Source organism: Kogia breviceps, chromosome 5, assembly GCF_026419965.1.
Source record: "Kogia breviceps isolate mKogBre1 chromosome 5, mKogBre1 haplotype 1, whole genome shotgun sequence".
NCBI lineage: Eukaryota > Metazoa > Chordata > Mammalia > Artiodactyla > Physeteridae > Kogia > Kogia breviceps.
Window position 1 is genome coordinate 78,697,414 of NC_081314.1, and position 143,013 is coordinate 78,840,426.

The following is a 143,013-nucleotide window of genomic DNA, read 5'->3' on the forward strand; positions in this document are numbered from 1 at the left end:
CTGGATAGTATTTCAATGTCTCAGTACCTGAGATGTGTGAAAGGTGGCTTTACGATAGAAGATCTCAAAGATCTGAAGCTAAGCTGTGCCACTTGGAATCAATTACTTTGTGTTCTTTTCACTCCCACATATTTGTCTATAAAACGGATATGGTACCTAATTGACAGAATTGTTGGCAGGCTAAAATTGACCCAGTATAAGCACTCAGCCCATTACCCAAACAGGGTAGGGGCTCAGTGAATATTAATAGACTGACACCTGGGAATCTTAGCCGTAGGACACGGCTTCCCTACCATTCAGGAGACTGTGTGCGATAAAGCAGGGAAGGCAGGCCAGCCCTTACAGATGTAACCACCAAACAGTCGCCTCCTTGACCACATTTCCATGTATGAGAAATAAAACTTTTGGCAGGATAATTTTCCAAACCAAGGGAACATTTGTCTACTTGCACATATTAAGCTAAAGAAACCAAAAAGTTTCAGATGATATGACATTTTCCAAACCCTGGATTTGCTGATTTAGGATTTAGATTTAATTATGTTTGCAAGTATTTTCTTTACACATTTTGTTCATGTTACCCTTTTACATCAGCAGCCAGCCAGCACTTCACAATATTCTTTCAAAAGCCTCTTTTTTTAGCCCCCCCTTTTTTAAAGACCTCAACTTATACTAACTTTGGCCATACTGCACAGAGTTGATCAGACGTATTATTGTTTAAGATGCCAGATTTATACCATAGAGGAAGGGAAACTAAGACATAATTGAAAGAGTTGTAAGCTACAGATGTCAAAAAGAGGAAGATGAAACGGATTCATTGATTTTTTTTTTTTTTTTTTTTTTGCGGTATGCGGGCCTCTCATCACTGTTGCGGCCTCTCCCGTTGCGGAGCACAGGCTCCGGACGTGCAGGCTCAGCGGCCATGGCTCACGGGCCCAACCGCTCCGCGGCATGTGGGATCTTCCCAGACCGGGGCACGAATCCGTGTCCCCTGCATCGGCAGGCGGACTCTCAGCCACTGCGCCACCAGGGAAGCCCTCATTGATATTTTAGAAACAAATATAATTATGTTAATTCAGTAACTCTCCTTATCAAAGATAAGTACACATACTGAGAATTTAATAAATCAGTTTGTCTTGTAGAGATAATATGAACGCATTGCAATTCTGTTAAACCTGTACGTAGATTTCTGGAGCATCAGTCACTCTCCAAAGTCTTACTTTTAGAATTATTTGAGATTTCCCCCTCAACATGAATCTGAATCCAAATTTTGAAATAAAATTAAATCTGAAATGAAAAATAAATGGATCCCCCCAAATATTCAAAATTTTCAAATCCCACTTGGATGTTCCCTGAACCTCTTTAATAAAAATTCTGCCTTGCAGTCCGTCTGTATCATGGTTAGATTTATAATGAGGCAGTACAGTGGTGTCATTTGGGGCACCAGAAGCTAGATTGGGTTCAGAAGCTAGACTGCCTAGATCTGAATTCTCGTTGTCACCACTAATTAGCCATGTGACCTGGGGCAATTCCCTCTGTATAATGCCAGTTTCCACACCTGGAAAATGGAGATAATATTTATTCTTATTTTTAAGGATTGTTATGAGGAGTACATGAACTAATACTATAAAGGGATTAGAATTGTTACCAGCACACAGTAGATGATCAGTAAATCTTAGCTATTGTCTGTCATTCAGCTCTATATTCAAGGATGTTCCCAGCCAAATAGACTAGATTCTTCCCCATCATTCACTAACTAGAGTTGGCAGTAAACTGGGGAAGATAGTCTACGCATAGTGTATCAGACTGCAACAATATGAGGATATCACATTATCCATGGAGAAGAGAGAAATACGGAATAGTAGCACAATCAGCTAGTACATGGCAAAACTCGATTTTGAACCCGGGTCTCTCTGCTCCAAAGGCCAATCTGTTCTCTTTGAACCCTGTTGCCAAGAGCTCAGCATGAGCTGACAATGTGCAGTGGTGGTTAATGCAGTGAATGTAGTGGTAGGCAAATGGGATGTGTACAGGCAGAAGCCTCTGGAACAGAGGAATGGTGGTAGCCCTGCTCCATTCCTCTGTTTGACCATCTGGATCGGTCAGACCATGCTTCCAAAAGTGACTAGTGGGTGGGAAGACATGGAATTGCATCCTGTGGTGGCCTGTAGGAGGGATTAAGATATTTTGCCTGAAGGAGAGAAGACAGCTGTGGACATGAGAGCAGTCTTCAAACAATAACCAGTTTATCAAAAATAGAGGGAAAGAGAATTCAGTATAATATAGGTGAAAACTTCTTTCTTTTTTGCCCACACCATGTGGCTTGCAGGGTCTTCCCTGACCAGGGATTGAACCCGGGCCGTTGGCAGTGAAATCTCAGAGTCCTACCGCTGGGCCACTGAGGGAATTCCCTAGGTGAAAACTTTCTAATTGTCTGAACCATCCAAGGCTCTCTGGTTTGGGAAGTGATAAATTTGCTCTCATTGGAAAGATTGAGGAGAAGGTAGACAACCTCTTGATGGGGAAAAGTAGAGGAATTTTGTCAAATGAATTCAACCTATGTTTAGTGGACATCTGTTACAGGCCATGTATGGTACATGAGTTAAAGTTCCTGCCAAACTTGAAATTCTATTATGAAACTAGAAGGGCTAAATAGGACCTTATATCCTGCTCAAAACTCTGACTTTGACCACTACACTCATTGGCATAAATATTCTTGTAATTAATTTTAAAATTAAGTATATATTCTGCTTTCCCTGACCTGAGTAACTTTTGCCACTTGCTATAAAGTAGGGGCAAATTCCACCATATTAACCTGGATTGCTCCTGTTCCATGTTCTCCCACGTAAGCTTCCTTTTAGCACAGGGGAAACAAAGAATAATTTAGTCAGCAGTATTAGGACAGGAAACCGAAGGTTTCCAAGTACATTTTAAAGGGAAAAAAATGCAAAATAAAATGGAAAATAGTACCAACCTCAAATATATGAGCTGACAATTCACCTTCATTCTCTGGAACACATCCTGTTCCAGTGTGCAGAGGCTCCGTATTTTTATTTTATGATTCTGGCCCGAAAGTGATTGCCCTGGGCTTAGGGTTCCAAAGTAAAGAAAGTGGATACAGCTTGTCAAATAGGACCTGCCTGTGGTCAGAGCTGAATGTAGGTTGGAGTGGCGTCTATAGTGGTTGCTGGGAGGACCTACTATGTGACCAGCAGAGTACGGCCATGACTGACCAAAGCATGTTTGAAAGCATTTGAAAAGGCTTTATCTATGTTTTGTTTTCTAACACTGCCTCCCAATTCATAAAACCTCAATCAATATTTGCTCAAGTGCAGGGTGGTAGAAAGTCGAAACAGTGGGCAAAGTAACAGGGAGAAAACTTGCAAGTTGATATTTAACTTTGAGTGAGTCATTTGTCCTGTTCACTAGAAAGACTTATGCTCTAAGGAGATGGATTAAGGTTTTCAAACACAGGTTGTAGCACACTGAGAAATCAATTTAATAAGTTGAAAGCAGCATTTAAAAAAATTAAATAGAAAATTCCAGACTGCTTTGCACACAGCAAGGGTATTATTTAATGAAACTTTTGCTTATTTCATGTGAATACACACACACACACACATACACATACACATGCACATACACACGTGTATACTGGATTGTGCAGTAAAGTGAACATTTTATCATGGAGCACAGTCAAAAATGTTTGACAAATGCTGACCTAAGAGAACCCATTTAGCATTTGGGCCACAGAGAGGACCCCAGAAAAAGCAAATGATTTTGGATCCTCTATTACTGAGTTGACACATTAATGTATTTTTATAAATTGTGATAAAATATACATAACATAAACAGACCAACGTTTTAAAATGTAAGGGAAAAAGCACTAAATGCCTTTGTCTAAAAACTAAAAACCTCCCACCCCCAACTTGTATCATCTTAGAGGTTTGGGTTTACAATGCTGTCCCCCTTCTCCCATCCCCCTTGTTTTTCCTCCTAGGACTAGGACCAGGACTAGGTTCCTGGTCTGTATCTCCCGGAACAGGTGTATGTTTTGATTTTGATCTTATGGGGCAAGTAGCAAAAGTTCCCTCTTGTACCTGTGACTGAGTTAGAGAGGACAGTGTGTTTACATTCAATTGTACTTTTACATTACAAAATAGATTGTTAAAAAGCAGGTAATTAACTAGAATCTAAATAGGCATATAATTTGGAATAAGATTTAGAGAACTACAGTGTGCCTTGGTGAGCACACCAGTCTTACCTTCCTTTTCAGATCTGGGCAGTTGTCTGTCACAGACCCTGACTCACTTTTATTTTTGCTTATATTTCATATTTGCATCCTTGTTTTTTGTCCTTTAAGTATAAATTGTTTCCCCAGCTACATTATTTGCCTTTTCAGGGGTACAGATTCCTTTCCTATCTCTACGTGTCTTTGCCAGACACACAATACTATTCAATAAACGTAATTGTATAAATACAATAAATGATAATTGATTACTTTTTCTTCTCATCCATTATCAATAACTGAGTCATTTTTACTGGAATCAGGGCAGTCAACTGCCATTGAAGACAACTTTCCTTTTCTGGAGCAATAACCTCATTGCTAGTTGCTTAGAATTTCTCAGTTTCCAGGCTTTTCCCCCTCAGGCCACATTTACTCACTTGGCTTGGGCTCTGAATTAGCAGCACCTTGTATTTGTATAACTGGGTAGTTAAAGGAGCTTTCCTACTTTTTAATTCACTGGTGAAGGAGATAAAGGGATGTTATCTTCATGTGACCAATGGGGAAGCTGAGGCATAGAGCCATTAAGTCCATGGTTCTGCAGCACAGTTGGTGACAGCTCTGGACTAGTTGCTGACTTTGAGGCTCGGGCTCTTTTCACTACATCAGTGGCTTCTCTGCTTTGTTTTTCCCTCCTATTCCTCCCTCACTAAACTGGAAGATTCCTGCTTTCATCTCAAGGTGAAGAAAAAAGAAAGAGATGGGGGGAGAATTGTGCAGCTGATGATTTCTATAACTCTCTTTTCCACCAGTGATTTCCCTGAGGTATTTACGTAGGATTTTTAATACACACCATAGGCAAGCCGGTCTCCTCTGGCTAAATACCTTATTTCTTCCTCATTAATCCAAGTCTGGCCTGAAGACATCTTCCGTGTTACTTTCCTGCCAGACCCTGCTCCATCCCACCCAGACTGACTCAACGAAGTCTACTCTGTGCCAGTTTACTGGGTGGTTTTAGGAGACTGCACCTGCCTTATCTCACTTAAACCCACAGAAAATCTGTGAGGCAAGTATTTTTATTCCCATTTAAGAGCTGATAAAACTCAGGTTCAAGAAAGTTGAGAACTCCAGCTCCTCAACTCCAGGTTTTGTGCTCTTTTCCCAGATCTCCAGAGCTTTTATTTATTTACTTTCTTGTTTATTATTTAAGCACATGGTACATTCCTCTCCAACCTCCAGTTTCCTTTATGCAAAATTCTAGCATACATGATTTAAAAAAATTTTTGTGTATCTCTTGGAATAACCGCAAGAATTTTAGGTCCACTGTAAGGTAAGTCTTGTGTAACAGTCTGTGGTAAGTTGGAAATTGAATAATGTCCATTTCAGTTATGCTGGATAGTTTAAATAAAGTTACCAAAAATTTATTTCATTGCAAGCAACCAAGTTACTGGGTCTCCAGAAGTGGGAGCCAATGCTATGTAATAATAGCAACAACAACAATGAAAATCAGATTTAAAAAATAAAATCTTTGAACATATGTCTGGGTTACCAGACAAAGCAAAATTGCCTCTCAGTATGTATAGATACTACAAACAATAAATGCTGGAGAGGGTGTGGAGAAAAGGGAACCTTGCACTGTTGGTGGGAATGTAAACTGATACAGCCACTATGGTGAACAGTATGGAGGTTCCTTAAAAAACTAAAAATAGAATTACCATATGATCCAGCAATCCCACTACTGGGCATATACCCAGAGAAAACCACAATTCAAAAAGACACATGCACCCCAATGTTCATTGCAGCAGTATTTACAATAGCCAGATCATGGAAGCAACCTAAATGCCCATCAAGAGACGAATGGATAAAGAAGATGTGGCACATATATACAATGGAATATTACTCAGCTATAAAAAAGGAAAGAAATTGGGTCATTCGTAGAGACGTGGATGGACCTAGAGACTATCATACAGAGTGAAGTAAGTCAGAAAGAGAAAAACAAATATCATATATTAACGCATATATGTGGAATCTAGAAAAATGGTACAGATGAACTGGTTTGCAAGGCAGAAATAGAGACATAGACATAGAGAACAAACATATGGACATCAAAGGGGGAAAAGAGGGTGGGATGAATTGGGAGATTGGGATTGCCATATATACACTAATATGTATAAAACAGATAACTAATGAGAACTTGCTGTATAGCACAGGGAACTCCACTTCACTGTACAGTAGAAACTAACACAACATTGTAAAACAACTATACCCCAATTTTTTAAAAAAAGATTCTATAACAAAGCAAGACAAATTTATTTTCATCTACTTGAAATTGCAGAGGAGGGAGATCCTGCAAAGTTTCCAGGGAGAAAGGGATAGTGAAGGGACTGTAATTGTACAGTATCCGTTATTACTAATAAAAGCATGAAAATAAACATATAATTGACACGCTTTTTAGTGTCTTCTTTATTGTTTCATTTTACTGAATGTAAACTTTCAAATTTGGATTTTCATAGGTTCCATCCTGACCTCCAGTCTCCTAAGTCTATTTTCTCCACGTGGTTATAAGATTTTCACCTGGATATTAGCATTCTTTTCTTTTCTTTTCTTTTAAGGTCCCACCAGTCTGGGAAAGAGAAGGGACTCAGGACCTACTGTCAGAATTTCAAGTTGGCCCCATCACAGCGAATCCATCCCATTCCCTGCTTTAACTTTTTCCTGTGTAGAGCCACTAAGGTGCAGCGATATTCCTACTTTTAAGATTTTAAAATATTCTCCTTGGGGAGAGATTTTCGGGCGGCGGGCACACCCCTCTGTACTTCCTCATTTCGGCGCGTAATAAGTGGAAGAGCAGAAGCCCGGGGCCGGGAAACGGATTTGGATTTCAAAGGGCTATTGTGCCTCCCTCTGGGCTCTGACCTAGAAAGCGCTTTATCTGTAACCCTTTTATGGCCCCAGACGTATTCTCGCTTCCTGGCTATTTGTAAACTTGTCTAATCTCGCTCACAGGACTGTAGGTTACCGACCAAAAGGAGGGAGAGGGTGAGAATGTTTGTAAGAGTTTAGAAAGTGATAACAATCCCATTTTGTTTATGTATTATGCATTGCACAATCCTATAATAACAATGATAATGTACATTAAAGTTATTCTACAATTCTATCACCCTAATAAATGGCTTGTTTCTATTTTATCTTCCATTTCCTCATGCATTAAAACATTCTGCAAAGCTCTGTGCCAGCCTTAGGGATTCACGGGAAGCTTTTACACATCCTAAATGCAAATGTGCATTTTGCTTTAAAAAAAAAAATTATAGTTGATTAACAATATTGTGTTAGTTTCAGGTGCACAGCAAAGTGATTGGTTATACATATATATATACTTCTTTTTTTGACTCTTTTCCATTATAGTTTATTACAAGATATTGACTATAGTTCCCTGTGTTATACAGTTGCATTTTGCTTTTAATTTTTTCCTTTTTACTTATCCTAAGTATTTCTGATGCTGCAAAAATATTCACAACATGGCTTCAGTGACTACCTAATATTCCATCAACGACATACACTTTAAAGTGTTATTTCAGTGTAAGTATCCAGCATTTAGGAGTAAACGCTAACACCCTTTGACCTTGCACTGCAGGGCCAGAAGACCGGTCAAGGTTAGACGGAGGGCTCCGGGAGGAAGGGCTACGGCCCGCGCGCCAACCGGCCAGCCGAGGACGCGAGGAGGAAGCTGGTGTGCCATCCCCTCGACCCCTCCCAGCACCTGCAGTCTGGCGCCTTTTCCCTCCGACCTCGCCTCCTCCGGTCCCGCGCTCCAGCGAAGGGCCCCCATCCGGCTGCGTGCCCACCCGTAGCCCCGGGCTGTCTGTTTCCAGAGCGCCTCCTAAGGTGTACGTGAGGCAGGAAGTGACGCAAAGGGTCTCCGAGGATCTGGAGAGGGCGGGAGACTATAAACGGCTGACTGCAGGCAACCAACCCATCAGAAGGCGTCAGCATCGTCCGGTGACGAGCAGTGGAGCGGCGGACCCGGGAGGCGCCTGTGTGAGTGACACGCTGCTGCTAGAATCCCGCGGACCCTCCTGCCCTCCCTTCAGCCTGCGGGGCTGCTCCGAGCAGTCTCGGGTGCGGCCCTCCGGCGTGCAGTCCAGCAGCCTGGGGGGGCCGCCGGGGGCGCGGGAAGGCTGCAGCGCCTCCGGGTGGGGCGGGAGGGGATGCGCGCCGCGTGGCGGTGGGGAAGGGGTTGCGGCGGAGAGCGGAGTAGGCTGCAAGTGCAAGCAGGGTGGAGCCGCGCTGCGGAGAGGGGCTGCCCTACCTTTCTCTTCCTCTTGGTGCCCTCCTCCTCTCGGCCCCAGACCAGCGACTGGATTCTCTCAGGGCCCTGAGGGCGAGATGAGGGGTGCCCCACTGTCGCTCTGCGCCCCGCCATGCTTCTTCCGGCTCCTCAGGCCACCCGGATCCCTTGTCCTCAGTAGCTTGCCCTTAAAAGATGCAGGCCCTCGTGGGACAGCCCTAGCCTGAGGGCTCGGGAGCGAGGGTCAGTGAGCCACGCTGCCGCAGCGCAGAGCCGCTCTGCGGGGAGCACGTGGCCGCTTTAGGAAGAGTTCCCAAGGAATGGCTGTCGCGGTGCGTGGGTGACCTTGAGCTCGTAGCCCTTGGATTTCTCGGGGCCCGCCCGGGCCCTGGTCTAATTTTTGTCCTCGACTGCATTACGACTGTGTCCTGGGCATTTAGGCGGGGGTTTCTATAAGCTGTATATTTGAACTCTAGTACAACCTGATCTTTCAGCGCTGCCCGTTGGCCTTGTGTGTGGGTTCTCAGTTTTCCCAAGGCAGAAGCCAACTGAAAGCCTCAGGTGTTCATATTAAGAATATTCGGATTGCTAGGCCCTCCTCACCAACAGATGGGAGACCGTAGGAATAAGACTTATACTTTGTGAAAGCTATGGTCTAGAGGCTAAATAAAAGCTATTTGGATTGGAATCAGCTTTTGCCTTCAGGAAATTAGGGAAATGGTGCAAAAAGGCTGTGCCGTATGGTATAAATGGGCATAGAGGCCCATTGTGTCACTGTTTCTCGGGTGAGCAGCTTTTTAAGCTCGTAGTGGGGAGGGTGGGTAAGTTGTGACTTGACTCGGGTTAACGTCTTCCCTCTGCCTACTGCTTGTGGCGACTTTGGGTATACCAAGGAAACTGACTGCTGCTGCTTTTTTCGGAGAAGATTGAAGTAGGAAATAGTTGCCGTGTTACAAAAGTATTTGGATACCTTTATTCTAGGCTTCGGTAGGACTTTGGAATACTAGATGCTGATTATGTGGTCTCTGAGCTAGGGAGTTTGACCTTATTGACAAAGACGTTTAAGGTGATTTCCAGAAGTGGTTTTCCACTTTTTTTTTTTGGTGGTATCTTATTTCCCCGACCAGTGATCGAACCCACTTCCCCTGCAGTGGAAGCTCAGTCTTTACCACTGGACTGCCAGGGAGATCCCTGATTTTCTGCTTTGAAAATTAAGGTTAGGCTATCTAAAGCATACTTGTTTGCCCTGCTGTTTCCACCCCCCCCCCCGCGCCCTCAATTTTGTATTATAGTAAACTCAATATGCTTCACAAGAAAATCCAGAATTAAAAAAATTTTGTCATTGACATGAAATATTTTCCAAAAGTCTATATATAGCATAGCATCCTTTAACTTTTCTTTTGATGGAATGTTCTGACAAGAACATTGTAGTGGTGGCTGTGAACCTAGCCTGTGCTGAAGATTGTTGGAGAGCAAACAACTCAGCTAACTCTGCCCTAAGGGGTGGCATTTATTTGCCTCTGATAATTTAGTTATAGTTATCTGTAATGGAGAAGGCTCCCAGCTAAACGTGAATCAGACAACAACTGAAAGCTCCTAAAATGATTCTCTGAGGCCTTCTGGAACTCTTGTGTGTGTGCCTTCTGTCTGCTCTCACAGATAAGCACTACACAAATAGACTGCAGGGACTTAAGGTGGTCCTGACCTTCAAGTTGAGCAATCTTTTTTTCAGAAAGCTAAATAGGAATGAAGATTTTGCTTGTTTTCTTTGATTTCCTCCACTGCCTTTTCATTTTAGGCCTGTAAAGTTAACTCTTGAAGCTAGTAAAGACCTTGACCAACCGTCTCTACAGTTTTTCTACTTTTTAAAGTTTCCCTACTACCCAAGCTTCACCCAGTGATTTCAGGATAAACCAAAATAGTAGCAAGGATGGGAAGATCCCACATCCAAGGTTTTCACCATATTCTCTTTCATATAATTTCCAAATTATATGAAAAGTGAACCTCATATACATTAAGCATGCCCCAGTACTGTTAACAAATAAAATATCTTTAGTCTTTGTTCATTATGATATAATTGCATATTAGGTATTATAGGATAGGGATATCAGTCAGAGAATGCTTCATAGAGATGGCCCTTGAGCAGATCCTGGAAGAAATGAGTAGGACTTTAAGAACAGAGGAAGAATGTTAGTGGGTATAGGCAGGGGCTGGATTCTGTCTCATTTTGGAGAGGATAGAGGGTGGCGAAGTAATTAGGTAGTGTAGGTCTCTAGAACAGAGCCTCAAAAGCAGACAGAGGAACTTCATTTTATGTGATCTCCAAGGAATTGAAACTGTGGCTTGTTTTCTAAATTGAAATGGGCTTGTCAATAATAACAAACAAGTGTCTTGTTTTTATTTCAGGTAAAGTGGAGTAGCAGCTTTGGGTATGTTTTATATATAGGTGAAAGTGTATTTTGGTACCTGATCCCCACAGCCCTTTAGCTGTACATATTTTGTACAGAACTGTTGTTTTAAGACATCCCAAAGTAGCTTAAGACCACAAGATAATTACTGTATTTAAAAAAAAAATTAAATAGAAATTAATGCCACATTTCAAGAAAGTAGGAATAAGATGATTTGAATATGAAAGAAGTTTCGGGCTGTAGTCTAGTGAGTACCTTTGCCTGCCTCCTGTCTTCCATCCCATGGCTCAATTAAAAAACATTTCAGATCTTCCTTCCATTTCATGTTCAAAACATGTGGGGCTCTGGTTTTGCTTAACTTAATTTTCATTATTGTGAGAAACTGAATAGTTTTCCCAGTTATCACTGAGAACACCAAAGATATACAAGATGCTAATGTGAATAAAAATCAAGGTGATGTTTGGTTTGTCTCTTGTAATAGATTGTTAGCACTGGTGGTGACATCTTGAAAGAAGCCAAATAAGGGTTGTTTACCTTTTATACATAGTCTTGTAAGAGAACTACTTGTTTATAGACTGGTATATAACTGGTATGAAACGTTTCTCTCCCATGCTTTTAGAGCATGTAAATTAGAGTTATTTCAGTTAGAAGAAAATTCATTAAGGGTTCTTTGAAATAGCTTTACTATGTGTGAGATTACTTTGAAAGAATAACTCAATTTTGTCATACGTAAAACTTCAGGAATAACTTTTGTGGATATCATAGAATTAATTGTGTTCTTCACAAATGTGGGGTTAAATGATGGAGTTAAAATGGAAATTACCTAGGTCACACTTCTTTTCCTCTGACTTGATTTCTTTTATGTTATAGTCTTAATTTTGTGTCTGGGGATTGAAATAGAAATAGTGTATCTATTTTCTCAGTAAAAAATATACTTTTATTTTAATTATACAAAATCATGGCATGTGCTATTAATATCTGTTTTTTCAGACTTGCAATCACTCAATCTCATTGTTTATTTAAATCTTTTATGTAGATCATTTATTTAAATATGTTGTCACTCTAGTCTTTAATTTAAAACTAGAAGCCTTGAGGAATGGCTGGGTCAGATGAGTATTAAACTGGTAAGCTATTTTTTCCTAGAAAAGGGTGATTAAAGTTGGTTCAGGGTGGGACCTTCTAGTTCTGGCTCTAGTGATTGGGTCTGTATGGTTCTGGTGCAGTGATAGTGATAAGCTTTTTGTACCACATGGGGCAAGAGATTGTGCTTTTAAGAATATGATCTATTGCTTATTGGCTCCGGTCTTTAAAGCTTGGGGATTAAAAATTATTTTTTTGTTAACAGGTTTTGATAGACTTTTCTAATGCCAGTTTTTATAATTTCTTTGTTTTACAATCTGCATATATATCACAGCTTGCTTTGTGCAATGTGGGTGTTAAATGTGCTATGAGTATACTTGTGGAGGAAAAGCTTTAAAATAGTATGAAATAAATGTCCATTTTATACATCTCAACATACTATCACTTTCAAGCATCTAGATGGACTCAAACCAAATTAATTAGAAAATCTAGATTTCAGTTAATACCTACACTTTAACTTAAGACTCTTTCGGTTACAAAGGTGTAGTTTGCTTTGAAAAAAGTTGAAATTAATTTCTTAAATTTCTGGAGATGAGAACGCGCTTTCTATAAAACCAGTTTTATAGAAACCCATTGGACTTCATTTTTAGATTGTCAGTTTTCAGCCTTGAGCAAGTCACTTAACGTCTCAAATAACTGGCCTTTTCATCTGTAAAATAGCATACTCTGTGTTTTTCTTTTACCTATTCTTTTTGCATCGAAGATCTATCAAATCATTTGTTAGGAACTGTTCATTTAATCAGAAGGATCAGGTTTTCTCTCCTTTTCTACTGGAGGTGATTTGTTACTGATTTGTGGAGCATAACCAGTCTTGACTTAATTTTACTTTTGTTAGTTTTTTTTTTTTTTTTTCCAGGTGCTAGTCTATTTTCTTTTGTATTTGTCCCTTTTCTTTGACTACTAAATTCAATTACTTAAATCTACTTACCATGGATAACATTCTAACTAGTTTTCCTCACATTTTTTTCTTTTTAAAATAAATTTATTTATTTATTTTTGGCTGCATTGGGTCTTTGTTGCTGCGCACGGGCTTTCTCCAGTTGCAGCAAACAGGGGCTACTCTTCGTTGCGGTGCGCGGGCTTCTCATTGTGGTGGCTTCTCTTGTTGCGGAGCACGGGCTCTAGGCGCACGGGCATCGGTAGTTGTGGACTCAGTAGTTGTGGCTCATGGGCTTAGTTGCTCCACGGCATGTGGGATCATCCCGGACCAGGGCTCGAACCCACGTCCCCTGCGCTGGAAGGCGGATTCTTAACCACTGCGCCACAAGGGAAGTCCCAGTTTTCCTCACATTTTTAATTAAAAAAATTTCAAACCTACAGGAAAAGCTGAAATAATATTACAATGTATATCCATGTACCCTTTACCTAGATTCACTGATCGTTAACCACATTTCCTTTCTTTCTTACATACTTTTTTAAACTGAACTCTTTGGAATTAAGTGACAGACATCACAATACTTCTTCATCCTTAAATTCTTTGGCATTAATCTCCTAAGAACAAGGGCGTTCTCCTCCAAAAAATGCAATACCATTATCACACTCCTAAATCTAATACTGATACAATCCTGTTATCTAGGATATAGTCTATATTCACATTTCTTGTTTCTTCTAATAATGTCCTTCAAGCTGCCCCCAGCCCCAATTCAGGATCTAATCAAGGATCACACTAAATTTAGTTGTCATGTAAACTAAATATCTTGGTTAAAGACCCTTTCTAGAAAGGTGATAATATATTTAAAAGGATATTTGATATATAATAATCTAGTGTGGTAATGAAAAGTCCTCACCAGTCTGATACAGTGGTATTTATCTCATTATATTAATTCTCTGCTTTACTACTAGGCTCTTCTGTGTGGCAGCTCACAATGATGGATCAAGCAAGATCAGCATTCTCTAACTTGGTAAGATTTTCAGTAAGAAAGATTTCTCTGTCACCAGTTTGCAAGAATATGAAGTATACAAGGATGGCTTTCACCCAGTAAGCAGGAAATAATACCCAAAGCTGTCATCAGGTATTCATTTATATTTGAAGTGGTGGTCTTGAGGCATAACTGATCTCACAAAGGAAGGGTATATTCAGTCTTGAGTTAATTATGGAAAATCTTGTAAGAAGTTTCAGGGCAGAGAGACAATCAAGTAGATAAGATGAACTAAAGAGAGCACTGGTCAAATTGTATACCAGTAGATAAGTATAACAGAAACCCTGAATGAAAAGTCTGAATGAAATGAAGGCCAGTGCGTGATCCAGCCCTCATCTGCCATTGACAGAACTGGGCACAGGGGAGAATGCTGATTTGAAGGGGGAAATTCTTTTTCCTTGAGAATGTATAGCAAGTCATAGTAATGGCCCAATAATATGTATAACACGTCACCAAACTTTCTTTAACTGTCCCTATTCCCTTTCTTCTCCTTTATAAAATGCTTTCTCTCTGTCCTTTTTTCTTTTTTAAATCTCAGTTTGGTGGAGAACCATTGTCATATACCCGGTTTAGTCTGGCTCGGCAAGTAGATGGTGATAACAGTCATGTGGAGATGAAACTAGCTGTAGATGAAGAAGAAAATGTTGACAATAACATGAGGGGTAACCACACCAATGTCAGAAAACCGAAAAGGTTAAATGGATATATCTGCTATGGGACTATTGCTGTAATCATCTTTTTCTTGATTGGTAAGAATGGCCATTCAAAACTTAAATGTTCCTTGTTACCAACCCTAGGAATTCTGTTCATCCAGCTCAGCAGACATTTATTTCGTACCTTTTTATGTGCCATTGTGCAAGGCACTAGGAATACAATGATGGCTAAGACTGTACCTGCCTTTGAGGTTAACCTGGTGGGAGAAGAGAGACACGTGAATCATTTCAGTGTAATGTGCAAATGTTATACTAGAAATATGCACAGGATATTTGTAGCATAGACCCTGGACCTGAGGATTCAAGGAAGGCTTCGGGGAAGAAAAGGTACCTTTGCTTTGAAAAGGTAACTGTTTAAAATAAGATTATTATATAATAGATTGACTGGTTTAAAAGAGACAAAATGGAGATGCATTACTTACTTTCAAATGCCTTACAATTTGATTAAAACCAGTATTTTCAAGGGTTAGCTGAAAATATTAACAGTTCTTATAGGAATAGATTATAAATGAAATTCTATGAGTTCAGCTCTGAAACTTTTTATCCTTAGGATTTATGATTGGCTACTTGGGCTATTGTAAACGTGTAGAACCAAAAGCCGACTGTGAGAGACCGGCAGGAACAGAGCCTTCGTGCACAGAGGAGACAGAACCTTTCGAAACAGAAGAGCAGCTCCCCGAAACACGTCGCATATTTTGGGCAGACCTCAAATCAATGTTGTCCGAGAGACTGGATGCCATAGACTTCACCAATGCCATCAAGTAAGCTTGAGCTGCTTTACAAGTTCAACCTCAGTGCCTAAACAAATATTGATTATTAGGTGCAGTGGAACAAAATAAAGGTGATAGTCTGGAGGAAAAGCTTTATCGAATAGGCGAGACTTCCCATGTTCAGTTAGAGGGTAAAGAGTCAGTAAAGAACTCAAACTATGTTGTTAGGAAAAAATGTTAGAATTTCTGTGGGGACTCTCCTTTTTTTTAAGAAAATTCACAGGCTCTTGATCTTTTTGTCGTCTGGTTCTTTGTAGCCTGTTGCTTGCTGTCAGACTTTCTTCTGCTCCAATTTTCCGTCTCAACCGTTTATAAGTCATGCTGAGCCCTGCTACTATCCATAAGGGCATCGGTAGCCTTTTTCATCCTCTAGTTCAGGACTAACTTGACTGCCCAGCTTGATATGTCTCTAGTATTTCTTGATTTCTTCTGGTTCTCACTCAATCTATACCCTAAGAAGTGTCCTTAAGGTTCCTGTCCTTAGATTTTTAAGGTCTTCTTTTGACACATATCTAACTCTGTGTAAAGAACAAATCATCTTTTACCTTTTGTTAGCCCCCTATAGTTTCAATGGTACAGTAATTCTTTTGGTCTTAAATTAGAAATCTTGGCGTTTTTTACTTCATCTGGTGAATACTTCTGTGTATACTGTATATTAGGCATTATGGATAAAGTGAGGATAAGGTCTATCAAAAAAAAGATCATATAACTAATATGATGTGTATATTTACAAAGAGTCATGGGAAAGAAAGCAGAACGAAGAGGAGTTTTGCTTCCAGGGTATTCAGAAAGCTTCAAAAAAGTGAAAATTGAAGCTGTACATCTTGAGTTCACCAGTAGTAATACTATCTTTCATTTTGCTTATAGCAGATCTTCTGGAAGCTACTCATTTCCCCCAAAATTACCCTAAGCAGATACATCAGATAAAGAGGTTTTAACAAGTTTGAAGTCACAAATTCCCTAAAATATGGGCACACATTTTTTTTCTTCTAAGCTTGTCTCTATCTGGTTAATCCAGGATTTGGTGTCACAGTTAATTTATTTTTTTGAGTTATGCTTTTAAAGCGATTTGCTTGATACTTGAGTTCAATGTTTATTTTAGGTTAAACTTAAGTTCATGTAACAGTGACTTTTCTTCCTCCAGGATGCTGAATGAAAATTCTTATGTCCCTCGTGAGGCTGGATCTCAAAAAGATGAAAGCCTTGCTTTTTACATTGAAAATCAGTTCCGTGAGCTTAAACTCAGCAAAGCCTGGCATGATGAACATTTTGTTAAGATTCAGGTCAAAGGCAGGTATGTTGAAAGATGGTAACCTTATTTTATAAGAAGTAGCTATTCTCAGGTGTGCTAATTATAGCAAAGACCTTCAAAATAAATAGTGTGAGTCAAATGCTAAATGTATTAAATCCATTTAATTTGTTTCTCAGGAATGCCTTAGCTTCATTTTAACTTAATCTTTTTTTAGCAATGCTCACAACTCGGTGACCATAGTGAGTAAGAGCGGCAGCAGCAGTAGCAGTGTGACGTACCAGGTGGAGAATCCCGAGGGTTATGTGGCGTATAGTAAGGCTACGACAGTTACTGTGAGTAAGGCAAAACCGTGCGTGAGACATTTTTCCCTGTTGAATAGCTCAAAAACTCATTGTCTTTACTGTTCTTAGTATAAATTTACTCATAAAATGTAACTGACCTTGGGATATTTTTGTTCTCAACCCTCCTATGCCACAGTTAAAATAAAATCCCCAGTCCTCCTCTTGGTCAGCAAGGCCCTGAGTAATTCTCCTGCTCCTCTCTTTGCTCACTCTGCTGTGGCCACTCTAACCTCCCTGCTGTTCCTCAAACTCTCAAACTCAAGCATGCTCCCCCCTCACGGCCTTTATAGAAATTGCCTTTCCCTTTGCCTGGCCCACTCTTCCCTTAAATATTAGCATGGCTTCTTCCTTCACTCTGTGCAATTCTCTTCCCAGCATTACCTCCCTAGGGAAGTCTTCCTTGATTATCTGATCAAAAATGTCCTTCCTCTAATCACTTCTCCTTATCCTGCTTTATTTTTCTTCCTAGGACTTACAGCACCTGACTTTATTTACTTGTTTCCACACTAGAATGTAAACTACACGAAGGGCTGGGGGTTGGTTTCATGTTCTGCTATGTCCCAGAGTCTTGGACAGTGCCTGACACATGGTAGTATTTACTGAATGAATTCATGTATCAGGTACCCCCTTATGTGGGGACAGATGTAAATAACCGTCTCAGCTGGAGTCTGATCTTAGTTTGGTTCTTTTATGCTTGATCTTTTAAAATTTAGGCAAATATGGCCAAACTACTATAGAAATTAAAAAACAGCTAGATAGATCTGTCTAGGTTTTTTAGGTTAAAAACCACATATTTATATGCTGGGGTCTATCTAAAAACTGCCTTCCGAGCCAAATGAAGTTTTAGGGTTGTTCTCCGCCTTCCTGGTTTACCTGTGCTGTATCACTTTCCCAGGCCACCCACAAGCCAGTGGTTTGGAGGTGGGTAGATTGTTCTGTTAAAGAATGTGGAGAGTTTTGGCTCACCTGCGAGCTTTCTATATTTAGATATTTGGTTGTTAATGTCAGTTTATAGCTGTATGTCTGAACTCCAATAGAGTTTAGGAGCATTATGATAACAGATTATAAAAACATCTAAAAGTTGATCTATGCAAGTCATTTTATTATAAAACAATTTTTGGACAGATTTATTATCAGAACTTTTAGTTAATTCTTATGTCCTCAGTTGTCTGGAGTTCAAGTGTGGGAATATTATGTAATTGGTACTGCCTTGGCTAGCCTACCATATTTATATTGATAGATGTCTCTTTGCTTAAGAATATCTTATTATCCTTTCTCTTTCCCCCAAATATCTGAAGCAATGTAAATTAATTGATGTAAATAATCAATGTTAATTAAAGGCATCATAAGATAATAAATAGCATGAATATAGGAGATCAGAAATCTTGACTTCACTACTGTGAAGTTTTGACTTTAGAACTCTCATATATTCTTTCCTGGCCTTGGCCTTCTTTTTTTTCTCTTGGTTTTCTCTCTTGGGTTTGACCTGTAAAATATTTGGTGGCAGACTCTGTCGCTCTTCTAATACCGTAATGCTCATTGAGTCTAATGTCTTTATTCTAGGGTAAACTGGTCCATGCTAATTTTGGCACTAAAAAAGACTTTGAGGATTTAAATATGCCTGTGAATGGATCTTTAGTGATTGTTAGAGCAGGGAAAATTACTTTTGCTGAAAAGGTGAGTATGAGTTATTAAATACATTGGTATCATAACATTCTTCAGCTAAATGGTATTGTTAATTTTCTTATATTCTGAAAACCAGCTGTCTTAAACTCTCATACCTGATAATATAATTTATTAAAGTACTCTACAAATCAAATAAGTTCCAGCTATCTAAAGTTATAGGATACTTCCAAAACTGGCATATCCACTTGGAGTATTTTGCAGTCGTTATCTTTCAATAAAAATGCAGTAATCAGAAATGCTTAAGTGAAAGAAGTTAAAATTGTGTCTATGTAACTGAGTTATATATAGAATATATTATATATATAAAATTCAGTTATAACTATGTTTTTTAAAAAGGAAAATTAAAAGTCACCTACCCAGAGCTTAGAATGGAAAGACAGTGGTTGTTTTGGATGGGTTGTTATTATTTCTCTTATTTTTTGAACTCTCCTTAAGAGTTAGTTAAACTTTGTTGTGCAGCCACATTGAATTGTTTCTTTTTTACTTTTTTTTTTTTTTTTTTTGCCGTACGCGGGCCTCTCACTGTTGTGGCCTCTCCCGTTGCGGAGCACAGGCTCCGGACGCGCAGGCTCAGCGGCCGTGGCTCATGGGCCCAGCCGCTCCGCGGCATGTGGGATCCTCCTGGACCGGGGCACGAACCCTTGTCCCCTGCATCGGCAGGCGGACTCTAAACCACTGCGCCACCAGGGAAGCCCTCTTTTTTACTTTTTAAATTGAGATTTAATCCACATACCATAAAATTTGCTCTTTAAAGTGTACAGTTCAGTTTTTAGTATATTCACAGGTTGTGCAACAATCACCATGATCTAATTCCAGAATGTTTTCATCGTCCCCTAAAGAAACCCCATACCCAGCAGCAGTCACTCCCCATTCCCCCCTCCTCCTAGTCCCTGGCAATCACTAATCTACTGTTTCTATGGATTTGCCTCTTCTGGACATTTTATATTAATGGACTCATACAATATTTTGTGTCTTTTGACTGGCTTCTTTTCACTTAGCATAATATTTTCAAGGTTCATCCATGTTGTAGCATTAGTCAGTACTTCATTTCTTTTTTTGGCTGAATAGAATTCTATTGTATGGATATACCACATTTTGCTTGGCTACTTGTCAACTGATGGACATTCAGGCTGTGTCCACTTTCTGGCTTTATTAATAATGTTACAATAAACATTCATTTACGTGTTTTTAATGTGAATAGATATTTCTTATTCTCTTGTGTATCTACCTAGGAGTGGGATTCCTGGGTCATATGGTAACTCTGTTTAGCTTTTTGAGTATATAATATTTTTGAAATGACAACATTTTAGAAATGGAGAGGTTAGGTTAGTGGTTGCCGGGAGTTGAGGGTGGAAAGGAAGTGGGTGTGGATATCAAATGGCATTGGGAAGGACCTTTGTGGTATTAAAATGAATTATCCAATATTTTGATTGTTTAGAATTTAATACACACAAACACAGAAATGAGTACAAGTAAAACTGGGGAAATCTGAATAATATTGGTGGATAGTATTGTATCAATGTTAATATTCAGGCTGTTACATTATAGTTTTGCAAAGTTTGACTAATGGGAGAAACTGGGCAAAGTTTACAATGGATCTCTATTACTTCTTAAAACTGCAAATGAATCTACAATTATCTCGTTAAAAATTTCAGTTAAATTTTTTTAAAAAGAGTTAAATTTTAAGGCAAGTGTTTTTTTCTAAACATATAAGCTATTTGAAACATTGGGAGTACTGGTGTAGTCTGCTGTAACCCTTTGTCTTTCAGTATAAGTTCAGTATGTATTCTTCTAATTTTGGTTGATTAGATCTTCATTTTCTGAGCGTTATCTGTTTTTCTTCAGGTTGCAAATGCTGAAAGTTTAAATGCAATTGGTGTCTTGATATACATGGACCAGACTAAATTTCCCATTGTTAATGCAGATCTTCCAGTTTTTGGACATGTGAGTTTTTATTTCTTGAGTAAATGAGTTACTGGGTTCTCCAAATTGTTGCTGGATTCCATCTACATTAATAGAAAGAGAACTGTGCCATCCTTAAATACTCTTTTTCCCTTGGAGAGTTTTAGCAGTAAGTGAGAAGATGAATTACATGACTTTGAGACCTAATTATTACTTATTGCTAAAAGTACTTTATCAATAGTATCTTGAATTGAGAATTTGACATATGCCATATAAAAATAAGAGTCACATATTATATATAGAACCACTCACACTTTCAAACTTTAAGATGCTAAACTAAACTCAGGTTATAGCCCCATACTGAATTTGAATCTTATAGGGATTTCTTGAATAAATGCCTGAGCTAATTATTCTTTTGTTTTACTAGGCTCATCTGGGAACAGGTGACCCTTACACACCAGGATTCCCTTCTTTCAATCACACTCAGTTTCCACCATCTCAGTCATCAGGATTGCCTAACATACCTGTCCAAACAATTTCCAGAGCTGGTGCAGAAAAGCTATTTCAGTAAGTTCTTATTTGAAAACTGTAATGCAGGGTCAGGTTTTATGATTAGGGAGAAATAATAATAATTTGTTGATTAAAACAATTGGCTATAATTTTCCACATTTTGGACATTTGGGGGATGGTTAGCTGTTAACTTGGTGTAGATAAAAATGAAATTTTCCCTCCATAAAGTTATCTTAATAACAGACATTGGATTTATAAACTCAAGGAGTCCTTGTTCAAACCACCCGGTGAATTTCTTGTGTAATATTCCCAGCATAGCTTCTGCTTAAGTACTTCCTGTGGTAAATAAAGCATTTTGTTACCTATGGCAAACTGTTCAATTATTGGAGGTCCGTAAGAATTTGTATTGAGCTGAAACCTTATTCCCTGGAACACTCATTAGTTCTGCATTTTCTTTTTAAGCAACAGAATAATTCAAGTTTCCTTGTCTATAGATTGAATATCCTCAGTTCTCATGACAGTTTCCAGATGCTTTATAGTCATAATTAGTCCTTCTGGATATCTCCCTAGTATATTAGTATCCCTCTTTAGAAATAGAACTCAGTCTGATTAGAGTACATGTCATTAATTTTTATCTCGATCTGGATATATTTCCCACCTGGTATTGGCATGGGATGTAAGTCTAGTTTCAAAACTCATGTGAGCATTTATTTGCTATGTGACATAGAACAAGTCACTCTTAACCCCATTGATCATGTTTCTTTAATTGGATAGCTATAAAGTATATTCTACTTAGCAGGGCTATTGGTATCAAATGAAGAGCCATCTACATGTAAGGACTTTCAAATATCCTATATGGCTTTTAATAATGCTGTTTAAGAGGTTTTTGTAATGGATGATTCTTTTTTGACTAAAATCAAACTTAGAATCAGCTAATTCTTCCTACCATCTACAAGTCTTTCCTAACCTGTGAAGCCAGCCCCCCTTATCTTCTTGTATAGTGGGGAGTAATGATGTTTTGACAAATTTATGTAAGTAAGCCCTTTTAGAGTAGTCAGTGTTTGGATAACACGTGAGGAATCAGATAGGTGAAGACATCTAACCTAACTGCCAGCAGCATGAGAGTATGCTTTCTTAACTGAAATAAGAATGTATACTACCCTTGTTAGTGGAGAGTTAGGAAACATGAGAATATATTAATGGATTTTTATGTATAAGAACTTCCTTCCGAGTCCATCTTGGAATCTATTTCAGATGTAAGTTGTAGCTATGTCTCTGGCAGAAAGGCACACATCAGATGGGGTAGGCAATACATTTTTTAGAAGACATTGGTTAAATTAGGAAGTAACTCATGATTTTCAAATGGCCGCCTACAGATCAGAGTAAAACACAAATGTTTGGCCACTAGTGAGTAGTGGTTTTTTTTTTTTTTTTTTGTGGTACGCGGGCCTCTCACTGTTGTGGCCTCTCCCGTTGCGGAGCACAGGCTCCGGACGCGCAGCCTCAGTGGCCATGGCTCACGGCCCAGCCGCTCCGCGGCATGTGGGATCCTCCCGGATCAGGGCACGAACCCGTGTCCCCTGCGTCAGCAGGTGGATTCTCAACCACTGCGCCACCAGCGAAGCCCTAGTGAATAGTTTTGTATGTTCTATTTATATGTCCTCTTAACCTAGAACTTTACTGGACAGTAGGAAGGACTGATTTTGTAAACCGGGGGGAGGTTAACAATAACTCAGAACTCTGATCTCTGTTTTCTACTTCTAGAAATATGGAAGGAGACTGTCCTCCTCTTTGGGGAACAGACTCTTCCTGTAAGCTGATATCCTCACAGAACAAGAATGTGAAGCTCACTGTGAACAATGTGCTGAAAGAGATAAGAATTTTTAACATCTTTGGAGTTATTAAGGGCTTTGAAGAACCAGGTAAAGATCCTTGGGGGTTTTTTGTTTGTTTTGTTTTCCTTACTCTTAAGCATGTGGCCAGAGGGAGGGAGTGCAGGAAGGCTGACTTGGCTTGGTTTCTTGAAATGCTAAATCTTATCTGTCCTAAAGTGAACTGTTCAGGTGTCAGTTTTAGTGGGAGGTAATAAGGCCCTAGGAAATTAACTTGTCAAAAACTGACCATTATGACTAGAAAATCTCTTGTAAGTTATTAAATAGACCAGAGGTAAGCAAATTTCTGCTTAAGGGGGCAAATAATAAACATGTTGCAGGCCATATAGTCTCCATTGCAACTCTTCAGCTCTGCCATTGTAGCATAAAAATAGCCATGGACAATATGGGCATGCAGGCTGTAGTCTGCCAATGTATCTGAGTGCCATCAAATAATAATATTTGGTAAGTAAAGCCTTTGGACTTCGGTGCTTATTAGACAACTAGCACAAATAAGTAGTCAGTGAGTAACCTTATTGGTAATGTAGAAAAAAGAGTAGCAGTATGAATAAAGGAAAAGAGATCAGTATTGTCATGTGAACTTTTTAATCCCTGGAGTCCTAAGTCAGATCTGAAGGAAGGCTCTCTTACCCTTGATACATATACTACATTTTTACCCTTCTACTAACGTGCTTCTAGACTTCAATATTAAAAAGTTTAAAAGCTGATTGTATAATTTGTCTTTTTTTTTTTTTTTTTTTAAATTAAGATCGCTATGTTATAGTAGGGGCCCAGAGGGATGCCTGGGGTCCTGGAGCTGCCAAGTCCAGTGTAGGAACAAGTCTCCTATTGAAACTTGCCCAGATACTTTCCGATATGGTCTTAAAAGGTAGAGTACAAATTTTGAGAACTTGAACATCTATGTACTGTATTTCTAAATGTTATAATATGCTTTGCTCACTTTTGCCTATATTCTTATGGTTCACTTGTGTTAGACCCTGTATTCTTAAGTACAAAGCAGGTTGTCTTTTGTTGTATCTCCCTTTGACTTTGAAACAGCTTTCTGTGCAGTGTCTTCATTGTACTGGGAATCATGAGTTTCTTTGAGATGCTGGAAAGCATTATATTGGGCCCAAAATTCTTAGTTCGACATATCCAGAATGATACGGCAAATCTAACATGGTCCCTAAGGAATCTATTTGAAAGCAAGCAGTGTCATATCTTTGCACTAATGTTCTATAGTTTTGTTATAAAATGATAACTTAAATATTTATAAATATAACATAGAATATGTATTTATATATTTGATTTATAAGTATATATTATATAGTATATAATGTTTATGTAAGAAAGGCTTCCTTTCAAGCCTTTCTCCCATAGTACTTGCCACTCCTTTATACCCACCCACATGCAAACCCCCATCACATTCATGAATCTTTGGGTCATAGGGTAAGCTGCAGTGCTTAACTTTAATATAAAAGTACATTAATGCAGAAAAGTATATACCCAGGGGAGGGGGAGGGATGGAGAGTAGTGGCACATAAAACCCCCATAGGAGCTGTCATTAATGTAATTTCTCTGAAAACTCACTCTTTCCTAAACTTAAATTTGTGAGTTTTAATTTTATTTCAAACAGTTGTTTTTAAAGTAATCTAGTGTTTTAAGTGACTTACCTCTAGGCAGATTGTTTTCAAAGAAGATACTTTGGCTGTGATTTCAAATATCTCTTGGTCTGGAAGTTATAAGGGACTCAAAGAATGGAGTGTAAAAGAGTGAGGTCTAGGAATCTGGTCCCTACTATGTACTTAAGATCTTATTTGCAAATGATCTCCTATCCTGTTCTTTGCTATCTTACTTTAAAATTTTATTTCTATTTCTTTTTTTGGTTCTTTCATCTGGGTCCTCAAAAGGAAAAGAAATATTTCTGAATCTGCAGTCTTGAATTAGAAGTTTCTGATTTCATCTTAAGTCAGTTACCTACCTATAACCTTGACCAAGACAAAACTAACTTTTTGTTGTCTTTTAGGTCAGTTTAAACCCAGCAGGAGCATTGTCTTTGCCAGCTGGAGTGGTGGAGACTTCGGAGCTATTGGTGCCACTGAATGGCTAGAGGTATTATCTATATATCATCCATACCCAGAATGGGCACTCAAACTTGTATTGGCTTAAGCTGTCCTCCAGAAACCATTCTCTTTTAAATGTGATTATATCATTTTTACCTTTGTATATTTAGTTTCAATAGAATCCAGACTTAAACAGAAATCCCTAATAATAGCTACTGTCTGTGATAATTAAGTTAATACATATTAGTACATTCATATTTTGCCTTCTCTTCTAGGGATACCTTGCCTCCTTGCATTTAAAGGCTTTCACTTACATTAACCTGGATAAAGCTATTCTTGGTAAGTATCCTTTCATTAGCCGTTTATAAATTTATAAACTACTTATAGAATAGAAGAAAGCTTTCTAAAGCAGCACTTGTTATTTTTTACGATTTACATTGGATATAACCAGATCAAAAGATTGGCTTAGCTTCTTTTTAGATAGTGGATTAAGTTATAGAATGGGTACAGACCGCCTTGTCTAGAGCAATGGTCGTAATGTGGTCCCAGATCAGCAGCATCAGAATCACCTGGGAACTGTTAGAAATGCAAAATTTCAGGCCCTACCCCAGACCTTTTGAATCAGAATCTGGAGCATAGTGTCCAGCAAACTGTGTTCTAACAAGTGCTTTAGGTGATTCAGTTGCACTAAAGTTTGAGAACCACTAGTTCTCTACTTTGGACCAGAAGGAACTAAACCATACCAAGAGAATGGTATTACTTCTAGAGACTAATTCACAACTTGCTAGATTGTGGCATCCTGGATAGAAATACAAGATAATCAAACTTCTGAAAGAGTTCGGTGTTATTTAAAGTACAGATGTAGCTAGTAGATGAACTGGCTGAATAACTTGGATGAACTGGAGAGTAATGAAATGTCTACTTTGGGAATAAAAAGGCAGGCATTACAGTTAAACTAAATTTTATTAGATTAGTCATTATTGTCATTTTACCTTTGCAGGAGAATGTATTGAATATAGCAAAGCTTACTGTAGCTAATAGATGCCTGCCCTAACATGGGTGAACCAAAAAGGTACCAGAAAAACAAGTCATTAACATTAGATATGCAAACTCAAGGAGTAAGAGCTTCAGTTGAGTGAAATTAGGGTTATCAGTCATGAAAGAGCTTGACTCAACCATTTTTTAATCTTCTTCATTAAGAGGATAGTTGTTTTATGTGCCACTGATCTAGGTTATTATCTTCCTGTTTGCCAAGTAGTTTTATAGCAGTAGCAGTGTGCAAATTGCTTGACTAAAGAAGGAGCAATGTTAAAATAATCTCTTTGCAGGTACCAGCAAGTTCAAAGTTTCTTCCAGCCCACTGTTGTATTCGCTTATTGAGAAGACGATGCAAGATGTGAGTGTATACCTACTTATGAAGGTGTAATGTAAATTAGACAAAAAATTAAGATGGGGCTTCCCTGGTGGCGCAGTGGTTGAGGGTCCGCCTGCTGATGCAGGGGATACGGGTTCGTGCCCCGGTCTGGGAGGATCCCACATGCCGCGGAGCAGCTAGGCCCGTGAGCCATGGCCACTGAGCCTGCGCATCCGGACCCTGTGCTCCGCAACGGGAGAGGCCACAGCAGTGAGAGGCCCGCGTACTGCAAAAAAAAAAAAAAAAAAACAATTAAGATGAAAAACATTGATTTAAACTGTAGGTGCCCACAGAGTCAGAAGAGTCAGAGAGTTAAGGAAGTTATCTATAGAGTCAGAATGTTAAGGAAGGTTTAAATGAACTTGAACCATACCTGAGACTTAAATAAAAGGCCAGATGAGATAGTCATTGAATAAAAACAGACATGTGAATGAGTGAGGAACAAAGTTTCCCTGATGGGATTAGAGACAATATATTGGAGTGACTGAAGTTGAAGAGAAATAAGGGTCAGGGAACTTGACCTTGATCCCATGGGAAGCTAGGGATTGCTATAGGGTCTCCAACAGAGCAGTAATGTGCTTGCAGGTTAGGCTGGCAGTAGTATAAAATGTGCTGGAAGGAAGAAACCAGAAAGAAGATAGGCAGATCATAAAGACTAGAGAGGACTTTTAAAACTGTGGTGAAGTCACCTTTAAAATGTTAAGAAGGAAAACTTTTTTTTTTCTCACCATAACTAGAGGAACTAACAGCACGAGCCTAGTAGAAGGAACTTCAGAAATTTGGGATTGTTTTAACTGTCTTAAATATTTTTCAAGAAGATATAATTAAAAGTTTAATATTTTTAATAAATGTTTATAGAGAAAAATGTTAGTGACTAGCCTGAATGAGTAAGTCCAGAAAGGTTCATTGTAATGATAAAATAATTCCTTATTTTACAGGTGAAACATCCAGTTACTGGGCTTTCTCTATATCGGGACAGCAACTGGATCAACAAAGTGTAAGTTGAGAAAAGTGAATGAATAGCTAATAGAAAAGCAGAGTCACTCAATAAGTAGCACCTACTGTGTTAGGTAGAGGTTTAAACATAACCTTGCAGTGAGTTAAAATTTACTTGGGGGTAGGGTAGGGTTGCATGTAGCACAGTCTTTTACTTTAGATAACTTTCTAAAAACACATTCCTGCTTTTCTTGCAGAGAGAAACTTTCTTTTGATAATGCTGCTTTCCCTTTCCTTGCATATTCTGGAATCCCAGCAGTCTCTTTCTGTTTTTGTGAGGTAAGTCTGAAGAACGCTACGGCATTATATCTTAGATCTTGTTTCATCAGTTTTGAGGCCAAGTGTCCTAGAGTGCTTAGTATGTTTTGAGAAGTTAGATACATGCAGTTATTGTAATCTCCCTTATTATCAGTCTTAAGATAGAATTTTAATCTCAGCTTAGTTAACATTTGAGTTTATTTGTTAAACTTCTTCAGTTATGTATGATGAGTTTTAATAACAAGGCCGTCTATTGAACAGTACAGTATAGAATATTTCCTTCAAACAGAGTTCTACAGGATAATACTGTTCTTGATGCCTGTTGAAATATGGCTGTAGATGTTCATCCTGAGATGTTAGTCTCTTAAGCAAGGATTATAGATAAAAGCAGAAAAACCAAACAGAGGTAAGATTTTTAAGAGACAGAACTTTGAACTGACCAAGCTGGAAAACAAGATTGACTTGGTACAAGAGCCAGTTAGAAGGCACTGAAAACCAGGCAGAGTAAAAAGCATGATGAAGGCTTCTGTGCTGAAGGCTAGAGTTGGAAAACCAGCTTCGTAGCAGGCTCTTCTGAGGTGTGAAGAGATCCCAGAGTTAGTATAGGGGGTCAGGGTGGAAGCTGTTGACTTTGGCATCAAATTGATGATCCAGTAGAGGCCAGGTCCTTAATAGACTTCTTACCACGGGGTGTTTTAGCCTGGAACTAGGACGGAAAAGTGTGAAGTGAGGGAGTGATGAGAGATCTGGATTTGGAGATTAACATAGCTGGAATTCCCCTGACTTACTGCTAGAGCAACAGTATGAATGGTATTGAAATATCTGGTCATTATGTCTATTTAGAACTTTAAGAAGAACTGAGTGTCAGGTCCTAGGTTTGAGGAAACTTATGGATGATTTCTGTTGACCTTCAGAAGTCATTTTTTTTAAAAAAACTTCTTCATGATTCCTAGCAGTGCTGGTTCAGAGGTATAGGTAATACAGATATTTACAGTCTGAAAGTAAAGAATTGAGGTCAAATGAAAGGATTGGCAATGAGATTATCACCGAGGACAGTGGTAGGCAACAGAGTTGAAGAAATAGCTACTCAAGTTATCCAGTGAAAATGGAGAGAAGTTCTTGTGAGCATCAAACGGTCTTGTTAGAAAGGTAAGATGTATGAATGGATGAATGCTGCATGAAGAAGAAGAAGGTAAATTTTTGTCTAAAAATAACACTTTATATTGAAAGTACATTTCATGTGTGCTCTCCTCTTTCCTCATTAATATGGGCCAAACTTCCCAGAGAGAAGGGAACAAGGATATAACCTCAAGGAATTTGGCTAGCAATCTGTTTAGGGTCTGTGATGTGATAGAACAGAAGAAACTAATCATTCCAGGAGTAGGCTAGGTTCAGAGGAACTAGCAAAAGCCATATCTTCTTAAAGTAGTGGAATAGAGATAAAGTTGGAGTAGGAATATATGAGAAGCAAAGGAAGAATTACAGTTACTATTACTTTGATGGGGAAACTATAAAGTGAGGTTCCTCGTCTTACAACCCACCTGAGTACATTAACCTACCTCTGTTTTCCAGGACACAGATTACCCTTATTTGGGTACTCCCATGGATACCTATGAGGTACTGAATCAGAATGTTCCTCAGTTGAATAAAATGGCACGTGCAGCAGCACAAGTAGCCGGTCTGCTTGTGATTAAACTTACCCATGATGTTGAACTGAACCTGAACTATGAGATGTATAATGACAAAATACTTGGGTTTGTGAGAGAAATGAACCAGTTCAGACCAGACATAAAGGTGAGCACTAACTAAAATCAGGTTCTTACTGCTGAAGTATCAAGCAGTTTGAAGAATAATGTTTAGCTGTTCCTGGGCAGCATGATTGGTAGCCAAAGTATGTTTTAAAGTGAACTGAAGTATACTTTTGCTTAGAATCCATAACCCATTTGAAAGGGAAGTTGGGAGGCTGAAGGTTATAGACATAGGATAGACCACAGCAAGTCTTTCAGAATCTAAAATGGTGTTAAGCTTTCTCTCACATGTATTCCAAGCAACCCATAAAGAAGTTGGGCCTAGAGAATATAAAGATCTCAACTATGACTCTGAACCTGTGAGTTTGGGCCACATGTGCCTTGCAGAGATGACATGGATGGAGAGAGAACATAGCCAGTGGTTAAAGTGTTATTTAGTGTTGATCCTTTGTGTCTAATATTCAAACGTTTGATAAAACCAAATTAATATTAATAAGTGGCTTTTATGGTACTAGAAGTCAATTTAACAGATCCCTTAAGTGAAGTAAATCATTGATAACCGAATCCTAATTATTAGGATTGGCTTACTTGAAACTAATTGTAACTGATCAGAAACGGGAACTTACCAGATGAAAATAACTAGATTTTGAAGTTCACTGAACCAAAATGTTTGAAGTTTGCCACCAAAGGGAAATTGAGCTGGAAAGAATATACTACACGGGATTATACACTTTTACTAAGTACATTATGTTACATTTCTTGATGAGGATGGTTTTCTTATGAGACTAAGAATGGATAATTGTACTATCTGCTGAGCTTAAATATGAGTGTGTTATGAGTTTATAGAGCTTGGAACCTCCTGTACAAGATGGTTAAGTCTAGCTTTTGCTGGCTTGAGCTTGTCTGTGAGTCTCACCCCCTTTTATCAGAATCATTTCAGTTAGTACACCTAAATTTAGAAAGGTATATAGAATAACATCCTTAGAAATATAACGTCTAATAAATAGTGAGTTTATTGTCTTTCTGCTTCAGGAGATGGGTCTGAGTCTACAGTGGCTGTATTCTGCTCGTGGAGACTTTTTCCGTGCTACGTCTAGACTAACAACAGATTATAAGAATGCTGAGAGAACAAACAGATTTGTCATGAGGGAGATCAATGAGCGTATCATGAAAGTACGTAAACCCTTAGAAAAGGAGGAATTCAAGTATGTGCATTTTTTTCTCTCTCTCTTTTTTTTTTTTTTTGCGGTACGCAGGCCTCTCACTGTGGTGGCCTCTCCCGTTGCGGAGCACAGGCTCAGTGGCCATGGCTCACGGTCCCAGCCGCTCTGCGGCATGTGGGATCTTCCCGGACCGGGACACGAACCCGTGTCCCCTGCATCGGCAGGTGGACTCTCAACCACTGCGCCACCAGGGAAGCCCTCAACATTCTTAAATTCAGGGAAATTTTAACATTTGAAGTGAGAGAATGACAGTTGTTTTACTCTATCAGGTCCTTTCCTCACAACAAAAGTCACAGCACTGTGTAAGCTCCCTTGTATGTTTTGTTTTCATAGGTGGAATATCACTTCCTGTCACCCTACGTATCTCCAAGAGAGTCTCCTTTCCGACATATCTTCTGGGGCTCTGGCTCTCACACTCTGTCAGCTTTACTAGAGCACTTGAAGCTGCGGCAGAAAAATAACGGTGCTTTTAATCAAACACTGTTGAAAAACCAGTTGGCTCTAGCAACTTGGACTATTCAGGGAGCTGCAAATGCCCTCTCTGGTGACATCTGGGACATTGACAACGAATTTTAAATGTGATACCTATAACTTATATAAGAACATCAAGGTAGTGTGGTTCCTAGACTTGTGTTGGTTGTGCTAAATTTTCAGTAGGGCTACAAAACCTAATATTGTTAAAATTCTACCCGGTCTTGGTACTACTAGATGTCTTTAGGCAGCAGCTTTTAATACAGGGTAGGTACCTGCACTTCAAGCTAAAGTGACTAACCACTTAAAAACGATAGAATATTTTCTCTGATTATCTCTAGAGTTTTAAGTGCTTTGTAATGGTAACTGCCTCTTTCCTGTTACAGTTATGAAAAAGTCAGAACCAGTTATGTGACCTATTGCTCTAAATCCTAATTGGAGGAGGAAGGTGGAAAGTGGTAGCTTAGAGGGTTCCTCCACCTTCACTGGATGCTAGATAGGAGATCCCAGGCTGTAAGGCTTTACTCTCCACATGAGATCTCTGTCTTCTTTAAGGATTTAGCTCGTTTCCACATCTGAAAGTGAAACAGTTCACTTTCAGAAGAGATGGGACTTGTTTTCTTGCCAGTGAGGTCTGAAATAGAGGTCCTTCAGCTGCATAAAAGGAGGCTCAACTGTTTATCACAGGAGTAAGGCCTTAATGTGTTAACCTCAAGATGATGTTTGAAAACAGGAGGCCAGAAGCCAAAGACCTAGTATATTTTCTCTTCCTCTGTCCCTTGTCCCATAAACCTTTGTTAGTTTTTTGTTTTAGTTTTTTCCAAGGTATTTTGAAAGAGAACCAAGTTTTAGGTGTTTAATTTCAAACTCAGTTCGTCAGACTTTAAAGAACACACTGCCAAATTTTGGCCAAAGTGTTAATCTTTTGGAAAAGCTTCCTGTCATTTTGGCACTGAGATATTTATTGTTTATTTATCAGTGACAGAGTTCACTATAAATGGTGTTTTTTTTATAGAAGATAATTATCGGAAGCAGTGCCTTCCATAATTATGACAGTTATACTGTCGTTTTTTTTTTAAAATAATAGCAGCATCTGCTAATAGAACCCAACAGATACTGGAAGTTTTGCATTTGTGGTCGACACTTACACGTGTTAGAAAACAACCGCAAGCCAAATAAAATTATAAAGCTAAGTCTTGGAGAAGAATTAAATTTAATTAGTGGTTGCTAATCAAGTTAAATTTCTATTTAGCTAACCAGATAAAAACAGCAGTTCCCCTAAATGCAGTGAATTGTGACCAAGTTATAAATTAATGTCACTTAAAAGCTGTGATCGTACTCATACATGCAAAATTTTACAGCTCAATTTATCCAAGGTGTAACTTTAATTCGAATTTTGCAAAATTTCCAGTACCTTTGTCACAAACCTAACTCACATTATCGGGAGCAGTGTCTTCCATAATGTTTAAAGAACAAGGTAGTTTTTGCCTACCACAGTGTCTATATCGGAGACAGTGATCTCCATATGTTACACTAAGGGTGTACGTAATTATCGGGAACAGTGTTTCCCATAATTTTCTTCATGCAATGACGTCTTCAAAGCTTGAAGATCGTTAGTATCTAACATGTATTCCCAACTCCCTATAATTCTCTTTTAGTTTTAGTTGCAGAAACATGGAGGTCATTAAGCATTTGGTGGATAACTTCAACCACTGTAAAATAAAATTACTTCCTTCAAGGGTCTTTGTTTTTAAACCTAACATTGTGTTTTGTTATATTTGTGGTTTCCCCAGGTCTTCTGTTTAGCGGGATAGTAGCATACATTTATAATGTTTGCTGTTGTCAAATGAATTTAACTTTATCCCCTTATTTGCATGTTATCTCCTATAAACTTAGTTCATACAAGTTTGAATCCAGAGTTGACCTTTTAGCTTAAAGCAGGGGAAACTTATATAGGAGTTTTGGGGGGAGGGAGGAGCGGAGGGTGTGGGGAGATGAAGCTTGCAGAAAGGTATTTGATCATGTCTTCCCAACCATTAGGATCTGGTTAAGTTAAAGGTAGATGTGAACAAATTAAGTTTGAGGCTACATCAGTTAGGACTTTGTTTTCTACTCAGCCATCATTATGAACCTGATAATCAGCTGTTTGTTCTAAGGCAGTTCAATACTGTCGCCTAAGAAAAAGTCCATAGGATCTCTTCAGATTCTTAAACTTAGTGTCATTTATGTAAGTTAAAATAGATGTAGATTAATACAGTCTCACTGATTTGACCATTCACAGTCTATTTTAGTCCTTACAGTGTTTTATCTTGAACTGATATTTAGTGGTAAGTGAAAAGGTCATAGCTGGGATTCCTGGTTTGAGTATCATGCTTTATCGTATTTTAATGAAAGTTCAGTGACTTCAAGGCATATTATAAACAATGGGCATACATTTTACAATAGTAAATCTCTTCAAAACTTTTCTGTAGTTAGGACTAAGTTATTTACAATCAAACAAGTCGTCAGTAAGTGGTCAGGGGCTGAATATTCCTGAATGAAATGTGTATCTGACTAGTGACAGCCAACTGGTCTTCAGACTGTTTTCTGGTTTTAGGTGTCATGTGCATTTTGAAGGTAAAGCATAAAATGAGTGAGCTTTGTCATGATTCACTATTCTAGAACTTGCATGACCTTTATTGTGTTTCCTTTTGAATGTTCTTGAAATTTTAGTTGGCTAAACATGGTTTATTAGACTTGTCAACTTACTGCTTACCTGTGTCTTCGTAAACAAGTGATATGCCCTTATAATTGTATATAATCTGGTATGTGCAACAATGTGGAGATTCCTTATCTGATTTAATAAAATGCTTGAACACTGTTGTCATTTTTAATACACTTTTTAGATCAGTTTTAGGTTCCCAGGAAAACTGAGCAGAAAGTACAGAGGTCCCATATACTCCCTGCCTGCACACTGCTCCCACCCCAGTTTCTCCCACTATCGACATCCTGAGAGCCCCACCCCCAAGAAGTACCTTTGTCACAATCAGTGAATCTAACTTGACACATCATCGTCCATGGTTGACATTACGATTCACTCTTGCTGGTGTACCTCCTATGGGTTTGGACAAGTGTATAATGACATTTTTACCATTATGGTACAATACAGAATAATTTTACCACCCTGAAAATCCTCTGTGCTCTGCCTCTTCATCTTCCCTTCCCAGGAACCCTTGACAACCCTTGATATTTTTACTGTCTCCATAGTTTTGCCTTTTCCAGAATGTCATATAGTTAGAATCATAGAATTCATTCAATCTAGCTTTTTCAGATTGGCTTTTTTCACTTAGTAATATGCATTTAAGATTCCTCTGTCTTTTCATGGCTTGATGAAGCTCATTTCTTTTTAGTGCTGAATAATATTCCATTGTCTGGATGTAACAGTTTATTTCTCCATTCACCTACCAAAGAACATCTTTGTTGCTTCCAAATTTTGGCAATTACGAATAAAGCTACTATAATCATGTACAGGTTTTTTTGTGTACATAAGTTTTAGTTCATTTGGGTAAAAACCAAGGAGTACAATTGCTGGATTATATGGTAAGAGTATCTTTAGTTTTGTAAGAAACTTCCAAACTGTCTTCCAAGGTAACTATACCATTTCACATTCCCACTAGCAGTGAATGAGAGTTCCTGTTGCTCCACATCCTTGTCAGCATTTGGTGGAGTCAGTGCTTTGGATTTTGGCCATTGTAGTAGGTGTGTAGTTGTATCTCATATTCTTATTTACCAAGTGTATATCTTTGGTGAAGTGTCTGTTCAGATCTTTTGCTCCTATTTTAAGCAGGTTGTTTGTTATTGTTGAGTTTTAAGAATTTTTTTTGTATATTTTAGATAACAGTCCTTTATTAGATATGTGTTTTACAAGTATTTTTTCCCAATTTGTGGTTTGTCTTTTCATTCTCTTGAAAGTGTCTTTTGCAGAGCAGAATTTTTTAATTTTAAAGAAGTCCAGCTTATCAATTATTTCTTTCATGTATTATCACCAAACCCATCTAGATTTTTCCCTGTGTCATCTTCTAGGAGTTTGAGTTTTCCATTTAACATTTAGGTCTGAGCTATTTTCAGGTAATTTTTGTAAAGGGTATATGGTTCATGTTTTTTGCATGTGGATGTCCAATTGGTCATTGGTTTTCAGTAAGAATAGTCTAGCAGCTCACATCATTTGCAAATATTTTCTCCCATTCTGTAGGTTGTCTTTTTTTGGATTAATTTCCAAAATATACAAACAGCTCATACAGCTCAATATCAAAAAAACAACCCAATAAAGAAATGGGCAGAAGATCTAAATAGATGTTTCTCCAAAGAAGATATTCAGATGGCCAAAAGTCACATGAAAAGATGCTCAACATCGCTAATTATTAGAGAAATGCCAATTAAAATGACAATGAGGTACCACCTCACACCAGTCAGAATGGCAATCATCAAAAAAATCTACAGGGCTTCCCTGGTGGCACAGTGGTTGAGAGTCCCCCTGCCAATGCAGGGGATGCCGGTTCGTGCCCCGGTCCGGGAAGATCCCACATGCCGCGGAGCGGCTGGGCCCGTGAGCCATGGTCGCTGAGCCTGCGCGTCCGGAGCCTGTGCTCCGCAACGGGAGAGGCCACAACAGTGAGAGGCCCGCGTATCGCAAAAAAAAAAAAAAAATCTACAAACAATAAATGCTGGAGAGGGTGTGGAGAAAAGGGAATCCTCCTACACTGTTGGTGGGAATGTAAATTGGTGCAGCTACTATGGAAAACAGTATGGAGGTTCATAAGAAAACTAAAAATAGAGCTACCACATGACCCAGCAATCCCACTCCTGGGCATATATCCAGAGAAAACCATAATTCAAAAAGATACATGTACCCCAATGTTCATAGCCAGCACTATCTACAGTAGTTGAGACAGAAGCAACCTATATGCCCATGGACAGATGAATGGATAAAGAAGATGTGGTATATATATATATATATATATATATATATATATATATATATATATATATATATACAATGGAATACTACTCAGTCATACAAAAGAATGAAATAATGCTATTTGCAGCAACATGGATGGACCTAGAGATTATCATGGTAAGTGAAATAAGCCAGACAGAGAAAGACAAATATCATATATCACTTATATGTGGAATCTAAAAAAAAACCCCAAAACAAAAGATACAAATGAGCCTATGTACAAAACAAACAGACCCACAGACATGGAAAACAAACTTATGGTTAGCAAAGGGGAAAGGGGGGAGGGAAAAGGATAAATTAAGAGTTTGGGATTAACATAAACACAATACTATATATAAAACATAACCAACAAGGACCTACTGTATAGCACAGGGAACTATACTCAATATTTTATAATAACTTATAAGGAAAGAATCTGAAAAAGAATATATATATATAACTGAATCACTCTGCTGTACACCTGAAACTAACAACATTGTAAATCAACTATACTTCAATTAAAAAAAAAGAAAACTCTGGCAGGACCTATTTTGTCTCCCCTCCCCCTCCAAAATAGGTAAGTTACTTATCTAATTTTAATTTTTAGCCACATTAAAAACCTAAAAAGAAACATGAAATTTTAGTATATTTGAAATCAATATATTCAAAATACTATTATTTTAACATGTACACATTAAAAATTATTGCCAAGATATTTTATATTCCTTTTTCCATACTAAGTCTTCAAAATCCATTGTGCTTATCACATCACAGTTTGGGCTACCCCTATTTCGAGTGCTCAGTAGCTAATGGTTAGTGGACACTGCTGCTCTATAGTAAAAGGCATAATTGGTAAGGGTTTTATTTTACAGGCTTTCTATTAAGCAATTACCAAGAAAAACATTATACAACTGAATCTCGTAGCTAAAAGTGCCACCCAGAATTCTTCAGTATGCTTGCAGGAATTGCAGCCACTAGAATTGGGAAGCCTTTTAATTGCCTCACCTATGTCCAAGCTTTCCCCTGTCAGAATTAGTAGCCACGTGCACAGCCTGGAAAAAAATCAAGACAATAGATGACTGTACTCTATGGAAAATGTGCCTTGTGAAAGGTGATGGGCCAGGAGGCAGCCCTAAACAAACATTTGAAAAGACATCTGCAACATATACCTTCGCTTGGAATTTAACACATCAGATACCGTTATCTTCCTTGTAGCTATCAATGGGCTTACCTTCTTACGTGCTTGAGTTAAAGCCGTTGTAGTTTGCTACATCTGTCCTTTACACTAATGTCTAATCGATCCCAAACTGATTATTTTGACTAGTTGTTAATGCCTTTTTTGAAAAATGTTTACATACTAATGGTCAAAGTGCAGAAGGATCTGTGTTGAAAAGTAAGTTTTTCCTCTTGGTCCCCACAATTTCTCCCTCTAAATATCCACAATCACCAATTTCTTGCACATGCTTTGAAAGTAGTCTATGCGTAAGTGAGAAAAGCCATGAAACCTTCATGAAAGGAGTTTTGGTTCCAGTATCACAATGTAAGCCCCTATAACCCATCCCTCCACTGCTTACCATGATAAACTGAGTAAAATAGAAAAAAAAGAAAGGAAAAGAAACCCACCTGAGGACTTAAAAAGTAAACACAGGCAAGCAGACTGTGGATGGGAGTAAAGCTTGGAGAAGTGACCTTAAAAAAAGCGTAAGAGTTGGTAAGGACAAAAAGAGAGGACAAACAGAAAACTAAAAATATGCCAAGGTCCAACTATATCAATAATTACATTAATGACATGTTAACATTCTAATCAAAAAGTTCATTTAAATGCTGCCTACAAGAAACACTTTAAAAACACAGATAAGTTGAAAGTTAAAGGATGGAAAACAAAGAACATGCAAATTAGCATAATAAGACTAGAGTGGCTATATAAACAGCGGATAAAAATAGACTTAAAGATTATCATAGATAAAAATAGGAACATTTCATGATAAATAGCACAATTCATTGGGAAGATAGTACAATCATAAATATGTATGTAGGATGCCTGATAGCCTTAAATACATGAATTAAAAGTTTAAAGCATTGTGGGAAGAAACATAATTCTGCCATAGTAGATTTTAACACGCACTTCTTAGCAGTCATTAGAACAATTAGACAAATCAGGACAAAAGATCTGAACCACTTTATCAGCTACCTCAATCTAATTGATGTTTATAGGACACTACATCCAACAAGTACAAAATACTATTTTTTTTTGAGGTATGCATGGTAAATTCAAGATAGACCATATGTTGGGCTCTACAAGGCTCAGATTAAAAAGTATTGAAATTATACATGGTGTGTTCTCTGATCACAAAGGAATTAAATTAAAATTTTTAAATCAGTAACAACATATCCAGAAACCCCCAAAACCTCAGGAAATTAAACAGCACATTTGTAAATAATTTATTCATCAAAAAGATGAAATCACAAGGGAAATTAGAAAATATTTTAAATTTAATGATAATTACAACATAAAATTTGTGGATGCAGGTAAAGCAGTGCTTGGAGATGCACTGCTTATTACAGAAGCCACTGGATACATGTGACTAAATTTAAATTAATACAAAAGTTTAATTCCTCAGACACACTGGCCACATATCAAGTGCTCAACAGTTACATATGGCTAGTGGCTACTGTACTGGACAGCAGAAAAGAGAATACTTCCATCACTGCAGAAAGTGCTATTGAATAGTCATGGCTTAGAGGGAAACTTATAGTTTTAAATAATTATATTAGAAAAACTTCTAAAATCAATGACCTAAGTTTCCATCTTAATAAGTTAGAGAAAGAAAAGCAAAGTAAGCTCACATGAAATAGAAGAAAGGAAATACCATAAAGAACAAAAATCAATGACATGAAAATCATACAACAGATAAAATTAACAAAGCCAAAATCTGATTCTTTGGAATGAAAAATGAAATAGAAAAACCCCTAGCTAGAGCAATCAAGAAAAAAAATGATGGAAAACAATTACCAATATCAAGAATGAAAAAAGTTATCACTACAGATCCTATGACATTAAAGGGTAATAAAGGTATATCACAAACAATTTTATGCCAACAAATTAGACCACTTACATGAAGTAGACAAATGTACTGATAAATTTAATTATCAAAATAAATACAAGAAAAAAATCAGGAAATCTGAATGGCCCTGTATCAAATAAACAGAATTTATCATAACTTTCCATAAAGAAAACTCTAGACTCAGTTTCACTGGTGAAATCTATCAAACATTCAAGGAAGGACTATCACTAACCTTACACAAACTTTTTCAGAAAATAGAGGCAGAGGAAACTATTGATGTCAGTATAACATACCAAAAGCTGACAAAGACATTACAAAAACAAAATTTACAGACCAATATTATCATGAACATAGATGCAAAAACTCTTAACAAAAGACTAGCAAATTGAATCCAACAATACATAAAAGGATAATATATTATGACCATGTAAGGTTTATTCTAGGAATGCAAGGTTAATAATAGTTATTACACCCAGATATTTCATGCCTATGTATACACCCAAGAGAAATAACACAAGTCCACACAAAAATTTATAAGCGATTGTTCACAGAAGCACTATTCATAATAGTTAAAAATTGAAAACAACCCAAATGTCCATTACCTGATGAATGAATAAACAAAATGTGGTATAAGCCTACAATGTGATATTATTTGGCAATAAAAAGAAATGGAATGATGTCAGGGAAGGAAGCCATTTCTCCACCTAAACAACTACTGAGCTGGCAAGAACTGTCTAAAGCAACTACTTTGGAATTCTGGAGTCTAGTTAAATACCTGCAATGTTCAGGGTACAGCTTGATGAAGAGACTGGTAAATCAGTAAATTCTTGGGAATGTTGGTCTTTCACATAGTGGCCACCATTCCTCCACTACCATCCTCTGAAGCAGGGAGCAGAAAGGAGAGATGGCCCATATTCCTGATGCAGCATCCTGGACAATAAGAAACGTGTCCTCCAAATACTAGGATTGTGTGTTTTGATTGATAATTGCTGCTTTTGATCACTGAGGGGCCATAACAAATATTGGCCATTGTTTCAACCCCCATGAACTAAAGTGGTTTACAGGGGATTAGAGACAGTATTTCCCTTTGGGAGCCAGACATTTGAGGAAATATTTGTCAGCTTACTGGATGACTGTACAGATATCAGACAGAAACTTCAGTGACCACACAAAACAAGGAATATACACTTTGCAAAAATAGTTTGGAGAAGTCACAAACAATGGCTCCAGCCCTCAACTAGCAAGATTTACCAATTCCTGAGGAGAGGGAGAATTAGATTTCAGAGTTAAAACAACAAAATGCTCAGTATATCTGGTTCTCAATAAAAGAGTTACAGGAAACAGAAACAGGAAAGTATAGCCCAATCACGGGGGAAAAAAGATTTTGACAGAAACCATCCCTGAGGAAGCCCAGACTCTGGAATTATTAAAGATATTTAAGACAGTTGACTTAACATGCTCAATGAGCTAAAGGAAGCCATGGGCAAAGAAGTAAAGGAAATCAGGAAAACTATGTAGAACAAATGAGAATATCAGTAAAAAGATAGAAATTATAAAAAGGACCAAATAAATGCTGGAGCTTAAAAGTGAAATAACAGAAATGAGAAACTCACTAGAGTTATTCAACAGCAAATTTGAGCAGACAGAAGAAAGCATTAGTGAACTTAAAGATAAAGCAATTGAAATTATCCAGTCTGAAGAGCAGAAAGAAAAAAGAATGAAGAGGAGAGCAGCCAAGATGGGAGAGTAGAAAGATCTGAGCTCACCTCCTCTCACAAGCACACCAAAATCACAACTATCTGCAGAACAACCGTCAGTGAAAAAGACTGGAACCTACAAGAAAAGACCTTCTACAATTAAAGACATAAAGAAGGAACCACAATGAGACGGGTAGAAAGAGCAGACTTTCAATATAGTCAAATTTCATATGCCCTAGGTGGGTGGCCCACAAATTAGAAAATAAATATAATGCAGAGGTTCTCCCACAAGAGTGAGAGTTCTGACCTCCCAATCAGGCTCCCCAGCCCAGGGGTCCAGCACAGAGAAGATAAGCCCCCAGAGCACTTGGCTTTAAGGCCAGCAGGGTTAATTACAGGAGCCCCATCAGATTGGGGAAAATAGAGACTTCACTCTTAAAGGGCACACATAAAATCTCATGTGCACCAAGACACATGGCAAAAAGAGGAATCTGATAGGAGCCTGGGCCAGACTTACCTGCTGGTCTTAGAGAGCCTCCTGGAGAGGCAGCGGGGGTTGGGGGGAGATGGTTGCAACTCACCCTGGGGACATGGACACTGGCTGCAGACATTTTGGGGGGCATTCAGCTGCATGAGCACTGCTACTGGTTGCTGCTGGCCCCACCCAACAGCCTGTGCTGGGACACCTCAGGCCAAACAACTAACTGGGCAAGGAGACAGCCCCACCCATCAGCAAACAGAATGCCTAAAGACTTCCTGAGCCCACAGCCACCTCTAGATATGCCTCTAGACATGGCCCTGCCCACCAGAGGGCCAAGACCCAGCTCCATCCACCAGTGGGCAGGTGCCAGAAGCAAGAAAACTATGATCCTGTACCCTGCAGACCAACCAACAGCAGGTCAGACCCTACCCTGGGACCAGCTGAGCCCTGGCCCTGCCCACTAGCAGGTCAACATAACCTGTGGGATACCCTGGCCCCCATACCCAAAAGTGTCAAGAACCCATCTGCCCCAAATGATCTGAAACAAGCTCTGGGATCCCTGGGCCCTGCAGCCAAACTCCAGGAACCAGCTCTGCCTGCCAGTAGTATAGCATTAACCCCAGGATCTGGCTTCACCTGCCAGTGGGTGGGCAACAGACCCAGAGTCTTCAGGACCCTGACACTGCCCACCAGTGAGCTAGCACTAGCCCTGGGGCCCCCTAGGCTTATACAAATAGCCACCTTGTGACCAAGCCCTGCTAAACAGCAGCAAGCAGCATCCACACATGGAAGGGTCAGGCAACCAACAAGACTAGAGGCCAAAAGGCCTACCACACTGCCCACAGAGTCAGCCCACCACAACAGAAGAACCCATGCAGCCCTCTTAGGGGGGATTCCCTAAAGCATATAGCTTAGGTGATGAGAGGGGAGTGCACTGCTGGGATGCATATGACATCTTCTACAGAAGGTCAGTTTTCCAAGGTCTAGAAATTTAACTAACATACCACATACATAAAAATACAAATAGCAGCTTAGACAAAATGAGGTGGCAGAGGAATATGTTCCAGATGAAGGAACAAAATAAAACCCAAGAAGAACTAAGTGAAGTAGAGATAGGCAATCTCTCTGAGAAACAGTTCAGAACAATGATTGTAAAGATGATCAAAGCATTCAGGGGAAGAATGGATGCACAGAAAGAGAAGTTATAAGTTTTTAACAAAGAGTTAGAAAATATAAAGAAAAACCAAACAAAGATGAAGAATACAAAAATTGAAATGAAAAATACACAAGAAGGAATCAATAGCAGACTAAATGATACAGAGGAACAGATCAGCGAGCTGGAAGATGGAGTAGTGGAAATCACTGCTGCTGAACAGAAAAAAGAAAAAAGAATGAAAAAAACTGAGGACAGTTTGAGACTTCTGGGACAATATCAAATGCACTAGTATTCGTATTATAGGAATCCCAGGAGAAGAGAGCCTGAGGGCTGAGAAAATATAATATTTGAAGTGATAATAGATGAAAACTTCCTTAACATGGTAAAGGAAGCAGTCACCCAAGTCCAGGAAGTGCAGAGAGTCCCATAAAGGATTAACCAAAAGACATGTTGTAATAAAAATGACAAAAATTAAAGATAGAGAATATTAAAAGCAGCAAGGAAAAAGCAACAAATAACATACAAGGGAACTCCCATAAGGCTATTAGCTGATTTTTCTGCAGAAATTCTGCAGACCAGAAGGAAGTGGCACAATATGTTTAAAGTGATGAAAGGGAAGAACCTACAACCAAGAATCCAGGTAGGCTCTCATTCAGATTTGACGGAGAATTCAAAAGCTTTACAGACAAGCAAAAGCTAAAGAATTCCAAACCAGCTTTACAATAAATGCTAAAGGAACTTCCCTAGGTGAAAAAGAAAAGGCCACAACTAGAAACAAGAAAATTATGAAATGAAAGAGCTCATCAGTAAGAGAAAACATACAGTAAAGACAGGAATTAATCCACACACAAAGCTAGTAGGGAGGTTAAAAACAAAAGTAGCAAAATCATCTGTATCCACACTAAGTAGTTAAGGGATAAACAAAACAATTAGATGTAAAACATGATATCAAAAACAGTAATTGTGAGGGGAGAGAGTACAAATGGAAGGTATCTAAAATGTATTTGAAATTAAGGGATTGGCAACTTAAAACAAGTATGTGTATATGTGTGTGTGTGTGTGTGTGTGTGTGTGTGTGTGTGTGTGTGTGTATATATATATATATAAAACAGATATACACAAAAAAAGAAAAAGGAATCTAAACACAAAACTAAAGATAGTCATCAAATCACAAGAGAAGAGAACAAAAGAAGGGGAAAAAAGACCTACAAAAACAAATCCAAAACAATTAACAAAATGTCAATAGGAACACACATATCAATAATTACCTTAAATGTAAATGGACTAAATGCTCCAGCCAAAAGACACAGACTGGCTGAATGGATACAAAAACAAGACCCATGTATATGTTGCCTACAAGAGACTCACTTCAGAACTAGAGACACATACAGACTGAAAGTGAGGGGATAAAAAAAGGTATTCCATGCAAATGGAAATCAAAAGAAAGCTGGAGTAGCAATACTTATACCAGATAAAGTAGACTTTAAAATAAAGACTGTTACAAGAGACAAAGAAGGACACTACATAATGATCAAGAGATCAATCCAAGAAGATATAACAATTGTAAATATATATGCCCCCAACATAGGAGCATCTCAATATATAAGGCAAATGTTAACTCAATAATAGTAGGGGACTTTAACAGCCCACTTACATCAATGAATAGATCATCCAGACAGAAAAATCAGTAAAGAAACACAGGCTTAATAAGACATTAGACCAAAGGGGACTTCAATGATATTTATAGAACATACCATCTGAAAGCAGCAGAATACACATTCTTTTCAAGTGCACATGGAACATTCTCCAGGATAGATCACATGCTGGGCCATAAAGCAAGCCTCAGTAAATTTAAGAAAACTGAAATCATATCAAGCACCTTTTCTGACCATGCTATGAGATTAGAAATCAATTACAAGAAAAAAAACTGTAAAGGCTAAACAATATGTTACTAAACAATCAATAGATCACTGAAGAAATCAAAGAGAAAAGCAAAATATACCTAGAGATAAACAAAAATGAAAACACGACAATCCAAAGCCCTTGGGACATGGCAAAAGCAGTTCTAAGAGGTAAGCTTATAGTGATACAAGCTTACCTCAGGAAACAAGAAAAATCTCAAATAAACAACCTAAACTTACACCTAAAGCAACTAAAAAAGAAGAACAAACAAAACACAAAGTTAGTATAAGGAAAGAAATCATAAACATCAGAGCAGAAATAAGTGAAATAGAGATGAAGAAAACAATAGAAAAGATCAACGAAACTAAAAGTTGGATCTTTGAAAAAATAAACAAAATTGGGAATTCCCTGCTGGTCCAGTGGTCAGGACTTGGTGCTTTCATTGCCGAGGTCTGGGTTCAGTCCCTGGTCAAGAAGCTAAGATCCCACAAGCCATGCAGTGCTGCCAAAAAAAAAAAAAAAAAAAAAGGAAAGATAAAATTGATAAACCTTTAGCCAGACTCATCAAGAAAACTAGGGAGAGGGCCCAAATCAATAAAATTAGAAATGAGAAAGAAGTTACAACTGATGCCACAGAAATACAAAGCACCATAAGAGCCTACTACAGGCAACTACATGCCAATAAAATGGACAACCTAAAAGAAATGGATAATTTCTTAGAAAGGTGCAATCTTCCAAGACTGAACCAGGAAGAAATACAAAAAATGAACAGACCAATCACAAGTCCTGGAATTGAATTTGTGATTTTAAAACTTCCCAACATACAGAAGTCCAGGACCAGACAGCTTCACAGTTGAAATCTATCAAACATTTAGAAAACAGTTAACACCTATCCTTCTGAAATTATTCCAAAAAAATGCAGAAGAAGGAACACTCCCAAACTCATTCTGAGGCCACCATCACCCTGATACCAAAACCCAACAAGGATACCACAAAAAAAGAAAATTACAGGCCAATAACATGGATGAACATAGATGCAAAAATCCTTACAAAATACTAGCAAACTGAATCAAACAATACATTAAAAGGATCATACACCATGATCAAGTGGGATTTATCCCAGGTTTGTAAGGATTCTTCAATACCCACAAATCAATCAGTGCAATACACCACACAGCAAATTGAAGAATAAAAACCAAATGATCATTTTAATAGATGCAGAAAAACTTTCGATAAAATTCAACTTCCATTTATGATAAAAACTCTCCAGAAAGTGGGCATAGAGGAAACATACCTCAACATAATAAAAGCTATATATGACAAACCCACAGCTAACATCATACTCAATGGTGAACAATTCTTCTAAGATCAGGAACAAGATAAGGATGTTCACTCTTGCCTCTTTTACTCAACATAGTCTTGGAAGTTCTAGCCACAGCAATTTGAGAAAAAAAAGAAATAAAAAGGATCCAAATTGGAAAAGAAGTAAAATGGTCACTGTCTGCAGATGACATGATGCTCTACATAGAAAATCCTAAAGATGCTACCAGAAAACAACCAGAGCTCAATGAATTCAGTAAAATTGCAGGATACAAAATTAATATACAGAAACCTGTTGCATTTCTATACACTTATAACAAGAGATCAGAAAGGGAAATTATAGGAAACAATCCCATTTACCACCACATCAGAAAGAATAAAATACCTAGGAATAAACCTACCTAGGGAGACAAAAGACCTGTTCTCTGAAAAACTATAAGATGCTGATGAAAGAAATCAAAGATGACACAAATAGATGGAAAGATACACCATGTTTTTGGATTGGAAGAATCAATATTGTCAGATGACTATACTACCAAAATAATTTACAGACTCAATGCAATCCCTATCAAATTACCAATAGCATTTTTCACAGTATTAGAACAAAAAAATTTAAAATTTGTATGGAAAAACAAAAGACCCCAAATAACCAAAGCAATCTTGAGAAAGAAAAATGGAGCTGAAGGAATCAGGTTCCCAGACTTCAGACTATACTACAAAGCTACAGTAATCAAAACAGTATGGTACTGGCACAAAAACAGAAATATAGATCAATGGAACAGGATGGGAATTCCAGAGATAAAGCCACACACCTATGGTCACCTAAGCTATGACAAAGGAGGCAAGAATATACAATGGAGAAAAGACAATCTCTTCAATAAGTGGTGCTGGGAAAACTGGACAGCTACATGTAGAAGAATAAAACTAGAACATTCTCTAACACCATACACACAAGTAAACTCAAAATGGACTAAAGACCTAAATGTAAGGCTGAATATTATAAAACTCTTAGAGGACAGCATAGGCAGAACACTCTCTGACATAATGCAGCAATATCTTTTTGGATCTACCTCCTAGAGTAATGAAAATAAAAACAAAAATAAATGGGACCTAATTAAACTTAAAAGCTTTTGCACAGCAAAGGAAACCATAAACAAAATGAAAAGACAACCCACAGAATAGGAGAAAATATTTGCAAATGAAGCAACCAACGAGGGATTAATCTCCAAAATATACAAACAGCTCATGCAGTTCAACATCAAAAAATACAAATAACCCAACCAAAAAATGGGAAGATCTAACTAGACATTTCTCCAAAGAAGACATACAGATGGCCAAGAGATACATGAAAAGATGCTCAACGTCACTAATTATTAGAGAAATGCAAATGAAAAGTACAATGAGGGGACTTCCCTGGGGTGCAGAGGTTAAGAATCCGCCTGCCAAACCAGGGGACACGGGTTCTATCCCTGGTCTGGGTAGATCCCACATGCCACGGAGCAACTAAGCCCATGAGCCACAACTACTGAAGCCCATGCACCTAGAGCCCGTGCTTCGCAACAAGAGAAGCCACTGCAATGAGAAACCCTTGCAACACAATGAAGAGTAGCCTCCGCAACTAGAGAAAGCCCGTATGCAGCAACGAAGACCCAATGTAGCCAAAAATAAATAAATAAATAAATAAATTACATTTTTTAAAAAAGTACGATGAGGTATCACCTCACACTGGTCAGAATAGCCATCATCAAAATGTCTACAAACAATAAATGCTGGAGAGGGTGTGAAGAAAAGGAACCCTCCTACACTGTTCATGGCAATGTAAACTGGTACAACCATTAGGGAGAACAGTATGGAGGTTCCTGAAAAAACTAAAAATAAAAGTACCATATGATCCAGCAATTCCTCTCCTGGGCATATATCCAGAGAAAACCATAATTCAAAAAGATACATGCACCCCAATGTTCATAGCAGCACTATTTACAATTGCCAAGACATGGAAGCAACCTAAATGTCCACTGACAGAGGAATGGATAAGGAAGATGTGGTACATATATATAAGGGACTATTACTCAGCCATTAAAAAAGAATGAAATAATGTCATTTGCAGCAACACTGATGGACCTGGAGATCATCATACCAAGTGAAGTAAGTCAGACAGAGAAAGACAAATATCATGTGATATCACTTATATGTGGAATCTAAAAAAATATGATACTAATGAGCTTATTTACAAAACAGAAACAGACTCACAGACTTCAAAAACAAACTTACGGTTACCAAAGGGGAAAAGTGAGGGGAAGAGATACATCAGGAGTTTGGGATTAACACATACACACTACTATATATAAAATAATCAAAAAGTACCTACTGCATAGCACAGGAAACTCTACTCAATAGTCTGGAATAACCTATAGGGGAAAAGAATCTGAAAAACAATGGATATATGTATATGTATAACTGAATCATTTTGCTGTACACCTGAAACTAGCACAACATTGTAAATCAACTATACTCTAATATAAAATAAAAATTAAATTAAAAGAAACCCAAGTGCCATGTGGGAAAAGATTGATAAACTGATTTCATACAAATCGTTGCACTGCAAAAAAAAAAAATAGCATAAACTAAATCATAAGATAATTGACAAACTAATAAAAAATGTTTTCTCCATACATAAAAGGCTTCCTTAATGCCTAAAGAGATCCTATAACACCTTTTTGATGTAGCATCATTCCTGTGGACGCTTCTCTTTTCTGTTTTTTGTTTGTTTGTTTGTTTTGTGGTACGCGGGCCTCTCACTGTTGTGGCCTCTCCCACTGTGGAGCACAGGCTCTGGACGTGCAGGCTCAGCGGCCATGGCTCACAGGCCTAGCCGGTCTGCGGCACGTGGGATCCTCCCAGACCGGGGCACGAACCCGTGTCCCCTGAATTGGCAGGTGGACTCTCAACCACTGTGCCACCAGGGAAGCCCCTCTTTTCTGTATTTTTGGCCCTGTTTCCTGTTCCTCTCCCTGCTGAAAAAGTCTATCCTATGTAAGTGCTCACACCAAGGACCAGGAACTTCGTCAGCTCAAAGTATGTTGGACTACTATCCACGCAGGCTACGTGTTTAGGAAAAAACTATGTGCGGGTGCATTTATGCATGTATGAACTGGAAGGTTAGGAGGCCTGATGGTCTAACCTGTTCCCATGCTAGAACTCAGCCCCAGGCTTCCTTGATATCCAGCTATTCCCCTCAACTAATTCCATAAGGTGCTTCCTCATCACCCCCAACCAAGCATATAGAGACTGGCCCATATATAATTTCTATATGTAAATCATCAGAACTTACTAAGATATTCTTACTCCCTTCTGTTTTTGCAGCTCAGCTTTGGCATGGTATATATGTATTTTCTAGAGGGGTTAGGAAGTTTGGAAAAAGAATTAGTAGAGTAGGAGCCCTGAATTTGTAACTAGGTCATGGAGATTCTAATCTAATTCAATCATCACCCTTAAATTGCTGGACGTCCTTGGGTAATCTGCTATACATCTCAAGACCTCAGTTTCCTCACTTCTAAATGAGGGGGTTAGGCCTGATGTTCTCTAAGATCCTTTCTAGCTCAAACAAAAAATCCCTCTCCCACTGAGAATGTATGTTTCCTCCCTCAAATCCAGATTTGATTCTATCCTCTTAGGGTACCTTTACAATCCTTTCTTACCTATCCCAATAGCTCAAATGTGCTACCGATGAGATTGTTAATCTGTCCTTATCTTGTAGACATTCTTCAGGCACTTATGCAGGTGCCCTGGATCTCCCCAACTAGTGTTTCCCATTGGTTTAACCACCTGATCACTTCCTTTGGGGCTGTTGATATTGAGGTGTCTTGGATCCACATTCTCCCTAATGGCACTAAGGTGGTAGCTGAGAGGAAGTGAGTCTGGGGAGGAGAAGGCAGGCTGGAACCCTGCAGTGTCTGGGGTCTGCACACAGTGCTGAAGGAGGGGCTGTGGAAAGAGGAGGCCAAGGACCTGAGTCTGGTTCCTGAGCAAATGAGAGGGCCAGGGGAGTAGAGGAGAGAGGGCTGGATTTAAGAGTATGGGTTCTGTTGCCACTTCCTCAGATTGGCATGACCAAAAGGAAGTGTCTGGTAGTCAATGAACATCATGGCTCAAGAGGGCAGCCACAGATGCAGGGAGCTGTATCCTGTGGGCCTAATTAGCTCAGATGTGTGTGTGTGCAGGTGAGGGTGGCAATGAGTGGAAATTAGCTGACCAAGCTGCAGAGGTGGCCAAAAAAGCAGCAGGTATGAGCTTCCCTGGGATGGTCATCACTGGAGCAGAAAGAGGAAGAACAGTCAGCTAAGGATTGTGCTATATCTACACTATGAATGTGGAGATTTAAACAAAGATGGAGAGAGGAACAGCAGGGAGGTCCAAAAGTGAAAAAATACCTCAGTAGCCCTGAGTGCTCCTCATTTCTAAACTTAGCACAGTGAGTTCCAAGGAAAGCCAGATCTGGGGGATGTAAAGAAGGAGTAGGTGAAGAATAAAAGGAGCCAGTCCTTTATTTGTTTAGTCTTGCTTCCCCCAACTAGCAGTTTCTTGATTATGCATATGGGTCATGTCTTCTTTGATTGTACCTGACATTGGCTTAGGTATGTGATAGATCAAAACTACATTCCAGGGCTTCCCTGGTGGCGCAGTGGTTGAGAATCCGCCTGCCGATGCAGGGGACACGGGTTCGTGCCCCAGTCTGGGAAGATCCCACATGCCGCGGAGTGGCTAGGCCCGTGAGCCGTGGCCGCTGAGCCTGCGCATCCGGAGCCTGTGCTCCGCAACGGGAGAGGCCACAACAGCGAGAGGCCCGCGTATCACAAAAAAAAAACACAAAAAAACAAAAAAAGAAACTACATTCCATCAAAAAGGGAGATAAAGAATTAATATTGTTAAAATGGCCACACTACCCAAAGCAATCTACAGATTTAATGTGATCCCTATCAAATTACCTATGACATTTTTCACATAACTAGAACAAATAATCCTAAAATTTATATGAAACCATGAAAGACCTAGAATTGCCAAAGCAATAAAGCAGGAGGCATGATCTTCCCAGACTTCAGACAATAAAAAGCTACAGTAATCAAAATGGCATGGTTTTGACACTAAAACAGACATATGGACCAATGGAACAGAATAGAGAGCCCACACACCTATGGTCAACTAATCTTCAACAAAGGAGGAAAGAATATACAATGGAGAAAAGATGGTCTTCAGGTGTTGCTGGGAATGCTGGACAGCCATATATAAATCAGTGAAGTTAGAACACTCCCTCACACCATACACAAAAATAAACTCAAAATGGCTTAAAGACTTAAGTATAAGACATGATACCATAAAACTCCTAGAAGAGAACATAGGCAATACATTCTCTGACATAAATCATAGCAATGTTTTCTTAGGTCAATCTCCCAAAGCAATAGAAATAAAAGCAAAAATAAACAAATGGGACCTAACCAAACTTATAAGCTTTTGCACAGCAAAGGAAACCATGAACAAAATGAAAAGACAACCTACAGAATGTGAGAAAATACTTACAAATGATACAACCAACAAGGGCTTAATTTCCAAAATATACAAACAGTTCATATAACTCAATAACAAAAAACCAAACAACCCAATCAAAAAATGGGCAAAAGACCTAAACAGACATTTCTCCAAAGAAGACATACAGATGGCCAAAAGGCACATGAAAAGATGCTTGACATTGCTAATTATCAGAGAAATGCAAATCAAAACTACAATGAGGTATCACTTTACACCAGTCAGAATGGCCACCATCAAAAAGTCTACAAATGATAAATAAATGCTGGAGGGAGTGTGGAGAAAAGGGAACCCTCTTACACTCTTGGTGGGAATGTAAATTGGTACAGCCACTATGGAGAACAGTATCGAGTTTAGTTTTCCTTAAAAAAGGAAACTAAACAGTTTTAGTTTTCCTTAAAAAACTAAAAATAGAACTATCTTATTATCCAGCAATCCCACTCCTGGGCATATATCCAGAAAAGACAGAAACTCTAATTCAATAAGATACTTGTACCCCAATGTTCATAGCAGCACTATTTACAATAGCCAAGACATGGAAGCAACCTAAATGTCCACTGACAGATGAATGGATAAAGATGTGGTATATATATATACAATGGAATATTATTCAGCCATTAAAAAGAATGAAATAATGCCATTTGCAGCAACATGGACGGACCTGGAGATCATCATACTTAGTGGGGTAAGTCAGACAGAGAAAGACAAATACCATATGATATCACTTATATGTGGAATCTAAAAAAAATGATACAAATGAACTTATGTACCAAACAGAAACAGAGTCATAGATGTAGAAAACCAACTTATGGTTACCAAAGGGGAAAGGGGAGGGGGAGGGATAAATTAGGAGTTTTGAACTAGCAGATACAAACTGCTATATATAAAATAGATAAACAACAAAGACCTACTGTATAGCCAAGGGAACTATATTCAATATCTTGTAATAAACTATAATGGAAAAGAATATGAAAAAGAATATATATATGTATAGCTGAATCACTTTGCTGTACACCAGAAACACAGCATTGTAAATCAACTATACTTCAATCTAAAGAAATAAATTATAAATTTTCTGAGGCAAAAACAACCAAAAAACCCAGATGAATGGATAAAGAATCTGTAATACACACACACACACACACACACAAACACACACACACAACGGAATACTACTCAGCCATAAAAGAGAACAAAATTTTGCCATGTGCAGCAACATGGATGGACTTGGAGGGCATTATGCTAAGTGACATAAATCAGACAGAGAAAGACAAATACTGTATGATATCACTCGTATGTGGAATCTAAAAAATACAAAAAACTAATGAATAAAACAAAAAAGCAGACTTGCAGATATAGAGAACAAACTAATTACCAGTGGGGGGGTGTAAGGGTGGGGGAATGGGAGGTACAAACTATTGGGTATAAGATAGGTTCAAGGGTGTATTGTACAACATGGGGAATACAACCAATATTTTGTAATAACTGTAAATGGAAAGTAACCTTTAAAAATTGTATTAAAAGTTTAAAAAATAAATAAATGAAAGAGTACCTGGACGCAGTAGTCTGTTTGTTGGTTACCAACTTCAACTCTAGGTGTCCACCAGAGGGCGTCAGAACCCAGGACTATGGCGCTTCATCCTGAATAGTCCACGTTGATCCAGGGCTTGTATCTCTGGACTCATCTGGCTCTTTCTCTAGCAGGGCAGAGGGGGCAGGGTGTGGGAGCAGCTGGCAGCACCTCCTCCCACTGTCCTAGTAAGGTTCTGAAAATGTCTGAACTGCTTGGGGGCATGTGAGCCCAGCCCCCAGAGCAGTTCTGGGGAGCTCTGACTTGCTTGAAAAGGTCAAGGCACGGGTCTGTCCTTGGTCCTGGGAGGACGTGACCTGGGTTAGCAGATAGCCCCACGCCAAAGAATTCCTTCAGAAATCCCTCCCTTCACCTCCACTAAGGGGCAAATGGTCCATTCCTGACTAAGAAATCTCTTGCCCTTTGTGATACTGGATCATTTGCTCAGACACCAGACCTGACCCGACTCCTCACTTCCCTCCCACCTCAGCTCAGGCACTGGGGGTACTCCAGGGAACCAGCATCCACTGTTTGTGGTTGCACACTGGAATCACCAGGGGAGTTTTTAAAACCTATGGATGCTGAGCCCCACCCCAGAGATTCCAACTGAATTGTTCTGGGGTGGGACCTGGGCAGCAGTGTTTTTAAAAGCTTCCCATGTGATTCTTATGTACAGCATTATTGAGAATCTCTGGGTTCAAGGCCTTGCTAACCAAGTGTAGGAGATTGACAGAAATGTAGAATCATAGCATCCCCTTCCCAGCTTGCTGAATCAGAACCTGCCTTTCAGCCAGACGCCTGGGTCATTCAGTGGCACACTGCAGTTTGAGAAGCACTGGTCTAGTCAGCATACTATTCTACTTCGTCCACGCTCACTCCCTAGGCCTGAGCCACAGCCTCCACAGCTTTCTCAGGTTGGATCACTGGCCTTCAGAAGTCTTTGCTTCTGATCTGCAGAAAGAAACACATTTCATATCAAGATGTAGAGCACAGCTGTGTATATATAATGAAACCATACCTTTACTATTGTTACCAAACCAAACTTCAGTCCATTCACTAGGGCACAGTAAAGCCAATCTGCTGACACCAGATTGTGGTGAAGGAAAGCGCAGCGTTTATTGCAGGGCACCAAGCAAGGAGTCCAGGCTGCTAGTGCTCCAAAGACCCAACTCCCTGATGGCTTTCAGGGAAAGGTTTTTAAAGACGGGGTGAGAGAGAGGGGTGGATGATCAGCTCATGGACATTCTTCTGATTGGTTGTTGGTGAGTAACTGGGAATCAACATCATCAACCTCCTGATTCCAACTGGTCTGGGGTCTACGTGCTTGTGGGCAGCATGCAGTTAACTTCTTCCACCTCGTGGGGGTTTTAGTAGCTGTCAAACAGCTCAAAGGATATGGCCCAGTATATTATCTATAGCCCTTGAGGAGGAACTAACAGTCCTTGACTTTGTTAAATGACTAAACTATTATTACTCTGTCTTGCTTGGCTGTTTTCCTTTCTTTCTGCATTTTCTTACTTCTCTGATTAAATTTATTCTTTGGAAGTTGGGGAAGGCCTAGGAGGCTAAAGTTTTTCTACAGACAAGAGGGAGGCAGAGCACATGGTGGGGGGCAGGGTCTGTCCTGGGAAGGCCCCATAGGGTCCTGCTTGGTTACACTATCTGTGATGCACTCTCATCCATTCAATAGATATTGCTGGCACCTACTGTATACTCAGCATTGTTCTAGGTGCCTGTGCCAGTCTTGTCCCCAGACAAAACTTCCTGTCATTGTGGAGTTTATGTTGGTGGGCAGAGGCCAGGGAGGGTTGTCAGAAAGTTAAAAGTAAATCATAAATATGAAGGACATGCTTGAAGATTATAGTTTCTTTTAAAACTTACATTTGGGGGGACTTCCGGATCCTGATTATGGTGTTTCTTGATCTCGGTGCTGGGTATATTCACTTTGTAAAATGCCCAAGTCTTTGCACTTCTCTGGATGCATGTTATACTTCAATGAAAAGTTCAGAAAATTATATTCTGATATTTTCTATTACTGATAAAGAATCCGCCTGCTAATGCAGGGGACATGGGTTCGAGCCCAGTCTGGGAAGATCCCACATGCTGCGGAGCAACTAAGGCCATGCGCCACAACTACTGAGCCTGTGCTTTAGAGCCCACAAACCACAACTACTGAGCCCATGTGCCACAACTACTGAAGCCCACGTGCCTAGAGCCCATGCTCCACAACGAGAAGCCACCACAATGAGAAGCCTGTTCACTGCAACTAGAGAAAGCCCGCATGCAGCAACGAAGACCCAATGCAGCCAAAATAAATAAATAAATAAATAAACCAGTGAAAACTCACTAAATTCAGTTCACCTCCAGCTAACAGTTTGCAAGAGTAGTTTAAAAAACATTGCTCTATTTTAAAAAACAAAACAGAACCCAAAAAACCTTCAGCCCAGTCACTCCGAAGCATCAACACTCTTGGCCGAGCACCTGCTTACAGGTATGAGCAAGGCTGCCTTCACGACCCGCCGTTGCCTTCCTTGCCCTCCTGCTTACCCCACACATGCAACCATCTCACAGTGGAGATTTTTCAAGGCACTGCCACAAGCCTCCCTCAAGCAGCTTGGGCTGCCTCTGCTTAGAACTAGACCTGAAAAGCCCTTCTCCCTGCAGAATCACTCTGCTCTGGGCAGCTTTTTTCAAGTTTCAGATCTGGGAAGAGACTGGCACAGGCACGTTGGAGGGTTGGGGTTATCCCCACGGCCTCCTGAATCTCCTAAGCCTTGTGTTTCTAGCCTGTGTCTCATTTCCTCCATTGTGCTGTCAGTCCCCTTGGGAGAGAGCAGTCTCCCCAGCTACTAGTAACAGAGTCAAACACAATGCAGAGAAGGAGACATGCTCCAAGACAACTTCCATCACAGCCCCAGTGCTCAATGTGGTGGTGGGGCAAGTCCAGGAGTTGAGATGGCAGGATGGGGGAAGGGAGCAGGAGACCTCTTTTCTGTGAGCCTAAAGCTCCAGATAACCCTGCACTAGCGATGTCAGAGGCATGGGTCTGGCTCTTGAGGGCAACTGGAAGGGAGATGGGAGAATGGGGAGCTGGGCTCCCCTAAGAGAATCACCCAGCAGAACAATCCAGAATGTAGGTGCTTTGACCCCTTGCCTTGTTTGATTTAGAGCTTGATTTACCAGCAGAGAAACTTGCTCCAAATCAGTTGTTTTCATCTATTGATCCCCCAAATCTGGTCAGACTGATGCCAAAAATCTTGGCTCTCTGTGCACCAATGCCCAACAGAAATACAGAGTTTTGGAGGAACAAGAAAAATGGCTTTAATCTTTGCCTGGCAAAAGGGAAAACACAGCAGGCAAGCACCTCAAGAACTGTGCCCCCCCTTCCCGGGGAATCAGACAAGATCTTATAGGTTGGGTTCACAGTCCAGGGTATATGATAAGAATCAAAATTGTGAAGGTCTTGCATTCTTCTTGCATTATTTCAAAACAGTCACAGCTGGTGTCAGGCAGCTGGGTAACTGGGTCCAGCAGCCCAGTAGTTGAGCCTGTTTGTCTCTGGTTTATCTTTCTTTCTGAAATGCAAAAGGCTACAAGGGGTGATTTGTTACAAGGGAGTGCAGGGTACATAGGTGCATGATGTAATTTACATAGAGTTAGGGGGTATTACAATGCAGGATGTAATTCACATAGTGCCAGGGAGTAATAGATTACCTTTGTGAAGGACAAATCTAGTTACAGACACTACAGATTAGCAACAGTTAAAATAAAGCTAGGAGTGATTAACTCTTTCCATCCCGTTTGTTTCTTCTCTAGCCTGTTCACTGTTCCCTTTGCTTTCCTTGTTCTCAGGAGAGGAAAAACTTCATTTCTATTTTTGTTGCAACAAATTCCCCACCGCTCGCTAGTTGATTCCATCCATATTAATGGAAGAAGGGAAACGGGCATCATTCTTGTCTGGCTGAGGACAAAACTTCAGTTTTGCTCCACTTGAATATCACCAGCTGTCCAGCCCAGGGGCCCATCGTATCTTCTACTTTAAGACCTGATGCTTCCCAAAGCTCCTGGGTATGGTGTTGCTTTGTTGTGCCTTATTGGTTCAGAGCAGACTTGGGAGTCAGAAAAGTGTATTTAAATTCTGGCTTCACTACTACCAGCTGTTACTTAATCGTGTAGAGCCTCAGTTCTATCACCTGTGGAGTACTGACTGCCCTAGACCCTGTCTCGGCCCAGGTGGGTGCATTCAACTCCCTGCTCAGTGGCCCTGGCTGCATGGTGAAGGGCAACCCCCTTACACACACTGTTATCGAATGATTTAGTATAAAGTTGCCCTGCTCACCTCACAGGGCAAGATGCCATGACCCAAATCCACCCAGTCCAGCCCCCCCATAGCTGTCTAGAACCGCCCCCTTCTCGTTGTCCTACTGTCCTCAGGCCAGAGCCCTTGGGCCCAATGCTGGAAAACAGGAGTGCAAAAGGAGTCACCCTTACACAGTTCTCTGATGTGTGATCCTTGGGACAGTTCTGTCTGGAGTTGTTTTATTATTAAACGCATCTTATAGATGAGGTACAGTCAGAAACAGGGCCAACTTGCCCTAAGCTTTTGGGTTCTAAGCTTGGCAGCCCAAGGCCACCTCCAGCTGTGCTAGGATCTGCGTCTTCAGGTTGCACTATCACTGGAGGAAGGAGCTCTGAAATTTCTCCTCCTTGCGGGGTACAGACCCAAGAGAGAGCAGTGCAGGAGGGAGGAAGGCCCCCTTTGCCTGGGACTCTTTCTGCCTGTATTCCCAACCGAAGTGTCACAGGCCTGAGCCCAGCTCTCCCTTGGCCCCAGGGAAAGGGTGGAGGCAGCCCAGGTTCATAGGTCTCTGGGCTGCTGCTGAAAGATTAGGACTAGAGTCCCTCTCTGCAGTCAAACACTCACTGGATTGGGACCTTGGAAACTTTCCGGTCCAACCTCCTCTTCATTTTAGAAACGAAGCAACTGAGGCCAGAGGGAAGTGGTTTTTTTTTACACTCATAAGTCAGGAGCAGCTGAACTGCTACTTAGATAGAATTCGAGACTCCTATTTCAGCGCTCCTCCATTGGGCCCTGTTGACTACACCTTCTCAGTGTGAACTCCCTACCTTCTGCTTCACCTCTTCTCCCTTTGGCTCCACAGGAAGGCGCAAGCAGGGTTTCTGGTGGATGAAGAAGGGGCAGCACTAGGGGTTCTGAAGGAAGGAGAAGTAAGTGGGACATGGCCCCTTAAGAGGACGGGCCAATCCGGACAGGCTCCGCCCCCCCTCGGGCTGCACAGGCGCAGGCTGGCTCCAGGAAGCCCCGGCGGGAGGGCTGGTACTCTTGGTTCTCGGGCCGGGGCGCGGGGCCGCAGCACCTGCGGGGGCCGGCGCAGGGCGCGGCGCCCGGAGGGCGGACGTCGACGCCCAGGAGCTAGGGCTGGGAGCCGGGACCGGGACGTGGGGGCGGAGCGTGAGGGGACGCGACCCCGCAGCCCCCTCCCCCGGGGGACGGGGCGGAAGGAGCCGGGTGGGGGCCGGTGTGAGCGAGCGGCGAGGGCAGCACCATCTGGAGGGGCGGGACCGCGCGGCCTCTGGGGGGCAGGAGAGTGCGTTGGGCAGTGCCGGCTGGGGGCCCTAGGCCGGGAGCGCAGGAGGAGCGCGGCGGGCTCTGCCCAGCGCTGCAGGAGCAGCAGCCGCAGCGGATCGGGGTTCTCAGCTGGGGCCCGCAGCAGCTCCGCGGGCTGAAGCTCGGCGTGGAGGAGCAGGGGGGCGTGGGTCCGGCCGTGCAGGAGGAGGGCGGGGTGGGCCCGGGGGTGCAGGAGCGGGGTGGCCGGGGCCGCGAGCCCAGCCTGGGGGTGGTGTGGGGGCCTGCGGACGGCGCGGACTGGAGGCGCCCGCCGCCGTGGACGGGCTCCGCGGGCTGGCCTGTGGTGCAGGAGGAGGGGCTGGGCCCCCGCAAGCAGCACCAGGAGAAAGGGGGAGGCAGCCCCGCAGTGCAGGAGCGGGGGGAGGCTCGCACCGGGGTGCAGGAGCAGGGGGAGGGGAGCCCACGCAGGCTGCTACAGCAGCCCGAGCAGCTGTCCGAGCTCGGGGACGGCCTCTGGGAGAGCAGAGACGAGCTCGAAAGTTCCGAGGAGCGGGGAGAGCAGTACTGGGAGAGCTGCGGGCACCTCAGAGGGGAGGCAGGGGTCCTGGGAGCGGCCCCGGCACGCCGCAAGAGACTCGAACTGGTGGGGAGGGCCCGGCCAGTGGGGCCCCAGGGGCCTGAGGGAGAGGGGCGCCTGGGGGTGCAGGAAGCAAATTGGCTACCCGGGGTGCAGGAAGGGCAGGTGGTGCGGGCTGTCCAGGAAACATACCTGGACGGGAAAGGGTCCCAGGAGGGAGAGGGGCCCCTGGAGGGACACAGGATCCGGAGGCGCAGGCGGAGGAGGAGGTGGTAACTCTCGGGCCGGGCCAGGGCCGTGGTGAGCGCAGGATGTAGGGGTTTGGAGAGTGGGGGGGGGGCAGAAGAGCGCCGTGAACCTGGGAGCGTTGGAAACCACTGCCCGATAGCAGGCAGTGTCCTGCTGGGTCCTTTTCTGCCACCTCAGCCGGGACATCAGAAGCTTTGTCTGCAGAGAGTCAGTGGAAGGCAGCAGGTAAGGAAGCCCAATTCTGTTCTCAACTGGAATTGGTGTTTTGGGAAGGAGGGGGCTGCATTTATCTCAGGAGAGCGTGGTCTCCAAACTGCCTTTTTTCATTCCCCTGTGTTTAAACCTGGAGAGGAATGAAGCAGTGCAGTGTTCAACAGCGAGACAGGACCCCTCCCCCCAGTACTGTATATGCCAACTGGAGTGATGGGACATTTCCTTAGAGTCTAGACTGGCAGTGAGACTGTCTGGGTGGCTGCCAGGCCTGGGCAGAAGGGAGAGAGGCGTAGTCTCAGGCTGAGGTTGCAGAGGAAGTAGTCACCTCTCCACCCCTCCACCATGCCATAGCTGGCTTGGTGCAATCAGCACAGGCTGCCTCACGTCCTCAAAACATGTTCCAAAAAAAGCGAAGGGGCAGCATTGCATTAACAGGACCTTATCTTGTAACCCTCTTGGCCATGTGAGCTGAGATGTGAGTGTGGCAGCCGGTAACTTGGGCACGAGCCTGGCCTGCTCCCGCCACACCTTCTTGTCACATTTGATTAATACTGAGGGCCCAGAGCCAAGGATAAATAGTGGGCAGAAGGGTGGAGAGCTGGTGAGGACTTCTGTCTCCGTGTGGGCTCTCAGGACCCCAACCTCAAAGTGTGGGATAGGAGAGGGTGTCTGCACTGCTGGACTCTGGGCATCCTCTGTGGCCCAGACCTCAGCCCCACCCCATGGAGGTGAACAGATGGGCAGCTGTGGCATCATGGGTTCTATACCAGCCAGGGCCAGCTCTCAGCCCAGCTTAGAGGTGGGGCTTGCAGAGGTGGGGGCTAAATTTGGCTTCCTGTTGACTTCCTCATGGCCTGGGTGCCAGGCCTATTCATTCCTACCCCACAGGGGCTTGGTTGGCCACTGTGGGCCTCATCTGCCTAGGGATGTTCACCTCTTACCTGGCACTGTCTGGGTTCTTGCTTCTCTAGTTCTCGGGTGGGGGTGGGTACTGAGTTGCTGCTTGTCTCAGGGCCTTAGCCAAGACCCATCTCTGCCCCACCCCAAGGAGTGGCTCTAAGTCAGATGCCCCCAGACCCCTGTCCCAACCGGACTGGGTGGAGATAGTCCTTTTCTGTTGGGTCAGGGGGAGTGGTGGTCACATCCTAAGCAGGCAGCTGCTGGGACTCTGCTGGAGGAGCCAGTTAGCCTGCTCCCCATGCAGACCCAGACTTGACTGTCAACTTCATCCTATGCCTGCCTGTCATCCTGCCACCCCAAACACTCATGCATCGGAAGTTCAGCTGCAGTGTCCAAGGTGTCTGGCTCTTCTGGGACGGCCAGACTGGTTCTTGCGCTCTGGCTTCAATGGAAACAACTGTTCTAAACACATGCACATAAGCATACACCTTCACCCTGTTTCAGGTTGATTCTTGAATTTGTGGTAGATGAAGAGAAAGAGGACTTCGGCAGATCTGGGTTTACTAGCTGTGTTAACTAGTGTGTAACTAGGATAACATTTTGGGGCTTCAGTTCCTCGTCTGTGAGGCAGGCCCTGGTTTTCCCTACAGTGTCCTGAGTGCAGAGGGCTCAGACCCTTCTCTGCCAGCCTAGCGTCCACCTTCCCAGGAACCATGGCCAGTGACTTTAGGCAGGAGGGGTCAGCGCTCCCAGACCTTTACCTCTAGCCCCTGAGCCCACAATTATCCCCCTGCCCTGTGCTTTATCCTGGAAGATGAAGTGGTTTTTTGTGTTTTTTTTGTTTTTCTTTTTTGTTTTTGTGGCACGCAGGCCTCTCACTGTTGTGACCTCTCCCGTTGCGGAGCACAGGCTCCGGACGCGTAGGCTCAGCGGCCATGGCTCACGGGCCCAGCCGCTCTGCGGCATGTGGGATCTTCCCGGACCAGGGCACGAACCCGTGTCCCCTGCATTGGCAGACGGACTCTCAACCACTGCGCCACCAGGGAAGCCCCCTAAGTGTTTGTTTTTAATAATAGCTTTATTGAGGTATAATGACGTGGTAAATGGCACATATTTAAAACATAATTTAATAAGTTTTAACATATGTGTATACCTGTGAAACCACCACCACAATCAAGATAATGAACATACTCATTATTCCCAAACCCCCAAAAGTTTTTTGTGCCCCTTTGTAATCCCTCCATCCCACCCCTCCTTTGCCATCCCCCTTCCCTAGTTAACAATAGTCTGCTTTCTGTCACTGTACATTAGTTTGCATGACCTAAAATTTATGTAAATGGAATCATACAGTATGTGCTCTTTTTTTTTTTGGCCTGGCTTTTTTCACTCAGCATAATTATTTTGAGATTCATCCATGTTTTTGTGGGTATCAATTGCTTATTCCTTTTTACTGCTGGGTAGTATACCACAGTCTGTTTATCCATTTACCTCCTGATGGGTTGTTTTCAGTTTTTGGTTATTATAAGTAAAACTGCTATGAACATATGTGTAAGTCTTTGTGTGGACATATGCTTTTTTTTCTTGGGTGAATCCTTAGGACTGGAATAGTTGGATCATATGGTACGTGTACATTTAATTTTTAACAAACCGCCAGACTGTTTTCCAAAGTGGTTGTACCATTTTATGTACCCACCAGCTGTGTATGAAAGTTCTAGTTTGTTCACTACTTTGTCAGCACTTGGTATGATCAGTCTCTTTAAATTTAGACATACTAATAGGTCTGTAATTGTATCTCATTTTGGTTTAATTTACATTTCTCTAATGACGAATGTTGAGCATCTTTTCATCTTATTTGCCATTTGTATATCTTTGGGGATGTGTCTGTTCAAATTGCTTACCCATTTTTTAATTGTGTGGGGGTTTTTTTGTACTAAGTTTTGGGAGTTCTTTTATATTCTGGATTCAAGCCTTTTATGAGATATGTGATTTGCAAGTATTTTCTTACAGGCTCTGGCTTGCACTTTAATTCTCCTAACAGTGTCTTTTGAAGAGCAGAAGTTTTAACTTTTAATGAACTCCAGTTTACCAGCTTGTTCTTTTTTTTTTTTTTTGTGGTACGCAGGCCTCTCACTTTTGTGGCCTCTCCCTTTGCGGAGCACAGGCTCCGGACGCCCAGGCTCAGCGGCCATGGCTCACGGGGCCCAGCCGCTCCGCGGCATGTGGGATCTTCCTGGACCGGCGCACGAACCCGTGTCCCCTGCATCGGCAGGCGGACTCTCAGCCACTGCGCCACTAGGGGAGCCCTACCAGCTTGTTCTTTTATGGAGTGTGCTTTTGGTGTTTAAGAACTCCCTGCCTAACCCAAAACATGATGGTTTTCTCCTATAACTTTTATAGTTATGGGTTTTACATTTAGGTCTACAATCTATTTGGGGTTAATTCTTAGGTTAGTATATGGTGCAAGGTACGAATGGAAGTTCAGTTTCTTACATATGGGCATCCAATTGTTAAGAAAAATTTTTTGAATAGACTTGTTTTTCCGTGGAGTTCCCTTTGCACCTTTATCAAAAATCAGTTGTTTGTATGTGTTTAGATCCAATTGTGGACTTTGTTTTGTTCCATTGATCTAACTTGTCTGTCTTTATCCCAGGACCACATTATCTTGATCACTGTAGATTTTATAGTAAGCCTTGAAACCAAGGAAAGATCTTAAACTTTGTTCTTCCTTTTCAAAATTGCTTTAGTTATTCTAGGTTTGTTGCACTTCCATACACATTTTAGAACAATTTGTAAATTTCTACAAAATAGCCTGCTGGGATTGCATTGAATCTACAGATGAATTTGGGGAGAATTGCTATCTTAGCAATATTGAACCTGATTCATGAAAAATGTGTATCTCTGTATTTATTTAGATTTTTAAGAATTTCACCAATATTTTGTAGTTTACAATGTACAGATCTTTTAAATCTTTTGTCAGGTATATCCTTAAATATTGCATATTTTTGATGCTATTGTAAATTATATTTTTAATGGAATTCAGTTTTTTGTTAAAAAAATTTACCTACCTTAATTGTGGTAAAATATACACAACATAAAATTTACCATTTTAACCATTTTTAAGTGTATAGTTCAGTAGAGTTAGGTACTTTCATGTTGTTGAACAACCATCACTATCATCCATCTCCAGAACTTTTTCTTATCTTGCAAAACTGAAACTCTTTACCTATTAAACAATCTCTCTATTCCCCCGTCTCCTCCCACCTCTGGCAATCACATTCTACTTTCTGTCTCTACGAATTTTACTACTCTTAAATACCTCATGGGAGTAGAATCATACAGTATTTATCCTTTTGTGACTGACTTTTTTCACTTACCGTAACATATTCAAGGTTCATCCATGTTCTAGCATGTGTCAGAATTCCCTTCTTTTTTTTTTAAGGCTGAATAGTAATCCGCTGTATGAATATACCAGATTTTATTTATTCATCTATCAATGGTTGGTACTACCTTTTTGCTGTTGCCAATGATGTTGCTATAAGATGGTGTTGTTTTTTAAATTTCAATTTCTAATTGTTTATTGTTAGTATATATAAATAAAATTGACTTTTGTATATTACACCCTCCCACCTTGCTAAACAGGTTGTTCTAGTGGCTTTTTTGTAGCTTCCATTGGATTTTATACAGACTGTCATGTAATCTGCTAATATAGACAGTTTTACTTTTCCCTTCTGGTTTTTATGCCTATTATTTCTTTTTCTTGCCTGATTGCACTGGCTAATCCTCTGATATAATGTTGAATAGAAGATTAGGTATCTTGTTCCTGATGTTCAGGGGAAAACATTCAGTATTTCACCACTATGCATGATTTAGCTGTAAGTTTTTCATATATGATCTTTATCAGGTTGAAGAAGCTCCCTTCTGTTCCTATTTTACAGAGATTTTTAATAGAAATGGATGTTGGACTTTGTCAGATGTTTTTTCTATGTTTATCAAAATGATAGGATTTTCTTTTTTAGTTAATGTGATGAATTACATTGATTTCGTCTTCAAATGCTAAATCAACCTCACATTCCTGAGACAAGCTCCATTGGGTCATGATTATTATTCTTTATGTGTATTGCTGGCTTCCATTTGCTAAAGAATTTGTTAAGAATTTTTGCATCTGTGTTTATGAGGATATTTTTCTTCTAATGTCTGCAGGATTCATAATATACATCTTTAATTTATCATAGTCTGCCTTCAAGTGATGGAAGAACCTTAAAATATTTTCATTTTTCCCTTCCTTTATGCAATTATTATCAAAATTATGCATGTTATAAACCCCACACTACATTGGTATAATTTTTGTTTAAACAGTCAATTTATCTTTTAAAGAAATTTAAATATAGTAAAAAAATTTTGTTAACTATTTACCCATGTAGTTGCCATTTCCAGTGCTGTTCACTTCTTTGCATAGATCCATATTCTATATGTATTATTTTTCTTCTGTCTGAAGGACTTCTTTTAACATTTATTATAGTGCAGGTCTGCTGGTGTTGAATTCTTTCAGCTTTTGTATATTTAGAAAGTTTATTTAGCCCTTATTTTAAAGTATTTCCATTGGAATAGAATCTAAATCATTAGTTTTAATGATGTTGTGCCACTGTCCTCTCATTTCCATTGTTTCTGCAAGAAATCTGTTGTTATCTTTGTTCCCTGTATGTAATATGTCTCCCTTGCCCTCCCCAGCTACTTTTTGAGCTGTTATCACTGATTTTGAGCAATTTGATGATGATGTGCAATGATGTAGTTTTCTTCATGTGTCTTGTGTTTGAAGTCATTGAGCTTCTTGAATCTGTGGGCTCTTAGTTTTTGTCAAATGTGGGAAAATTTCAGTCATTGTTTCTTCATATGTTTTTTTTTCTGTTCCCAACTCTTCTTGGGAACTCTAATTACACATATATTAGGCCACTTGAAATTGTCCCACTGCACACTGATGCTTTGTTCATTTAAAAGAGAATCTTTTTTCCTTTGTGTTTCATTTTGGGTAGTCTAGTATTACGATAGTAATGGTGCTATTACTGTGTCTTCAGTTTAACCCACTTTTTCTTCTGCACTGTCTAATCTGACTTAAATTCCATTCACTTTATTTTTTTCATTTCATATAGTATAGTCTTTATTCTAAAAGATCAATGATAGTCTTTTAAAAACATAGTTATAATTGTTTTAGTGTCTTTTTCTACTGATTCTAACATCTGTGTCAGTTCTGGGTTGGTTTTGATTGATTGCTTTTTCTCCTTGTTATAGATCATAGTTTTTTGCTTTTTTTTTTTTCCTGGTAATTTTTTTTTTTTTTTGGCTGTGTTGGGTCTTCATAGCTGTGCGCGGGCTTCTCTCTAGTTGCAGCGAGTGGGGGCTACTCTTCATTGTGGTGCACAGGCTTCTCGTTGTGGAGCACGGGCTCTAGGTGAGTGGGCTTCAGTACTTGTGGCACGTGGGCTCTAGAGCACAGGCTCTGTAGTTGTGGCGCACAGGCTTAGTTTCTCCGTGGCATGTGGGATCTTCCTGGACCAGAGCTCGAACCCATGCCCCCTGCATTGGCAGGCGGGTTCTCAACCACTGCACCAGAAGCCCTCTGGTAATTTTTTATTGAATGCCAGACAATCCATTTTACTTTGTTGGTTGCTGGGTATTTTTGTGTTCCTATAAATATTCTTGAGCTTTGTTCTGAAATGCAGTTAAATGACTGGGAAATAGTTTGATCCTTTTGGATTTAATTTTTAAGATTTGTTAGGTGAGACCAGAGCCATGCTCAGTCTGGGGCTAATAATTCCTCACTGCTGAGGCAAGACCCACCTATGTATTCTACCTATTGCCTAGCTTTTCCAGTCTGGCTAGTGGGAACAGGCACTTTTCCCAGCCCTGTGAGCACCAGGCACTGTTACGTCTAATCCTTTTGGGTGGTTCTTTTCCCCAGCCTTGGGTAGTTTCCGTACATTCATGTGATGATTAGTACTCAGCTTACTACTCAAGGGGGATCTTTTACAGACTTCTGTGGTGCTCTCTCTTCTCTGATGCTCTGTTCTGTGAATTCTGGCCACCTGAGTTTCCCCAGAGTCTCAGCTCCATCTCTTCAACTCAGAGAGTTCTTCAGGGTCCATCTGGTTCCCTTCCCTCTTCTGTAGCCTGGAAATCCAACCATAGGGCTGACCTCCTTTGTTTCCTATCTCCTAGGTATCACTGACCTTTGCATCTTGATGTCTGGTGTCTTCAAAACCATTTTGTATATTTTGTCCATTTTTCTGTTGTTTCAGTCAGGAGGGTAAGTCTGATCCATGTTGTTCCATCTTGGCCAAAGATGAGGATTTTACTTTAATTACCTCATTCCCACCCTGCTACTCATCCCATCTAACAGCCCATCCACTCTAGGCGTATCTCATTTTTTCTTCAATCTACTGTTCATTGTTTATATTGTTATGGTGTAGTAAACTGTGACTTTTCCTTTCCTGGGCACCTTTTTGTTCTTCCTGGAGTTACTTTTTTTGCTTGCTTAGTTTTCTATGTACTTTTCAATTAATTAAACTCTCCAGTAGCTGTATAAATTTCTCAGGGTGTCAGTTCCATTGGGTATTCTATCAAATTCACCTCTCTGAAGAAGTCTCTTTCAGAGCCTTGTGCCCTAAAGCGGCATGGACTAATTGCTCTCTATCACTGATGCTTAGCTGTCCTCCTGGGATCTCCCTTTCAGCATCTTGGGCATTTCCTTCACTGCCTTTCCATGCCTCTCTCTCCTGTTTCCTATCTTCCCCTTTGTTGGTTTATTCTCTAGTTTGGTAGAGTACATCCTTTAGTAGCTTCCTGAGAGAGGAGGGTAAAAGAGTAGTAGATTATTTTAAGACCTTGCCAGTCTGATACTCAGACACTTAATTAGCTGAATATAGAGATTTAGGCTGGTAATTGCTTTCCTTTGGAATCTTAAGGACATTGCTCTTAAGTTCCAGAGTTAACATTAATGTCTAAAATCATTCCCAATCCTTTTTGTGAAACTTGTGTTATACCGTTGCCCAGGAGTTTGTAGCATCTTTTCTTTATCTCCAGTATTCTTTAATTATTTAGCTTGGTATGGGCTTTTGCTCTCCATTGTGGAAGATACTTTATCCTCCAACCCTTCTATTGTGATTTTAGCAATTTTAACAACAGTAAATGTCTGTTGATATTATTTTATCCCATGACATGGATAAGGTAGACACAAAACTACTAAATTCAACTTAAGTTTTAACAGAAACATTGGAATAATGGATTAGGATTTTTGGCTAGGGAGATATCCACATTTTACTTAAAAAAATCCTTTATTTTTTTTTAAAGGACTTGCTAAAGTTTTATGGTCCAGATTTTTTTTTAATTAGAAAAATTAAGATAAATGTGTGAACCTAATAAGGAAAAAATTCTCAGAATGAATTTTTGGAAATTTAGTAGAATGATTTCTCCATCCACTGACATTAATGGGACTTAGCATTAAGAATTACCATTTGTATAGTAAATAGTCCCATAAACTGATGCTCATGGCCATGATGAGAAGGGCCTTCTGAAAGAGTGGTCAGTGTCAACAATGGGAAAGAATATTTGAAAACAGGACTGTTCTGGCCAGGACCAATGATTGGCACAGTTACAGACTTTCTCCAGAGCAGCAGTTCTTGACCCCAGTATGGATTCATCTGCAGAGATTTCAAGATATGATGCCTGAGTCTCACCTAGACCAAGTTGATTAGAATTTCAGTGGGCGGGGCCCACACACACTTTCCTACCTCCCAGGTGATTTTATTTTTTTTTTATTTTTACTTTTTATTTTTTATTTCTTATTTTTTTTTGCGGTACGCGGGCCTCTCACTGTTGTGGCCTCTCCCGTTGCGGAGCACAGGCTCGGGACGCGCAGGCTCAGCGGCCATGGCTCACGGGCCCAGCCGCTCCCTGGCATGTGGGATATTCCCGGACCGGGGCATGAACCCGTATCCCCTGCATCAGCAGGCGGACTCTCAACCACTGCGCCACCAGGGAAGCCCTCCCAGGTGATTTTAGTGCACAGCCAGTGCAAAGAACCACTGCTCCAGGGTTTAGCAGAGACCCTTGCTTCTCAGAGTGTGGTCTAAGGACCAGAACATTATCACTGGGAGCTTGTTAGAAATTTAAAACTTAGACCCTACCGTATCTGTGGAATCCGAATCTGCATTTTAACAAGATTCCCCCAGGTGATCTGTATGTGCATTAAAGTTCATGAAATACTGCCTCATTTATCCATTCAGCAAATATTTATGAGCACCTACTGTGGGCCAGACTTTGTTGGTTGGGGTGAGGATGGGTCTGTTGAATTTTTTATGTTTCCTGTCATATTTGTAATTTCTTATTCCCCCTATTAAAAAATAATGATATTCTCTTCTTGTTTTGTAGATACAACATCTTGTTTTTCTGAGGATATTAATGAGCATTTTCTGTCAGAAATTTTCTTCTCCTGCATAGTCTGCATTTCTTCTTAGTTGCTTTTTTCTGTGTGTTTTGCTCTTTCTTCCATGTTAGAGGCTTTCCTTGGGTGTCCAATATTTTTTTGTCATCTACTCTTGACTACAAGCACTGGGTGGCCTTGTTGACCGAGCTTCTTTGTATGGTGACCTGGCTGCTCGGTTTGTGGAGAACTCCCAATGTTGGTTTCTTTAGATCTTTCTTGGCCTGATCAGAGTCCCCAGAAAGGACACTCCTGTCTTCTGCCAGGAGGTGGAGGCCTGGCTCCATGTTCCTGGAGGGAGTCGAGAAGCAGACTGAGATCTCAACATCTATGTGTGCTTTCCTTGTTAGGTCCCTGGCACCGTGCTCTCAGCCAAGCCTGCTGTGCCAGTGCAGAGGCCTGCACTTCACCCCTGAAGGGAAATCCCGATTTTGCCAGATGGTACCAGGGCAGCAACCCAGTGGCTTTGTACTGGGGAGAGAGTCCAGGGGGGTCTAACTGCTTCTTAAACAGCTTTTGACTAATCCTCTGTATTTTTAGCACCTGTTCTTCTTCTAGAGGTTTTTGGGGCTTCTAGTTCCCAGGACTTTTGAGGAATCTGTGGGGTCAATCAGGTCCTTTTCACCTTGGGATTGGGGATTTTCTCAGGTCTGCTCTCCATAGTCTCTGGCCATCTGCTTTCCAGCTTCCAAAGCTGTGTTGTGGTTTTCTCTTCTACTGTTCTTCCCATCCTTAGGGACTTTTGCCATTCACAAAATTTATCTTTTGATAATTTTGGCTTTGGTGGGGTTTTGGGAAGGAGTGAAATTATGTGCATCTGTGCAATCTATCTTTTCCTGGAGCCTCTATTGCCTCTTTAAACTTCCTCACAGAATCCATGAATTCATTCAGTATCTAGTATCTAGTGCACATTCAGTATCTAGTATATATTTAACAAATAAGACTCCAGCTTCATTCGATATCTAGTATATATTTAACAAGTAAGACTCCAGCTCTGCCCTCCATGAGCCCAAATCCTTGAACCAAGCAGTTTCATGTCCTGTTGTATATGGACTGAATTCTGGCAGGTAACCCTGGTCACCTCTCCAGAGCCTCAGTTTCCTCATCTGTAAGATATGGATAATGTAGGGTAGTGGGGGGGAGGTTAATCAGGCAATGAAAAATAAAACTTTTAGTAAAGAACTCGTACACAGTGTCTTTTTGAGGACCTGAATCGTGACTTCTCCTCCTTCATAGTCCTCCAAACCTAGCACAGGGTGAGCACACAGTCAGTATGTGGTGAGTGACTAAAGAGGCGTGTGGGGTGAGAGGTTTGGCCTGGGCCCTCCTGCAGCAGCTCTAGGTCCTGGGAGCCAAGGGCTTCTGCTGGATGTGAGAACTCTAGGTTCTACCTGTCTCTGCCTGTCCCCTGGATGTTATGTCTCCTCCTGGGGCAGGTTCTCCGCTCAGGCCCCTGACCTTGGCAAGGCTGCTCCTCCATGGCCAGAGAGGAATCACCATTGCTCTGAACTGCTCCCCAGCTCCTAGGGATCCATTCCCTATGACAGCTTCATAGGTGCCTCAGACCAGGCATGTCCCTTCCCTTTCAGGGTCTCAGTTTCTTTATCTCTAAAATGGGTGGGATGTAAGGTATCTTAAATATCTTGCAGTCCCTGACATCTCTCTCGCTTCCAGGTTCGGACCCTTTCTCTCCCTGGCCCAGCAGCCCACCCTGCACTGGATGTTCCTAGCTCCTGGGGTTCTGGTGTGGGCGCTGTCCCAAGGGAATGATCAGTCCCTCTCATAGAGTAAATGCTCTCCAGTTCACAGCTCTGGGCCCACCCCACCTCCAGGGCCCAACAATAGGCCCCTTCAGCTCTAGGCTCTTGCTGAAGGGGTGGGGGGAGTGGGGTGAGGCCTGAGCTTGTAGGCAGGATGACCAGCTGGGCGGCCTCTTCCCAGCCCTGGAAGAAACCTGGGGATGGCTGGCTGCTGGGAGCCAGACTACATCCTTCCTCTCTTCCCGGGAGCCTTGGCTGACGGGGCCTTGGTGCCGGGTGGATGCTTGGGCCAGAGGATGAGAGGCAGCTCTCTGCAGTACCCTGCATCCCAGCCCTGTCACTTGGGCGTGTGTGGTGCGCGTCTGCAAGAGACCCAGACAATTGCAGGAATTTACCCACTGTCACACTCGAGTGGTGTTTATGTACGGAGGAGTGATGCTCCAGGAATGTGTTAGGGCTCTCAGTGTCCTGTCTCTGGGTGTCAGGGTTGGCACACTGGTCTTTCGCTGGTGGAGCGTGAAACAGCTAAAAAATACTTTCAAGACCAAGTTGGTAAATGCAGGGAGGTACTGGGTTCAGTGAGGGTCTCTGTTGTGGTGTTTAGTCAGGTTCTTTCCTTTCAAACTCTCTGAAAGTTACACCTCCTTCTCTGTTGGAGTCAAAGGAGATGAGGCATAGGAGGGTCCCTGTATCTGGTGTCTCTGCCCCTGCTTCTGTGCCCTGCCTTCCCATCCTCTGACGCCCCTGTCTCCCTCCTCTCTCTCTGCCAGGCTGGGATGCCTGACAAACCAGACCTCCTGCCCATCGATCAACCCTGTGGTATCCCCAGCTCTCCCTCCACAGTCTGACGAGAAGGCAGCCTTCAGTCAAAGCTCTCCCTCTGCCTTGAGGGACTGCTGTGTTGTCCCCGGGGCTGAAGTAGCTTTGTGGGAGCAAAGAAGCTTAGTGGTTCTGGGACAGGAGTAGCTGTAATGAGATTGGCTGCCCTGCTTCCCATGAAGGTGGTTGCTTTTCTGGATTCGAAATAATGGGGGGAAGCAAAGCCAGGGCCGACAAGGGCAACCAGGCTTATACCTGGTAGTCACTGGACATAAGGTGGTACCACCTCACTGGAAAAGAGACAGGCCTCCTTTCCCCAATGTCTGTCACAAAGGCTTGAAAGTCCCTTTCAGCAAACTCTCTTGACCAGGTGCCTTGCCAGATTCTTCTTTCAAGGTGACAGATATAAACAGATGGTTACAATTTACAAACCACAAGAGATGCGTACATAGGGCTCCCTCAATAGAATTATGTATTAATACAGAGTGCTACAGAAGTAGTACCCTTTAAGGATCAGAGCATGATGGATAATTAAATTATTTTTAATTCTTTTGGCTATTTTCCACATGTAGTATTATGTGTTTATACCACTCTTGTTTTCAAACGTACTTTAACAAGATAACATGGGAAGCAATGGCAAAAAGAACCGTTTGGGGATAGGAAATGGGAATTTACAAAGGAGATGACGTTTTATTTGGCCCTTGAAGGATGTGTAGGAGTTCATCATGAAGAGAAAAGAGTATCACAAAGAATAGCTCAAAGACATTAAAATTAAAGAAGATGGTATGTCTGGGGAAGGGCAAGTATCTGACTTGGTTGGAATATGGAGACGTTTGAAGGAAATGATAAGAGGTGGAGGTGGACAAATAGGCAAGGGATGGATCTTGGAAGGGCCTTGTATTTGGTTCAGTGATGAATTACAGAAGGATGTAAGCAGGAGAGGAACTTTGGATCTGTGTTCAAATGGCAGTATAACAGTAGGGAGCTATGTGCCAGATGCTGTGCTAAGTGTGCCATTCATGATCTCATTGAGTTTGCACTTTATGAAGGACGTACTGTTTATTCCCATTTGCAGATAAGGAAATTGAGGCTTAGAGGTTAAGGCATTTGCCCAGAAGTCGTCTGACTAGAGAGTGATACAGCCAAGATTTCAGCCCAGGTCTGTCTGACTCTTGTCCCAAAGGTATTGATGGGAGGAGTAATGAGGAGGCAGAAACAACAAGATTTTGTGGCCTGCCCAGTGGGGAAAGAAGGGAGTTATGATTGGGGAGTCGGGTGAGGTGTCTAGCCTAGGTGGCTGGTGTAGGCTTGTGATGTTTTCAGTCAGGATATAAGAGCACACATAAGCTAGGTTTAAAGCGGGGGTTGATGAGCTCAATTTGGACATGTAGAATTTATGGTACCTTTGCATCCTCCTGGTGGAGCTGGCTGTAAATGTCTAGAAGCATGGGTGTACAGCTTCTAGAGCTCAGGAATGGAGACAGACAGCACATGGTGCTAATTGGAGCCCTGGGAGGAGAGGAGGTGACCCCCAGGGAGGGAAGAGAAGGAAGGGCGAGTTCCAAAGTCTTAGGAAATATCCACAGTTAAGGAGAAGGGTGAAGAGCCCTCAGGGTTAGACTCAGGGCCTGTGGGCTCAGCACTGTTGGCAAATATGCCTCAGCCTTGACTGTCCTCAGGGCCTCAGCTGCCAAGCTCCCCTGGAAGGGAATGGGCCACTGTGGCCTGGAGATGGAGAGGGTGTGGACAGCCATGGTATGCGTCTGAATCACCCCCTTCTCTCCCTTGGCCCGTGGCCAGCCTCCTCCCCAGACCAGTGTGATTTCAGACCTGGGATGACCTGAAGGTGTGGGGTTACCTGGTACAGTTCCCTCTGGGATGAAGTCCCAAGGGGAACCAGCCTGGCCTTGGTCCAGAAGCTTGGGCGCTGCACACAGAGGGGTGAGTTGAGGTTGACTGGGCTTGGTGGGGCTGACATGTGTAGGCAAGATAATCCTCTGGTTGGGAGAGGAGCCATAAGCCCCCCTCCTTCTCTTCCCCAATATGTTGTTTTCCCTCCAGGGCCTGGAGAAGAGGGAGGGCAGAGATGGGAGAGAGCTGGCCTGGCATATATTCCTGAGAATACGGTAGGTTGTTTTGGAAAAATCTTCTTGGCCGGAAATTACATGTCAAGTCTGCTCCTCAGTGTGGATTTGTAACTTGACTGATGCTGTTGGACAGCCTGGGGGAGGGGAGTGGACAGCAGAGGCAGGTTAGTTCCTGGGCCACTACCGGCTCCCTTTAGAGATAAGGGGGCAAGTTGTAGACCAGAGGGTGTACATGTGTGGTGGATTCCCCAAATTCTAGAGGCAGTTTGGATCTTGTGGGTATCTTGTAATAGGATGGCATTTGGAGGCAGGGGCCTTGTGGAGGGAGGAGGTAGGGAGAAAGCAGGAAGGGGGAATGGTTTAGATCAGACCCTTTATCCAACCAGGAGAAGAAGGGATCTGTGGGCCTGGCATTTTCAGCCTCTCTTTCTTGACAGCCTCCTGAGTGTTCCTGCAGCTGCTCCCAAAACCAGTTTCTGCCATAGCTGCAGTAAGATGCAGAGGAGCTTCTGCCTAGAATAAACACCCTGCCTGGCAGGGTCATCCCCTATGCCAGCGTGCTTCAGCTGGAGAAGGAGCTTTTGAAGAGACCGAGCCTTGTGGGAACTCACCTAGTGCCCACCCGGGGTCTCCTTCCTCAGTCTTGAGGTGGAGTGTGGGGGGGGGGGTCGGGGGGAGTAGAGGTGCCCCAGCATTTCCCTCCTCCTCTGCCCCAAACCCCCAAGGGGTGAGGGTGCCCTGAGCTCAGCCCTAAATACCTGGTACTGAGGCGTCAGTGGATGCTTCAGATGCCATTGGAATGAGAGGGTGTGCGTGTGGCACCTTGGGGCCTCTGCAGTGGGACTTCCTCCACTAGCAATGTCCTCATCCTGGCACTGGGTGACAGCCCTGCGTGGGCACGTGTTGGAGCAGCTCCTGCGGGAGGGAGCGTGGGTACTCGCACTCTTTTGACCCCAGAGAGGTCAGCCACAGTGCTCTGCCCAGCCCCGAGCTCCCGCAGTCTTGGAGGCGGGGCGGGTGGAGGTGCAGGCGGGGAGAAGTCCAGGCCGGTGAGAAGAGGCGGAGGGCTGAGGTCTCCCTCCCAGTGCGGATGCGGGGGGCGTGGCTTCCACTGCGGAGAGGAGTGGGCTGGGCAAGTTCCCCGGGCCTGAGTGGAGTGCGGAACGGCAGCGCACCAAGGAGCCTGGCAGGTGGGCGCATGCTTGGAGCCAGGTAGAAGCTGGGCTGGTGGAAGGAGAGGGGTCTAGAGGGAGGGGTCTCAGGTCGAGTTAGGATGGGGGCTTCTCTTCTGTGAGCTTCTTGGATGGACCTCCCCCACTTGTCATGGAGTATGGGGGCCCTTGAGTCCCCAGGACCTGATCGGTGGCTGTGGATCTCTGGGGTGCTGGAGGCGGCCAGGGGCCGAGGGGAGCGGTGGCTTCGTGGCCAGTGAAGGTGCAGCCCCTCACCTGGCTCTCTGGGGGCCAGCCTGCGCTGCGGAGAGGCGGCTCCTTGGAATGGAGGCTGTGCACGGAATTGGGGGAGGGGCAGCCGCAGGCCCAGCGGGAGAGACCGCTACCACCAGGCTGTGGTCCCTTGCTCTGGCTGCAGGTGGCAGATATGGGGCTGTGGGGTGCGTGCGGGTCCGAGGACTGGGCCTTCCCCTGGCTGAGGTGCTTTAGCGGCCCCTGCTCTCTTTCTAGAGGATGCTCGAGGCCCGGCTCCTCAGGACGCAGGGCAGTGACGCTGCCGGTGCGCTGGAGGGGCGGGGACTGTGGGAGGGCTCTGCTCCCCTCCCGGGCCCTAAAGCCCGGAGTTTGGGTTCCAAGGGTGAGAGATTTGTATATCTGCGCCTAACTGGGGCCGAGGAGGGACAGCAGGTAATAGGGGAAACCTGGGGGATAGCCAGGTAGCTGGGCCCTTAGACCGAATCGTCTGCTGGTGAGCTGAGGGGAGCCTCTCGGGAGTGAGGGGAATCTGTGATCCTGGCCCCAGGACATATCCTGGGGGCTGGGATGCTGGGTAAAGAAGGGTGATGTGTTTGTGTGTGGAATGGGGCGGGGCGAGTCAGTGGTGATGAATTCCTGTTGCTGACATCTGCTTCAGTATCTCTGAGTCCTTGGGACCCAATTAAGCTGCCCTTTGGGCTTGCTTCAGCGCTGCAGGGGAGCCCCGAAAGCACTACCAGGATGTGGGTTTAGTCCTTTATGGACACTGAGTTACTGTGCCCTGGACATTCCCTCTTACTGGCTTTATGAATCTGCGTATTAAGCCAAATGTCCCTGTTTGCTTTGGAAAACATGGTCATGGTATTTATGGGTCAGCTTCCCTTCCCCTTGGAGATCAAGCACTTTCTCTCTTGACCAGTAGAGGGCAGTCACTGACAGGACGAAGCGGGGTGGGGGGGGTGGTGCAGAAAGGTGGCTGTTTTCCGGGGCTGGGAGAAGAGGTCCAGGAGCTGGCCTGACCTCTGACCCCTGATGGTGCTTTGCTTTTCTCCACAGCCTCCCACAGGTGGATTGCTGAGCAAGCTACTGAGGCTTGTTCTTACCTGATGTGCAAGGGAACAGGCAGGCATGGGGTTCTGGTGGATTTGGGGCATATCTTTCAGGGGTGGCTATAATTTTCAGTCTGGCCATTCCAATGCAGCAGTCCCCCAACTTGCGGTAGAGGGAATAATCCTGCTTAAATTGTCCCCTGAAGTCAGGTCCCTGGATCTTCTTCAGAATGGTGCTTTGTGGGAAATAAGCAATAGGCTTCTCTGTGCTGTGGGCATTGTGAGCCAGCGTTTGCGGGAAAGTCAGCTCCAGTGTGACCTTGACCCGAACTCATCTTGTCCATTAGCTCTGATTCCATTCTCAGACTGGTGATTCACTGGCACCGAAGGGAGGCTGCACCTGGCTGGCCTCACAAGCTTTGGGTGGTGGTGGATGACAGGGGGATGGGAAAGAGGACTGATTGCTGGGGGTGTCCCATTTCCCCCCTCTCTGAATCAGATGTGGAAACGGCTGTCCCTGCAGGTACCTGCCTGCCAGGGAGGTCAAGCACTGAGAGAGAGGCCCTGGAAAGAGCCTAGGATGCTGACTCCCCAAAACTCAACCCCAGCTGCCTACTCCACCAGCCAGCTGGGACTCCCAGAGCTGGTGGCCAGCTGGATAGGGACAAGAGAGCAGTGTGCAAGAAACAGGGGCTCCCTGGGCATGGCTGGGAGGGGGGTGCTGAGGGAGCCTGAGAGGACTTCCTGCAGCTGTCAGGTGTGTCTGGGGGCTGTAGTGAGGGGGGTGTAAGAGCAGCTGGCGCCCTTGAGGAGGGCCGGAGGGATCACTTGTCAGCTCTAGGAATGTGTGGGTTCCACGGGGGCTTCACGGGGTGACTGCAGTTCCCTCTAGCTGGGGCCATTGTCTGTGTGTGTAGGTGCTATTCAGGAGACATCCTATAGCCCGGAATCCTCCAGCTTTCGCTGGGGGCATCGCAGGGTTTAGGGGCATATTTGTGTGTTTTGAGGGGGCTTTGGATCTTGGCCAGCTGGACTGGGAGATTCTTCCCCCCACCCCGGCTCTTGGCTGGACTGCCCCGCTCTGGCAGGCTGCCGGACTCCTATTTCCGTCGGGCACCAGGGTAACAGGGCCACATTAGGGCCTGAGCCAGGAGACGCCCAGCCAAGGCTGGGACTGGGAGATGGGGGAGGGTCTCCGAAGGGTCTGCCTGCAAGGTCCAGGAATGACTCTCTGGTGTCCAAGCCCCCAACTCAGGCTGTGCACTAAGTCCTCATAGCCCCAGACAAGTGTGTACGGGAGCCTCTTTGTATATTGCTGCCTGATTGACCTAGCCCCCACCCTGAAATCCCAGGGGTTGTCTGCAACTCTGGGGGCTGGGGTGGAAGCCAGAGACAGGGGCCTTGTATGCGGGGAGGAGGTGGGGGCAGCGCCGGGTGGCTGGGAGGAAGAGTCCCCCCATTCCCGCCGCCCTCTTGGCAGTGATTCAGAAAGGTCCTTTTTCAGCCAGTGTCAGAGCTGCTCAGCTGCGGAGGGAGGGGGGGAGGGAGGCAGGCTGGCGGGGGAGCCAGGGAGTAGGGCTGGAGCTGTGACCACTGTGCTGGAGAGAAGACAGAGAAACAGGACTGAGGACTCAGGCTGCAGTCAACCGAGAGAAGAACTCTCTCCTGCCAGGGTAGCCAGCTGTGGAAACAGCTGTAGAGCAGAGAAAAGGGGACCACCCTATTCTTCTGCTCCATTTCCCACCCCTGGTGTGGGATTCGGGGGGCCTCTGGGGCAGACCTCTGGCCAACTTCCCTTCTGGGCAGAACCTGAAATTCAGGAGCTGAGACCACTGCCCACCGTCCCCCTCCTCGGGCCAGAGCCCCGGTGACCTGGTCAGGGGGTCCAGCTCCGTGGAGATGCCAGCAGCTCGTCGGTTCCCTGGCCTAGAGCTCTCCTTCCCTCTTCTGGCCAGACTCCGGCGGAGACTCTACACAGTGAGTGGGGGGTTGCGGGCGGGAGCTGGACGGACTGGACTGGGATTGAATCGGGAGCTGGACGGACTGGACTGGGATTGAATCGGCTCCTCAGAGGCAGCCCTGCGCTGAGGGCCAGAGAGCAGTACTGGGCGGCTTGACGGGTTCAGGGCCTCCCTGCTCCAGCGTCTGCATTCTTGGTGGCGAGTGTGTCAGGAGAGCGTGTGTGGGAAGTGTGCGTGCCGGCCATGAGAGCCACACGTGTCAGACACAGGTGTGTGGATGGGGCTGTGCTGGGGGCAGCTGCAGCAGTGCTCTGTGCTTCGCCGACAAAGACACGGGCTAGAGAGGGAGGGAGGGGAGGGAGGGGACATGTCCAGGGTCACCCTGGATGGGGTGGTGGAGACCGGACAGGGACCCTGACTGCTTTCTTCTCACCCAGATCCCAGTGTTCTCACTCGTCTTCCCATACACACCCCGCCCCCACGCAGAGTAGCCCTGTTCCTGGGGTTGGGGAGCAGGGAGAGGAGGACCCAGCCGAGCAAGGAGATTTGTTAGCTGGTGTTTCAGGGATAAAGGAACAGGGCAGACTGTGCTTTCTAAGCAGCTTCCTCAGGGGAGTGGCCTCTGGGTCTCTCCCAGCCCGGACCACACAGGGCAGGGGCTTGGAGCTGTTCTCAGGAGTGGCTGCCTCCTACCCCCAGGAGGGTAGGAATGAGCAGCCTGGAGCCCTGGGATTCCGCGACTGGAGAGGAAGCAGTGGGGCTCTTCAGACCACTTACCCTGGTGGCCAGCCTCTTCTTGGGCTGAGCCGTGTAGCGGGTGGGATCGTTTTGCTCCAGGGATGGAATAGTGATGGCGGAAGTGCTGGCTGGCCTCTCCTGGTCACGCCACAGAGAGACGCTGCCTAGGTTGGTGATTTTCACAGGGCACCTTTGGGGCTTTCTTCTGGAAAGCAGTGGTGCCCTGCCCTCTTAAGTCCACACCCCCTTGTTTGTAACAGATGGCTTTGTTGTGGATAAGTGAGTTAATACAGCTAAGTGCTCAGAACTGTGCCCAGCATGTAGTTAACTGTAGTTGAAGTGTTAGAGTTTTTATTTTTCTTAACTAAAATTAAGATAAATACAACCTGTTTACTCTGTGTGTGTGTGATCAGTCAACTTAATACCTCCTGTAATATAAAGGAGAACCAAAAGGAAATCATTTGTAGCATTTCGTGTATTCTAATGTGTCAGTACAATCTGACATTACCAAGCAGTCAGATGCTAAGACCTCAGGTAGAACCAGCACGGCAACGTCTACACAAGTGCTGACTGAGAGGAGAGTTTTGAAATAGTAGGGTGGGCTGCCTTCAGTGATATTTTTCTGAATGGTGGACAACTTCTGCTAAGTTCCAAACAAAGTAAAAGGCTAGTTTTCCCTCAGTTTACACAGTAGCTCCATTCCAGGAAAATTCAGTCTGTATTAACACTGTAATAAAAATACTTTCTTGTTCATATGTAAAATGGGATTTGATTTATAATCAGATGATTATAAACAAATTTCTCACCTGCATGAATTAAGTTGTATGGGATATGGGACAGTGTGTGAGTCCCCCAGCCACCCACTCAGTGCTACTAATGGTCCCCCAACACTTTGACAACCAAAAATGCCCCCTAGGGGGCTGTATGGCCCTCATGAGAACCATCTGGGTGAAGGGTTAGGGCTTAAAGTTTGGAAACCCCCTTCTGGCCCAGCCACTTTGGTAGAGGAGCCAGGGTTTGAACTGAGGGCTTCTCTTTCCCAGTGGTGGCTCTTTGTGCTGCCCTGAGCTTCCTGGAAGAGTCTGAGCTCCTGGCACTGGGTTGGCAGCACTGCTGGGAACTGAGGGAGCAGGAGGCTCATGCTGGGCCCAGGCTGTGAGCACCTGCTCTCTTAGTGAGACCTGTGGTGGGAGCTGGGGGACAAGGCCACCTCCAAGTCGGGAGGAGGGGGTCTTGGGGCAGCTGGCCTTTTCCCTCATCCCTGTCTTCTCCAGTGGGGATTGAACACGGATCAGGGGCTGGCCAAGCCCTCAGCTCTGACGGGTCTTACTCGGACAAGGATGGGTTTAGTGTCGGGCTGCCTAGCTTTGAGGGTGCCACTGGCTTCTTTCTCTGGGCCCCTGAGGGTGTAACAGGTCTGGTGGCCCCTTGGCTGATTGTGGCCTGCATGTAGTTTTCTTTGGCCAGCACAGCATACACATGTGCTTGCGTGTGTGTATTTCAAACTTGAATCAGTTGACATGGTTCAAAAGTCAGGAGAAAGATCTAATGTCAAGTGTAAACAAGGAACAGAATGGTGTGGGTAATGGGTGAGTATTCGTGTGGGGAAAAAACAAGTCTGGAAGAACGTGTAATGGCAGCCGACTTTGGGGATGGGGCTGAGGTGGCTGTGCGGCAAGAGAGCAATGAGACTTTACGGCTCTCATGTGCCTTTTGAGTATTTTACATGTGCGTATAGTACCTTTTCAAAAAAAATTTAATAGCGAGATTTTACACGTTGATTCAGATTTCTGGTATTTCTTGAAAAAGTTGAAAGCTTTGACCACACTGGGCCAGAGCCTGTTGTGACAGCCATTGACAGCAGTCTGAAAGCCCACCCCAGCCTCTGCCCCTCCTTCCCTCTGAACCTCCTGTGGTCCTGGAGGTGTTTGTGTGGTGGCCTGTGGAGGGGGTCTTTGGACCGGGGGGGAGGCTCCTGTGATGTCAGGCATTGAGAGGAGGAAAGTAGCTAGAGTTCATCTAGTCCCTGTGGGGTCCATCAGGTCTGGGGAACTCATGGATGGGTCTCCAGGGACAGCGCACCCCCAAAAGTTTTGTAATTAAAACATTATGAATAAGGATGCATATATTTTCCTGGAGACACACTCGATAGTTTTCATCAGATTCTCAAAGGCCTTGTGACAACAGGCGCGTTTGAGAGCCAGTGGGGAACCGGAGAACAGAGTTTGATCTCAGGTCACTCGGCCATGGATGGCAGATTTGGGGAGTAAGACCCTAACTCCAGGGCCTGGGCTGTGTCCCAACTGCTCTGATTCTACCCTTGTTGCCATAGGAGGAGGAGAGGACAGGTGGCTACAGGCTCTTCTGCATAGCTGTTTTGGGGAGCCAAGAAGGTGGTTTGAGTCTTTCCCCACAGCACATAGTAGGATGTGGGTGAGCCCAAGGCAGAGGCAGGGTCGCCTGTTACCCCCCTGCATCCCGTGGTCCCTGAGCCATTCTTCTCTCCCCGCAGAGGCTGGGGAGCAGCAGCATGCAGCCGGAGGAGGGCACAGGCTGGCTGCTGGAGCTGCTGTCCGAGGTGCAGCTGCAGCAGTATTTCCTGCGGCTCCGTGACGACCTCAACATTACCCGCCTGTCCCACTTTGAGTATGTCAAGAATGAGGACCTGGAGAAGATTGGCATGGGCCGGCCTGGTAGGTGGGGGCATTGGCCTCGCCTGTCGTCGCCCCACTGACCATTTACCTCCTCTGTCCTCAGGATCGCCAACCGCATGGAAGAGCCCTCCCCCCTTTTTTCCGTGGGGTGGCAGAGCTGAGAACTCTCACTGCCTGTCCAAGAGCCCCCGCGGTGGGGCAGAGGGGCATCAGTAGATGCTGCACACAGTGAGTGCATGAGAACAGTTTGCAGCTGTGAAGGTGAATTGGAGTTTGAGGAATCTTACTTAAATTTCTGGCTACTCAGGATTAACTATACACTCTGTTTTGTTTGTGCAGACATTTCTAGGGTGTATTTCTTCCATCTTCTCCTCTTTTATAAATGTAGAATTGAGTCTGTTCTGAACACCAGGGGGGTTAGTGTCCAGAGGTCTGTGGAGAAGGGAAGATAAAATCCTTCAGATGATGGTTTGCTGCTTTTCTCCCCATCTCTCCCTTTCTCTGTCTCTCCTACAAAGATTTGTTCTATAAGTTGAACTCATTTTTCTTTTTCTGTGTTTATCCTGAAAGTAGTGGCTATAGCTTCTAGAAGTCACGGTGTTCCTTGTAGAACATTAGAAACTTTTGAGTGCATTCAGCCTAAAATAGGTAAATAAGCAATAATGTGCTAATTTAGACACTGACTTACACTGCTTTTAGTCTAGAGAGTTGATACCTGATTCCAGTAACATAATAAAATTTTATGGGAGAAAAACTCAAAATTGGGGAAATTCTGTCCATTACCTTGGTTTATTTATTTTTTCTTGAGAGTTGGCATAAGAGCACTACTGTTCCAATTTTGGTGGTTAAATACCTCCATCCAGTTTGAGAAGAATTGCCTAGAAGCGGAATGCAGTGACCATCTGGTTCATGGCAGCCCCTGGTTGGTGGGGATGGCTTGTTTCCTTGGTGTCATTGTGCTGAGCAGTGTCTAGTGGTGGACTACCCCCAGGGTGACCGAGGAAGCCTGTGATGGGCAGCAGCCTCTTGGGAGTGTGAGCCCCTTAACAGCACGGGTTCCCCTTCCTCCCCGCAGGCCAGCGGCGGCTGTGGGAGGCTGTGAAGAGGAGGAAGGCCGTGTGCAAACGCAAGTCCTGGATGAGCAAGGTGGGTGGACAGGGAAGGACGTGGGAGGGGTAGCTCCCTGGGGCCTCCTCGGGTGTCATTCCGAGAGCCCTCCCCCACTCCCCGCAGTATAATCTTCGCACTTGGTACAGACCTCCCTCCTCCGGGGTCTTATCGGGCAGGGTACTTGTAGAGCTGCCTGGCTAAGCGTCTGTCTCTGCTGGAGACGGCACTGAGTGGCCTGTGTGCAGCCTTGGCTTCACGTCCCCTCCTGCTGGGCAGTGGTGCCGGGCACGCAACAGGCGCTTGTTGAGTGCGCTGTAACTTGAGCCCTAGCTTTGCCTGAGTGTTGCGCTGCTGTCCAGTGTGGGGCGGTGGGACCGTCTGGACCCAGGACATCTTTGCTTCCCTCGTCCCGCACCTCCCTAGTCTGTGGAGGGTTCCTCTGGTCACCGGGCCCCACTGACAGCCTTCCTTCCCCAAGGCCCGCCCCCACCCCCGTTGCCCGAATTTGGGTCTCTGGAGTGGTGAGTCCCAGGTCTGACTCAGGGGAACTTTGCCCATTGTCTGGAAGACAATGTGAGAGGAAGTGAACCAGCCGGGCCTTCCCCCCCACTTCTGGCCTCAGGGCTGGGGAGAGGGGCGGGCAGTGCAGAACAGCTGGACCTGGGATTGGGCCACAGAGATTTCCTGGCTGTGATCTGGCAAGGGGCTGTCTCTTGGGATCCTGTGGCCTTTTCTGGGGACACTGTCCTGATCCCTTGCCCAGGTTTTAGGGGAGGATGGGTGTGTTGGGGCGGGCGAAGGCAGGAGTGAAGAGCCACACAGTATGCAGGATTCAGGGGGTCTTGGATCTACCACCGACTCACAGGAGGTCCCCGGGCCAGTCGGTTGACTGCTCCAGACTTGAGGCATGTGGCCAGTAAGACAGTGCCAGCCGCACTTGCCCAGCTCACCTCACGGGGCCTTGGGGAGGGTCCCTTGAGAAAAAGGCTGTGAAGGACCTTGTCAGCTGAACACTCCTTGCAAATGGAAGGGATTCCAGTTGCTGGGAGGAAGGACGGAGCAGCGGCCAGAAGAGGCCCTCAGACTGGAGACCCCTTCACCCCATACAGACAAGGCTCTGCCGACCTTGGGGGCAGGGACCCCCTGGGCAGAGGGTGCTGCCTGAAGCCGAGGGTTTGCATGCCCTGGTAGGGTGGCCAAGTCAAACTGACAGGGCCGCTCTGACCCTCAGGGCTTCCCTCCTGTCACACCCTGACGTTTGGCCCCTTCCCTCTCCAGCCCAGGCTGCAGAGTCCTCTCCAGCCTTCATTCTTTCTGAGCCCTCAGCTCTAGGCCTCCCACCAGAAGCCCAGCTGTCTTCCCAGGCCCTTCCCCAGCAAGGCCTTGCTTCATCTGCACCCCCATACACACTCACAGTCCAACCTCAGGCTCAAATTATCCTCTCCCCAGGCAGGATGAAGAGCAGCCAACTCCCTGGGGAGGGTGGAGACAGACAGCGCCAAATGGGCAACCCAGAGATGGGGCCAGGGCTAAAAATGGACAGGAGGTGTTTGTGAGGGCCCCTCGGGCTCCTACCCATCTGCTCGGGTGAGGGGCTGGAGTCTGTGCTGGGTAGGGGTACAGAGCAGGAAGGGGGGCAGAGGCGGTGCTGGGCTTTGGGCTATCCCTGACCCCATAGCTGGATGTGGGACTGCAGTCGCCGCAGGCTACATGCCTGGCAGCCCATTTCTGGCACGTAGCCCGAGGCCACACCTAGGCCGTGGGTTCCTGTTTGGAGGTGTGGTCAGGAGGGGGCGTGGGCCTCCAGCCAGGCCGCCCCCCAGAAGTTTGGCAAAGCCACGACCTGTCTGGCAGCCTCGCCAAGGACCCAGTGGGGCAGGACTGAATGACTGGCTCTGGGGCCTCAGGGTTCCATCTGGCCCCTGGCTGCCTTCAAACAGGTGTTCAGTGGAAAGCGGCTGGAGGCTGAGTTCCCCCCTCATCACTCTCAGAGCACCTTCCGGAAGACCTCACCCACCCCCGGAGGCCCAGCAGCAGAGGGGTCCCTGCAGAGCCTCACCTGCCTCATTGGGGAGAAGGACCTGCATCTCTTTGAGAAGCTGGGAGATGGCTCCTTTGGTGTGGTGCGCAGGGGCGAGTGGGACGCCCCCTCGGGGAAGACGGTGAGCTCTCCTACGGGGTCCTACGGGGCGTGGCAGGCCCTGCTCTGCCCTCTAAGGCGGATCTGTCCCCTCTGCTGGGATGTGAAGGGGGCTGGGGACAGGTCCAAAGTGGCTCACCCTGGAGTCCATGCTCAGGGTTAACAAGACACATGTTCCTTTTTTCAATTATAAAACTAATTATCATAAAAGTTTGGAGACTTAAAAATAAGAAAAAAGAAAAAAAGCCTGTAATCCCACCACTCAGAGGAAGCAGAGTTAGCATTTACACCTTTTTTCCCCTTCAGATATTTTGTTGAATATCTTTAAGATACAAATTTTGGATACAACTTTTTTTTTTTTTTTTTGTGATACGCGGGCCTCTCACTGTTGTGGCCTCTCACGTTGCGGAGCACGGGCTCCGGACGCGCAGGCTCAGCGGCCATGGCTCACGGGCCCAGCCGCTCTGAGGCATGCGGGATCCTCCCGGACCGGGGCACAAACCCGCGCCCCCTGCATCGGCAGGCGGACTCTCAACCACTGCGCCACCAGGGAAGCCCTAGATACAACTTTTTAACGCTTGCCCTTTCATCTTAGTATTGTATTTAAAAAATTTTCACCAGAGGGAAAGATAGCATGTGTGCAGTAAAACACACAGTTCTTGAGTGTACGGCTCAGTGACTTTTCACATGCATGGGCCCGTGTGACCACTGCCCAGATTGTGATGTAGAACAGGGGTCCCCAACCCCTGGGCTGTGGACCAGGACCGGTCCGGCGGCCTGTTAGGAACCAGGCCGCACAGTAGGAGGTGAGTGGGGGGCAAGTGAGCGAGCTTCATCTGCCGCTCCCCATCGTTTGCATTAGTGCCTGAACCCTCAAATCCAGTGCCCCCCCCATCCCGGTCTGTGGAAAAACCGTCTTCCACGAACCCGTCCCTGGGGCCAGAATGGTTGGGGACCACTGGTTTAGAACATCTCTATCACCCAAGGAGGCTCCATCATGCCTCTTGCACTGAGTATCACCTCCCTTCAGGGGAAGCCACTCTTCTGATTTCTGTCACCACAGAGTAGTTTTATGGCATTATATTTAAAGCATTTCCCTTCTACACCAAAAACATTTTTTATCCTAACATTTTAATATTCCGTCGTTGTACCGGTCACCTCTTACCTTGCGGTTGCCACTTAACCTGGGCACTCCCGCAGGAAGGGGAGGCCCGGCTCATGGCTGTTGGAGTCAGCTGCCCTCCACCTGCCAGGCCACAGGCACCTGGGACATGCTCACCCGCCCAACGAGCAGGTCTGAGGCTGGAGCGGGGGAGCAGGCTGGCCCGGAGTGTGGAGGCTGGGGCCTGTTCTGACTCTGCAGTCCCCACTCTGGCCAGGTGAGTGTGGCTGTGAAGTGCCTGAAGCCTGATGTGCTGAGCCAGCCAGAGGCTATGGACGACTTCATCCGGGAGGTCAATGCCATGCACTCGCTTGACCACCGAAACCTTATTCGCCTCTACGGTGTGGTGCTCACGCCGCCCATGAAGATGGTGAGTACCATGGGCAGAAGGCGGATGGCGGCAGGAGGGCCCCGTGCCCTCGCCTCCTGCCTGTGCTGTGGCTACTCCCTCCATCCTGACGAAGGTCATAGGTCCTCCAGATCCTGCTTTGGTCCCCCACCTGATGTGGCACAGGGGCTCACAGGCCTACCCTGGTACTGACTGACCCCAGTGTCCGCTGGAGCTCACTTGCATCTCTCTGGATTTGGCTTGTGTTCACCGGCAGAGGGTTGCACCCACGGGAGGGGCCGGTCCCAGAGTTTAGTTTTTGGCATTGCTAACCTGAGCCTCTTTGGGTTGCTCTTCTGGGCCTTGGTTTCCCATGTTCCCTAGAGGGGAGAGGCTTGGGAAGCTGTAGGACTCCTAGAGGTCCCTGGAGGACAGGCCAGGAAGGAGCATGGAGCATGGCTCTGGCAGGCCTTGAGGGGAGGAGCTGAGGGAGGGGCAGGGCTCAGCCATGCTTATTCCCTCCTCCTCCTCCGTGGCCTCAGGTGACAGAACTGGCACCTCTGGGATCGTTGTTGGACCGGCTGCGCAAGCACCAGGGCCACTTCCTCCTGGGTACCCTGAGCCGCTACGCTGTGCAGGTGGCTGAGGGCATGGGCTACCTGGAGTCCAAGCGCTTTATTCACCGTGACCTGGCTGCCCGCAATCTGCTGTTGGCCACCCGTGACCTGGTCAAGATCGGGGACTTTGGGCTGATGCGAGCACTGCCCCAGAATGACGACCACTACGTCATGCAGGAGCATCGCAAGGTGCCCTTTGCCTGGTGAGGGGCAGGCGCTGCCGGCTCACGGGGCCTGGACCCCCTCCCGCCCCGCCCTGGTCCCTACACACCTAGGCCTCAGAGCTTCCAGGGCCTTCCATACACCCACCAGCTCTTGTTTCTTCTGGGCCCGGGGTGCCCTTTTTGTGTGCCCATCCATTCACCTATCCATCCAGGAATTCTCAGGGGCCCATGTGCCAGGTGCTAGGATGCACAGGGATAAGTGCTGTGGGACACACTAAGGCTTCCTGGAAGACCCAGTATTAAGCTCCTGAAATATCAGAAGTTAGCTAGGCAGAGGCTGGCTGGTAAGCGTGTCCCAGGTAGAGCTGGGGGCAGGCAGGGCCTTGTGGACTGATGAGGGATGTTCACCTGCACACTGGGGTGGTACCTGGCCCTGCCCTGGCCCCTGTGTGAGCTTATCGTGTGCTGAGACCATCATGATCCTCTGCTGTCAGAGGCTCCTGAAGGAGTGTCGTCTCCTTGCTTTGGGGTGGGAGGAGTTGAGCTAGTTCTGTTTGCCAGAAAACCCTTCTAATCCAGGATGTACGGTCACCCCTAATTAATTACTGACTTTATATCTAGGATGATCACACATCCTGGATTATGCCTGATGTCCTGGAGTAATTAATAGCTCCTCCTTTCATACTCAAGCGTCCTGGTTTGAATGGTAAATTATAAGGTCACCTTTTTTTATGCAGCCCTCTTATAACAACCCTGTGAAGTGAGCAGATTATTGTTATTCCCATTTCACAGATGAGAAACGTGGGGCTTAGAGCTCTTGGGTGACTTTCCCTGGGTCCCACCCTCTTTGAGTGGCAGGGCCAGCTCTCCAGTCCCATGAGATATCTCTGATTCTCCATTGAGGGCAGCTTCCTCCTCATTCCCCGTGCCTCAGTCCACCCTGGAATGAATACCCTTTGTTAGCTTCCCTGCAGTGCCATTTTTCTTCCTTACCCAAAAGGGAGCCCCAGAGAGCGTGTGGGATGAGGAAAGCCACTGTGACTGTTCCCACCCATTTTGGTTCTTCCCCAGGCCCCATCCAGATTTCCCACCCACACCTTCCTGCTGAGATGACCTAAATCCTAGGATCCTGCCCCAAATCTGGAAATTGTCATCTTCCCACCACAATTAGAAAACAGCCTGAGATCTTAGCCCACCCCACTTTCTGCCCCTCCTGGAGCTGCTGACCTTCTTCCTTTCCCTGACATGGGAATGTCCTCCTCTCCCCACCCCAGGCCACGTGTCGATAAAAGACCTGAGCAGAGACAAATTTGTCCCAAGTCTGTGCACCCTGCAGTTAAGAAGTCCTTAACTTCACACCGCACCCCCAGTACCTACTGTGAACCCGGGCACGCGGGGCAACGGCACACTTGCGCATTTGGGGTCCACTGGCACTGATGCAGGGGGTGGGGGTGCTCTGAGAGACCTTCTGCTTGACCCCTGCCTCTGCCAGGTGTGCCCCTGAGAGCCTGAAGACTCGCACCTTCTCCCATGCCAGCGACACCTGGATGTTTGGGGTCACACTGTGGGAGATGTTCACCTATGGCCAGGAGCCCTGGATTGGCCTCAATGGCAGTCAGGTGAGGGGGCTGGGGCTGTGCTCCCCACAGCGTGGCTAGGGGTTGATTTGATCCTTGTCTCCCAACCTGGCCCTGTTGTAACTGGCTCCTACCTGTTGGAATCCCTGTCTCCCGTGCCCTGTGTCTGCCTGACCCCCTCAGGTAGCTGAGCAAAGAGCACAGCCCCCAGTGCTCAGGAACAGGCCAGCCTGGGCTTTTATGCAGTCCTTTGCCATGGCCCCCTGTTCGGAGGCCCCAGACCTAGGAGTAAGGGTCAGAGGCCCAGGGCGCAGGCAGAGCTCTTTGGGGTACAGGCGTGGCAGCCAGCAGTTCCAGCTGTTCTGTGGGCTGGGGGGAAGATGAGCCGTGAAGAGCCAGGTGCTCTGCTTGTCCTCAAACTGCACCTCCCCACCACCAGATCCTGCACAAGATTGACAAGGAGGGGGAGCGTCTGCCCCGGCCCGAGGACTGCCCCCAGGACATCTACAATGTCATGGTTCAGTGCTGGGCTCACAAGCCAGAGGACAGACCCACCTTTGTGGCCCTGAGGGACTTCCTGCTGGAGGTGAGGGCAGATCTGCTCCCGGGGGCAGGGGTATCAGCCTGAGGTGGTTAGTGACCTGTCTCTGCCCCCAGGCCCAGCCCACTGACATGCGGGCTCTTCAGGACTTTGAGGAGCCAGACAAGCTGCACATCCAGATGAACGATGTCATCACCGTCATTGAGGGGAGGTAGGGAACGCGGGGGCTGTGCCTGCACCGCCGTGAAGGGCGTAGAATGGTTGGGCCTGGGACCCAGAGCCATTCTGCCTCTGGGTCCCCATGGCAACAGCCCCTCTCAGGGCTCCTGCAGCAAGAGGGGAGGGCAGGCCTGGGTCCTCCTGAGTGCTTGGGGTTCAGTATGCAGGTGCGGTGGCTCACAGGGGTGTTTCCCTTCCTAGTGTCTCCTCTGTCACCCTTTTTCCACCAGGCTCCAGCCCTTGCTCTGTGGGTCGGGGCCGCACTGCCGTTAGGGTGGGGTGTAGGAAGTGGAGCAGCCTGGCCTCGGGGCCCAACTGGGACTCCTGGACATTCCTACCCTGCCCCTCCTCTTCCCCCTCCTCCCAGGATAAGGACTCTGGTCTCCCACCTGGGTGCCCTTCCGTAGCCCCAAGCAGCCCTGCCTCTTCCTGGCAGCCTCTGCCCTCCTAGGGCTCTCCTCCATCCTCTGCTGGGCCTCCCACCTGCCCATTTTGTCCCCAGGCTGCCCTCACAGGGTCTCTAGTCCTGCCCCCTCAATCCCCCTCACACCTGGCAACACATGTCTGCCTGCAGGCAGCCTCTCCTGAGTCAGGTCTCCCACCTGGAGCCCCCAAAGTTCAAGCCTGCCTGCTGTGGAGGCCCCCCTACCACTCAACCCACCCTCTGTTATCTCATCCCCAGGGTGTCTGAGGAACTGGTTGCGGTGCGGCGGGCTAGAGGTGCTTTTGGGGTAGGGGGTGAGCATGGAGGACCAGGAAGAGGAGCGAGGCAGAGGAAATTCCCTGTACTCCCAGCCCCTCTGACTCAGAGCCAGGCAGGGACTTCCCACAGAGCCCTTTCTACCTGGACTTCAGGTTTGGGGATCTGGGACCTTTGGATAAACCTTGTGCTTTGTGGGGGGTTGTTGAGAGGGAGTGTTTCTGGGTCTGAGTCAGACTGATGGAGTAGGCCCCGGAGCCTGGGCTGGCTGCGGAGGAGCATGACCTGCACACGCTGTGGCCCCAGCATCTCCTCCTCAGGCCAGGGCTCCCCTCAGATTCGGCCCAGTATCTGCGAATAAGAGTGACATCCCAGCAAGTTGGGTGGGGGGAGGTATGGTTGGGGAATTAATGGTGGTGGACAGAAGTAGAAAGCTGCTAGGAGAGAAGCATGGAGGACAGGAAGGAATACGTAGTCTGTGGCTTGGGGCTAAGGGGCCAAGGAAGGGAATGCAGGCGTGGCAGTCTGGGGAGCATTCTGGAAAGAGGAAGATTAGGATTAGGGTGGGGGCCCTTCTGGAGGTGCATGGCAGGACCTTCAGCTGGAATCTGAGCCTACAGCCATTCCCACCTCCAGGAGCCAGAGGGCCTTGGTGAGCCCTCTTGTGCCCTGCAGTCCCCAGGTCTTTACTTCCCTCATCCCTTGCTCTCAGTAGGGGCTCGTGTACCAGGGCCCAGTGTTTCCTAGGGGGTGACTCAGGGGCTTTGTGTGTTTCTGGGGCATTTGTCTCTGGAGCTGGCACCCTGGGTCACCACTGGAGTGAGGCGGAGAATAGGAGGGGAGAGGCGAGCCGCTCCTCCTGGGAGGCCACCATGGGCGGGCCTTGCCCTGCCCTTTCATCACAGGCTTGGGTTGGCCCAGCTGCTGGCTCCACCGCCACTGCCTGCCAGTGTGGACTTGCTGGGTTCTTCCTCCAGTGCCACCGGCCGACTTGGACCACAGTGCCTGCCGCAGGTCCCTGGAGCTACTCAGGAGGTGGGAGGTGAGGGTCAGGAGGCAAGACAGCCGGTGAGGCTTTGGGAGTGAGCCTGTGTGTCGGTGGTACCAGAGCTTTAAATGTCCCCTTGTTTCCTTGGTGCCCCAAGTGTGTTTGTTTGGCTCTGTCTCCGTGTCTCCGGGTGGGTGGGCTCTGTTCTTGGGTGTCCCTTTGGGTCTCAGTTTGTACGTGTGGGTCTCAGCCTGTTTCTCCGTCTTCCCTTAGCAGCCTGGCTCTCAGCTGTCTCGTATCTGTGCTCTTCTGTTAGACTGGGATTTCTTCTTGCAGAAGCTGTCTCCTAGCCAGAGTCTGGAGCACCCTTGCCCCTGGCCCTGACTGATTCTTTAGACTCAGGGCTTCTCGGGGTACCAGGCAGGGGGCAGAGAGAGGACACCAGATGTCCTGTGAGCCAAGCTTGCAAGGGTCTGTCTAGACTGTGAGAGACAGGTGATGACCACTCTTTTCCAGGGGGTCTTCTTTGGAGGCTGGGATGGCTGACAGAACTTTGATGTTCTGTTTTCACAAACCAGAGAATGGGGACAGAGATTTTGAAATCCATGTGTAGGTCCTTGGCCTGGCCTGGTCCCTGGAGCCTTTGCTTCCTGTGGTGGGTGGGAGAGGGGGAAGCAAAGGGTGTGTTGTCCCTCAAGCCAGGGGCTGCTGGGGACACCTGGAGAGAAGTGCGTGGGGTGGTGTTTTGAGCAGAATGTTTAAGCCACATTTGTCAGCCATTTCTGGGCTACCTAAGCCAGAACTGGGATAATGGGCTGAGGTTTCCAGAGGCTGGTCCCCAAGAGAGCTGGGGCAGCCTTCGGTGGTTCTTAACCCAGGCCCTGGTGTTTCCCAGGTGCTGCTTCACATCTTGCCTGTCCCAGGATGCTGTCAGGCATCCTGCTGGAGGTGCCTGTCTTTGCTGCAGGGACTGTGCCCTCCAGTTGCCGTGGAGATTCTGGGCTGTTCTTGGAAGGGGAAGGGAGGTGTGGCCACAGCAGGCTGGGTGGGAAGGGCTGGTCTGGTCCTCTCTGGGCTGCTGGTATCTCCGCCCCACTGAGGCTTGGAGGGAGACCAGTGGGCAGCGTGACATAATGTTGGCCGCCTCAGGAGTTATAATTGATCCTCGTTGGGAGGAAGCTGCTTCCGTGCTTGGGATGTCATTCCCAAGGGGGTCTTTCTTATACATACTCTGCACTCCCAATTCCCTTCCCCCAGTAGCAAGGGCTGTCGTGCCTCCTGCCCCTCACCTCCCACCTTTTTTTTTTTTTTTTTTTTTTTTTTTTTTTTTTTTTTTTTGCGGTACACGGGCCTCTCACTGTTGTGGCCTCTCCCATTGTGGAGCACAGGCTCCAGATGCGCAGGCTCAGCGGCCATGGCTCACGGGCCCAGCCGTTCTGCGGCATGTGGGATCTTCCCGGACCGGGGCATGAACCCGTGTCCCCTGCATTGGCAGGCGGACTCCCAACCACTGTGCCACCAGGGAAGCCCCCACCTCCTTTTTTGAGACTTGATGTGAGGACTCCCAGCAGTGATAAAGGGAGCTCTTTCTTCTGGGCCTGGCTCTAGCCTTGGCCATTCCTGTAACAGAGAGGTAGGCTTGGCTCTGCTCTTGCCCTCAGAAGTGGGTCCAGAGGAAGCTTCCAAGTGAGGGTCTGTTAGCAGAAGGAAAGGAGCAGAGGGCGTGACCTCCTGCCCATCTGGTCTTGCTCAGGATCCACTGGGAGGGCGTGATCACGGGGTAAACCTGGCCTTGGACGTGAGTCTGTTCCACTCTGCACTGCTTCTCCGCCTCAGTTAACGAGCATTCTGAAGAGGTATGGAGAGCAGAGTCCAGCGTCCAGCCATGGGCTTGCTGTCTGAGCCTGTTCTGTGGAGGGGCATGTGGGACCCAGGGGGCCCATGGGTGTTGGGTGAGAGCAGCATCCGGGTCTGGGGGCCAGGGGCTCCCTACCCTGCCTCCTTGGCCTCAGCCGGCCTGGGGGTGGGGGTGGGGGTGGGGTAGGGAGGCGTTTCTCTCTTCGGAATGGCCCCGCTATTTTTGGATGGGCTTTGTCCCTTCCCGGGTGTTGTCCTCTCTTCCTTCCTTTCCTGCCCATACCACCCAGGGGGGCTGGGTGGTAATCACAGTGTTGCTGTGTCTGTGGTGGCCGGTCAGCAGCCTTGCTGACAAGAGGCTGGGCTCTCGTCCCTCCCCCTCCATGCCTCTTGGCTCCCCAAGGATTGCTGTGTTTGTGGGGTTTGACATTCGGTCTCTGGGACAGGCTCTTTGGGGGTCACACTGGCCCAGTGGCCACATCACCTCGTGGAGGGGGTTCCAGGTGTTGGGGCCTCACTGCCTCCTTCCAGCCTCCACCTCCCCCAACCCCTCTGGTCTGGCTGCAGCTTGGAGGAAACCTTTCTTTATGCTCCTGCTGTGGACAGGTGATGTACAGGTGAGGGGTTGACAGTGAGTGGATGCAGCTTGGTGCCACACACGTCCGCTGCAGCAGCAGCATGAGGCTGTCACCACCTCTGCCTTAGCCCAGATTCTGTGCCTGTCCTCAGTTGTGTGTGATCCCAGCAGATGCAGGAGCCTCGTGGCCTGCTGGATTTGGGGCATTGGAAGCGTCCAGGAGGGCGCTCTGTTCTTTCTTGCCCACCTGGCCCTGTTCCCACTCCCACCCCAGGCCTGGACTTAGGCTGTGCCAACAGATTCTGTGTCTGAGGTCAGAACAAGGGGCTGGTGGTCCCATAGTCCAGCCACACTGGGAGGCTGGGTTCCCTTCTGGACCCCTTGTTTAAGACAAGAGTGGAGCTCTCCTCCCAAGGAGGTGGATGGGGACCAGAGTGGGGGTCCCACGGTCCTGGCAGGCGGAGGTGGAAGGCACTGGAGATGTGTAAACTGGTGATGTGATAGCGTGGGTTGCCCCAGGTGCTTCCAAAACTTGGAGGGCTGCCTGCAGGAGATGGGATTGTGGTAGGAGGGCTTGGCCCCAAGCCCAGTCCTAAGGCCATGGTGCTCCCTTGGGCCGTTGTAGCTCAGAACTCCTGGAACTGGGTTGAAGAGTGAGATCGGGTGGCTAGGAGAGGACTGGGGCTTAGGCCTTGCCGGGGGAGGAGGGAGGAGAGGTGGTATTGTGAGAAGGGCGCTGGCTTCACGGATTAACAACTGGGTTTGAATCCTGGATCTGCTGTACTCTTTCTGGTAACTGTAGGCAGTCATGTCACTTGTTTGAACCTGTTTCAGTATTTGTAAACTGTAGAAAAAGCTGTCTGACCCACCTAGGGCACTTAGGGTAAGGCTGCATGCGAATACCAGGCCCTGTACTGGGTGAGTGGCAGGGCCTGGGGGGCTGCTGGGAGGAGGTGGGCTGATGGCAGGCTACTCTGATCCTGGGGCCTTAGCCCTTGTGCTCCCTTCTGCCAAGGTGGTCAGATACCACGGCTAAAGAGAGCTTGGTGTGAAAAGGGTCCCAGTCCTTGGGACCGTCCCACCATGCCCTGGTGTTCACCATGTCACCTCTGTTGCGCAGGGCTGAGAATTATTGGTGGCGCGGGCAGAACACACGGACGCTGTGCGTGGGGCCCTTCCCTCGCAACGTGGTGACCTCTGTGGCCGGCCTGTCGGCCCAGGACATCAGCCAGCCCCTGCAGAACAGCTTCATTCACACAGGGCATGGTGACAGCGACCCCCGGCACTGCTGGGGCTTCCCTGACAGGATCGATGAGTGAGTACCAGCAGGGTCCCGCCTGGGGGCTCCAGGGCCAGCAGCCCCTCTCTGGGCATGCAGGCTCTCCAGGCCTCCAAGGTCCCAGTTACAGCCGTGGGCCAAGGGTCTCTTGTTCAGCAGCTTTTCCTTGTCGGCAGAACTGGGGTCAGAGTGTCAAAGGATAAAAGGTCTCCAGGGTCCACACCTTAAGCCCCCCTGGCAAACTGGCTTTAGGAGAATGGACTTGGGGACAGCCTTTGGAAGCAGTTCAGCAGGAAAGCTTCTCATGATCCCCAGCACTTGGGTGGCAGTTTCCCTTCTCCTGCTGGTAGTACCTGAGTCCTGGAGATGGGAGCTGCCGGCTCAGGCCCAGGGGCGCAAGGTGCAGAGAAAGCTCCCTGCGGGGAAACTTCAGAGTGCCCACCTGCCTGCTCACTCTGTACCTGGGAGGGGGGTTCAGTCTCCTTTAAGTGAAAGGATGAGGTCATCGCAGGGAGGGCATCTGGGGAGGATACACAAGAGAATTAGTCACTTCCTGGGGGCCCCACCCGAGGGAGCCACTTGGAGCTCCTCCTGCTGGGCCTCCGAGCCTCTGTGCTGGCACCACGGGGCTTCCGGGCAGCGCTGTCTCCTCTGACTTCTGACAGGCTTCTGCCCTGGGGGCATGGCGCAGCAGGCCCTTCACCCCCTGCCCCGCACACTGGTGGAACACTGAGCCCTGGGAGGGTGCCTGTCTCTTGCCTCACAGGAGCCAGGCGAGGGCCTGAGAGAGCTGGGGCCAGAGATGGCAGACACCTTCCAGAAGGCGGCCTGGCACCCTCTGCCCTGCTCCTGGCATGCCATGGCCAGCCCAGCCCCATTCCTCTGGGCTTTAATCAGCCCCAGTGACTACGTCACAGATCCTGAGTTCTGGCACAGGGGTTGCTGGTGAATTGTGAGCGTGGTGGTACCCCGGCCCATACCCTACCTCCTGGCAGTGAGGCAGAAGGATGCCTCCTGTTCACCCTGGGGCAGTGTGGGCCAGATGCCTCAGGGCCTGGCAGGAGAGAAGAGAGTGTGCTAGCAGGTGGCTGCCAGGCATGGGTTGGGGTGCCTTGGGGTTACAGAGGGCCAGCTCTGCCCTTTTGGGGTATCCTTGGAGCTCCTACAATCCTAGGTTTTTCAGCCTACCTCAGGAGTTCTTTCTCTGTCCCCTCTCCACAGTACCCTCCCCTGGTTCCTGCCAGATCTACAGAAGGAAGCTACCGGGGGTCAGAAGTCCTGGGCTCCAGGCCTGCGTCTGCAAGGGGCTTGGATGACATGGTTCTGTCCTCTGCCTGACCCCAGGGGACAGACCCAGCACCTCCTCCAGGGTGCCCTCACTGCCGCAACCCCACACCCTTACCCATCTCTGACCTGCGTCTCTCCCCACAGACTGTATCTGGGAAACCCCATGGACCCTCCCGACCTGCTGAGTGTGGAACTGAGCACCTCCAGACCCACCCAGCATCTGGGCAGGGTGAAAAGTAAGGGCCCCCAAGCCCTGGTCCCCTAGTTCATCAGCTGCCCAGGAAGGGATGCTGTCTCCTCAGGCCACCCCGAGCTGGCTGTTCCTGCTCTGGGATGGTTGGGTCAGGGCAGCAGGGGGACAGCTGTGTCCCTGGCTCCGGCTGGGTGTGGGGCGGACGGCAAGAGGCAGCTGTATCCGCCGAGGTGGGCATCCTCGGTCTGGCCCGCGCTGGCCTGCCTGTTCAGCTTCCCTCCCCCCTCTTCCCTCCCGCCGTGCTCAGATCCTGGCTCTCCTCACTCCCCCTAATCCTGCTTTCCTCTCCTGCCAAAACCACCCCACGGGCTCCATCTTGGCCAGGAGCCTCATCCATCGCCCGGATCCAGGGCCTGTCGCTCCGGAACATAGTTTTCCCATCCTGCCGCCCCATTGCTTCCCATTGCTGCTGGGTTTGTACATTCACTTGCCCCTATTCACATCTCTTTCTCTCCCCCCGTCCCCGTCCCCCCTCCACACTCTGCCCTCTTGTCTGACTCTGTCTCCCCTCCCTTGTCCTGTCTCCCTTGCTCTGCCCCCTCTACTCTCCGCGTGACTTTTCTCGCAGGGGAGCCTCCACCTCGCCCTCCTCAGCCTGCCATCTTCACTCAGAGTAAGTGGGGCTGCTCTTGGTGCCTTCGCCCCCGCCCCCGCCCCCTCTCTCCTCTCATTTCTCTCCTCCTGGAAGGTACAGAGCCCTGGCCCGCCGGCTGGTGGGAGGGGAAGTGGGTGTGTGCTGTGAGCTTTTGCTGCTGACCTGCCCCGGCATGCCTGCCTCTCCCCCCACCCCCAAAAGCCTGGGCTTTTGGAATAAGAGTGTGGTCCTGGAGCCCACTCTGCCACTGTCCGCCATTGCCTGGCCCTGCCTCACTTCCTTTGGGACCTGCAGAGGCCGTGTCTGGGCTTTATGCCAGTTGATCAGGAGCTCTGTCCTCTCTAAGGATAGCTCCTATTGCCCTTGATGGTGGGACATTGCCCATAGCCCCCTGCCTGCACTAATGGTGTGCCATAATGGGGTACGGATTACTAACCAGGGCTCAGGAGCCGTGGTATATGGGGTCTTGTGTTGATGGAGGGGTGTCAGAGACAGGCAGGTGTGGGGTGTTGCTTGCTCTAGCTGAAATGGAGGGAGGGGCTCGCCAAGCCCCATAGAGGGCTGCCAGCCACTGGTGCAGGTTCTGCCCTCCTGTTGAATGGGGTCTGGGTGAGCAGAGAATTCTGGCGGCTGAGGGCTGACCTCTGGGGGAATTGGGAGTTGGTGGGCTGTCTTCCCCACACCCCACCTTTCCCATTGGCCTGCCTGACGCCGCCTCCCTGTTGGGGTCTACCTTCCATCGCAGAACCAACCTACGACCCTGTGAGTGAGGACCAAGACCCCCTGTCCAGCGACTTCAAGAGACTGGGCCTGCGGAAGCCAGGACTGCCCCGTGGGCTGTGGCTCGCGAAGCCCTCGGCCCGGGTGCCGGGCACCAAAGCGGGCCGCGGGAGCAGTGAGGTCACGCTCATCGACTTCGGTGAGGAGCCCATGGTCCAGGTCCCACGGCCCTGTGCGCCCTCACTGGCGCAGCTGGCCATGGATGCCTGCTCCTTGCTGGACAAGACCCCGCCACAGAGCCCCTCGCGGGCCCTGCCCCGACCCCTGCATCCCACGCCAGTGGTGGACTGGGATGCGCGCCCACTGCCCCCGCCTCCTGCCTACGACGACGTGGCCCAGGATGAGGATGACTTCGAGGTCTGCTCCATCAACAGCACCCTAGTGAGTGCAGGGGTCTCTGCTGGGCCCAGCCAGGGAGAGACCAATTACGCCTTTGTGCCTGAGCCGGCACGGCTCTTCCCTCCTCTGGAGGACAACCTGTTCCTCCCACCTCAGGGTGGGGGCAAGCCGCCCAACTCAGCCCAGACTGCAGAGATCTTCCAGGCGCTGCAGCAGGAGTGCATGCGACAGCTACAGGTCCCGGCCGGCTCTCTGGTCCCCTCGCCCAGCCCGGTGGGCGACGACAAGCCCCAGGTGCCCCCCCGTGTGCCCATCCCCCCGAGGCCCACGCGCCCACGTGGGGAGCTGTCTCCAGCCCCCTCGGGCGAGGAGGAGATGGGGCGGTGGCCTGGACCTGCCTCCCCTCCCCGACTACCACCTCGGGAGCCCCTGTCCCCACAAGGCTCCAGGACCCCCAGCCCCTTGGTGCCACGCGGCAGCTCCCCGCTGCCACCCCGGCTCTCCAGCTCACCTGGGAAAACCATGCCCACCACCCAGAGCTTTGCCTCAGACCCCAAGTATGCCACACCCCAGGTGATCCAGGCACCTGGCCCCCGGGCTGGCCCCTGCATCTTACCCATCGTCCGCGATGGCAAGAAGGTCAGCAACACCCACTACTACCTGCTGCCTGAGCGCCCACCCTACCTGGAGCGCTACCAGCGCTTCCTGCGTGAGACCCGGAGCCCCGAAGAGCCGGCCCCCATGCCTGTGCCCCTGCTGCTGCCCCCTCCCGGCATCCCAGCTCCTGCTGCCCCTACTGCCACCGTTCGACCAATGCCTCAGGCTGCCCCAGACCCCAGGGCTAACTTCTCCACTAACACCAGCAACTCGGGGGCCCAGCCGCCAGCCCTGAGGGCCACTGCTCGGCTGCCACAGAGGGGCTGTCCCGGTGACGGGCCAGAGGCTGGACGGCCAACAGACAAGATCCAGATGGTGAGTAGTGGGCCTGGCTACAGGGTGAGGAGGGGCAGGGGCCCGAGGGACCCAGAGGAAGGGGCCCGAGTGGTGCTGATGGGTGGGTGGGTGTGCCCAGCTGCAGGCCATGGTGCATGGGGTGACCACAGAGGAGTGCCAGGCGGCCCTGCAGAGCCACAGCTGGAGCGTGCAGAGGGCTGCCCAGTATCTGAAGGTACCACCACCTCCTGCCCACTCTGGCTTTCAGGGACCCTGAAGACTGGTTCTGCGGCTCTCCTCCAACCCTCCCGCTCCCTGCCCCCACCCTCACTCTCCTCTTTCCCGCCCTGGTCCAGCACCCCTTGGCCCCAGTGTGTCCCACGGCACCACCCTCTGCTCCTCAGGTGGAGCAGCTCTTTGGTTTGGGTCTGCGGCCGCGAGGCGAGTGCCACAAAGTGCTGGAGATGTTCGACTGGAACTTGGAGCAGGCTGGCTGCCACCTGCTGGGCTCCTGTGGCCCAGCCCACCACAAGTGAGCAGACCTTGCCCCTGCCACCTTCCTGTCCCCGGGGTGTCCTGGAGCAGTCACTCTGGGAAAAGCCAACAGCTCACAGCCACACGCCGCCAGACACGGGGCTCCAGGCGGGAGGAGGGAAAGGGGTCCCGATCCCAGGACACAGACAGTTCTCAGAGAAAACAGCTTCTCCTAAGCACGTTTATCTAGAATTCACAGCCGCTTTGTTCAAATGAGCTAATGAGCAAAAGGAATTGGAACCTCTCTGGTTGCAGGGAGCTTGCTTTCTGACCCGGCTCCAGTGAGCAGCAGTTTAGGATCCAGTGGCTTAAACAAATCTCTCTCACCTCTTCATTTCCTATTTCAGTTTAAAGTAACAAAGATTTAATGCCTTTTTAAAGGAATGTCTAATTTTTTTAAAAGTCCATTACTTTTCTATAAAAAAATGTATGTACATGTATATATAGCACAATATATAGGTATATAAATAACATACTTGATGTAGAGTATAAATACATACAAATGAAAGTTTTATCAAGTCAAAAAGTGAAATCCTTCCCTGGGGGGCGCTGGCGGGGTGGGTGTGTCGGATTCCGCTGGCGGCAGACAGCCTGACCTGGAGCCCAGCCCTCTGCTTACACATGGCGTCAGCTTATGCTCCTTTCCTGACCTCTCAGCGTCCTCATCTGTAAAACGTGTGTAAATGATAGTGCCTACCTCGTAGAACTGGTTAGGGGAATTAATGAGGGATGCACCGCACAGCAAGTGTCTGGCCCATGGGATGCCATCACTGAATGTTGGGCATTACCTCGTGGTTATTCTTACTGATTTGCATCAGTTACTCTAATACACAATACTGCTGGTCTCTTATTCTTAGTTTATTAAAGAAGTCATCCCAGGATGCTAAATTCCAAAATTAGTGCCTAGAACCACCAGTTTTCAGCCAATTTGGCTGACCCCGAGAGGCCCCTCTCGCATCCACCCACACTGGACATTCCATACTCTGTTGCACTGACCCCTGTTGATGGAAGGGCTTTATGGTTGTTTCCCATCCTTTAGGCGCTGAGATGTCTGGGTACCCAGAGGATCTGCCCTGAAGGAATCATTTGAGCCTGTCCATCTGACGAGGGTGGGGAGATGCCCTGCCAGGCCTGGAGGACCTGCTGCACCTGCTGCTCCCAGTGGCAGAGCGAGGCCAAGGCAGCAGGAGGCTGGGAGCCCCGCCTTGCCTGTCCCTTCCTCACCCAGTGCTGTCCCTGCAACTTCAGAGCTCTCAGTGCACCCAGCTGAGGTGCAGGAGGGAGCCTCTTGAAGGCAGCCCTGGGGGCGGCCTCAGCAAGCCCTGTGGCTGACCTGCCTCTGGCTTCAGTCCCTGGTGGGGCCTGTAGCTGAAACGTGTTGCCAGGCCCTGCCGGCGGGGAAGCCAGGCTTGACCCCGGGCAGGGAGGATGTGTTGGCCATGCAGAAAGGTGGACCAGCACCCAGGGCGTGGGGCGGGGGCCCTCCCCAGGGAGCCCCTGGCGGCAGTTGGGGTGTCGGACAGAATGTGACTTGTGGCCTCACCATGGACATATTATGGGACTTGGCTGGTGTTAGGATCTTGTGCCTGGAAATAGCCTGAGGTGGCTCAGGTAGCAGAGCTAGGGTGCCAGATTGTTCTCTGGCAGGGACCAGGGCCCAAGGCCCCAGGGTTGGAAGGAGACCAAGGGGGCAGCTGCCCTGGAGGGACACCAGTGCTTCCTCTTTGACCCAGCTCTTCCCCTGTGCTGTTCTTTGTTTTCCCACCAGCCTCTTGCCAAAGTTGCTGCCCCGGCTATGAATATCTGCTTCTTCCAGAGAAATAAAGTTAGTTTCTATTTTATGTTACTTATTTGTGTCTGCCTGCTTCTTTGCCTCTTGGTCAGCCGCCTGAGGCTCCTGGGCTCCCGGGCTCCCCAAGCCACTGCCATCTGTCCCAGGCCACAGGCCCTGTAGCGCCACCTGTTGACGGAGGTGGGGAGGTGCAGGCCTGGTTGACCCTAACAGGTTTCCCTTTCCGGGGCTGGCAGTGGGCAGAGCCCCACCTGAGATATACTGCAGGACAGAGTACAGTAACTCAGCGGGAGCTAAGCCAGAAACTTTCATAACATGGAAGGACTCAGTATGTATAAGTATTTTAATTTTTTCTGAATAGCTAATAATTCACGTGGTTCAAAATTCAGAAGATACTAAAGAGTATACAGTGAAATTCCCCAGCCCAGCTGCCACCTCCCCTCTCCAGAGGCTGCCTTTAACGTCAGTTTCCTGTGTGTTTCTAATTTTTTTCACTATTTTGAAGAGCTCCATAGCCTTATGAAAGAACTCTTGTTTAGGGTTGCATGGATATGGTTTTACGATAATCTATTTAACTAGGCCCCTTTTGATGGAGGGGTATTTGATTGTTTCCAGTCCTTTGCAGTTACAGCCATTGCATCAATAAATGGCGAATGTGAGTTATTCCTTACTTGCAAGGCAATCTGAAGGATGAGTTTCCAGAAGCGGTGCTCCTGAGTCAGGGTGTGTGCGGCTAATGAGGGATCCTGCCAGTTGGGAAAGTTTTCTCCCCACAGAGGAGGCTCTTCCCGATGTTACAGCCACCAATGTGTGAGAGCTTTCCATGTGGTACCAGAGCTTTCTGATTTTTTACAGTAATGACACGTGGAAAATGGTGCCTTGATAGTTTTAATTGCATTCCTCTAATGAATGAATAAACATTTAAAAAATAAGTTGGGCCATTTATATTTCCTTTTCTATAAGCTACCTATTAATAGCTTTTGTGGAGCCCTACATCAAGGACACAGGACAAAAATTCTGGAATTAACCGAGCCCCCATAGCAACTGTTGCCATGGGCTCTCCTACTCTAAACCGGGCAGCCCCCAACTCCATATTAGGCAAAATAATCACCATGTCATAACCTTGTAGCATCCTGACAGCAGGAATTTCTTTGTCTTGAGGCTATAAAAGTTGGCTACTAGCCCACAAAGGGGGTCGGCTCTCCCTGGTCTATCAGGAAATTGGCCTGCTGTACTGGCAGTGCCCCTCACTAATACTCTGCTCTTTGTTCTCAATAAACTCACTCTTTTCTAAGATACTTTGTGTCTGGAAATTCTTCCAACCCGTGCTCAGACCACGATATTTTGGTGGCCCGTATGGGGACACCTCTTGGGGGATCTCCTCCCCAACCTCCTCTTCCTCATTTCTTGGGACCCTCTGTGAACAAGCAAGCTGCCGGGGAAGCAACAGAGGAACTCTGGCCAGGGTCACACCCTGGTGTGTTCTGAAGGCTCCACGGCTCGCTTTGCCCCAGTAACTGCTGCCCAGAACGGGTGAGGTTCCCTCTGTCTTCTTTCTAAGGACTAGGCTGATTGGTATTGTGCTGGCACGGGTCAGGCATTTAAAAGCCATTAGGGCGGGCTTCCCTGGTGGCGCAGTGGTTGAGTGGTTGAGAATCCTCCTGCCGATGCAGGGGACACGGGTTCGTGCTCCGGTCCGGGAAGATCCCACATGCTGCGGAGCAGCTGGGCCTTTGAGCCAGGGCCGCTGAGCCAGCGCGTCCGGAGCCTGCGCTCCCCAACGGGAGAGGCCACAACAGTGAGAAGCCCGCGTATCGAGAAAAAAAAAAAAAAAAGAAAGCCATTAGGGCGCTTGCCGCTTGAAGACTCCCATGAAAGGATGGGGGGTGGTGGTCACGGAACACACGAGGCTGTTACAGCGTCTACCCCCTGCAAGACAACTTCCGTGCACCATGGGGTACATATTGGTTCAAGCAAAACACTAAGCCCCTCCCCTTGGCCGCCGCCTTCCTGGCAGGACTACGGGGCAGATTCCTCAGCCTGTCTTTTCTGTTACTTTCACCTTTTTTCAGTCCAGGTTGACTTACAGGGGCCTAGGTGTTGCCTCTGAGCCATCCCAGGAGTGCCTTTTCACGTTTCAGGGAATTTGCAAACAGTGGGTCCTGGGAATCTCTCTTTTCCTTCTTTCCCTTCCCGAATCGCATGGTGCCTTAGTCGCACGCTCAGGTGTCACCTCTCATAGTCGGACGCGATTGTTGGGACGGTCGGCCCATTTTAGAATGGGTTCTGGTACGTCTCGGGAGCCTCCCTCAGACTCACTCCTCGGCTGTATCATCAGGAACTGGAAAAATTTGACCCTGAAAATCTCAAAAAGAAGAGGCTCATTTTCTTTTGTAACACGGCTTGGCCTCAGTATAAACTGGGGGACCGAGAACAATGGCCTCTTAATGGCACACTAAATTATAACACGACCCTCCAACTTGATCTCTTTTGCCGGAAACAAGGAAAGGACTCAGAGGTTCCTTATGTCCAGACCTTTATGGTCCTTAGTCAGAATGTGGAGCTAAGGGACTTGTGCCGCATGTGTCTTTCTGTTGCCGCCTTATTCTTCTGACCCCCTCTGTCTCCCTCTCCATCAGAGCTCCTAGGCGACCCTCTACTCGACCTTTCCTGTCCCCCACCCCATCAACCCCCTTTGCTTCAGCCCCTGCCCCTGCCTCAGCCCACAGCTCCCCAGCAGGCACCCCCTTATCAGGGCAAAAGCCCCCTCTCCCCTCCCCACAAAAGGTGGAGGACTGCCCAACGCCAGGAAACAGATTCTAATATGCTTCCCTTAAGGGAAGTAGCAGATGGAGACATGAGCACTATTAGAGTCCATGTTCCCTTTCCCATGTCTGACATTTCCCAAATTCAAAACAAGTTAGGTTCCTTCAGTCAGGATGGCTACAATATTCTTTAGACTCCAGAGAAAACTGGGTAAAATAAAACTTTTTTTGAAATTGCAAAAGGAGTTCTTTTTGCATGTGCAGTTAGAAAAGCTAGCCTGTTGAAATATTTTTTTCAGAATCCTGACCCTGAGAGAACAAAAATATCCCTAGGAAAAAGTTTGAAGCTAACTCTTATCATGTCCTTGAGCTACAAACACAGCCCACTTTGCCTGAGACTTCAGCCTTGGGTTAATGAGTAGAACTTCAAGCCAAGAGAAAAAAAAAAAAAAAAAAGAGGCAAAGAGACATTTTAAATCTCAAGTGGAAACAATGAGATCTCTGACTGTCTGGATATATGTGTATGTCTCAGTATGTGTCTTTGTCTTTGGATAATATTGCTGAGGTTAATTTGTAAATGAGCTCTATTTAATTGGCTTAAAAGAAAGGTAACCGCTTACAAATCAAACAATTCTAAAACAAGAAAAATTAAGCTAAATAACTTTCAGGTTCATGTGAACTGGGAAATATTCAATATTAAATTAATACCTGGTGTTAATGTTTATGTTTGCTGATCTAATTAATATAGACATGTCTTTCGAGCCATCAACATTAAGTATAATACTTTTATTGTGCCTAGGTTTGATATAAACTAAATAAGATCTTATTATTTCATTGCTGCAAATTTGTCAGCAATGAAAATAATTCAAGGTGAAGAAACTTTTAAGAAAAGAAAATACAAATGAGATAAGAGCTTTGGGTGAACTTTTTAGGAATAATTATGTTTTAGGAATGTCTACTTAAGAATAATCTCTCCAGATAGTCGACAACTTAAAACATTGAGTTGTACTAAATTAAGTTAAAGGATGGAAGTTTATTAAATACCTAGTCCATTTCCAAGAAAAATAAGATACTGAAATATTAATTACTGAACACTGGCTTCTTTTTACAGAGAAACAAAAGGTTTGGAACTATTAAAAAATGTGTTGTTGCCACACTGAGATATTTACTATAAGAAAGCACATTCTTCAAAGATTATTATTTGGATGTATGTTTACCAATCTACAGAGTGATGATATAAAGGACAGTTCATGGTTGCTTAAGGGAAGTAGGATGTACGTTTTTAGTAAAAAAGGTATGAGGAATGGAATTGCATTTTATTAAGGAAAAAGGAAGCAGGACTGACTTACAGGTGGCTGTTTTTGAATGGGAAAATAAAGTGATGGATACAGAAAGTGATTAAAAAAAAAAAAGGTTTGTGGAAAGTGGACCCTGAGAAAAGAGTTTTATACATGGTACAATTTTCTTAAGATGTTGAACTGCCTTTGCAAAAATACTGCCTCTTCAAGATTTATACAAAGGACTTTCTAAGATTGAATTAAAATTAATTAGGTAAGTAAATTTTGTTATTAATGGTAAGCTGGTACCAGACTGGAATTTGGTTCTCTCTGTTAAGAGAATGAAGTTTTCTTGGAATGCTGCTTTTGATAACAGACTGTGTGAATTACCTTGCATTTAAGTGATTTATATTTGCTTTTAAAATCCTTTTGTTACTTTGGTTGAGTAAATAAGTAGTATTTCACAATGATCTATGAAGATTATGGCCCATGTAGATAAAGTTCATTCTGCTTCTACAAAAATTAACCCCTCATTGCCAGACTTTTGCCATCCTGATGCCCTTAAAACATGGCAACGGTCTACTCCTAAATCAGGGAATTTAAAATGGGTAAACAATAGCTGTCAATCAAACAGTCAGGGCTATGGGAAACCCAAGACAGCCGCTTGGGTTTTTCTGGCTCCCTGACAAACGTCATTTTTTTATTTGATGGGCTAAAGCCTTCCCTGGCTGTAGGGTTAATGCCCTCACAATGAGAAAAAAAAAAGTACGTTTCACTGAATATTAAATTCTAGTTTTGTTAATTAAGGTCTGTGTTACCAAGACTCACTTCCCAGATAGTTCCTTGCTGTTATGTTATATTGCTAAAAAGTTTAATTGAATTATTAAAGGACACTCTAAGTTTGTTTCTAAAGCTCTCTCAGTAATCTATTTTTGGATGAAGATCAGATGCCCTACGGCCTACAATCAGCGGATTGTGCATACTGAAAAGATATATATATATATATATATATTGTGTGTGTGATACGCGGGCCTCTCACTGTTGTGGCCTCTCCCGTTGCAAAGCACAGGCTCCCAACGCACAGGCTCAGCGGCCATGGCTCACAGGCCCAGCTGCTCCGCAGCATGTGGGATCTTCCCGGACCGGGGCACGAACCCGTGTCCCCTGCATCGGCAGGAGGATTCTCAACCACTCAACCACTGCGCCACCAGGGAAGTCCGGTACCCCAATTCTTGATCAGCCCGAAATAATACAAAGTATCTTTAGAGGGCTCTTTTGGTTTGCAGGCATACCCCTCTTAGAGAGGAGCATTCTCCATCTCACCATCATGGTCCAGGAGTCTTGGAAGACTATGGTAGCAGCCACTGAGGAAGAGCAGTCAGCCCTAGGCTCTCTGGCCAAGGTGGTTTTACAAAACAGGAGGGCCCTTAATGTTATAACAGCTGAGGCGGGGGGTGTCTGTGCCCTACTAAATGAGACAGGCTGCTTCTATGTTCATACCTCTGGCCAGGTTGAAAGAAGACCTTCAGAGTCGAAGAAAAACATCAAATTAATAGAAGATTTAAAAGAGAGAGCAGGACAGGGCCCCAGCTGGCTTTCCAGCCTCCTCTCCTCTATGGGTATCCAGATATGGACATGGCTATTGCCCTTGATGGGACCATTAATCCTGATGGCCTTTGTTTGTTGTTTGGCCCCTGCATTATCAGCACATTATATAAGTTCATCTTCTGATAGGTTCAAAAGATTCAATTCCAGATGGTGCTACAACAAGGATACCAGCCAGTTGGCACACGAACTACGTTGGAACAAGCCGCCTTATCATTCTGCGGGCTCTTATCTCCCTGCGTAAATACACCCTGACAGAGAGCAGGCATTGGGACCCAGGGGCCCCACAAGGCCCCTGTCCAGCAGGAAGAAGCTAGGAACGGTCATCGCTTCTTTCCCCAATACCCTGGGTTCCTCTGGCCCCAGATGAGGATAGGCAGATAGTTAGTCATGAGCAGAGGGTTAAGGGGCCAAAAGTTTGGCCCATAAATAAAAAGAGGGGGGAATGTGGAGCCCTGCATCAAGGACAGCCTACATCAAGGACACAGGACAAAAATTCTGGAATTAACCAAACCCCCATAGCAACTGTTGCCATGGGCTCTCCTAGTCTAACCCGGGCAGCCCCCCAGCTCCATATTAGGCAAAATGATCACCATGTCATAACCTTGTAGCATCCTGACCAATCACCTAATGCCATCCTGCCAGCAGGAATTTCTTTGTCTGGAGGCCATATAAGTTGGCTACTAGCCCACAGAGGGGGTCGGCTCTCGCTGGTCTATCAGGAAGTTGACCCGTTGTACTGGCAGCGCCCCTCACTAACTCTGCTCTGCTCTTTGTTCTCAATAAACTCACTCTTTTCTAAAATACTTCATGTCTGGAAATTCTTCTTCCAACCCGTGCTCGGACCACGACAGCTTTGACCCATTAAGGATTAGGTTATTAATCTGTTTCTTACTGTTTCTAAGGAATTTACTGGAAGAAGAAATTTAGCCTTTTGAGCTTTACCATAGTATCATCTGAACTTTAGGAAAAGAGATAAATCATAGCAAAGCAAGCTGGTGGTTTGGGTTTATTAAAAACAAAGGCCATTCAGGGTGGGTCTGAGCCACTCTCCTTAGTGTCTGGGGCTCCAGGATGGCTTGTGTGGTGGGCCCTGAGGTCTGGGAGGTCTTTAGCCTTCAGATCCAAATGTGTTCTGTGTATCCTATTCACTAATCCAGGAATCAAATTATATTTAGCTGCAATTTTAAAAAATTAGTCAAATATGATATCATAGAAGGGAAAAAAATATTGTTACCTTTGGGCATCACTGCTAGACCTGAATTTCATTCTCAGCTGTTGGATCTTGATAAAATTTCTTAACCTTTCTGAGCCTGTAAACTGGGGGAGAGTAATTCCTGCTTTATAGAATGGTTATGAGGATTAAATGAGGTCACATAGGTAAAACATTTTGCTAAGTGTGTGGGCCATGGTAAGTACCCAATAAACTATAATCATAATACGTTTTATTTCTTCATGTTCCTGCCTGTCCCTACCAATCAATAGCTTACATTATACACCAAACAACTCTCAGTGTACAATTGTCTTCTTTTCCCATCCCCCACACCCTGTTTTTGGAAACAGTTTGGTTTTTTGCTGCAAAGCCGCTCCTATTTATAGAGCATGGGCACTTTGGACTCCACTGAAAAATGTCGTTTTTTGGTAAACAATGGCAGAGCTAATACACTTCAGAAATATTTTTTGTAAGGGGTATGCCAAAGCGTCTAGGGGTTCCTCAGGGGGTCAGGAGAACCAATGTATTGAATACTTTTCTTGCCAGACACACAGTTCCCTAAACTCTAGGGTTTCCTGCTGTTTTTCTCACTTCTGATCAGCCTGCCAGCTTCTGCCAGCATCTCTTGGGTTTGTTGAGAAGATCTTAAGGAAAGATATTGAAAAAGCTGACCCAGGTTTGTTTGCTGACATGGAGAATCGATAAATCAGTGAGGATTCATTGGGCACCTTCTCTGTGTCAAGCCCTGAAGAGGGGATACAAGTTGAACAGACGTACTCTGTGCCCCAGGGGACTGTGACATTGCAAGGTGAGGAGTGCTCTCAGATCATTATGCCTTGGGTGCCTTGGGATCAGAGGAGGTAGCTCCCCAGAGGAGGTGACATTGTCTGACGTGATAGGGAATCGGCTTATGCCAGGAAGGTGAGATGGCATGAAAGCATTGTAGGTGTGGAGAACTGCACATGTAACAGTATGGAGATGCCAACTGGCCTGTCCTGAGAAGTTGGCAAGGTTAGCACCCATCCTTTTGTTAAGTTTCTGGGGTGGGTTGGAAGTGGCTTTCATGTGATCCTAGCTAGTAAGGCAGGCCTGGATCATGAAAACATTGGTGCGAAATGCTAAGTTCTCTGACTCTGACTTTGTAGACAAAGGGAGATGGCAGAGAAGCAGCAGCAGAGGAATAATGTGGTTGGACCTGTGTTTCTAAGAGAGATGGGGGTTTGGGGTTAGCAGATGCAAACTATTATATATAGGATGGATAAACAACAGAGTCCTACTGTATAGCACAGGGAACTATATTCAATATCCTGTGATAAGCCATAAAGGCAAAGAATATGTACATGTATAACTGAGTCACTTTGCTGTACAGCAGAAATTAAACACAACATTGTAAATCAACTATAGTTCAATAAAATTTTTTAAAAGGAGAGATGGCTCTGCTTTAAAGTGGCTCGCTCCTCCACTGCAGCCATGAGTGGAGGAAAGATCCAGCATATTTGCCTCAGTGCACAATGGGAAAATAAATGTGTTCTTAATTTGAAGCAAATTGATTTTTACAGAAATTTGAACTTGGGGAATGAAGAGGCCACAAATTCATGGAATCCTTGGGTAGAAAAGGGGTCCTGAGGGCCAATCCAAGGCCAGTGCTGGCCTAGGGTCAAGTTTTCACTGGTCTGAGGTGAAATATTAAGAATAAGAAGCAAGCAACTGAGTTTTTCTTAAAATGAAATGTGCTCAATTGCAGGGATTGTCCTTACTCTGAGATTTTTGTCTTCCTACATTTTTGGTATTAAAATGGCTATTCTTGTGTGGTGATGGCAGTGGTAGGGGGTAAATTTGTCCCCTCACCCTTACGTAGCAATGCTGTATCAACACACCCTCTCAAGCAGTTACTAGTTTAAATCACGATCTCTGAAATCTATCTTCAGAACTCCCAGGCAAGAGTGCTTTTGTGTTAGGCAGCACCACCTATTGGCAACATGGGACATTGCAGTCTCTTGGGCTAAATGTCAGCTAGGGAGAGGGATAAGATTGTGTAAAGTCATTGCCCAATAATCAAGTCCAAAAGCTCCAGGCCCAGGTCCATGGGTGCTTAAAGGGACTCATTCCAGAGAAGCTGCGAGGAAAGGAACAGGTTTGCCCATCATCTGGAGCCAAAGAGGAGCCAGCTAGGACTTAATGCCAGGAAGAGGGACTGAGTGGGGGACTTTGAAGGAGCCCACCCCTAACCTAGGAAAGAAACTCTGGGCTACCTGGGAGGAAGTTGTGGGCTAAGGGAAAAGTCCTGGGAGGACAAAAGTACCCTTTCGGGACACCCCCACACACTCTACTTTTTAAATTTATTTTTAAATTGAAGTATATTTGATTTACAATATGTATTAATTTCTGCTGTACAGCAAAGTGACTCAGTTATACACATATGTCCATTCTTTTTCATATTCTTTTCTATTATAGTTTAATCCCAGGATATTGAATAGAGTTCCCTGTGCTATACAGTAGGACCTTTTTGTTTATTCATTCTAAATATAGTTTGCATCTGCTAACCCCAAACTCCTAGTCCATCCCTCCCCCATGCCCCCAACCCTGCCCCTGGCAACCACAAGTCTCTTCTCTGTGTCTGTGAGTCTCTTTCTGTTTTGTAGGTAAGTTCATTTGTGTCATATTTTAGATTCCACATATAAATGATATCATATGGTATTTGTCTTTCTCTTTCTGACTTCACTTAGTATGATAATCTCTAGTTGCATCCATGTTGCTGCAAATGGCACTATTTTGTTCTTTTTTATGGCTGAGTAGTATTCCATCATATATATGTACCTCATCTTCTTTATTCATTCATCTATTGATGGACATTTAGGTTGTTTCCATGTCTTGGCTATTGCGAATAGTGCTGCTATGAACATATGGGTGCATGTATCTTTTTGAATTATAGTTTTGTCCAGATATATGCCCAGGAGTGGGATTGCTGGATCATATGGTAATTCTATTTTTAGTTTTCTGAGGAACCTCCATACTGTTTTCCATAGTGGCTGCACCAACTCACATTCCCACCAACAGTGTAGGAGAGTTCCCTTTTCTCCATACCCTCTCCAACATTTGTTATTTGTAGACTTTTTAATTATGGCCATTCTGATGGATGTGAGGTGATACTTTATTGTAGTTTTGATTTGCATTTCCCTAATAATTAGCGATGTTGAGCATCTTTTCCTGTGCCTGTTGGCCATCTGCATGTCTTCTTTGGAGAAATGTTTATTTAGGTCTTCTGCCCACTTTTTAAAAAGATTTTTTTGATGTGGACCATTTTTAAAGTCGTTATTGAATTTGTTACAATATTGTTTCTGTTTTTTGTTTTGTTTTGTTTTTTGTTTTTTTTTTGTGGTACGCGGGCCTCTCACTGTTGTGGCCTCTCCTGTTGCAGAGCAGAGGCTCCGGACGCGCAGGCTCAGTGGCCACGGCTCACGGGCCCAGCCACTCCGCGGCATGTGGGATCTTCCCAGACCGGGGCACGAACCCGTGTCCCCTGCATCCGCAGGCGGATTCTCAACTACTGCGCCACCAGGGAAGCCCTGTTTCTGTTTTTATGTTTTGGTTTTTTGGCTGAGAGGTGCGTGGGATCTTAGCTCCCCAACCAGGGATCAAACCTGCACCCCTTGCACTGGAGGCGAAGTCTTAACCACTGGACTTCCAGGGAAGTCCCTTCTGTCTGCTTTTCGACTGGGTTGTTTTGTTGTTGTTGTTGAGTTATATGAACTGTTTGTATATTTTGGAAATTAATCCCTTGTCAGTCACATCGTATTTTCTCTCATTCCTAGGTTGTCTTTTTGTTTTGTTTATGGTTCCCTTTGCTGTGCAAAAGCTTGTAAGTTGAATTAAGTCCCATTTGTTTGTTTTTGTTTTTATTTCTATTGCTGCAGGAGACTGACCTAAGAAAACATTGGTACGATTTATGTCAGAGAATGTTTTGCCTATGATCTCTTCCACCACTCTATTTTAAAAATTATTTTTTGTGTATTCTTTAGTATTCCATTGTATATATATATATATATATATATATACCACATCTTCTTTATCCATTCATTAGTCAATGGACATTTAGGTTGTTTCCATGTCTTAGCTATTGTGAATTGTGCTGCTATGAACATAGGGGTGCATGTATCTTTTTGAATTATAGAAACAAAACCTATATGTTTTTAAAGACAGGATTTATATTTTGGAGCCATGTTTAAGAACATTTCTGAATGAAGTGATCTGTTGAGAATAGTCCAGATGGTTGAAGGAAATGGGCCATGAGTTGATAATTGTCGAAGCTGGTGATGGGATATGATGGCTTATTCTACTTAAGGGGGTGAATAAACTGTTCCATGATAAAAAGCTAAATGAAAATACATGCACTTTCCAGGTGGGGACATTCTCACTGGTCCAGCTGTCTTCTCTGAAACTGTCCCTTTGGAGGTTTCCAACTTTGTTTCTGCTACACCTCCAGGATGGCCCCCAGGATGCATGGCTTCTCCCTTTACAGCTCTGGCATCAGGTGGACAGAATCCCCTTCTCTTGCTGGTCTTTGCGAGGTAGAGACAAGGTGGAGCTTTTACAAACCACTGGGCCAAATTCTGAGGGAAACATCTCCAGTCCTGTTATCACAGCCTGCATCCTGTGTTCCTCTTTTATGCTAAGGGTATCCTTATCCTTATCCTTGCTACTTAAAGGGTGGCATGAGGTAGGTCCAGTGCTGTCAGCATCACCTGGGAACCTGCTAGAAATACAGAACCCGGGCCCCACCCTAGACCTACTGAATTGGAATCTCCATTCTACCAAGATTCCCAGGGGATCCTCGGACATGCTTAGCTGTGTAAAATCTTGAAGTAAGGCAGCTCTGCTCTAATCCCAAAGAGCTGGTGGGCCTTGGGTGGCCCTGCTGGCTCCCAGGACCCCTGGTCCTCTCCCAGAAGGGGCTGTGCTCCCTGCCCTGCCCTCCCCAATGACCCATCACCCATTCTAATGCTCCCCTCCTTTTTTGAATAAACAATTCGTTTAAAAATACATATACAAGGAATTTAATCACAACACTGTGTATAACAGTAAACAGTTGGAAACCATCAAAATGTCCGATAATGGGGGATTGGTTGAACATACTTTATTTCATCCACAGAATGGGATACAACACAGCATATCAAACCATCCTTAAAAGAATATTCAATTGATATTCAATTAATATTAAAATTGATTATTTCTTAGTGATGGGATTGTGGCTGGTTTTTTAAAAAAACAAAAAAAAATTTAAATAAAACTTCTCTTCTATTGGAAAATGACTTTCTGTTATACATTTTTTTCCCAATTTACTTTCTTTTTTATTTTTTTGGCTGAGCCAGGCGACTTGTGGGATCTTAGTTCCCCAACCAGGGACTGAACCCAGGCGCTTAACAGTGAGAGCGTCGAATCCTAACCACTGGACCGCCAGGGAATTTCCCCCCCCACCCCAGTTTTGTTTTTGTTTTTTTGTGTGTGTGTGGTAAAATACACATTACACAATTTAATTAATTAATTTATTTATTTTTTAAAATAGCAGCCATCCTAATGAGTACAAGGTGGTTTTGATTTGCATTTTTCTAACGATCAGTGATGCTGAACATCTTTTCATGTGCTTGTTGGTCATCTGTCTTCCATTTTTTAACTGGTTTGTTGGCTTTTTGTTGTCCTAACTGCCCTCTTGCTTGACCCCATGACCTGGAGCCTCCTCTCTCGCCATCTAGTTTCACTGGCCTTAGGAATCCTGCTTTTCTCCTGTCTCCAAGCATGTGAGGTGGGCCCAGCTCTCCCTACACACACGCCAGCACCTTCTGTCCTGACGGTTCCTTTTTTCAAGGTTTTTATCAGCCGGTTCTTGGAGGAGCAGCCCCTCGCATTTGGCTCTTGCCATCCCCGCCAGGCTGGCTGTGTCCCTGCGCGGTGACGTCTCACAGTCCTGTTGACGGCAGCCGCCTCCGGCCCAGGCTGCCTCTTCCGCGTGTCCGTGGCAGCAGCCCCACCCCTACGGTTCATTCGCAGGCGTCCCATCTATGTGAGCTGCCCTCTCGAGAGGTCACGAGGCTCTTACGGGCTCCCAGTGAATGAGGGGAGATGGCCACACACAGATCCTTATACGACGCCGAGCCAAGAGTTCTGATGGGACTGACAGGGACAAGGGGCCCTGGCAGCACAACTGCAGAAATGTGTGAACCTAGATGGATGAGCGCTTGCCAGGCACAGAAAGGGGAAGTTAAAAGAAACAAAGATCTGGAATCACAGAAGCACTCGTGTGATAGGAAATGGTGGCTGGACAGGGGTGTAGGGAGGTAGGGGAGAGCCCAGAGGAAGCGCAGGATAGGTGGCCTCAGGCGATGCTTTTGTCTCCGTCACCAGGTCTTAAGTTCTAGAGAGCAGACCTGTATCTTGCTCCTCCTTATGTGCGCCAGGCAAGTGTCGCTTTCCTCTTTTTCCAGGCCAGTGTTTCCCTTCCTGTTATAACTGAGTGGCTACTGTTGGGTGCTTGGGATACATTAACTGTATTTCTGTAAGATGCACACACTGTCTATGATGGCAAGTCACTGCCCCCGCCCCCAGTCCCATCCTTCCCTGCCAGAACAAGAGAGGCCACTCGGGGCACAGAGCATCCCTGGGTGCGGGAGGCCTCCGGAAGGACTCAGCCTGGAGGGAAGGCGCCCTGGTCTCCTCTTGGCCTGCCCACCCCTCTCCCTTATTGCTTCCCCTCAGAACCTCGGGGTTGACATTGGCCGTGGAGGTGAGGGACAGCTGGTCAGAGACGGATGGTAGAGGTGCAGAAAAACAACATCAGGCGCACGTTTTGGAGGAGTGGTTTGGCTGCTGAAAACCTTGGGGTTGTGAGGACTCTGTCATGTCTGATAGTCATTCTCTGTTTAACCACAGCCTAATTCACAGGTGAAAAGCCTAACAGCTTCCTCTAATATGCAATTATTTCTCTTTGTCTCATTTATAGAGCTCCCATTTGGAATAATTCTTATTTTTAACTCCTTTGTTTCTCTACTAGATGTTTTTAAATTTCAAGTATTAAATATTTCCAAATATGTCATCTATCTATCCATCCATTCATTTACTCATCAACAGATATTTCCTGCATTCCTACTGTATACCTGGCACTGTGCTAGGAGCTAGAGGTATAGTCATGAGCAAAATAGAAATGGGTTACCAAGCGTGGAGGTTGCTTAAAGTCAGATCAGCTATTGTTCCATCTATTGTCCTCCCACTAAAAAGAGTGGCTTCCCACCCCCCCCACCCCACCAACCCCGAATAAAACATTTTCCTTCTTTACTTAAAGAATATTCTCATTATGGAATTTCTGGAACATAGAATCTTCAGCTCATCTGTAGCCTGACACTTGAATACAACCAGTGCTTAACATCTTGGTATTTGTTTTGTCTTTGTTTCTGTTTTTGTTTGGTTTTTACTGTATTCACTTCATCATAGATTCATAAGCATAGTCCATTGAGTACATGTGCCAAATATTCTTAACCGTTGCCCTTTGGTTGAGTATCGAAGCAGTTCCTACTTTCCTTTTATAATTCTTATTGCCAAAGCGAATTGTGCTAAATATATTACTATTTAACCAGCTCCTCTCAGTGCTTTGCATTTAATCTGGTGCATTCCTTTAAAAAATAGTAATTACTTGTCACGCTATTTTAGCAAATTATTTATTAAGGATATCTAAATATAAGAACCTTTTTTCTTGAACTGTGCACATTTTGGTAAAAATGAAATCCTTAATGAAACTTGTAGAAGCCTTATAGTACTGAATTCTCCAGAAATATAGAAAGTTCAGGAAAACAGGTATTTCTGCCACTGGTTGTATGACCTTAGGCAAGTCCCAGTCCTTCCCTGGTCCCGAGTTTCACAGACCATAAAGGAGGGGGTTGGAGGAGTGTCCTTATCCCCTGCCTCTATTAGTCTGTGTTCCGTCCCTGGGAGGAGACGGATGCTTTAACTCTGCCCGCAGCTGCCATCTGTACTCCCCTCCCTTGTCCCTCTTGTCTTCTCTGTCTAAAGAGCCCAGGGTTATAAGCAGAAGCCCTAGTTTGAACCCCAGCTCTACTGCTCACATTCAACCTCATCCCTGTCTTTTCATCTCTCAGGAACATCAGTCTCTTCCTCTTGAAATGGGAGTGAGCAATTGTGAGGGAGTCGACATGTCAGGGCTTCCAGCTGTGAGATCTAATTAGCTGTTCACTTTTGCTCCTTCCCCCAGAACCCCAGTAGGAGGTGAATCTTCCTTCTGTACCTCCTGCTGTGTGCAGAGGAAAAACTACCAGTCCCTCCCTGTAGGCAGCTTATACATGGAGGGGGCTCATCAAGGAGGTGATTAGAAAATACAGTGGTGGGCTGGAGGGTAAGCACAGCCAGGTAGGAAGGGCTGGGCAGATTTAGCCACATGTAGGCCTCAGGGAAGCAGCATTAAGTGTTCTGGGGCCAAAGCCACTTGGTTTGGTGCTGGCTTTACTGCCCTACCCTCCACATCTCGTCTGAGCCCTTGGGCTGCCAGTGGCCCATTCTAGGGTGATACCCATCCAGTGAATTTTTTGTTTTGGTTAAATATTATGTTGTGAGACTCTAGTCTCGCTTAAAGCCTATGGAGAATGTTGGTCTTATTTGTTTGTTTTAGCAGGCAATTGATTTACAATTACAAGTTCCTACTTGCCTTGTGAGCTGTGGTTCCAATGTCAGTTCAATTTTCAAGTCTTTGTTAGTGCGTTGTAATGCTATTTGGATCTCCCCATGTGTGCATCACCCAGTGGGCAATTTGGGACCTGGGTGACTGACTGTCTCTTTCCTTTGGTGTACTGTTTAGGGAAAGACCAGCCATATGTAGTGTGGGCATGAGCCCAGGAGTTCCTCTAAAATTTTATAGGGTCTATTTCTGGAGCCTCCTCCTCCTCACAATGTCCTTGGCACTTTCTGGTTCCCAGGCGCCTCCCTTCCAGGTTATCTGGCTTGAAAGCCAGGGCTTTGGGACTTCCCTGGTGGCGCAGTGGTTAAGAATCCGCCTGCCAATGCAGGGGACACGGGTTCGAGCCCTGGTCCGGGAAGATCCCATATGCCCGGAGCAACTAAGTCTGTGTGCCACAACTACTGAGCCTGCGCTCTAGAGCCTGCATGGCACAACTACTGAGACCACATGCTGCAACTACTGAAGCCCACACGCCTAGAGCCCGTGGTCTGCAACAAGAGAAGCCACAGCAGTGAGAAGCCTGCGCACCGCAACCAAGAGTAGCCCCCACTCACCACAACTAGAGAAAACCCGTGTGCAGCAGCGAAGACCCAATGCAGCCAAAAATAAAATAAAATAAATAAATTTATTAAAAAAAAAAAAAAAAAGCCAGGGCTTTAGTTTCCCTGCTCTACCCCACACTTCCCATGACCGCTACTGCCTCTGACCATGCAAAAGGAGAATAAAGAGAGAGAAGAAAAAGCAGTGTGATTCCCCCCATAATTTGGGGGCCACAGGTTCTCTGGTCAGAGAGAAGAGTTCTCTCCCTTGGAGCTTTAGGTGCCTATCCAGCTGTTGCCAGTGCTGCTGTAGGTTTGCCGGGAAACTGAGGTGGAAGAGAATGAAAAAACAACAGAAAATGTAGGAGATTCCCTCCACTCACTCTAACCCATGAGCCCCCTTTCTGCTCCTTTGACCAGAAGTAGAGAGCTTCTTTGGAGCTCTTTCTGACCACAGCTCCAGGTCAGCTGTCCTAGTCCAGGTCTGGAGAGGCCAGAGGGGAGAAAAGGAAAATTCTCTGCTGGTCTGATGTAACTTCAGGTTCTGGTTTTCTTCCCCATCCACCCGCCACCATTTACTTCTCAGAGTCTCCAATAGTGGACCTCAGACTAGGATGGGCACCTGCCTCCCAGGCTAATGCTCCTGAGGGTACTCCTGCAGAAGAAAGCCACAGGCCAATCAGGATTTACCCTGGTGGGGAAAGCTTCCATTGGCCTTGACACTTAATTAACATCATCACCCTGATGACCCCATCCCACCCACACAGCGACCCCACCTCAAAGGTAAACATCTTTATCTTATCTTTATGGAGCACCTGCTTATCAGTCTGCATTTTGCAGACCTTTTCTCGTGTGATACAGTAACCCCACAAGCTGGAATTTATTGTCTCATTTTTACAGACAAGGAAACTGAGCCTCAGAAAGGTTTGGTAATTTTCCCAAAGGCACAGAAAGAGATGGCACTGGAATCCATAGCTGCTGGCTGCATAAACAACCAGCGTGGCTGCCAAGCTGGGTCCTGGGAACCCAGCCATAAGGAGAGTCGGTCACCTGAAGAAGCCACATGTTTGCTCGGAATATCACTCGCTGCCCAGAGCTCACCTGAGGGGTGAGCTTGTGCATTTTGGCCACTCTGGGCAATCTCCTTAGAGAGTACTTTCGCCACCTGCCCCCTGTCTGCCCTGAGCAGGGTGACCTTCCCTCCCCAGTTTCTCTGGCACCTCCCTGTTTATGCCCATTGCTTCTGTGTATTGCTAATAGCAACCCTTTTCACACTCAAAGGTGTGCCAGTACGGACCCGGACCCTAGATTATAGTAGCGTCAGCCTGCCCCTGGGGTATGCTCAGTCATGCCTCTGACCATACGCTCAGCCTTGTTCTCGGGACAGGACAGACACTAGCTCCTCCGATTAAACCTCCACATTGACTAGAAAATGTTTCCTGAATCTTCCCTCAGCCTCTTCTTCTCCAGCCTGGAGAGTCCCCAGCTTCTGGCAGGCTGCACGCTGCCGTGCAAAGGGCATGAGCTCTGGAACCCAGAATTCTGGGTTCTCTACTGGCCACCCCTGGCGAAATATTTAGTCTATTTGAACCTTAGTTTCTTCATCCGTAAAGTGGGCGGAATAAAACATAAATTTTAAGGTGGTTGTAAGGATGTGATGAAAAAAAAAGTGTAAAGCACTTGGCACAAATGGCTGTTTCTCCTTTTTCAGGTTGGAGAAGCTGGAGAATAGGGATGCAGAAGAGGGTGCCGGGAGGGGGACTCTCTCTCCTAGTTGGAGGCTAGGATGAGGCTGCTGTGGAGGGACCACCGGGGCCTCCTGCTCAGGACACACCCCGCCCCTCCCCCTCCTTGACCCAGAGACTCCTGGGCCCCAGTCTGTGCACATCTCTCCCAGAAGGGAGTCAGTGAGGGTCTGGGTGCTGGGAGACACGGTGGACGGGGGCCACAGAGGGAAAGAGGCCCAGAGTGCGTTCAGGCACTCAGTGAGAATGTAATGAATACATGAATGAGTGAATGAATGCATTAAAGGATGACCCAAATCCTTCAGAGTCAGAGCAGAAGCCCAGGGCTCTGTGTCAATGTGAGACATCTTTGAAAGGCCATCCAGACCTCTAGCTCCCTGAGGGGCCCTTCCATGACTGCCTCACAGCCCAGTTCCCTCTGCTTTTCCCACCCCTCACAGGGGTTTCCAACATGCCTCAGGCAACCACCTGCACGGAAATATCCCTCTCAGGGTGTTTCCTGGGAAACTCAACCTAAGACAGTGCTCTAACCGTCATACAAAGGAGGAAGTGGAATTTATAATTTATAATGAAGCATGTCATGGCTCAGGTGTGACTGCACCAGGACCTTGTAGCATTGGCCTCTCCTGGGGGCTTGTGAGAAACGCTGGCCTCGGTTCCCCACCTCAGACCTGTGGGATCCCAATCTGCACCTGAGCACGGTCCCCAGAGGATGAGTGTGCACTGAGTTAGAACACATCACTGAGACGTCACAAGGGTCAGGTGTGATTTTGAACGTGCACTGACACACAGTTATCTCATGGCCGAGCGGTGAGACCACAAGTAGCAGTGCTGTCAGTGGTGAGATTTTCTAAATCAGTGAACAAGTCTTGGTAAAGTGCCAAACAAAACGCATAAAATTCCCTCAATTCATCCAGTAGTTGCATTCCTGGAAAATTCAGTGTCTCTTAATATCATGCAAAAAACCATCCTTTGCCACATGTAGAACAGAGGACATTTCCTCACTGTGCATAACTGCTCCATATAAGGCAGAAGATCCCTGGCCTTTTATTTGGGTGGGCCAAAAGTTTCATTCAATTTTTTCCGTAAGCTGGCTCTAGTAGCACTTAGTTGTCTTTAACTTCATTCGAAACAATTTTGTTAGGTTGTATGCGGCAGCTGTCATATCAGCGTGCATTTTAAAAAAGACTTATCAAAATTGGTGAATTTTTGTGTAGCCATTTTAATATTGAAATGGAAGGGAAAAGCAACAATTTCGGCATATTATGCTTTATTATTTCAAGAAAGGTAAAAACGCAACTGAAACGCAATAAAAGATTTGTGCAGTGTATGGAGAAGGTGCTATGACTGATCGAACGTGTCAAAAGTGCTTTGTGAAGTTTCGTGCTGGAGATTTCTCACTGGACGACGCTCCACAGTTGGGTAGACCAGGTGAAGTTGGTAACGATCAAATCGAGACATTAATTGAGAACAGTCAACGTTATACCACGCGGGAGGTAGCCGACATGCTCAAAATATCCAAGTCAAGCGCTGAAAGTCATTTGCACCAGCTTGGTTATGTTCAATGCTTTGATGTTTGGGTTCCACGTAAGTTAAGCGAAAAAAACCTTCTTGACCATATTTCCAAATGTGATTCTCTACTTAAACGTTATGAAAACGTTCCGTTTTTAAAACAAATTGCGAGTGGCGATGAAAAGTGGATACTGTACAATAACGTGGAACGGAAGAGGTGGTGGGGCAAGCGAAATGAACCACCACCAACCACGCCAAAGGCCGGTCTTCAATCAAAGAAGGTGATGTGTATATGGTGGGATTGGAAGGGAATCCTCTATTATGAGCTCCTTCCGCAAAACCAAACGATTAATTCCAACAAGTACTGCTCCCAATTAGACCAACTCAAAGCAGCACTCGACAAAAAGCATCCGGAATTAATCAATAGAAAACGCATAATCTTCCATCAGGATAACGCGAGACCACGTTTCTTTGATGACCAGGCAAAAACTGTTACAGCTTGGCTGGGCAGTCCTGATTCATCCGCCGTATTCACCAGACATTGCGCCTTTGGATTTCCATTTATTTCGGTCTTTACAAAATTCTCTTAATGGAAAAAATTTCAACTCCCTGGAAGACTGTAAAAGACACCTGGAACTTCTTGACTCAAAAAGATAAAAAGTTTTGGGAAGATGGAATTATGAAGTTGCCTGAAAAATGGCAGAAGGTAGTGGAACAAAATGGTGAATACGTTTTAAATAAAGTTCATTTTTGTTTGTTTTTAATAACATTTATTTTCTCTAGTTTCCCAAACCCCTTGCTGGTCAGTGTTTCTACAAATTCTGTTTCTCTACACATTTAATTCATATGCACATAAATATATATAGGTCATTTTAAAACTTTCATATGTGAAGAAGGTTGGAAACATTTTTATAACAGTCCAGTTAACTCTGGATAATCAGAGGGCAAATATTTATTACTTAATTTATCTTTTTTAAAAAACATCTTTATTGGAGTATAATTGCTTTACAGTGGTGTGTTAGTTTCTGCTTTATAACAAAGTGAATCAGCTATACATATATATAGATCCCCATATCTCCTCCCTCTTGCATCTCCCTCCCACCCTCCCTATCCCACCCCTCTAGGTGGTCAAATAAAGTTCTTGAAAATGAAAAATGTGTCTTTTATTTTTACTTAAAAACCAAAGGCACTTTTTTTTTTGTACAAACTTGGAAAGCTCTTTTATTTTCCACTTCTTTTTTTTTTTAACATCTTTATTTGAGTATAACTGTTCTACAATAGTGTGTTAGTTTCTCCTTTACAACAAAGTGAATCAGTTATACATATCAAAGGCACTTTTTGACCAACCCAATACATCAGTAGCCTCTGGCACAGTGACAACTGAAAACACCCCAGCACTTCCCAAACCGTCCCCTAGGGGTCATTACTGTCCTCGTTGAGAACCGCTGATCCCCTAGAAAAAACCCTGGGCTTAGAAATTTACATGTTATTCATCCACTCCTCCCAATAAGTTTAGGAGGTTAGTATTATTATTCCATCTCCTGAGCTAAGAAAATCAAGCTCAGAGACGTTAAGCAATTTGTCCACTTTCACACAGCTAGTAATTGGGGAGCAGGCAAGATTGAACCCAAGTCTGCTTGTCACCAAAGCCCATGTTTCCCTCGATGGGTTGCTTTGCAGGTGTTTAGTTTATCAAGGGTTGTGTAGTCACCAGGGCATGGCCAGGTTTGCTTACAACAGAAAAGAATAAACCTTCTTTAGGGACTAAAGAGGGCAACTGTAGGAACCTGAGGCTGAGAGCATCTGGGCGCCCCTGGGGAATCCCCACCTGAACTGCCCTGTGCCCTCCGAGCCTGCATGGGCAGATGGAACCATGGCCCCAGGACCCCTTCCTCAGGTGGCACGCCAAGTGGTCATCTACCCCACACACCACAGACAGACCCCCAGAGACACCAGCAGGCCCAGATCGGGGAGGTGCCAGTGACATGGCCTCTGTGGGTCCCTCCCAGGGTCCCTCCCACCCTCCATGCCCGTGTCCCAGATGAGCAGGGAGTGCTCCAGTATCCAGCTGGGATGCCATGCCCTTCAACTGGAATTAACTTGACCCCGAGTGAGGCTTCGAAGGACAGCTAAGTTTGGCAGGTGTACGTGGGAGCTGACAAAGTCAGGAAGGGGCCAAGACGGGAGTGAGCTCTCCTCAAGCCGGCCTGGTGGAGGAGGAGGGCTGAGGGGTGCTTGCTCTGTGTGCACCTACACTCCTTGCTGGTAGAATCACGCTCAGCTTCTTCAGTGAGCTGGGTTCAGCTGCACCTGAGGTTGTGTGAAAAAATGCACAGCCCGACTGCATTAGTCCCGGATCCTCCAAGAAGCAGTCACCAAGGGTTGGGATCAAAGGTCTTTATTTGGGGAAGTGATTGTGTGAGAGAAAATAAGGAAGGAGCTGGAGGCGCTGTGAGAGCCTCCAGGCCTCCGTGCAAGTCTGAACCTGAGTGAAGGAGAGAGGGAGAGAACGTGAAGTGGGGTGGCCTAAACCGCCTCCCGCGCAGCCACAGAGTAGTCTGTAGAAGTTTCGACAGAGCCGTCGGGGAATCCTGGAGCCTGTATCTCTCAGGAATGGGTTGATATCCCTGTGCCACAGTCAGTCACTGTCTGGGAGTTGGGGGCATTTCTGCTCTGACCCTAAGGACCCACCTACCCACCACACACACACACACACACACACACACACACACACACACACACAGAGGCACACCCGCTGGGTTTCGTAGGCCCTTCCAACAATCCAGGGTCTTGGCTCTGCCAGATTTTCCTCCTCCTGGAGTTGGTGAGGAGACTTCAGGAGTGTGAAGGAGGAGGAGAAGATGAAGGAAAACGGCCCACCGTGTCCAGCCTCAGAAAAGCACATCCACGGGGGGCTTCCCTGGTGGCGCAGTGGTTGAGAGTTCGCCTGCCGATGCAGGGGACACGGGTCCGTGCCCCGGTCGGGGAAGATCCCACGTGCCACGGAGCGGCTGGGCCCGTGAGCCATGGCCGCTGAGCCTGCGCATCCGGAGCCAGTGCTCCACAACGGAAGAGTCAACAGCAGTGAGAGGCCCGCGTACCACAAAAAAAAAAAAGAAAAGAAAAGCACATCCACAAAACCAGCAAACCTTTCTTTGGTCAATGTTGACGGCCTTACCACGTTGGTGCGCTGCAGGTATCATGCTAAGAGCATCTCTATTTTGCCCCCTCCATCTTCCTAAAGAGCCCCTCCCAGGAAGAGTGCGGGTGGGGTGGGCACGGTCGTCTGTCCCGCTGTTCATGCGTTAGTCGGAGAAACGTCTGGGAAGGTGTGACTTTGGTCAACCCCAGAGGCAGGGCAGCGTGCTGTGAGGGCTGTTCAGCAGAAGTGGGCGCCCACCGAGGGGGGCCATGCAGACGGGCATGGGGAACCTGGGCGGGTGATTAGGGAGGAGGGCCCTGCATGGCTCCAGGGAGCAGGTGAGAGGTGCGGGGGGCCATGGTGCCGAGCAGGAAGTATGTTGATTTGTGACAGACTTGAAGGGGAGGGGAGAGTCAGCGCCGGACGGAACACCCCCGGGCAGCCGGCACTTCTCTCCTCTGGCTGAGGAGGAGGGCACTATGGGACCCCACACGCAGCTCCAGCCTCAGCTAGGCCCACTGTGGTCTCTGCTTTCTCTCCAGGACAGCCTGGCCTTGGTCATTCCAGAGCAGCCCAGGGGCTGTGAGACCCCGAGCTGAGTCCTTGCTCCACCTGACTTCCTCCTGTCCTCCTCATGAACCCAGCATCTCTGCCATCCTGTGCTCTCTGAGCCAAGTGACTAATGCACAGGAACCTCCCCGGGAAGAACAAGACCAGGCTGACCTCCAAAATGGAAATCAAGCCCAAAGCAGTGTGGTTTGCAACCTGGGCAGCCCCTTGTCATAGCTCATGGGTGCCAGGAGAGAGATCTGAGGAAGGAGGGTGAGCAGAGGGGCAGGCGGAGGGAGTGGATGAGGAGGGATGGGAAGCTATTTCCTGCTGGACTGGGGGCTCCATGAAGGCAGGAGCCAGGTTTGCCTCATGTCCCAGGGCCGGCAAGCAACTGGCATGTAGTAAGCACTCAATGAACGTTTGTTGATTGATTGATCAATCGATCAATTGATTGATTTTGAACAAGTTCATCTAGAGGGGCTGTGCAAAGGATGGTGAAAATGTTTTTTTTTTAATTAATTAATTAATTTTTGGCTGTGTTGGCTCTTCGTTGCTGCCTGCGGGCTTTCTCTAGTTGTGGCGAGCAGGGGCTACTCTTCACTGTGGTGCGCGGGCTTCTCATTGCGGTGGCTTCTCTTGCAGTGGTCTCTTCTCTTTCACCTCTTGGTGAAAATGACAGGAGTCTTTTTGTAGAATAGCTGTCCTTTATTTATTTATTTATTTTTTGCAGTACGTGGGCCTCTCACTGCTGTGGCCTCTCCCGTTGCGCGAAGCACAGGCTCCGGATGCACAGGCTCAGCGGCCATGGCTCACGGGCCCAGCCGCTCCGCGGCATGTGGGATCTTCCCGGAACAGGGCACGAACCCGTGTCCCCTGCATCGGCAGGCGGATTCTCAACCACTGCGCCACCAGGGAAGCCAATAGCTGTCCTTTAGAGAAGTGTACGCAGGGGCATGGAGGGGACCTAGAGTGGGCACTTCAGGGAGAGACCTCCAACTGATCCTGTGAGTCAGTCAGTCACCAATGTCCCATAGAGCATTCAAAGAGGAAAGACGACAGGACGTGAAGGATGCTTCTCTGGGATGTGCTGTGTAGTCATTTCCTGCTGTGTCCTTGCCATGCACATATTCTTCAAAGAGGACATCTGCATGGTCCAATATGACAGCCACTAGACTTGAAATCTGGCTGGACCAAATTGAGATGTACGATAAGTATAAAGGACACCTGAATTTCAATGAGTGGTAGTATGAGAAAAAACATTAAATACCTCATTAACACTTTTTCATATTGATATGTTTTTTTGTTTGTTTGTTTGTTTTCTTTGTGGTTTTTTTTTGTGGTACGCGGGCCTCTCACTGTCGTGGCCTCTCCCGTTGCGGAGCACAGGCTCCGGACGCGCAGCCTCAGCGGCCATGGCTCACGGGCCCAGCCGCTCCGCGGCATGTGGGATCTTCCCGGACCGGGGCACGAACCTGTGACCCCTGCATCAGCAGGCGGATTCTCAACCACTGCGCCACCAGGGAAGCCCTGATATGTTGAAATTATACTATTTTGGATATAATTGGGTTAAATAAATTATATTGTTAAAATTAATTTCATCTATTTCTTTTTACTTTTAATTTGGCTATTAGAAAATTTAAAATTATGTGTGTGGCTTGCATTATATTTCTCCCAGACAGCACCACCCTGCACACTGCTGCACATCTTGCTTTTTTTCCATGTTGTGGAAATTATTCCAGATCAGTACATATGGAGCTGTCTCGTTCTTTCCAATGGCCTCACTGTATACAATTGTGTAAAGATATTATGATGAGGTTTCAACTTGATGCATTCGTAGGAATTACAAAATCCCCAGGAATTCATTGCTGGGAGCTCTGAGTCTTTCATTTCACAATTTAAAGGCACAAAGGGAATTCCAAGTGGGACCTTGCAGGTTGCAGGTAGTGGGAGAACTTAGGGTCAGATGTTTGGACTGGTGAGCCATCACACAGAGAGACCCAGATGCCATTGAGGGGATGAGTCATACGCTGGAGAGGACTAAGACTCAGGTGTGGAGGAAAGCTCACAATTGGGAGGCGAAGGAAGAGGAGGAGGAAACAGGAAGCAAGTAGACAAAGGACTAGTCAGAGGGAGAGAAGAACCAGGATGGCCCAGGGCCACAGAGGTCAGAGAGTGAAAAGCATTTCCTAAAGGAGGAGGGAGTCAAGGGTAGGTGTGCATCACAGGGACATAGGGCCTTTAACTTCTGCAAAGAGTCTTCAGGTTTGTGACTTAAAATCATTATGTGGTTAAAAAGAAATAAAAGCTATTTTCACACTGAACATATGTTAGTCATTTAATATATATTATTGAGTCCCTTCTGTGTGCCAGGCACTGTTCTGAGGTTGGGTTCAGAGGTAAATAAGATTCCTGCTCTCAGGGAGCTTATATTTTAGTGTGGAAAAGAGATAATAAACAAGCAAATAAATTTAAAAGACTACAGGTAGATGTAAGTGCTAAGAATGAAATGTGATATCTAGTGACTGGGGTAGGTGGTGGCATGGCATCATCAAGGAAGGCCTCTCTGTGGAGGTGACACTGAGTGGAGATTGGAACAGGAGAAGGGGTCAGCCACGTGACCACCCGAGCCAGAGGTAAATATGAGTGCAACCCAGTGTTCTAACTGCCATGGGGAGGCTTGTGAGGGGTCTAGTCCAGTTTGGAGGGTGGGCAAGAGATCAAGAGAGAAAGTGGTCACCAAGGTGAGTCTTGATTGATGAGCTCCTACTTGTCCAGGGGACAGTCTGGCTGGCTCAGCACAGAGCTCAGTCAATTGGAGTGGAGATGCAAGATGAGGCAGAGGGCCAGGCAGGGCTTCTGTCCTGGAGGGATTTGTAAGCCATGATGAGAAATTTGAACTTTATCCTGAGGGCAGTGGGAAAGCATGGAAGGGTTGTAAGAAGGACAGAGACATGGTCAGCTCTGAAAATAAGGGTCCCTGCCACCACAATGTAGAGAATGGACAGAAGAGACAGAGCTGGAGGCAGGGTGACAGTTCAGGGGATTGCGGTAGTCATCTGAGTGAGAGAGGAGGGTGTCCTGACCGTGGGTAGGGTCCATGATGGTAGAAGGGTGGGGAGGAGAGATTTAGAGAGGGATAGAATTGACAAGACTTCAACCTTGCCGATTGGATCATGAGGGAGGAAAAGATCAAAGAAGACATCCCAATTTTTGGTATGGAACACAGGATGAAGGCTGCTACTCAGTAGATATACAAAACGGGCATAAGAGCAAGTGTGGGATAAACAAACGGTTGTATAGCTATACAATGGAATATTATTCAGCCATAGAAAGAAATGAAGTACTGATACATGCTACAACATGGATGAACCTTGAAAATTTATGCTAAATGAAAGAAGTCAGATACAGAAGACCACATAATGTGTGGTTCCATTTATGTGAAATGTCCAGAGAATAGGCAAATCCATAGAGATGAGTGGTTGTTAGGGGTTGGGGGAGAGAGTAATGGGGAGTGACTCCTTAGTGGGTACAGGGTTGTTTTGGGGGGGTGGGTGTGATAAAAATGTTTTGGAATGAGTGGTGATGGTTGCACAGCATGGTAAATATACTAAAACCACTCAATTGTACTCTTTAAAATGGTTAAAATGATGAGGTTTATGTGAATTTTATCTCAATAAAAAAAGAAAAAAAGCAGGTTTGGGATGCAATGATTAGTTTGGGAGAGGTGAATTTGGAGTGTCTGAGACACATCTGGGGGAAATGCCCAGGAGGGAGTTGTGACATTTGACTCAGAAAAGAGGCCGCAGATGGAGTTATCAATACAAACAGAGCCACAGAGAAGCCACTTCAGCCTCAAGCTGTCCCTCTCCTTCTGGTCCATCTTATTTTGGGGGCCCCTGCTCACTGCCTTAGGACTGTGACCATGGAGACAAAGGTCAGGTTACCCTTCGTGTTAATAACTAGTCTTCTTTGTGATGCATATTTCTTATTTTCACGTGAGCCCTAGTGCACACACCATATAACAAAAAGAGCTACCAAGGCAGCCCCAGTCCACCACGACTTATACTTTTTGTCACAGTGTGACCTCAGAGGCAATTCTATGGCACCACAGATTTCCCAGGGGCAACACTCAGAGTTACTCACTGGTTGGTTTCTCTGCGGTCAAATTAAACCCCAGGTCAACCTGAAAGTCTTCCTACACTCATTGTAATTGCAAGAGTGTTTTTCTGTTTTTACTTCTTTGATACTTATGGACTGAGCTTCTTTTCTACATTTCACATCTCCATTTATAATTCTTTCCCCTCAGCAAGAGGTTTACAGTCATTCAATTACCACATAATGCAAATATTTGATCTTTTCATGAGACTCTTCTTTTTTTTTTTTTTTTTGGTTGACTGGGTAAGAATCCTACCACCCATTTCTTCTCCCAACTCTTACATTTTTATCATCTCCAAAGAATTAATGGTTTCCTGTTTTCACTTTATAATGTATGAGGTGTGTATCTATTGACAAATACCCTGCTAGGCTGTGAACTTCTTGAAGGACAGTGTCCCTCTGTGTCCTGTGTCCTAGGCACCCAGTAAGGGCTTGGCATAAGGGAGGGTCCCAACTTGGGGCTATGGAATCACCCCCAAAGTGCAAATGGGCTTTACGTAATGCCCAGGGCCATATGCACATTTTTTTATCTTCCTTCTTCCTTCAACTTCCTGAGTCCACATAAAGGCCTTTTTTTGTAACCATGGCTTGCCTGCTTTTGTTTTCCTCCATAATCTTGTCTAACTGGCTACTAAAGCATCTCATAGTGGCTATTCAGAGCTCAGAATGAAGGATCCCTCTTAATGCTTGAATAGGGGAGAATCAAGAGACAGACGTGGAAACCAGCTCGGGACTCAGAACCAAACAGACCTGACTTCAAATTCTCATTCTCCCTTGTGGTAGTGGGGTGGCCTTGGGTTGATTATTAAGATCACTGCTTTTTAAACTATTTGTGCTGAAGTATTAAGTTTAAAGATTTTAAAATTCATCATAGATCAATATTTTTATACAATACAGTACTTTCTGCAGAAGGCAAAATTACAGCGTAATTGGTAAAAAGATCAGTGGTTGCTAAGGGGAAGGGGGTGGAGGAGTTGAGTAGGTGAAGCACTGGGGTTTTTAGGGCAGTGAAACTATTCTGTATGATATTGTAGTGGTGGATATATGACACGACCCACGTGTAAAAGCCTGTAATACTTTACAGCACAAAGAGTGAACCTTAATGTGTGTGAATGAAAAAATATTAATTTAGGAGGTCAGGAATCCCAGGACAGAATGCAAAATGTGTCAGAACAATCTAACTGTATTACAAATGTATGAAACAATCTCACTAATAGGGGTGGAGGAAATAGTGCTGACATAAGTAACTTTGCAGAGTGGAGTATATAAGACTAAAGGCAAAAGAAACTGTATATCAAATTGTTTCTCCTTTGGGTACAGGTTAACAATTCTGATGTACACTGGTATTGAGCAATTAAGCAGACGGTGATGGCAGCAATCAGGTACCTCCCTGTTAGAGTGGGAGGTTACAGGTAAGCAGGGGAGGAAGATAGAGTTATCTGTGGAAATAGATTGGCGTTGGAGACATCAGCATGAACTCATGTTTAGCTTAATATAGATATAGATGATTTTATACAAAATATTTATATATATATGTGTGTGTATGTATGTGGGTTAGTATATACATATATTTTCTTGTTCTGTCAGTTTAGAGATGCTGTGGTAGCAATGGGCACACCTAGCATCAAGGATCTTGGTTTCTAATGCCATTCTCCAATAAAAAGGAGCCTGGGCTCCTTGGAGAAATGACTAATTCTAGGATTCAGGCAAGAAATACAAAATATGAACTGGAGCATCTTGGTTTTTCTTAATTTTTGAATTTTATTTTATTTTTTATACAGCAGGTTCTTACTAGTCATCAATTTTATACACATCAGTGTATAAATGTCAATCCCAATCTCCCAATTCATCACACCATCACCCCCACACCCCAGCCACTTTTCCCCCTTGGTGTCCATACGTTTGTTCTCTACATCTGTGTCTCAATTCCTGCCCTGCAAACCAGTTCGTCAGTACCATTTTTCTAGGTTCTACATATATGTGTTAATATACGATATTTGTTTTTTTCTTTCTGACTTACTTCACTCTGTATGACAGTCTCTAGATCCATCCACGTCTCCACAAATCACCCAATTTTGTTCCTTTTTACGGCTGGGTAATATTCAATTGTATATATGTACCACATCTTCTTTATCCATTTGTCTGTTGACGGGCATTTAGGTTGCTTCCATGACCTGGCTATTGTAAATAGTGCTGCAATGAACATTGAAGTGCATGTGTCTTTTCAAATTATGGTTTTCTCTGGGTGTATGCCCAATAGTGGGATTGCTGGATCATATGGTAATTCCATTTTTAGTTTTTTAAGGAACCTCCATACTGTTCTCCATAGTGGCTGTATCAATTTACATTCCCACCAACAGTGCAAGAGGGTTCCCTTTTCTCCACACCCTCTCCAGTATTTGTTGCTTGTAGATTTTCTGATGAAGCCCATTCTAACTGGTGTGACCTTATACCTCATTGTAGTTTTGATTTGCATTTCTCTAATAATTAGTGATGTTGAGCAGTTTTTCATGTGCTTCTTGGCCATCTGTATGTCTTTTTTGGAGAAATGTCTGTTTAGGTCTTCTGCCCATTTTTGGATTGGGTTGTTTGTTTTTTTAATATTGAGCTGCATGAACTGTTTAGATATTTTGGAGATTAAGCCTTTGTCCATTGATTTGTCTGCAAATATTTTCTCCCATTGTGAGGGTTGTCTTTTCATCTTGTTTATGGTTTCCTTTGCTGTGTAAAAGCTTTGAAGTTGCATTAGGGCCCATTTGTTAATTTTTGTTTTTATTTCCATTACTCTAGGAGGTGGATCAAAAAAGATCTTGCTATGATTTATGTCAAAGAGTGTTCTTCCTATGTTTTCCTCTAAGAGCTTTATAGTGTCCGGTCTTACATTTAGGTCTCGAATCCATTTTGAGTTTATTTTTGTGTATGGTGTTAGGGGGTGTTCTAATTTCATTCTTTTACATGTAACTGTCCAGTTTTCCCAGCACCATTTATTGAAGAGACTGTCTTTTCTCCATTGTATATCCTTGCCTCCTTTGTCATAGATTAGTTGACCATAGGTGCGTGGGTTTACCTCTGGGCTTTCTGTCTTGTTCCATTGATCTATGTTTCTGTTTTTGTGCCAGTACCATATTGTCTTGATTACTGTAGCTTTGTAGTATAGTCTCAAGTCAGGGAGTCTGATTCCTCCAGCTCCATGTTTTTCCCTCAAGACTGCTTTGGCTCTTCAGGGTCTTTTGTGTCTCCATACAAATTTTAAGATTTTTTGTTCTAGTTCCATAAAAAATGCCATTGGTAATTTGGTAAGGATTGCATTGAATCTGTAGATTGCTTTGGGTAGTATAGTCATTTTCACAATATTGATTTTCCCAGTCCAAGAACATGGTATATCTCTCCATCTGTTGGTATCATCTTTAATTTCTTTCAAAAGTGTCTTATCATTTTCTACATACAGGTCTTTTGTCTCCCTAGGTAGGTTTATTCCTAGGTATTTTATTCTTTTTTGTTGCAATGGTAAATGGGAGTGTTTCCTTAATTTCTCTTTCAGATTTTCATCATTAGTGTATAGGAATGCAAGAGATTTCTGTGCATTTATTTTGTATCCTGCAACTTTACCAAATTCATTGATTAGCTCTAGTAGTTTTCTGGTGGCATCTTTAGGATTCTCTGTGTATAGTATCATGTCATCTGCAAACAGTGACCGTTTTACTTCTTCTTTTCCAATTTGTATTCCTTTTATTTCTTTTTCTTCTATGATTGCCATGGCTAGGACTTCCAAAACTATGTTGAATAATAGTGGTGAGAGTGGACATCCTTGCCTTGCTCCTGATCTTAGTGGAAATGCTTTCAGTTTTTCACCATTGAGAATGATGTTTGCTGTGGGTTTGTCATATGTGGCCTTTATTATGTTAAGGTAGGTTCCCTCTATGCCCACTTTCTGGAGAGTTGTTATCATAAATGGGTGTTGAATTTTGTCAAAAGCTTTTTCTGCATCTATTGAGATGTTCATATGGTTTTTATTCTTCAATTTGTTAATATGATGTATCACATTGAATTATTTGCATATATTGAAGAATCCTTACATCCCTGGGATGACTCCCATTTGATCGTGGAGTATGGTCCTTTTAATGTGTTGTTGGATTCTGTTTGCTAGTATTTTGTTGAGGATTCTTGCATCTTTATTCATCAGTGGTATTGGTCTGTAATTTTCTTTTTTTTTTTTTTTTTTAGTATCTTTGTCTGGTTTTGGTATCAGGGTGACGGTGGACTCATAGATTGAGTTTGAGAATGTTCCTTCCTCCACAGTTTTTTGGAAGAGTTTGAGAAAGATGGGTGTTACCTCGTCTCTAAATGTTTGATAGAATTCACCTGTGAAACCATCTGGTCCTGGACTTTTGTTTGCTGGAAGATGTTTAATCACAGTTTCAATTTCATTACTTGTGATTGGTCTGTTCATATTTTCTATTTCTTCCTGGTTCAGTCTTGGAAGGTTATACCTTTCTAAGAATGTGTCCATTTCTTCCAGGTTGTCCATTTTATTGGCATAGAGTTGCTTGTAGTAGTCTTTTAGGGTGCTTTGTATTTCTGCGGTGTCCGTTGTAACTTCTCCTTTTTCATTTCTAATTTTATTGATTTGAGTCCTCTCCCTCTTTTTCTTGATGAGTCTGGCTAATGGTTTATCAATTTTTTTTATCATCTCAAAGAACCTGCTTTTAGTTTTATTGATCTTTGCTATTGTTTTCTTTGTTTCTATTGCATTTATTTCTGCTCTGATATTTATGATTTCTTTCTGCTAACCTTGGGTTTTGTTTGTTTTTCTTTCTATAGTTCCTTTAGGTGTAAGGTTAGATTGTTTATTTGAGATTGTTCTTTCTTGAGGTAAGCTTTTATAGCTATAAACTTCCACCTTAGAACTGCTTTTGCTGCATCCCATACATTTTGGATTGTCATGTTTTCATTGTCATTTGTCTCTAGGTATTTTTTGATTTCCTCTTTGCTTTCTCCAGTGATCTCTTGGTTATTTAGTAACATATTGTTTAGCATCCATGTACTTGTGTTTTTTATGTTTTTTTCCCTGTAAGTCATTTCTAATCTCATAGCATTGTGGTCAGAAAAGATGCTTGAAATAATTTCAATTTTCTTAAATTTTATGCAGTTTGATTTGTGACCCAAGATGTGATCTCTCCTGGAGAATGTTCTGGGTGCACTTGAGGAGAAAGTGTAATCTGCTGTTTTTGGATGATATCTCCTCTAAATATCAATTAAATCTATCTGGTCTTTTGTGTCTTTCAAGCTTCTGTTTCCTTATTTATTTTCATTTTGGATGATCTGTCCATTGGTATAAGTGAGGTGTTAAAGTCCCCCACTATGATTGTGTTACTGTTGATTTCCTCTTTTATATCTGTTAGCAGTTGCCTTATGTATTGAGGTGCTCCTATGTTGGGTGCATAGGTCTGAAGTGGGTATCTTGTAGACAGAATATATATGGGTCTTGTTTTTGTATCCATTCAGCAAGCCTGTGTCTTTTGGTTGGAGCATTTAATCCAATCACGTTTAAGGTAATTATTGATATGTATGTCCCTATTACCATTTTCTTAAGTGTTTTGGGTTCGTATTTATAGGTCCTTTTCTTCTCTTGTGTTTCCCACTTAGAGAAGTTCCTTTAGCATTTGTTGTAGAGCTGGTTTGGTGGTGTTGAATTCTCTTAGCTTTTGCTTATCTGTAAAGCTTTTGATTTCTCCATTGAATCTGAAGGAGATCCTTGCTGGGTAGAGTAATCTTGGTTGTAGGTTCTTCCCTTTCATCACTTTAAGTACATCATGCCACTCCCTTCTGGCTTGTAGAGTTTCTGCTGAGAAATCAGCTGTTAACCTTATGGGAGTTCCCTTATATGTTATTTATCATTTTTCCCTTGCTGCTTTCAATAATTTTTCTTTGTCTTTGATTTTTTCCAATTTGATTACTATGTGTTTCAGTGTGTTTCTCTTTGGGTTTATCCTGTATGGGACTCTGTGCTTCCTGGATTTGGGTGGCTATTACCTTTCCCATGTTAGGGAAGTTTTTGACTATAATCTCTTCAAATATTTTCTCGGGTCCTTTCTCTCTCTCTTCTCCTTCTGGGACCCCTATAATGTGAATGTTGTGTTTAATGTTGTCCCAGAGGTGTCTTAGGCTGTCTTCATTTCTTTTCATTATTTTTTCTTTATTCTGTTCTGCAGCGGTGAATTCCACCATTCTGTCTTCCAGGTCACTTATCCGTTCTTCTGCCTCAGTTATTCTGCTTTTGATTCCTTCTAGTGTAGTTTTCATTTCAGTTATTGTATTGTTCATCTGTTTGTTTGTTCTTTAATTCTTCTAGGTCTTTGTTAAACATTTCTTGCATCTTCTCTATCTTTGCCTCCATCCTTTTTCCGAGGTCCTGGATCATCTTCATTATCATTATTCTGAATTATTTTTCTGGAAGGTTGCCTGTCTCCACTTCATTTAGTTGTTTTTCTGGGGTTCTATCTTTTTCCTTCATCTGGTACATAGCCCTCTGCCTTTTCATCTTGTGTATCTTTCTGTGAAAGTGGTTTTTGTTCCACAGGCTGCAGGATTGTAGTTCTTCTTGCTTCTGCTGTCTGCCCTCTGGTAGATGAGGCTATCTAAGAGGGTTGTGCAAGTTTCCTGATGGAAGGTGGAGCATCTTGTAGAAATGCAGAAAGTTAAGAAAGTGCTCATCAATATATGAATGGATAAAGAAGATGTGATACACACACACACACACACACACACACACACACACACACACACACACACACACTGGAATGTTACTCTTCTATAAAAAAACAATGAAAGCTTGTCATTTGTAACAACATGGATGGACCTAGAAGGTATTATACTAAGGGAAATAAATCAGAAAGAGAAAGAAAAATACTGTATGATTCCACTTATATGTGGAATCTAAAAAACAAAACAAATGAACAAGCATAACTAAACCGAAACTTGAGTCATAGATAGAAAAAACAATCAGGTGGCTGTCAGAGGAGAGGGTGGTGGAGTGATAAGAGAAATAGGTAAGGGAGATTAAGATGTACAAATTTCTAGTTACAAAACAAATGAATCACAGGGATGAAATGTACAGTGTAGGGAATATAATCAATAATAATATAACATCTTTGTATGGTGACAGATGTTAACTAGACTTATTGTAATGATCATTTTGAAATGTATAGAAATATCGAATCACAATGATGTGAACCAGGAACATAGTGTTGTAGGTTAACTATACTTCAAAAACAAACAAACAAACTCATAGAAAAAGAGATCAGATTTATGGTTACCAGAAGTGGGGGTGGGGGTGAAGGAAGGTAGAATTGAATGAAGATAGCCAAAAGGTAAAAACTTCCAGTTATAAGATAAATAACTACTAGAGATGTAATGTTAAACATGATAAATATAATTAATGCCACTGTACGTTATATATGAATATTGTTAAGAGAATAAATCCTAAGAGCTCTCATCGCAATGAAAAAATATTTTTTTTCTTTTTCTTTTGTATCTATATGAAATGATGAATATTCACTGCACTTATTGTGGCAATCATTTCTGATGTAAGTCAAATCATCATGCTGTCATGCTGTACACTTTAAACTTATACTGTATGTCAATTATGACTCACTAAAGCTGGAAGGAAAAGAATCAGAAAAAAAGAGAATTACTAGATAAATGAAACATAAAAACCAAAGGCATAAAATATTAATCCCAAAATTTTACATGATAATATGCTTATTTTATTTTTTATTTATCAAATTGTTGGGTATCATTGAACGTATTTTATGATTATAAATACACAGTGATTGCTTAGAGTATTTTTTCTGATTAAAAATAAATTTTAGCACAATCACATACCCTTCATCTGACTTTTAATTTATTCTAATTCAATTACATAGAGCAGAGCCTGGCAAACTTTTTCTGCAAAGTGCCATACAGTCTCTGTCCATAGCTATTCAACTCTGCCATGGTAGCATGAAAGCAGCTGTAGACAGTATGGAAACAAATGGGCGTGGCTGTGTTCCAATTAAACTTTATTTACAAAAATAGGCAGCAGCTGGATTTGGTCTGTAGTTTGCCAACCCTTCACATTTAGCCAAACATTTGTGAAATTTATGTTTTGCCAAGAGTATCTTGGTTTTCAAATCACTATCTTGTGAAGCAAACTACTCATTTTTTTTCTTTGTGGAATTTTTTTTCAAAAATTTCTTGCTTTCAATGAATATTTCTTGATGGGCCCCATGAATATAGAAGTCTTTCAAACGACATTATAAAGTGAAATAAACATCCCTAGAGACATGTTTATTAAATACATAGAGATATTATTTCATTTAGTACCAGAGTTTCAATATTGTCAAAAGTCTTCATTTAATTTCCATGAATTTTTCTCTGATATTGTTCCCTTACATTGATCTATTTACCAGTTTTTTGACCAAGACTATACTTTAAGTTACTGTAGTTTTACATTTTGATGTCTGGCTAGTTACTCAAAATTTATTTTTCCGTGTGAACTTGAGAATCAAATTTTCAAGTTTCGGGACTTCCCTGGTGGCACAGTGGTTAAGAATCCTCCTGCCAATGCAGGGGACATGTGTTCGAGCCCTGGTCTGGGAAGATCCCACATGCCATGGAGCAACTAAGCCCGTGCACCACAACTACTGAGCCCGCATGCCACAACTACTGAAGCCCACGTGCCTAGAGCCCGTGCTCCGCAACAAAGAGAGGCCACTGCAATGAGAAGCCTGTGTACCGCAACGAAGAGTAGCCCCCGCTCGCTGCAACTAGGGAAAGCCCGCATGCAGCAATGGAGACCCAATGCAGCCAAAGTAAATAAATAAAATAAATTTAAAAAAAATTTTTTTTTCAAGTTTCAAAAAATAACATTAGCATTTTAGTTCTAACTGCAGAGATTAATATGGGGAGAATTACATGTTTATACTATTAACGCTTTTCATCTGGGAACATGACATGTCTTCCTATTTATTCAGGACTTTCTTCTTTAAATCCATTGTTAGCAGTTTAAAAGCTTTCCCCATATGACTTTTTCACAATTCTTTTAAAGTTTATTCCTAGCTGTTTTATGCCAAATGTTTATTATATAAGAGAGAAGCAACTTCTCTATCACAGTGCTGTAGAAGTTCCCAAACACCTCCTCTCAGTTTCTGTAGTTATCTCATGGTGACCAGCATAGGTCTGAGGGCTACATTTGGGAATGCACCCATTTGGACCTCTCTGAGCCTCAGTCTCCTCTGGGCTGACATAGGATGGTAATCCCCTTCTCGGGGATTGTTATGAGGGAAGGTAAATTGTTCCCAGAGGGTTCAGAGCAGACCCCTAACTGAGGGAGGCTTTCTCGTGCGCTCCTCAGGGCCCTCGAGGAGGCATGCCTTCTCTGCCTACACCCCCCAAGCCCTGTAGCTGCTCCCCATGCTTCCCACCCTCCAATCCCCCCTTCCCAGATCCAAGTCAGGAGGGGGTGCAGAGAGGGGAATCTCCCTCCTGGATGTGATGTGACTCCAAGGTACAAGAACTTGGGCACAGAAGCTCCTTGACAACTAGCCTATTTCCAATATTCATTCCCTCCTGCTCTTATTCGGCATCTTCCTCTGTGTCCTTTCTCCTTCATTTCCACCCCCTTCTGCCTCTTCTGCCCCATTTCACAGACTACGCCATCTCCATGGCCTTCCTCCTCTGGTACATCCTCGGAGCCATCTTTCCCCCTTCCCTCCTTTCTACTCTCAAGCCTTCTTTAATTGTTGATTGTCACTCTGGGAACCCAGGACGAGTCAACATAACTTTTTATGCACACCTTCTCCCATCTTTGGTTCCTCCCAGTGAGAGATTGTTGAACGCTCCTGCCAGCCTCAGCCCCACCCTGGTCACCTCTCACATCCCGTCCACTTCTCTTGCTTGGTCGCTGCCTGGCCCTGTGTGCCTCTGCAGGCTGGTGCTCACGTGTGTCCCTAGCCTCTGGCACAATAGGTCAATGGGCCCCCGAGACTTCCAGTCATTTGCAACCTGCCTTGACCCACCTTCACTGAACTCCTCAGTCTGTTCTGCATCTTCCCAGCTTCTGCCCTTGAGTCTTGTTTTCTTGCCAGCCTCAACCCGCTCCTCAGACCTCACTCTTGGCCCTGCTTCACTGTCTATGAGCATCTGCATCACATTGTCCCACTGGCTGTGCTGTGGTCCGTAGCACTATCCAGCCTGGCCTGAGACCTTACACTCCCCTAGGACGTGACGGGTGTGTGTCCCTGGTGAAGGGATTTGCAGACTGTCCTGGTTGTCAGGGCTGCACAGGCCTCACCTTTTTCTGTCTCTGCCAGAGAGCCCTCTCCTTTCTTTGCCTGGCTAATCCCTACAGTCTTGAAAGATTCAGCTAAGGTGTCACCTCCTATGGGAAGCCTCCCCAGATATGTGCTTACCTGTCAGGCTGGCTCAGCTGGGAATGCCGGGAGGACAGAGACGGTGTCTTTCCAGGCCTAGGCAGAGCTGAAACTTAGAAAATATTTGTCCACTGAAAAGAAAATCACTTGCTTGTGATTTACTTGGCACTTGGCCTCACATCTCCCTGGGGCCACCACACATAATATCTTTTGAAGAACAGCTTCTGTGATTACATTTATGTACTGTGGGGCAGGGTTTTGTGACAGCCATGAAAATGCACTGCTCAGGTCTCCTGCTGCAAGGAGCATAACTGACTGACAACCCAGTTGCTGCCCCTCTGTGTCTACCGCCACCTTTGCCCAGAGGCCATTTCCTCCCCTACCCCCTACCCTAGGCTGCTCCCAACCACTGACTGAGCATAGTGAGAATATAATGCAGGCCCATTTCAGCAAACCGTGGAGCTTCTCCAACGCATGACTCTGGCTGGAGGACACCCTATTGGCCTGATGAGAACCATCTTAGAACTGGACTGTGACCTAGGACTCTTCCTACCCAGTCCTTTTTCCTTTCCTCTTTCCCTGAATCGTGGTCCAAAGGCTGCTCTCACTCTCTCTGGTTCCCTCCCTATGGTAGCCAGTCTCCAAGATGGTGCCCAATGATCCCCACCTCCCAGTATTCGTGTTCCTATTCAGTCGCCTCCCACATTGTACCAGGTTCGGTCTGTGTGACCAGTAGAATATAGCACAAGTGATAGTATGTCATTTCTGAGATAAGGCTATAAAAGGCACTGCGGCTTCTGTCTTGCTCTCTCCCTCTCTCTCTCTCTCAGATCACTTGCTCTGGGGGAAGCCATGTAGTTGAGCAGCTGTAGCCCACACAGTAAGGAGCTGAGGCCTCCAGCCAACAGTCACCTGAGTGAGCTTGGAAGCCTTTAGCTGACCGTTGCCCCGGCTGACAGCTCAACTGCAACCTTCCAAGAGGCCCTGAGCCAGAAACACCTAGCTAAGTCTCTCCAGATTCCTGACTCTCAGAAACTGTGTGAAATAATACATGTTTGTTGTTTTAAGCCACTAAGTTTTGGAGTAACCTGATCTGCAGTAATAGATAACAAATATACTCCCCTTCTTTCAGAGGCTTTTCCTCCAATTAATCTTTTGCATGTCTAATCCTGTCATGGCAACAGCTTTTCAGAGGACTGAAACAACATAGGTGTCAAGAGATGACAATAAAAACAGGTAACAGTGGTGGATACTTCTAATCATGTATCATTTTAGTTAATCCTCACGACAGTCCTATGATAAACTATTATTGTCCCCATTTTATAGATGAGGAAACCAAGGCACAACAATGTTAACTCTTTTGAATGTGGAGAGAGAACTTAGAATAGCAGAAAGAGCTGTGTTTACCAGAGGGGCTGCTAGTTCTGGCTCAGCTGTGTGACTCTGGAGAAGCCAGTTCACTCCTCTGGGCCTCAGTTTCTTCATGTCTACCATGAGGGTACTGAAATAATTGGTCTTTGAAGTCCTTTTTAAGGATAACAATAAGGTATCTCTAGGATTCTGAGAGATTAACAAAACTAACATGTAATAGGTAAGATCATACACACAGACATATACACATGTGTACATATAAAACATAGAAGACCCAAATGTCAACTGGAGTCATCCTTTCCTTGAAGTCTAGAGATGGTGGGTTCAAGTCCCATCCTACCTCCCTCATCAAGTTCAATGCTCCTCCCAGACACTGAGAACCCTTTGGTGGTGGGGGACTGGAGGGGATGCTCTTGTGTCAGCCCCCTACACCCTGACCCCCTGCTCCAGTTTCCTGCCTGGAAACTGCTCAAGGCAGTTCTGCTTTTCTCTCTGTCCCTGTACCAACCCAAATGTGAGACAAAGCCTTCCTCTCCTGGATCCTGGCCCTGTGCCCCAGCCCCATGAGGCACCCCCCTGTAGCAGAACACTGACTGTGGTCTCCAGGTCACTGGCCTCATGGCACAGCAAACAGCTGCCTGTCACAGAGGGGCAGGCAGTCTTCCTGTCACCGGCCTCAGGCCTGCCCCCAGCCCCCCCGACCCCCAGCCCCCCAGGCCTCCCCTTCTTGCTGCACAGAGCTGTCAGATAAAATACAGAACGTTCAGGTAAATTTGAATTTCACATGAACAACAAATGATCTTTAGTATAAGTATGTCCCAAATACTGCATGGAATATATAAAATAATTATCTGTTGTTCATATGAAATTCAAATTTTACTGGATATTCTGTGTTTTTATTTGTAAAATCTGGCTTCCTCTCCTTTTCCAAGGCTTCTCCTCACCTCTCCCTCTAAGATCACCCCTGACACTCCAGATTCTAGTCACTGTGTAAGTCAGAGCAATTCTGGTCTCCCCAGACCTCATCCCCAAACTCAGCCCAGGTCCGTGCCTGTGTTTCTAAATCCCTCACGGACATCTGCTCCCTTATTGGCTCAGTGCACCTGCAGTTTATGGTTTTTTTCTTGAGTTCCTTCCTGGTTCTCCTAAACAGCACTTTCATCTCCTGTTGCTGGTACAGAAGTCTTCTTAAACACAAAAAGGCTTCCCAAGCTATCATCAGGGTATAGAAGGGTTGTCAGAGCCTTGATAATGCAAATAACATGGATAAAGAAAGAATTTGCCAGCAGAAACTGGTCAACAAGGAGAACAATAAAGGGGGCCCATGCAGCTGAACCAGGCGGGGCAGCCTGATGGGAGGGGAGAGGCCCTGGGACAGGAACACGGCTCTCCACTTCCCAGAAACCATTACCCACAGTAGCCCAGCATTAGCCGTCTGATAGTATTAGGGAGTGTGGGGGAAAGCAGTTTCACGTCAAATAAATTTGGAAAATTTCTTGTAAACTTGTTCATTTCACAGCCTTGAATAGGTCAACACACACTGTCAATTTCCAGGAGGGGGTTGAAGTATGCAGCCTTCTCCAAATGCAACTGGCTTTACACGTCCTTTTTTGGGGAAAGTTATTCATGTGAGAATGTTCTGCTTTGGGAAATGCAGCCTTATATTCCCCTCTCCCCTAATTCTGATTCTAGGCTCACCAAGCTACTTAATTTGAGTGTTCAGATACCCACAAGTTGTGAAGGAAATGCCCCGTCATCAGACGCAAGTGTTCTAATCCTTGCAAAGGGACAGACCCCACTGAAGATGAAGAGACTAGAACAGGGGAGAATAAATCAACAGGCATCAAGCATTCAGCCACTTTGGGAGTTTTAGCTTATATTTTCAGTTAACTAACTGACATTTTGGTTTATATACCAGGTGTCCTCCAGTGGGTGTGTTGAGCAGGAATCTTTTCCCCAGAGGCTGCGGCACTGACAAGACCTCACTCTTGGCCTCTGGGCTGAGAGGATGGGCCTGGCCAACGTGATCAGTAGACTCCTTGTCACCTCCCTTGGAGCACCTTCCAACTCTAGAATTATGGGCTTTAGGAAATGTGGATCTTTCATAAATGTTAAATATGCTGAGGATCAAAGGGGTCATCATGGGTCACCCATCTTAGCAATAGGCAAAAGGCCAGCTAGTGGCCTGAGGTGTATGAGGGAGGAGAGGATTGAGAAAAAGGGGAAGGACGACAAGGAAGAGGAGAGATGAGTCAGGGAGGTGCATAATTAGAGACGGACAGGAGATTTGGTAGGTGCCCAATACAGCAGGGCAGTGGGGAGCAGAGAGGTGTGGGAAACAGGAGGGCAGAGGAGTTAAGCTGCTGTGGGCTGGGGCTTCAGAGCAGTTTCAGGTTGAATGCAGGAGAACAAGCCAGGAGGAGATGCATGTCCTAGCCTGGGAAGGCCGAGAGCTGGCTGTGGGTCTGCACAGCCACGTGGAGTTCTGCAGTAGTGGACAGAGTGTGGAGACCATCCCTGCGGGAGGCACCTGCTCTGAGCTCTCGCATGGGGAGAAGGGGCAGGTGAGGGCTTGACTGGAGTGCTGAGTGATGGCAAAAAACTCTGAGGACTGAGAAGTCAAAGCCTCCCATGCACCACCTTACCTTTCATCAGCCACTGCCCTGGTCCTACTCCTCTGATCCAACCTGGTTGTAAGAGGAGCGGGAGCTTCTTGTGGGCCTGTGGAGACCAGCAAGGTCCTTCCCTAGGGCAGCCCCACATTTGCCCCCACCT

At 45.2% G+C, this 143,013-nt stretch overlaps 2 protein-coding genes and 1 long non-coding RNA gene across 57 annotated transcripts; 2 read left to right on the forward strand and 1 right to left on the reverse strand.

The window, feature by feature from the left end:
* The first annotated feature begins 8,130 nt into the window (after positions 1-8,130).
* On the forward strand, positions 8,131-34,057 carry TFRC (transferrin receptor). Of its 3 annotated transcripts, none has more exons than XM_059064123.2 (19): positions 8,131-8,260; positions 13,901-13,959; positions 14,516-14,726; positions 15,241-15,451; positions 16,605-16,754; positions 16,927-17,044; positions 18,617-18,730; positions 20,585-20,683; positions 21,069-21,208; positions 22,916-23,073; positions 23,792-23,911; positions 25,049-25,134; positions 25,361-25,424; positions 26,414-26,481; positions 27,438-27,496; positions 27,693-27,774; positions 29,326-29,547; positions 30,534-30,674; positions 31,058-34,057. In XM_059064123.2, the coding sequence occupies exons 2-19, from the start codon at positions 13,924-13,926 to the stop codon at positions 31,298-31,300; spliced, it is 2,322 nt and encodes a 773-aa protein (XP_058920106.1). In that variant the 5' UTR covers positions 8,131-8,260; positions 13,901-13,923; the 3' UTR covers positions 31,301-34,057. The 3 variants fall into 3 exon arrangements, with proteins under 3 accessions (XP_058920106.1, XP_058920108.1, XP_066890427.1); XM_067034326.1 differs by having other exon boundaries at positions 8,204-8,341; XM_059064125.2 differs by lacking the exon at positions 18,617-18,730 and having other exon boundaries at positions 8,154-8,260.
* On the reverse strand, positions 26,032-58,207 carry LOC136794255 (uncharacterized). 4 transcript variants are annotated; one of them, XR_010840729.1, is made up of 8 exons: positions 58,069-58,207; positions 54,823-54,931; positions 53,725-53,892; positions 52,924-53,068; positions 37,794-37,859; positions 37,176-37,222; positions 34,210-34,289; positions 26,032-26,725 (listed from the first exon to the last, which is right to left on the reverse strand). It is a non-coding gene; the product is annotated as an uncharacterized lncRNA (long non-coding RNA). The 4 variants fall into 4 exon arrangements; XR_010840728.1 differs by lacking the exon at positions 37,176-37,222 and having other exon boundaries at positions 58,069-58,176; XR_010840730.1 differs by lacking the exons at positions 26,032-26,725; positions 37,794-37,859 and adding an exon at positions 27,770-28,459 and having other exon boundaries at positions 58,069-58,176.
* Positions 58,208-59,007: 800 nt separating this feature from the next.
* Positions 59,008-101,267, forward strand: TNK2 (tyrosine kinase non receptor 2). 50 transcript variants are annotated; one of them, XM_067034348.1, is made up of 17 exons: positions 59,008-59,582; positions 73,587-73,651; positions 81,300-81,480; positions 82,517-82,587; positions 84,492-84,713; positions 86,071-86,223; positions 86,724-87,001; positions 88,455-88,581; positions 88,979-89,125; positions 89,197-89,291; positions 94,542-94,736; positions 96,132-96,223; positions 96,809-96,928; positions 97,581-98,926; positions 99,027-99,122; positions 99,244-99,419; positions 100,461-101,267. In XM_067034348.1, the coding sequence occupies exons 3-17, from the start codon at positions 81,318-81,320 to the stop codon at positions 100,465-100,467; spliced, it is 3,288 nt and encodes a 1,095-aa protein (XP_066890449.1). In that variant the 5' UTR covers positions 59,008-59,582; positions 73,587-73,651; positions 81,300-81,317; the 3' UTR covers positions 100,468-101,267. The 50 variants fall into 50 exon arrangements, 46 of the variants coding, with proteins under 46 accessions (XP_066890449.1, XP_066890455.1, XP_066890463.1 ...); XM_067034367.1 differs by having other exon boundaries at positions 59,472-59,582; positions 84,459-84,713; XM_067034369.1 differs by lacking the exon at positions 59,008-59,582 and adding an exon at positions 73,409-73,466 and having other exon boundaries at positions 84,459-84,713.
* The last annotated feature ends 41,746 nt before the right edge of the window (positions 101,268-143,013 follow it).

Excerpts from the sequence above, each read along its gene's own strand:
- TFRC (XM_059064123.2), top strand. The coding sequence starts at position 13,924 with ATGATGGATCAAGCAAGATCAGCATTCTCTAACTTG. Across the intron at positions 16,755-16,926 it reads AAGATTCAGGTCAAAGGCAG|CAATGCTCACAACTCGGTGA; the intron begins GTATGTTGAAAG and ends ATCTTTTTTTAG. Across the intron at positions 26,482-27,437 it reads TTGAGAAGACGATGCAAGAT|GTGAAACATCCAGTTACTGG; the intron begins GTGAGTGTATAC and ends CTTATTTTACAG.
- TNK2 (XM_067034332.1), top strand. The coding sequence starts at position 77,988 with ATGCCAGCAGCTCGTCGGTTCCCTGGCCTAGAGCTCTCCTTCCCTCTT. Across the intron at positions 89,292-94,541 it reads ATCACCGTCATTGAGGGGAG|GGCTGAGAATTATTGGTGGC; the intron begins GTAGGGAACGCG and ends TCTGTTGCGCAG. Across the intron at positions 94,737-96,131 it reads TTCCCTGACAGGATCGATGA|ACTGTATCTGGGAAACCCCA; the intron begins GTGAGTACCAGC and ends CTCTCCCCACAG.